The 139805-nt window shown below is 49.4% G+C and overlaps 4 protein-coding genes and 2 long non-coding RNA genes across 14 annotated transcripts; 5 read left to right on the top strand and 1 right to left on the bottom strand.

The window, feature by feature from the left end:
* The first annotated feature begins 49123 nt into the window (after window positions 1–49123).
* On the top strand, window positions 49124–79445 carry TBC1D24 (TBC1 domain family member 24). 4 transcript variants are annotated; one of them, XM_055708062.1, is made up of 10 exons: window positions 49124–49227; window positions 52710–52763; window positions 60555–60676; window positions 62328–63362; window positions 65676–65693; window positions 70141–70299; window positions 71221–71284; window positions 73405–73500; window positions 73937–74171; window positions 75009–79445. In XM_055708062.1, exons 4-10 carry the CDS (start codon window positions 62404–62406, stop codon window positions 75161–75163), a joined length of 1686 nt encoding a protein of 561 aa, XP_055564037.1. In that variant the 5' UTR covers window positions 49124–49227; window positions 52710–52763; window positions 60555–60676; window positions 62328–62403; the 3' UTR covers window positions 75164–79445. The 4 variants fall into 4 exon arrangements, with proteins under 4 accessions (XP_055564037.1, XP_055564036.1, XP_055564039.1 ...); XM_055708061.1 differs by lacking the exon at window positions 60555–60676; XM_055708064.1 differs by lacking the exons at window positions 60555–60676; window positions 65676–65693.
* Window positions 79446–80337: 892 nt separating this feature from the next.
* Window positions 80338–82112, top strand: LOC114016747 (uncharacterized). Its single transcript, XR_003561399.2, has 2 exons — window positions 80338–81682; window positions 81801–82112. It is a non-coding gene; the product is annotated as an uncharacterized LOC114016747 (long non-coding RNA).
* Window positions 82113–95295: 13183 nt separating this feature from the next.
* Window positions 95296–107405, top strand: ATP6V0C (ATPase H+ transporting V0 subunit c). The gene is made up of 3 exons (XM_055708436.1): window positions 95296–95672; window positions 105178–105361; window positions 106581–107405. Exons 1-3 carry the CDS (start codon window positions 95597–95599, stop codon window positions 106783–106785), a joined length of 465 nt encoding a protein of 154 aa, XP_055564411.1. The 5' UTR covers window positions 95296–95596; the 3' UTR covers window positions 106786–107405.
* LOC114016764 (uncharacterized) lies at window positions 107064–114522 on the bottom strand. Its single transcript, XR_003561422.2, has 2 exons — window positions 111803–114522; window positions 107064–110240 (listed from the first exon to the last, which is right to left on the bottom strand). It is a non-coding gene; the product is annotated as an uncharacterized LOC114016764 (long non-coding RNA).
* A 92-nt stretch (window positions 114523–114614) lies between these two features.
* On the top strand, window positions 114615–122952 carry AMDHD2 (amidohydrolase domain containing 2). 3 transcript variants are annotated; one of them, XM_055707868.1, is made up of 12 exons: window positions 114616–115001; window positions 115532–115668; window positions 116382–116521; window positions 116893–116947; window positions 117351–117563; window positions 118617–118705; window positions 119049–119193; window positions 119462–119569; window positions 120280–120348; window positions 120796–120897; window positions 121292–121372; window positions 121494–122952. In XM_055707868.1, exons 1-12 carry the CDS (start codon window positions 114919–114921, stop codon window positions 121844–121846), a joined length of 1575 nt encoding a protein of 524 aa, XP_055563843.1. In that variant the 5' UTR covers window positions 114616–114918; the 3' UTR covers window positions 121847–122952. The 3 variants fall into 3 exon arrangements, 2 of the variants coding, with proteins under 2 accessions (XP_055563843.1, XP_055563844.1); XR_008731822.1 differs by lacking the exon at window positions 121494–122952 and having other exon boundaries at window positions 114615–115001; window positions 120435–120897; window positions 121292–121338; XM_055707869.1 differs by having other exon boundaries at window positions 121292–122952.
* Window positions 122953–123544: 592 nt separating this feature from the next.
* C4H8orf33 (chromosome 4 C8orf33 homolog) lies at window positions 123545–129862 on the top strand. Of its 4 annotated transcripts, none has more exons than XM_055707871.1 (7): window positions 123545–123643; window positions 123691–123744; window positions 125108–125246; window positions 125428–126155; window positions 127639–127729; window positions 127844–127990; window positions 128127–129862. In XM_055707871.1, the coding sequence occupies exons 3-7, from the start codon at window positions 125180–125182 to the stop codon at window positions 128321–128323; spliced, it is 1230 nt and encodes a 409-aa protein (XP_055563846.1). In that variant the 5' UTR covers window positions 123545–123643; window positions 123691–123744; window positions 125108–125179; the 3' UTR covers window positions 128324–129862. The 4 variants fall into 4 exon arrangements, with proteins under 4 accessions (XP_055563846.1, XP_055563845.1, XP_055563847.1 ...); XM_055707870.1 differs by having other exon boundaries at window positions 123546–123650; XM_055707872.1 differs by lacking the exons at window positions 123545–123643; window positions 123691–123744 and adding an exon at window positions 123772–124016.
* The last annotated feature ends 9943 nt before the right edge of the window (window positions 129863–139805 follow it).

Here is a 139805-nt window from a genome sequence, read left to right as displayed (position 1 = left end):
CCGGAGGGGAGGGAGGTGGCGGGGGGAGTCAAGCGTTGACACGCTGAGAGGTAAAAGCTGTGTCAGACACTCCCAGGAGGGAGGAAACAAATGTATAATCAAAACAAAACCGGCTGGGGCTCGCGTGGTTGATGGTGGGTCTCCTGGGGGCTGGAGTTTTATGTTCAGTTGCTGCGGGCAGCGTGAAAGAAGAGCAGGGCAGGGGGTGCTGCTGTTGGGGGCTGTGGTTGACTCACCCACTTTGCAGGCAGCCCGGTATCTACCTGGCCTTGGAAGCGTCAAGATGCCCAGTAGTCCCCCGATCAGCCTATGGATGCTCTAGGCTTGTCTTCAGTCCCATCTCCAAGGGGTGGTCGGGTGGGAGCTCTGGCTGACAGACACCTTGGGAATGGCGTTAGGACTGCTGTGGCATCCCAGAAACACTCCTGCCCCCCTGCCGCGTGTTTGCACAAAGCTCCAGGCCCTGGAAATGCAGCCCCCAAGCAAAGCTTACCACCCCAGCAGGAGAAGAGACCAGAAGCAACTCTACAAAACCCAGGCTGCTGCCCTCTCTCACACTCTCACCCTGCAGCGCTCACCCTGCCAGCCATGCTGTGCTGCTCCCATCCTGGCTGGAGACAGCTTCGGAGCAGTCCTGCTGGGGTCCCAGAGGTCTCACGGAAACCACACCGCACTGGGCTCGGGCCAGCACAGCATCCAGGGCACCACACATGTGCAGAGCACCAGCACGCATCTAGAGCAAAGGGGAGATATTTGCCTGCCAGGCCATGATTGACTCGACATTGAGTCTTAGGCGCAAGTCCAAGCCATGTGATGATACTAAGCAGTGTCTGATAATAAAATCAGCACCAGACAGCAGAGCCCATTTGTTTCAGATCAAGGGGATTACCAAGATTTTTACAGGTTTGCTAACAAACAGTGTGGTATTTGTGTGGAGTTGTCCGGGCCAAATCCATCTTTCATCCAGAAGTCTCCCCACAGCCCTGACACTGGGAGCTGGGGGAGCTGAGCATCTTTTTTTCAGGCATGCCTTTTGTTCATCCAAACAGGATGCACGACTGAAAACCACATTGAAATCTCCCATCAAAAGCTAACCAAAATGCATGATTTTCTAGTGCTCTTGAATGGCTTGGGGTTTGGGCTTTTTTAACTCAGGGGATTGAAACTATTCATTTCCAACAAAAAAGAGGAGTGCACAGGCAACGTGATGTTAGGGGCGTGCAGGTGCAGAAGGGCATGCGCGTATCCTGTTCCTCCAGCCAGGCAGGTCACAGCCCTGGGCAGTCCCCTGGGACGGGGTCTGCATCTGCGGTGTTGGAATTGATCTTCCTTACTCAGCTCCCAGCCCTGTACACTGATCCCCAGCCTTGAGCCGAGACTGGGAACCCCAGGAACTGACACCCCAAAGACAGGCCTCCCTTCAGCAGCACCCATACATGGAAAACTAACAGTTTGTGCAGGGAAAAAAACACCTGTAGGAGCCATCAGTCTGGGACGTTTCAGTTTCTTTTAATGTATCTTAAAGTTTCTGAGTCTTTAGGCCATGCTAGTATAACGTTTTCAGGCTTCCTCCACGGTGGAGGCAGCTCTAGCCTTCCTTTTCCTTACCAACACGGCCCCCCCCCTCCCCCAGGCAAGCAAAGTGGAAGCCTCCTCAGGCACTGTGACTCCAAGAGCTTGGCCCTTAGGAGGAACATCTGGGACGCTGGGTGGACAGCTTGGCAGAGCTGCAGTGCAGTTGTGGCACCCAGCTCTCTGCTGGAGCAGCTGGAGGAGACGCAGGATGCAGCAAGGGCTGTCTGAGTCACACTGCCATCTTATAAACCATTCCCTCTCCCAGTATCCCCAGTCCCATTGATAAATCCAGGAGAAGATGTGCTGTCGATGGGTGTGTTGTCTGGGAGCCACTCAGCTGGGGACAGCACGGTGCCACAGACTGGTGAAGCTTTAGAATTGCCATTTCTCCATCCAGATTGCCCTGGATCGTTGCTGAGATCTCACTGCAGCCATCTCCTCCCGGTCCCCACAGGCAGCAGGAGGGGTGACTGTATCTGTTTTACAGGCAGGGACTGAAGACACCAGCAGGTCCTGAGCTCCACAGGGACCTCTGCCCCCTCAACAGCAGGACACGGTTGGACATCAGGGTGCCTCAGCAGAGCGGGGTCTGGCTGGGGACCAAGTGCAGGAGCAGCCACTCCCCAGGAGGGCTCCGAGGTGGGGGTAGAGGGGATCTGAAGCAGAAGGGGATGGAAGGGCGGCTGCTCATGCACTGACCTGCTGACAAGCTGCCTTGCTGGGGCTCCATGCCCCTCCAGGGACCCTTCCTGCAGGGAGCAGTGCAGCCTCTCTCACTTTCCCCACGGACAACTGGCATGGGATGCATCGTGTCCCTGTCCCCCCAGGCCCAAACTGGCAGAGGCCCCTCCTGGCACAGCCCCTGCGAAGCTCCCCCAGCCAGCACAAGCCTGTTCCCCCCCAAAAGCACGGCAGAGCCAAGGCTGCCAACTGCACAGCATTTGAGGGGTTAAGAAAACTGAACCTGCCACAAGAGATTTGAGCAGAAACTCCACTAGAGACCTTGAAATCCTGTTAATTGATGCCACACATGTGCTGCATTTAACCTCTGCCCTTTGCTGTAATAGTTTACACAAGTGGCACGAAGGCCGATGTCTCCTGATGTGCGGGGGCGGTCTGCGTGAGCCCGGACCCACTGCAATCACACCAGGTATCCTCCAAGCCCGGGTCACCTCCTCGCCCCCAGCCCCTCCACCCGAAGGTGCCCGCAAGCTCTCCGCCGGGCGTCTCAGCTCACCAGCCGTGGCGCAGGAATCAGCCGCCCTTTGTGGGCAATCCCGCGCGAAGGAAGAGTTCACGTGTCATTCCGCAGTTATTTGCAATAAAAGCCTTGCCACGGTCTCTGGGGTGAACTCGGTCCTTCCAGCTGGTGCCCCGGCAGGCGGCATCTCCATCCTGCTGGGTCTCACCCAGGGGTGGAGAGAGGAGCTACTGCTTGTGGTTAACACCACTGGGGTGGGAGCAGCCTTTCCAGCCCTACGAGATCTGCTCTCCAGCGCTCCGGAAAGCAACTGTGGAGTCAAGACTGAAAAAAAAAAGAAAAGATCAGAAGAGTTATGGCCATTGTTAACCCCTGTTATAGCCAGGCAAAGGACAGAGTAAACAAGTCCTCCTGGGTTTATCCATCTGAAAAACACCCAAGCAGGCAAAAACTAAAAAAGAAGAACCTTGTAATTCCTACCTGACACAGGTCATGCTGCAGATCAGTTTGTTTCCTCTGATGCCCAGGCTTCGGGGTCAGACACGAGAGGTTTGCTCTGGCAACAGGGCACCGGGAGGAATGAAGAGGAGGTCTCCAGGACAAGGCAGGAGACACCAGGGCTTGCTGCCACTGGGAAAGGCCCCGGGGCCATGGGGACTTGCAGAGTTACCAGTGATGATGCTCTGCATGCTTGCCCCTCAGCCTCAGGAGCTGATACCTCACCCAGGATGACAGTGCCCAGTTAAAACATAAGCCATTGCAGTGGGAGCCAAATCCCAGCTGACACATTGGCAGGTACGTGGCAGATCCACCAGACTCCACAGGCTGGGTTGGTCAAGATGCAGCACTCTTGGGTCACCAGGGCCATGCCAGCTCCAAGAGCAGCCCATCAGCCTTCCATCCATTACTGCAGTATAGATAATCACGAAATAGGTGATCTGCTCTTGGACAACCCAGGGGTGGATTTATACTGTGTCTTTTTTCATTGCCACTGTTATTAACATCCTACCTTCACCGGTCAAGTGATTCAGAGCCATGACCAGGGTCTCCAATGAAGAAGGAACTGACACTGCTCTACAGAGTCAAGTGGAATAGCAGCCCTTGATATTGGGTGCTGTGGAGGTAAAGAACTTCTGGATGTAGGACAGCAAGTATTATTATCTACTCCCATTCCTGCTTGTCCAAAGGTCTCAGGAAAATCCCTCCTGGTAGAGCCATAGGACAGGGGGAAGCTGCACCCCACAATGAGCATGTGGCTGCCAGGGCTGAGATTCACTCCAACCCACAACCACCTCTCACTCACACACTGCTCCGGCAAAGACAACTCCTAAAGGTTCCCCTTCAAATTCATACCAAAAGACACAACCCAAAATGTCAGTTCAAAAGCATTCCTTTTTCTTCTTCTTGGCAAGATTAAAGAGATGTCAGATGTCCTTCCACCGTTTCTGCCTTCCCACCACAGACCGCGGGGGACTGCTGCAGAGAACCCTGATGCTGGTGATGTGCTCCAGGAGAGAACTGACCCCTCTGTGTTCTTCCAACCAGCTTGTAATTTTAAACTGGGTAACACTGAAGGTCCTATTGCATTTCAGAATATTTGTGACCAACCAAGCACCTGTCAATCAAACGATTTGTGGGGCCAGGGAGGAATGTCCTGGCTGAAGCACCCGATGCGAGGCAAGGTGTGATAGCACGAGGGGTTTCTCAGGGATGCTCTGGGCCAGGCTCTCACCAGCCCATTGCCTCTGACAAGTGAGATCTCCCAAGGGACCAGCACCGACCAAATTGAAGGCTGGATCTTCAGTAGCTGCTGCCTGGAAGCGTTTGACCAAAGTTCTGGGTAGCAGCAGTGCAGGGGGCTGCCGGGGTCCCACAGGCATGGGACCTCTCGCCGGCACCACCTCTGGGTGGGAAACCGTTTGAGAAGAGCTGCCAGCACCGCTTGCTTTGACATCATGAGAGGGAGACAAAGCGGAGAACCTCACCCCGTGCTAATCAGCCAGGCCCTTGTTTTATCTTCAAATGTTCCTGCACGCAGCCATTAAAACTGCCCAGCCAATATCCCAGAGACGATTCCCTTTGAACGGCCGCTTTGTCTGGTAACTTTATTTACACTTTTGATGCCAATGTTTATCCACTCTTTAAAAAGCTATTCAGAGCGTCTCCCAAATTAACTTCAGATGTGAGAGCAATGGGAACATTCCCTACATCATATTTCATACACTTTCATGTTATTTAATTCTTGGAAACTCTTTTTTTTAAATATAAAAATATTTTTTAAAAAATCTCCAAGGTTTTGGAGAGTATAACCTCTCCCTGTGTGGTCTGCAAAATCTGGCTGTAAAGCTCTTTCCTAACGTTCACGAACTCCATTATAAATCGTCTCCTTATCTTGCTTATTGGGTTTCTGTTTTCACTGACATACATCCTGGATAAGAAAATGCTCCAAGTGGCCTCCACCACCACCAGGCGTGCTCCACTGGCCAGAGGAGCTCCGTCTGGGGACGGCTGGCAGAGATGCCCAGAGAAGACAGGGATGGGGTGGTGTGGGATGGGATGGAGTGTGATGGGAAGGATGGGATATGGTGTGAGTGGAATGGGATGGGTGGGGTGTGGTGGGAGATGACAAGATAAAATTATGAGATGAGATGAGATAGGAGATAAGAGGAGATGATGTGACGAGACCAGACCAGGCAAGACCAGATAAGACCAGACAAGAGCACTTGCTTTTCCCCATTTCAGCACAAACCTTCCCTCAGATTTCAATTTTCTTCCTCCAGATGCCTTAGAAAAAGGAAACTGACTTTCTGCACAGGAAAAAGAAACCAGAGCAGCCTGGTACCTGCTGGGCTCATTGGAGACCCATGACCAGGTCCCTAGCAGGTTGGGGCAAGCCACCAGGTCTGTTCCTCATGGAAGCAGCTGCAGCAGCCCAGCAGACTCCAGCCCCATCCTCCAGACCCCCAGGAGGTGGCTGCACCATCAGTGCCTGCAGCCAGCTGATGTGCTCATTAAAGTCTGTGCACTGACTCCTCCAGCAGCTGGAAGAAGGCATCACCTACAGCCAGCACTAGTCTTTCCTTTTCCCATTCCCACCCTGCTGGTCCGGAACTGAGCAGGCCGTAGGCAAGCAGGTTCCTTCCCTCGGTGGTGAAGACCCTTCGCAGCCACCATCGTGTAGGTAGACCGCGAGGGTTGCCCAAGAGGCTGCAGCAGAGCTGGCAACACTGCTCGCTCCCAGACAGACGGCGTCACTGCCTGCACTCAGGTCTTGGGCTGTGGCTTTCCAGCTGTGAGAAAAGTTAAAAGGCCTCTTCCCAGGGGAGCAATTTTCAGAAAAATCCAGTAGGCAGCTGGAGACAGCTTCCAAAACCATTCGGCAGAGCCGAACACCCTGCGTGAATGCAGGTATTTCAGCAGCAGCAGTCTGACAGTCCCTGTGGTGGATGGGCTCCTCCCCGCCTGCAGCCTGGGATGTCCAGCGGAGGAAGCCAGGCAGCTGAAGGACCCGGAGCAGATGCGGAAAGGCAGACTGTTCCTGCTGCTGGGCCAAGCCAGAGCAGTGTCCGATGAAAACCGCTGCATCTCCTGGGACACTGCAGCTGTGAACAGACCTCCGGACAGGACTAAGAAGGACCTGATGACAGCAAAAGGCTTGGACAGGGAAGAGGAAATCCGAGGCGCTCTATTATTTGGACTCATTAGCAAACAAGACTTTCATGCGGTTAACACCCACCCTGCTCCAGGGCCAGGACCCAGTGTGCCAGACAAATCCCTTCCTGACCTAAAAAAGAGGGGTCTGGGAAAATGGAGGGTGGCTTCATCGCCAGTCCTGCAGCCATGGCAGGGAATGGCCGTGCCAGCTCCCTGGCGGGGGGCTTTCCTGGGAGGTAAGGCTGCAGGTCACCCACTGGGCTGCAGGGCAGCATCCCAGTGGCTACAGGCTGGTGCTGCCTGCCCCTGAGCACCTTGCCCCAAGCCCTCCAGCAGGGACGGAGATGTCCACAGGGGTGGCTGAGATAGGAGAAGAGCCAAAAGGGATGCAGGGGAAGCTGCCATGCTAATCCCAGCAAAGCTGGGCATCCAGGTGAGACTGCAGGAGGGGTTCGCCACCTCCCCTGGGCAGCAGAGGCACAGAAGGGGTGGTACTGTGTCCTTCTGGCAGGCTCAGAGACATACGTTATTTATAGAGCACTTGGGGATGCTCAGAAGCGAGGCGCCACACAAGCACGAGATGTCATTACAAAGGATATGATTTAAGGCCGGGCAGGGCTGGGAGAGGAGGGGGATCTAGTTTGCGTGGAAGACTATACAAAATAAATCCTGCCCGAAAGCCTTCCCGCCTCCGCAGCAGAAAGTGGAGCTGTATCAGCCGGCCTGTCTCTGCTGTGCTCTCCTTCCTTTTACAGGCATGAAGAGATACTTTTTTCGCTCATCTTTGCTGCAAGCCTTGCTGGGTCCCGCCAGCTGATCCATGGCCAAGGGGAACATCAAGGGAGGAGGAAAAATAAAGGGATCCAGCTCTCCTCTAAGGTGGCACCTCCGCAGCCACACTGGCCCTCAGCTGAGCGACCCACAGAGTCACCGGAGGGATGCGGGTGCCGGAGGGACACAGCACTGACACAGCCAGCTGCATGCACTGGCCTGGAGAGGCTGCAGGATTAAGGAAAGCCGATGAGCCAGAAGCCATGCCTCCAGTGTGCCACCACTGCGCTCCTCCCAGCACAGCCAGGCTCTGGGTTCCTCTGGCCAGCCCTGGGCTCCCCTCGTCCCAGGTGCCCACGGCCACACATCTGCTGCTGTCACTTTCTGCCTGGACCTCTGCTCAGGCAGCAGTTTGGCCAGTTCTCCCCTACCCATTGCCAGTGGCAACACCCAACCACACTGCCAGCACTGGCCACACACACCACACAGCGCAGGGGTGCACGTGTGCCAGCTGACATCACCGCTGCTGGGAGAAGAGCTCCACAGAAGGTGCAGGAAGATCATCACCCAAGCCCTCAGCTATCACGGATGTGCAGACATGGGCAGGAATTACTGGGCAGGATCCAGCCGTCAGAGAGCAATTTGTGAGCCACTGGTGGAGGGGAGGCGATGGGGAGACCTGAGCCAGTTCCTCACTCCTCTGGCCCCAGCAATGGCTTGGGCAGACCTTGCTGGTGTGGCTGAAGACAAGTCCAGGCATCCACCATAGCCCTTCTGCCAGAGGCTGGGAGTCCCAGCGTGCCACAGACTGTGTCCCTCCCTCACCAGGGCTGCGTGGTAGCCAGGCAGGAGTCCCAGGGCAGGAGCAGGGTGCTCAGGGCTCACCAGCCCCACCACAGGCTGGAGATGCCCTGGGTCAGGGCTTGGCCCCACGCTGCCACCAGAGCAGGAGCAAACTGAAACAGAGCTCCAGTCAGCCGGAATCCCCCCTTCAGACTTCTCTCCTTGGCTGGAAATGGGACAAAAGGAAATTGTGGCCAGAAGGGTTAGCTAAAAGTGTTACTTTTTTTATTTGAAGGGAAATTTCAAAATGAAAATTCCTCGTTTTCAGCTTTTCTGTGAATTCTTCCTTCTCCCCCACCCAGGGCAAGTAAGCAGCCCAGGGCCATTTCCACGGGAAAGGAAATCTCCTTCTCTCTTCTTTCCCTTGCATTTTCTAGGAAGGAGAAGAAACTCAACGTAAAGCCAGAGGAAGGGGAAGCCCACTGAAATAAATTAGCCAGCAGCAGTCATTGGGAAATGTTAAAGGAACAAACAATGGTTTGCTGCTCTTCTTAAATTTTAAACCAAACTGGCTCTGCAGAGAGGATGGGGATCTCCATCCTCACTGAAGTTCAGGCAGAAGAAGAGGAGGTCCTCTTTGGCTTATCTTGGCAACACCACTTCAAGCCCTTCGCAGCTCCTTCCCGCAGCCTCCTGGTCTCACCTTTCACCACGGAGAAGGGGAACCTATTTCCCGGGAGAGCTTCCTCGAGGTCTGGATCAATTTTTTTCCCAGCCGGCTCCAAAGGAGGGCAAGGACATACAGCTCCAAGCCTGGATACCTCTATGATTTGGCCTTAAGTCAAGCAAGACAAACCCTGGCCTGCTGGAAGCTTTAACAAGGAATTTGCAACCCTAATTAGAAAAATAAGGACATATTCATGCAACATATAAATATAAAACAAAGGTTGAGTTTAAAGATTCAGGGTCTAGAGAGAAGCAAAACCAAAGAGGCCCCAAAGTTTCCGAGTTCCTGTTGGCTTTGGAGAGAGGTCCACGCCTGGGGAAGTTCAAGCTTCTCCAGATCTCCAGGGTCTGCAAAACCTGTGCCGACGCTCTCCAGTGAGCAGGCTTGCTCCCACGGTTTCCAGCATTTCCTGGTGCGGGAAGGTCTGGGAAACACTGCAAGAACAGCCTTTCGTGAAGTATTTTGGCACCTTTGCTTCCAACGGGGGTGCAGAAAGTACAAAGGCTGCAAAACCTAAAAAAAAAAACAGCAGGGGGAGGGGGGCTAACTGAAGGTTTTCAAGCATTAGCGAGTTTGATTTGGGGGTTGTTCAAGTTCAAGGTGAAAGCTCGGGCAAGGTGCTCATTCTCCATGAATCAGAGCATCCGTATTTATCCTAACAATCACACAACGGAGCTGCAGGAAGCTGAGGATCAAGAGGCGTCAGCTGAGGGGCAGGGGCTCACACCAGAGCCAGCCCCCCGGGCTGGGGCTGCACACTCTCCCCAGCCAGGACAGCCTGGGGCTGGGAGCTGAACTTGGCCCCGTGCAAGACGTTGGAGCCCAGATGGGGAGTGACAGGCCAGGCAGCACGTGCAAGACACCCCAATGTGGGCAAGGAGGTCAGACACTGCCTCTCCGGTTCAGCAGCTGGAGATGGTCCCAGGATGACCTGGAGGAGGTCCCAGGATGAGTCAGTTTCTCTCTGAGCCCCTAACAACGTGTCTCCTCCCCCCATGGGGCTGGACGCACGCACTGAGATGCAGCACGGTGCGGGTGATGCCCCCGTGCAGCCTTGCAGCGCTGCCCAGCCAAGCCAGTGGAGGGACCTGACCCCGAGCACGACGCTCAGACTCACTGGAGAGCGGGGCAACAGAGCAGGGTAAAGGATGGGGACAGGGTGTTGGCGCTTGTAGCTGGCACCATCCCCCTCTAAACGGCTCTGGGGAATTTTGAAATTCTCCAACAATGGAAAATTCCTTCCTCTCCCTCAAAAAGAAAACCAACAAAACCTCACTTTGGGCAAACTGAAGCATTTTTGCTCTGCTTCCGACTTTCCTTGATTTTGACTTTTCCATTTTGCCTTACACAACATGATGCAACAGCAAATTAAGGCAAAGCATCATTTTTTCCTGAACCTGTGCTGGATATGGCCTGTCCTGAATCTGCTGAATCGAAATGTGCTGACACTGCCAGAAAAAAAATAGAAAATAGGTCTCAAACTGAAATCCATGCAGCTTCTCAGAGCTCAGCCACACCATCCTGCTCAACATTGTATCCTCCCATCAGCATTCTGCTGAGTGGCTGCACTTGCAGAGCTTGTTTTCTGCTGAAACACCACATCCACATCCTCTATTCTGTTGTTCAGCCGGAGTCCATACTCTGACCTCCTCCACATCCCCTAATTATTATAATGGGTGTCTTACGCTTCATAGTCACAAGGTTTTGAGAAACAGGCTTGCGTACGTGTAAGAGATGCTTGACAGCGCTCAGATCCTGTGTGAAGGCAGCACCGGCACCCCCGTTTTGCAGACAGCAAGCCAAGTCAAGGATGAAGGCTGCTTTGGTTGGCGTGGCTGCCCCAGCACGGCCATCACACCTTGCTGCAAATAGTTCAAACAAGACTGCAAGGTTTCTCAGGTACCGAGTGGAAGATGCAGCTGAATCTAGTAAAGGACTTGCCACCAAACCCCAGTGTGGCTCCAGGACCTCTGGGATGGTCCAGCCTGAAGCCCCCAGCCCAGCCTGAAGCCATGCTTTCCACCAGGGCTGAGATGCCACATCTGGAGCCCAATGCAAGCAGGTGATGCCAGAGCATCCCCAAAAAGACCTGTAGGCTGGGAAGAGCCTCTCCCAGCCCACTCTGCTTGGTGAACCCAGTGGCAGTCCCTCCCTGTACAGTAGCACCATTTCTTCAGAAGACTTTGAATAAGGAAGAAAACAACATATGCAATCCAAATTTCAAAAACAAAGCCCAAACAAAGGCTGTAAAATCTAATAATTAACAGAGCAAATAAGCTGAACGCCCATTAGGTTGCACATATTAGGTAATGACAAGTAGTTCACAATAACCACTTCTGAATGGACTTCACCCAATATGTATTTAATTAGGGTTTAATAAAGCAACAGCATGTTCTTAAAGGCCAATTAGAAACATATTCACTGAGGTTTAGAAGCTATGTAATAGATGCCTGTAGGAACCAGATACGTGCTGATTACATAGCTATTAATCCTCAATAAAGGGTCTAATAATCATTTTGTGCTTCAGGAGCAGGCAGCTGCTTTATTAAATCTTAATGAAACGCATACTTGGGAGCTTTCCTTCAAAGCCAGCCCATGTTAGGAAGATGGGCTTAGAAGTGGTAGTCTGCTGAGAGGAAAGACCCCCTCCTCGTCACCACCTCTGCCACCGCTGCGGCGGGTTTGGGGCCAGCTCTGTCCCCAGAGCTGCCAGGACAGCAGCGGTTGATTCCTGCCCCGACACGAGTGAGAGGTCTCTGGCTCTGCGAGCACCACGAGACATTTCACCCTGTGCTGAACATTTGCTCACGTGGCAAAACATCTCCATGAATCAGAGCATCCATCCAATCCGCAGCTCCATGTCCAGAGCATCCCTGTGCAGCTCACACCAGAACTCTGGGCCCAAGGGGAGCGAAGTCCTGGGCTTGGCTGGGTGGTGCCACATGCCATGAGGAGCAGCTCAGCCATTTCTCCAGGAATTTACCTCCTGCCTGAAAAGGAGCCAGGCTGAAGTGAGCAAGCTCCCACCATCACCCAAAGAGGAACTGGTCTGATCCAGGGTTTGGGCCAGCCAGGGGGTGGCTTCTTGCCACATAACCTGTAGGATTAGAGGTTGGTCTAAATGGCCAAGCCATTACTGAGCCCCTGAGGACACTCAGATAAGCTGTGCCCATGCCTTTCCACCACAACTCCGTCAGAAAGCCAGCAAAATGGTGCAGCAGGCTTAAAAACTGTCAGATTGCAAAAACTTCACATAAACACCCATCTGTTTCTTCACCTTCTGGTTTCCCAGCCTTCTGACTCATGGGTTTGGGTTTTCCACAGTGGCCAGAAACTTCAGCAACTGCACTTGTGATGAAGCTGCACTTCATCCCTACATTGCCCTGGAGATGGAGGTGTGCCTGGCTGCCTGGTCCTCACCCCAGAACAGCCAGGAGCAGAGACCACCCCAACACAGCGGCTGGTTATCAGCTATGAGTTGCCAGTCCATCCTGCTCTGCCGCCCGGGAGGACGAAGGCATGGCCAGTGCACCAGGGCCAGAGCCAGCAGGGAGCAACCAGGGACAGATTCAAGCCCACGGCCAGAAGTGGCACCGTAAGGTGCTGCCCATCAGTTCAGACTGGGGCTGGAAGGTGCAGGTCCCAGTGGGGTCCCATCTCAGGCCAAACCTGACTCCTAATTAGCAGCCCTTGTTAGTGCTTCAGGACTCCAGCAGCGCTGACTTGCAGCCTGCCCCTTGCCCCAGAGATGCCCAGTCACAGGGCACCGTGGGGGTCCATCTGCTCCCCCCAGCTGCACCACGCCAGGTGCAGGTCCAAGCCCAAGCGGTGGGTGCCCAGTGCTGAATTTCACAGCCAAATGCCCAGACAAGCCATGGGGAGAGCCACAGGCACGAGCATCCCAGAGGCAAGGGAGATCGGTGAGGGTGGGCCATGGGGTGACCCCTGCAGCACCGAGCTGCAGCACTCTCCTGGCCTCCCTTGGCAGCAGAAATGGGTAAAATAGGGAAAACACCCAGGATACCCACATAGCATCCCAAATATGCTGCCCTTTTGAAAGCTCTCTGTGGTGTTACACCCTAATTAGCCCAATTAAGCCCCCACAGGACCAGCTGCTTGCTGGTTGCCGTGCTGGGTAGGGGGTTTAGCTCACCCTCACAGGGCAAAGCACCTCCAAGTCCTCAGCCGGGGGAGCAGCCAGGGGGGGCAGTGCCCCACCTGCCCGTGGCCATGGGACTGAACAGGGCACCCCTGGGTGCTCACTGACTTGCTCCCCCCACCTTCAGAGCCCCCACCCCAGCTTGTGCACAGCACCCTCCAGGGCATCCATGTCCCCGCCTTACCCAGAGCCCATGCCACCATCCCGACCCCACGCGGGCATCACTCACAGTGCCCACCTGCAACCAGAGCAGGCGGCCCGCAAGGACCAGCACCCATGCAACCTTCAGTTTATCACCTGGGTCAAGCGCACACACCCTCGTGGGTGCCTGAACCCCCGGGATCCATGTTCCCCAAAACGGGGAGACCATCCCCTCCCTCACCAACAGCTTCCCTGGCCACAAGTCTCTGAAAAAGGAGTCACGATGGGCCATAAGCAGGGTGCTGGGGGTGTCCACGGGCAGTCCTATGCCAGGGAGTGGCTACTTCACATTAGCTGCTGTCAGGCCCTGCCTCACCACAGACAGACAAAATCACGCCTTCTGTGTTATTAATTAATGTGTTTTCACAGAAAATGGAAACTTCCTTCCAACCTCACAGAGGAGTTAAATCTGTTGCTGCACAAATTGGCCCCCACCAACAGCCTGAGCTGGGGCAAGAGCCTGTTGGATCAGCCAGTCCCAGGGGGGAAGAAAGGGACAAGACATTTCATAACTGCTCTTCCTCCCAGCACAGAAAAGCTGGACCTGACCAGGGCGCAGGTTGCTCCCACCTGCCCATCTGTCCCTCTGCAGGCCCTCCCAGCTTGGCATCCCACTGCCTCGTGGGGACCGAGAGCCTCAGCGGTGGTTCCTGATGAGATCCCATGGGTGAGATGAAGAGCTGGGAGCTCCCCTCTTCTTACTGGTCAAATACCAACTTCACCGCAGACATACCCTTTTAGGCATCTTCTCTGCACTGAGGAACAAGGCTGGAGAAAGATACTCCACACTGACCATCATGGACTCTGGATACCTCCATTAGCAGCCTTTGGGTGGTCCTTCCCACCCAACCACAGGTGGCTGAACCCCACGCTGCTCTGCTGACGAGCCCAGAGCAGAGATCCCTTGGCTGGGCAGAGGTGCTCGTGGCTGGCACAGCCCCTCCCCACTTTCGGGACATCACGCTTTTCTTATTCAGCCAAGCCTCATTTGCCCACAGCATTGCTGGTCAGCAGTTTTCTGGTGGAAAACACCAGCTTCTGCAAAAGTAGTGTTTTCCCCACAAGAAAGGTCTGGTTTTCTAACAAAGGCCAGGTCTCAGGCCTGTTTAGCCAAACTAGAATGGCTTGAGGTCAACATGATATGAAACCTCCCATGACACATCACAGGTCACTGTCGTGCACCCTATGTCCCACCATGAGAGCCCAGGCCCCCATGAAACTTGGTCCAGGGAGAAGAGAAGGGACTGGTGATGCGCCGCCAGCTCGGGAGGGCATGGGCTGGCGTGTGGCAGCCTAAGGTGAAGTTTGCTGAATTGAGCGTTTCTGCCTTCATTTGGTTTTTTTCTTTTTGGAACTTTCCGTCCCACAGAAGATTTTAACAAGTTGATTTTTCCACCCTCTTGAGGACAAAAACAAATTCTGAAATATCACAATTTCCACAAGGGCAAAACTCTTGATCTTCAGCTACTTTCTCCCAAGATCTTACCCCAGCAGTGCTGCCAGGAGGCCCCAGCCACCCATGCAGAAGACACTATTTTATGTGTATATATACACGTATGTGTGTGTGTGTGTCTTTCTCTCTGGTTTGCAGCCCCTTTCCCAAAAGGGGCTCTTGGGTGTTCAATAAGGCACAGCATCGCATCAGGGACATTGTGTGGTCCCCTCTCCCAGTCTGGCCATCAGAGCTAAACACTGGTGTCATCCTCACCAGCATTTGCTGAGCCAAGGAAGGGGACCTGTGGGAATCACAGGGTGTACAAGGTAGGGCAAGAAGGACAGACACACGTTTGGGGCATCCTGAAGATTGTGACCCCAGAAAAGATGCAGAGGCAATGGGGCTACATGTAATGACAGTGCTCAAGGGGAGGATATTTTCTTACACAGAAGATCCACCAAAAGACTTGCCTGGAAGTCAAGGTTGAGTTTGAGCCCCAGTAGAGGGCACAAAAAAGATGTCTTCAGCAAGGATGCTCTTGTACAGGGTCTGCCTTGCCTGATTTCCTTCCCTGTGCCCCATCTTCTAGTTGGTTGGGTCCTAGGTTCAGAAAGAAGACTGTCAAGAAAAGCCAAGAAGAAGATTAATTTTATTGGGAGCTCACAGGGATGCATTTAGAGACGCCTCACAGGGTTACACCAAAAGGCTCATCTGACTGGGGTTGTGTCCAGTACTGGCTGATTATGGATGTTTAGAAGAACTCAACAGACCTTCCCAGCTGCAGTCAGCTGCTTCGGGACATCCAAATCACTTTCTTCAACAGCCACCAACACACCAAAATTTCTCTGACCCCTTTTTGAATCAAACATGGCCAACTAGTAACATAAAACAAGCCCGTTTGCTGGTTAGCTCTGAACAAAAACTGCAGTTAAGGCACTGCAGATCATCGCAAGCTGGTCCCCGTCCCATGGGGGCTGCTTGCAGAGACGAGAAGGGTTTGTCATATGGCAATTAGCTGCAAGGAATCCCCAAAACCCTCCAAAGCTGCTGCTCACTGCCTCTGGCCCTTGCAATAAACTTACTGCCGCTCTCCATTTCAGATGGCCAGCTGTTCCTTATTTCTAGACCTGTTTCCTTTCTACTAATTAATCAGCTCCAAATGTCTCTCTGCATGGCCTGTCTGAACATGAGGCCAGAAACATGATGTCGGGGCACACTCACCCAGACCCGCTTGTGCTGCAGGTGAGGGGCTGAGAGGGCCAGCAGCAGAGCTGGGATGACCCTGCACAGCCACCCCTGTGGCCACCATGCTGCTCCACAAAGCCAGACTCTGCATCATTCTGGGTGCAGGGCAGAGCCAGCGCTGCCTGTCTGGCAGGGGACACTGGATGGAGCGTATTGACGCTGCTCAGCCCACCGTGCTGACTCCCGAATCCAGCATCCCGCAGATGGAAGCAAGCATTAGCCCAATCATCACATGCGCCTGCAGCTCACCTGCAGACAGATCGGGGGCTCAAGTCTTGGGGGAGAAAAATGGGCTCACAAGACAAAAGAAAAGCAAAGGGTAGATTAAGCACTTTGCAGAACAAGCCACACCAAGGTCACCTTGACTTACCCGCAGCTGACGTATCCTGAGCAGAGCTGCTTGCGCACAGAGCCAGCCATGGGGAAACACGAACAGGGACTCATGTCCAGAGCACTAGAGCCAGTGGCCACCCCAGCCCCAAGAAGAGGAGCTGGGACAGAGGTGCTGCCAACATGCCTGGGCTCTGCTGCTTCAGCTCACAGTCAGACTCCCTTCCTCTTGGAAAAGCTGGAAGGAACCAAATTTTTTCTTTTATTATCTTGGATCTGACTTGCACAGAGAAGGTGCTCCAAGGCTGCCTGTGCCAGGACATTCACAAAGTTTCCCAGCAGAAGAATGAAGCAAAACAAGGGGAAGCTCTTTGATCTTTATGGGCCTGACACTTTGAGCCAAGGAAGCAGTAAGCATGAAGCTGCACTTCTAGGTTTGCGATTGTTCCTCCTGACCATGGCCTCAGACAGCAGCGCCGAGCCTCTTCCCACCACTGGAGAAGGCCCCATTGCAGCAGAGCTGACCACAGAAGGGTGCTGGGGACCAGAGCTTTGACCTTGACTCTGCTGCTTGCCTCAGCCCTTTGTTTTCATGAGACAGAAGGGACATCTCCTGGCAAGCCTCTTCCAAGTCTCAGGATGGAAAGCACATTTAAGTGTGAGGTTCCCCCATGCATACTGTGCAACAGACGGCACAGGCTGCTTTACCACTGTAAAGCTCTGCAGATGGAGGATGCCAACCGAACGACAGGCTTTTTGCCACTTAGTTCCCTCTGAACCAGAGCGGTCAATTGGGAAATTCAAATTGAAATCTGGACTTTGAAAATTTCATAGTACCAAGGAGGATTTTGCAGCTGCGTTTGTCCAGCTCTGCTTTAAAACCTTATCTCCCCAAATGACTGGTAGTGGCTAATCTCCAGAAAGGAAAAGATTGCAATACCCAGCCTGACGGCCTCTTCCGAAGGTGGTGAGTCCCTGATACAAGGCTGTAAAATGTAATGTGCCTTGGGCTTCTGCAAGTGAAAGGACCGTGGGGAGGCGGGACTGTCACCACGGTAGGAATTTGGGTCCTTCTTTAGGGTCTCAGATTCCCTGTTGCAGCTCTCAAGTCTGCAGCGCTGGCCTGGAAACTGGGTAGTAAATAGTCTTGGGTAGGACTTCCAGCGCACCCTGCCTCCAGGCAGGCTGGGGATATGGGGGCTCCTCCTGGAAGAGCAGAAGCAGCAGCAGGGCATGGCCAAAACAACATGCAGAGCAACACAGGGAGGCCTGACTTAGTTTGGTTGGCCGAGTCACGAGAGCTGGGTCTTGGTTTTGTTGGGACAGTGGTGATTCCCATGCCACCTCATAACTGAAGCCACAGGGTTGTAGTCCCCTGAGCAAAATGTACCTTCTTACTCAGCTCCCAGAAGTTACGTGGTGCAAGAATGGTTTTCCATGTGCTGCTGAAGGAAGAGGAAACATACGGAGTATTCAAATATCACCACGAAGATCCCATCCATTGCTTGTGCCACTTTAACGGGTTTGATCACCCAAAGCAAGCAAGGAAGGGCTCCAGCCCAGCAAACCAGTGGCTCTTCATGCAGTAGACATGTCCAATGACCCTGAACCTTGGAAGATCATATGACACAGGGGCTGCAAGCCCCAGAGCCTCTCTAGAAACCACTCCATGTGGAAATCAAGGGCTCTGTTGAATGGAGAGGACTCATCAGCTATAGCACCAGGGCAAAGAGCTCACTGGAGCCATCCAACAGAGCCTCTGGCTTCTCCTTCTGCTCATGGCATAGCCCTGCTGAGATCCACCTCACCAGCAGTGGGCTGCACCCATCAGCATCAGACCCTCCAGCTTGGACCGTGCCCTGGCCACGTGCCCTGTGCCACCCTGCACTGCGGCCCCGCTGCCAGCTTTGTTCCAGCACTGGCTGCATGTAGGGTTTCAGGACCTCCTCCAGCAGATGGATTTGTTTGTGCCAGCCGAGTTACTCAACAGGATATTAGCTGCCTGGGTAGCAGATGCCCAGCACACAAACCTCTGCCGATGGACTGACACCCTGCAGGCATGGGACGGGCAGCATGTAGCTGCCAGTCCCACTCCCCCAGGGCTGTGCAAACCCTCCACCAGCCTCCCAACCCTTCTTGGTACATGAAGAGCCCTCATCTTCTCCAGGACATAAAGGGACCAAATGTTTCCCATGTTGCTGCCCAGGGAAAGGGCCAAAACGCCTGTGCAGCTGAGGCTCTCAGACTCGCTGCACCAGTGGCAGCTGCAGAGCAGCCTGTGAGGTGGACACTGAGGGCAGGCAGAGTATGACTGGCAGTGGAGCTCTGAAATCCTGGCTCTTCCTGGCCCTTCCCAGCATATTGGAGGGAATGTGGGAGCCCCGGCTAGAGGTGAGAGGCAGCTGATGAACGAGGTGATAACACCTCAGCAGATGGCTCAAAAGGCTGCACCACACTTGGAGGGCACAGACAAAACACAGAGGTGAAGCCCAGATGTTTAACTTCAGCATCTGGATGTGATTCCTAAACAGAGATGCTCACATCTGACCGTTCTGCCTGAAAATAAATGGTTTGTTTGACCTTCCCCGTAGTCCACCCTGATATTTTCTGGGTCTCTCCTAAACAGACAGCAGCTGCTCCCTCCTTGCTGGGACAGCCGTGTGTCAGACGAGCACGGCAGGCATCGCTGCAGTCACAGCAGCAGCTGTGGGTGTCTGGGACACGGCATCAGGGGATGCGGGGCAGAGCACAGCTCAGAGCAGTGCCGCGAGCCTGGAGGAAAGAACAGAGGGGAGGAAAATGTTCTTCTGCACTGCACTCACCCTGTTTTGAGCTCCCACTCAGCAAATTTTGAGCAGGACACCAACCCTGTGTGCCTACCCTGCTCATGGCCTCCATCTGCCAGGTGTCTGCTCCTACCCAAAAATCCCGTGGGAGTGGAGAGGGACTGGTCTGCAACCATGTCTCGCCTTCCCCCCACACAGTCCCCAAGACCCACCAGAGCAGCCCAGCTGCCTGAGCACCACCTTGGCTCACCCAGGCACCCCGGGACCCGGCACAACCTGGATCTCGTTTCATGGCAGCAGCATCCCATCACCAGCAGTAGGGACCAGCAGCAGGTGCTTTCTAAGCCAAGAAGGGACAAACCTACTCAATGCCTTGGGAGTGCTGAAAGAGACTGCTTGGGAAGCCAGGTCCCCAGTGCCTGTTGAAGCCATGCAGTCCACTTCAGAGAAGATATCTTGGATCAGAGGCACCATGCGCTGGAGAATCCACCACGCTCCTAATAAGTGGAAATTGTAGGCGTTGGGTGGTGTTGAAGCTGACAATGAAGACAGTGATTAGTGATGACGGGCAGTACCAATTAAGGCTAATCTGCCTAATGGCCAAGTCTGAGAGTAGTGCGTGTGTGACGGATGGTGACAAGTGATGGCAGCTGGAGGAGGCCACAGTGACCACAGAGATGTAAGACAATGCTGGTGGCAGACAGAGCAAACGAGTGGTGACACAGTAATCTGTTACTCGGGTTATTTGTAATCCTGCAGACACATCTGGCACCGAGCACGCCGCTGTCCTGCGCTTCTCCTGAAGGATCAAACCAGCAGCACTGGAGAAAAGACCTCTCTCTGCAGCTTTCTGAGGGAAGTGTGGGATGCAAAGGAGCAGTGGGACGGTCTGGCGTGGCACATCAACAGCTGATGTCTTGCTCTGCTCCAGCCCAGCTCCACCAGTGCCCTTTGGCTCAGCAAGAGGAGGGCAGAGCTGGCAGAGTGGTCTGGGAGGGGTCAGACCCCCTTGGCACAGCGGATCAAGGAACCTAAGGGTCCATTGGGCCCCGGCAACCAGCTGCCCACCACCAGCCACCTGCCCTGGCACAGCTCCTGTGCTGGCCAGTCCCTTGCAGCGGGAGCAGTCCCATGCCAGCAGTACACAGCTCCATGAACTGCCAGCCAGGGCAGCCAGCCAAGAGCAAGGAGCCAGTGCAGCCAGGGTGCTGGCATGGTCAACCCATGGGGCTATGGGTGCACTGGGTGCTCCGTGGCCACTCATAGCCCAGGCCAGCACTAGGCATGTTGCTGGCATTCCTGTCCCCTCCCACACTGACTTTAAGCATCAGACACCGGCAGGGAGGAGGGACACAGATGCCCCAGCAGCAGAAACATAGGCACGTCCCAGCAGCAGGGTCAGCCAGTGCATGAAAAACAGGCTGGCCCTTGGGGACTGGGGTGATACTGCACATGGGTGAAAAGGGCAAAACATGTCAGCTCGCTGTGATAAGAGCAGTCACACAAAGCAGGCACCATTTGCAGAGCAATATGTTAACTGTCATCAAGCCTGGCAGCATGACAAGGGCCAGCACCTCATGCCCATCAGATTTGTTCTCTGCCTGAGGTTAAAGCAGGGCTCTGGTCCAAACGAAGCTGGTGCAGATCAGCTGAAAGCTGCCCAAGTATGACCACAGACTTACTAGCAGTGGTAGGGTGCAAGCAAGCTCCGGGACTGCTGCTAAAGGCTGAAACTGCAACCCAAGAACTGCTCACTGAGCCTGCCAGTTTGGGGTTAGAAAGGCTGGTTTTGTGCCATCTCCACGGGAGCAGGACAGGAGCCCTGCTCACACCAGGCCAGCACCCAGCACCTTCACCTGGGGTCCTTCCCAGCCGCGGTGATGAACAAGCTCGGCCCAAACCCCTCCTAACAGGGCTGCCCTGCCCGCACTGCAGCAGACCGCACCGGACACTGTCTGTGGCCCTTGCTTCTCCACGTCTGGGGGTCATGGTTGATGGAGCTAGGTGCTCCCATGAGGACGTGGCTGCAGCTCAGGTCATAAGAGCTCACAGGCAGTGTGCTGGCCACCGGGGACTTGGAAAGCAGACCAGCAGTGGTGGTACAAGCCCAGAGCCAACCTGGAAGCACCAGTGAAGGACATGGGCACCAGTGGCACCCGCAGCCCACATAGCACCTTGCTCAGGGGAGCCCCAGGTCTCCTAGTCCTGCATCCCTGCAGGCTCAGGATGCTCTCCACTGGTAGTACTGGGGGTGGGGAGCATGGCACGGTGGTGGCACAGTGCTGCTCCCAACTGGAGCAGGAATTTTCAGAGGGACATGCCCCAGCATGAGGGCACGGCAGGGCAGTCCCTGCTCTCACCCCCTCCCCCCCGCACACTGATCTTATCACCAGCCTTGAGACTCAGACACATTTTTGTCTAGATTTTGAATTTGCTCTGGTTTTAATTTGGGGGGATGATGCCGTATCTAGCGCTGCAGCCCTTGATTAGCACACGCACCAGCACACATACCCCCCCCACTGCCAGACTCAATCACACATGTTTGCTCAAAACCTCTTGGAAATCTTTGGATTCAGACCAACTTTTCTTTTCTTACATGCATTTGTTGTAGTCCGATATTTATAGTTTACTTAAAATAAATGGCTCCTTATGTTTCCCGCTTCCTGCTCCCGAGGGGAGGGTCTCATGGGGTTGCTGTCTGTCTTCTTCTCTCTTTCCTCAACCTTTTGCTATTTTTTTTCCTCTTCCATAAACATTTTTCAAGCAGATCCTACATTTGCCAGATGCTGCAGACCCTCTCCCCAGACCAGGGTGCGGTGCTGGGTGGTGGAGCCTTGTGAAGGTCTCTGCTCCCACCCGGGCCAGTTCTGAGCAGACTGCTCCAGTCTCGGTCTGTGTATCTCCAAGGTCAAAGATTCCTACCCCTCTCCAGGCCCCTACTGCAGTATCTGAGCACCCTCACAGCAGCCTCATAATCTGTCCTTGCATTTGCAGGGAATTTCCCTTGTTCCAGCTCCTGCTGCTGCCTCTCACTGTCTCTCTGTGCACCTTGAAGAAGACCCAGCTGCATCTTCCCTGCACCCTCACATTTGTTTTTGGATGACCAAATGCCTTGTGTCCTACAGCAAAGGGAGCTCAAGTGCTTGATGGAGGATGGACACCTCCCAGGGACCTCAGCCACTCAGCATGGCAGGTCTGGGGGAGCCAGAGAGAGGGACCCAGGACACCTCCTGGGTGAGGAGCAGTCCCCAGGCAGCTCCTTGTTGCCTTGCAGCATCTCGGGGTGCAAGAGGCAGGGATATTGCTAGAGCATCCCTACAGATGGTGGGAGGACAGAGGGATTAAGCCAATGTTTGCATGGCCTTTCCCACCCAGCAGCCTCTTGGCAGCTCTCTCTATTGCTGGGGCTGATGAGCCCCATTTGTTTTGGAAGAGCCATTTGTTTTCTAACACTGCTGCAAAGGGAACAATTTTACTGCAAAAATTATCCTCCCTTCTTTTTTCAGGCCCTGGGGCTCCATATAGCCCTGTCTCCCCAGGGGTAGCCCACCTGCACATACACACATGTGCAAGCTCACATCCAGCCCACCTTGCAGTATAAGTAGGATCACATACTCCCCATTTACACACTGACCCACATGCTGCATATCCCAACACATATGTGCAGGCTCAAAGACTGCCACCCACACACACACATGCAAGCTCAGAAGTCTGCAAGTTCACACACTGCACCTTTGCATACGCATGTGCAAGCTCACACACTGCTCTTCCGCATAAGCGTGCCTGCTCACACCCTACTGCTGTGCCTACACGCGTGCAAGCTCACACCTTACCCATCTGCAAGCATGTTGTAAGGTGAGCAGGCAGCTACTATCACCCTGGGACGGCAGCCTGGGGACCCTTATCCCTTCCTCTGAAGCACCACCTTGATGTATGGAGGAGCCCAGGCAAGCTAGAAGAGAGCTGGTCGCACACCAGTCCCCCTCCCAGCCTGCCTGGCGGCCCACATACGATGCCAGGCAGGACTGACTCTGCAGTGGCTTTATGGGCAAAGTGGTGGCCAGCACCACTCCATCTGCAGGCAGGGCTGTGCAGGCAGCAGGGCTGAGCATGCTCAGGGAAAGGCTGAGGCCCCCCTCCACCCAGGCACATAGAGGATGACACCCACTGCCCTCACCTACAACAACAGCACCCCACCACCTCCCCAACTCCTGGGAAACACCCTGCAGAAAAAACAGAAGCACAGAATCACAGAGCGGTTTGGGTTGGAAGGGACTGCTAAAGGCCATCCAGTCTAACCCCCGCTGCAGCGAGCAGGGACACCTTGCACTGGATCAGGCTGCCCAGAGCCCCGTCCAGCCTGACCCTGGATGTGTCCAGGGATGGGGCATCCACCACCTCCCTGGGCAGCCTGTGCCAGTGTCTCACCACCCTCAGCATCAAAAATTTCCTCCTTATATCTAGTCTAAATCGACCCTCTTTTGGTTTAAAACCATTGTCCCTTGTCCCATTGCTACAGGCCCTGCTAACACATCTGTCCCCATCTTTCTAACAAGCCCCCTTTAAGTACTGAAAGGCCACAAGGAGGTCTCCTCAGAGCCTTCTCTTCTCCAGGCTGAACAGCCCCAACGTTCCCAGCCTTTCCCCCATAGAGAGGTGCTCCACCCTCTGATCATGTGTGATGCCAAAGGCTTCATCCAGGAGGAAGCCTGGATGCAATGGCAGGAGTAAAGCCAGGCTTTCTCCTCCAGACAGCCCTGCAGGCACATTGTCCCTTTGGAAAATGCTCCCAGATGATGGCACCACACAGGCCTGGGCTGTTTCCATATGGTGCTTTTACCTCAGTTGCTTTTTTCCTTTTCTTTTGTCTTTCTTTTCTCTTTTCGTTCCTTTCTTTCTTTTCTTTCTCTTTTTTCCCCATTATTTTTTATTTTTCCTTTTCTTTTTTATTTTCATTTCCTTTTCCCTTTTCTTTTTCCTCTTTCTTCCATTTGTCTCCCTCCTCCCTGGCCCAGCTGTACGCAATCCACGCAAAGAGCATTTGACTTTCACACACCCGTTAATCATTTGCCAGCTCGGCTTGTGAGTGGGCCGGCGGCACATGAGCACAGCAGCACCCTAGGGCTGGGGTGGGGGACAGGACTGGGGGGGGGGGTGGGGGGTGGCAGCACAAGCCTGAGCACCTAGTGCCTCCCAGCACCACAGCCAGTGGGCTGGGGGGACCCATGGCTGGGAAATGCCAGCAGATGGCCTGGCTCTAATGAGCAAAATCCCCCCGCAAAAATGCTCCTGCAGATAGCATTACAATGGGCTGAATTAAACTGCCTCCTCAAAATGCTCTCCGCTGGGAGCAGGGCCACCAGCAGCCGCTGCCTTGGCAGAGCTGCCTAACCAGCACCCAGCAGGCAGCTCTGCCCACCCTGCCTCTGCTCCAGGCTGCTCCCCACCCCAGCACAACCCCCGCTCGCTGCTGAAAATCTTCAAATCTCTGTGGGTAAAATGTCATCAGAAAAAAGGGGATTCACCTGGGCAAGTGGTGGCCTCAGCTCTGGGGCTAGAAGGTATACTGGGCTGCTGGGTATAAAGTGATACAAGGCGAGGGTCCTCCCTGTCCAGCTGATCCTAGTGCAGGCGGGAGGCCCTGGGGATACACAGATGAGGAGCAACTTCTGACTGCAAACCCTGACCAAGGGAGGAGCACAGCAAGGGCCAAGCAATATTTTCTGGAGTGTTTCTGAGCAGAGGTCCTGGGCTTAATGATGGAGGAGGGTGGTGTGGCACCCAGATGGATGCAAGAGTAAATCCCAAGCCCCATGGCAAACCAGACCCAGTGGCTGCAGGGCTTACACCCAGGAGCCCAAACAAGCACTCAGGTGCCTCTCTCCTGGTCTTCACTGAGCTCCTGGTCTTTGTCCAGTCCCAGCCCCACTCCCATTAGCACACCCCTCCTTGTCAGGGGGCTCTGAGGTGGACAATGCCACCATCCCACAGCAAGAAACAGGACCCAGTGAGCCAAAACACCCTGAGTCCCCTGGGCTGCTTGCAGCAGGCTGAAGAGCACATCTCCCAGGCATCAGCATGAACTCCTTCGCCATCCCTCATGCCCTGGAGACCTCAGACAGTCTGAAGGCACCAAGGGGCTTTGCTCCCCCGGAGGAAACCAAGACCCAACACAGGACAGGATCTCGGATTCTCATAGGAGTGGAGAGAGGGGCTGTAGAAGCCAGCTCACAAATGAACTCCCCAGACCCCGGAGGCACCATGCAGCGGGAAGGCCCTGCGGGAGTGCCGGAGCTGGCCAGGCTCTCCGCAGTACGTTGACAGCTCTCCAGCCACAGGGAGAGCAGTTGACGTCAGCTAGAGCAAACCAACACCCCACAGAGCCATGGGGTCAACATAACCTCTGGCTGTCCTAGGCAGCCTCACACGGACACCACTGAGAGTGGCCACGGCCACCCTCACACCCTGGGAAATGCCCTCCACCACCAGCGTGGCCCCAGGGATGAGCCCTCCTGGATTTTGACAGCTCCCAGATCTTTTTCTCCTGGCACAGGGAGTCCCCAGAAAGGGTCCAGGGCATCCAGTTTGGAGGGGAGCAAGAGCCAAGCGCCTCGGGCAGGCCACGAGGATGCTGAAGCATTTCAGAGTGTGGGGGCAGGCCAGCAGGACCTGGCAGGCGATGAGACGGGAGGACAATACAACAGCCCGTTTGTGCTCCTGGCTCCCGGCATCCCCCGCCCTGCCCCATGCCATAGTAAGGCTGGTATTCAGGAATTAATTGATGTAATTAAAGTGTGGCATGACTTTGCCACGGCCTCCAAAGTTGGTGGCAGCAGGCCAGGGTCTGCGGGTGGAGGAGGAGCCCCTCGCGTGCTATTCTCCATATAGAAAAAGGGCAGATCCTGGGCAGATCCAAGGCATGAAATTGGTATAAAGAGATTGTCAGGGAAGCGTAATGGTGCCAGTCTTGCCGCCATCAGCAGCTGCAGGGCGATAATTCATCCTGGCAAGCTGCTGCATCCTGTCCCACTGCAGCAGCACCTCTGGCAGGAGATGCTAGACCTGACACTGAGTGGTGTCCAGGGATGTGCCAACCCGGCTGTGCTCCATGGTTGCTCCGTTCTGGTTCTGCACCATGGCTCCTGAGCATGGACAGGGCTTGGACATGGAGCCGGGGGCTGTGCTGGCAGGTCGGAGTCCCCTCACCTCACCCTGGTCCGCACACTACAGGATGGGTGTCTCCAGCCTTCCCCTGCCCCAGCTCTCAAAGGCGGCGCAATTCAAAGAGTGACAGTAACAATATCCTGAGACTGAGAGCACACGGGGAGAGCAAACAGAGCCTGGCCCTGATTTCTGACCGCTTGCCCGGGTGGGAATAATTTTCCCACTGGGGTTCCTGTGTCAGAGGGCTGTCAAGCCCGGGGCTAACTGCGGCACGCCAGCTGGAGCCCTCCCAGCTCACTGCCGGCCTGGCAAAGTTGTAAGCAAACCCCCTGGTGCTTTCAGCAGCCGAGGGAGAATGGAGCAGCATGGCCCGGGGGGAGCAGGATCCCACACAGGGCTCTGTGGCAAGCTGGTGACAGGGGACGCCTTGTTGTTAATGAGGTGCAGAAGAGGATGCAGACATCCGCCCCCTCACCTCCCCAAGGGCACTGGCTCTGCAGCCACCCCAGCAGCTTTCTCTGGGTATTGGAGCAGCAGCAGGCTGAACCCTGCGCTCCTCCTCATCTCCCCATCCAAGCACAGAGCGTGCCCACGCCTGCCCAAGGGAATGTGGGGTGCAGGTCGGAGAGCTGGGCCACAGGCAAGTGGTCTGACTCTGCTAGCACTGGGGTTTGGTTACTGCAGGATGGAGGAGTCCATTCCCGTCCCTATAGCACAGTGACAGCATCAGGACTGAATTCTGTCTCCTCCTGAGAAGCCTATGGCTCCTTGCACTGCATGGTCTGCTTCATCCACCCTCCCTGGTATCGTCTGGGCGACAGCCCAGCCTCCTGGTCAGGAGGAGGGATAAACCAGGAAGCTGGGAGACAAACGGCTCTAGAGTAAGCATCTCCCAGGGGTCTCCATCCCCACACCGCTGTGCTCCCTGCAGCCTCAGGCAAAGGGCTGTGCTTCCATTTCCCCTGGGAAAGGGAGAAATAAGCCGTGTACCATCTTATTTCAGATGGTCATAGAGGGGTGACGATTGCCCCTGTGCCAGAGTGGTGTCTTCAGCCAGCCACTCCATCCCATGTGGGCCCTGGGATGGCAGAACAGGATCACAGAGCAGGCTGGGCATCCATGCAGCTGCAGCCACTAGCTCACTGGGCTGGGGACAAACCAGGAGGGCCGCACCTCCAGGGTCCCTTGCAGCCTCTCAACCAGAGCAGCAGAAGCCACTGGGTTCCCACCACTGCTCCACCAGTGTGGTGCTGGAGGGAGAGCAGACATAAGATCAACCTCTGGAGCAGCCACTGGAAACCCAAACAGAGCAATCCAGCTGTGCCACAGAACTGGGGCTCTCCCCATCCCTCCTTTCCAAACCCAGGGGCCACTTCTGTGAGCCACCACCAAAGCCATGCACTGGCTCCTCTGCCTGCCGAAACCACAGCTCCCACGCCTTGCACGCTCCATCCTCTTGCGGTTGCTCGCCAGACACTGCGGCTTGGCCCATGCCCCGCAGGCTCGAGCGCGCCTGTGGCCCAGGGTAAACAAACAGCCTTTCCTCCAGGGCTGTTGCCTCTTGCCACCACAGCCGTCTTCGGCTGGCCCGGCTGTGCCAGCAGCACGGCTGAGAGATTTAGCAAGGTCCACCCCTGTGGTCGCTGTGGGCTCGGCTGCCGGCGCTGCCTGCCACCACGGCTGGCGGAGAGCAGGACTGAAACAACAAACAAACAAGAAACATGCACAGCTTGGCTAGGCCTGCACATTGGAAACAGAGATAAGCTCCTCTAGAAGCTGAATCCCATCGAGGCGGTGGAGCGGGGAAGAGAGAGCGGCAGAGCTGCCACACGCCGGCTGGGGAGCAGACAGCCCTGTCAGACGCCAGCTCCCACCTCCAGGAGCTGGGGAGGGGAAGCACCCCAAGGTGTGAGCAGGAATGCCCAGCCATGCTGTGGCTCCTGGCTCTGCCATACAGTGCCCAGCTCCGGCCGCGGGCTGGAGGGAGGTCAGGCTGGGCTGGAGATGGCAGTCCCATCGCCTTGCACTGTAGCCAGCCCTGCCAGAGGCCACGTGGACAAGTGCATGTGGTGACGGTAGCAAAATGAAGGGTAGTAAATCATTAAGCTGCTGTGACTATGCTATTAGACCCTATGCTGGAAGCCCCTGGGCACCTCGACTTGCCTGTGACCACACAAAGGCTGGAGACAGGGTCTCTGCACCTGGCTCACTACCCTCTCCATTGTGCAAAGACCCTTGTGCTCTGCCCTGGCAGGAGCAGCTGCCTTGCTCCCTGGGCTCATATTTTTCTAAACAACCAATCTTGCAAGTGCAGTTTGGAGCAGAGCGTCTGCTGTGAAACTGGGACTGGGTTATTTCTGCAGCCCGGACTCTTTGGGAACTGCTGAAGCAGGCGAGAAAATAGTTCATGGTCCCCTCAAACGCACTCGACCTCCCGGGAGAAGCTGGCTGAGTTAGTGGTTTGAGCAGGAGAAGACTTGTGCTTTATTCCCAGCTCTGCCACTGACTCACTGGGTGGCTCTGAGTGAATCACTTCCCTCCGTGTGTGTTTTCAGCTGGGAAGTGCCAGCTGGGGCAGCTGCTGCTCCCCAGGCACCATGTGGATGTACCTGGCTGTCTGCAGGATGGGCAGCAAGGGCACAACATAGTGGAGAAGGGCAGCTCTCAGCTCCATCAGGACCAGCCTCTGCCCTGAGGACCAGGTCATCCCCGTTAACAGGCACAAGGTAAAGCAGGCGAACACCCCAAGCTGTACCCAGCCTGCCTGAAATACAGCCCGCTGCAGGCACAGTAGGGACAAGGCCACCTGTGCCACCAAAGTGGTTTCCTTCCTCTCCCTCCTGTGCCCCCTTCTGCCATCCCCACATCCTTGGAGCCCATTTTTGCCTCGGACAGCCTCATGTGCTCCAGCAGTCCAGTGCAGATGGGGCTCCCATACCCCCTCCCTGGTGCCATGTGCCTGGTTGGAAAGATCCAGGTTAGACCCAGCAGTGGTATCCCCAGGATTTCTGATGCTTGGGGAAAAAAAGGCTTGTTGCTAGAAATAAAACTTTAAATGTTCTGGACCATCAGGATGACTCAGTACTGTTAATGCTGCACAAGTTGTGCATCTGCTGGGCTTGCACTAGCGCAGATGCACGCCAGTCAGGGGGCTGCACCCACAGGCCTGTGAGGTACGGCTCCCACGCTTGTCATAGCACCGGGCTGGGCAATTGCAGCCATCAGGCATTTGGGGTAGGGACCATCAGGTTCCTTGAAGAGCTTCCACAAGAGTGGCCTCTGCGACATCACAAGGGGATGAAGTGAAGGCAGGAAATACAGAAACTGGTAGGGAATGTGGATGGCTGTCGCAGGCCATATGTCAGGGGGAGGCTAGGAGGTGCAGTAGGCAGCATTGCAGTTGTCTGGAGGAGAACAAGGGTCTGTCCATGAACACAAATCCCCCTGATGATACTGGCTTACAGTTTCCTTCCACATGGCATTACCCAGGGACATGATGTTCTCTGCATTTTACCAAAGAGAAAACTGTGACAGCAAGAGGCAAGTCAGCTACAGAGGTCAGCAACAGTGTGAAACTGGAAAGCAAGCTTGAAGCACCCTGCCCAGCACCTCCACCATGTACAGTCTTCCCATGAGGGCACTGTTCCCCTCTGCAGTGCACGTGGGTGCCCTGAGTGTGCAACCAGATGTCAGCCCTTCCACGGTGCAGGGTGAACAGCCACAGAGGCAGAGAGAGGAAAAATACATGCATCAGAACACAGGTATCTTCCACTGATAATGTGGCTACTGGGGTCCCAGGGGAGAAACAGAAGGGATGGGGAAGGATCTGCCAAAGGAAACACACAGCAGGCCCCAGCAGCCAGCTTTGTCCCCAGGGTTGCAAAGGTTTTGGATCCGGTCTCTTGTGACACAGACTGTGGTGGTGTGGCCCTGGCCACATCAGTCCCAGTCCCCACAAGGGCACCCCCGAGGGAGCCCCCAGGGATGCTCTGGTAGACCACGGCAGCTGAGCTCTCTGCCAGCAGGTCTGCAGGCAGCTCCTGGCACATCGGGGCCACAGCAGAGCCAGGTGAAGGCAGGGGGGCTGCTCCCAGGGCTCCATAGGCCTCCCCTGCCACCTCCAGCAGATCCACTGCCGAAGCCTGAACAGTTTGTTCCCCTTCACGTCCCAGCTGGCTCCAGGCAAGGCAGGGCTGCATGTGCTTTGGGCAGGCAGCTCTGCCTGCCTGCCTGCAGCCAGACCTGGGCAGGCAAAGAGCACCCTCTGCTGCTGCTCCGGCAGGCCCTGCTGTGAATCCAGCACCCAGCTCTCAGCCTGGAAAATGAGACAAACTCCAAGGCCCCAGCTTGTCACTAGTTTAATAGGCACAGAAAAAGGAAGTTTATAAATCCAGTTTGCTTCTCTAAATGGATTTGCATTTGGCATCTCTTTCAACAAGAGCAATGAAAACAGACTTTGATATCATATGCTATCATTTTACTAATAAAAACAGACCACAGTTGCCAAATACATCTAAGCATCTTAAAAGTGCTCTCTGAATTAAAGAGACATTGCCAAATTTAAAGTGCATGTTCTTGGTTTAGAAACTAGCCTGCATCAATTAGACGTGACTATACCAGCAGAGACAGAAGGATGCAGACCGAGTACGCCCTGTATATTCCTACACACATCTATACATGCACACAGCTGCTTGCATATATACGTGTCTGGCCTCTGCTTTGCTTCTTCAGCACGAGCATCCCTGGGTACAGAGCGGACATCCTAGGCCTGCTCCCTTGCACACACCTGTCTGGGAGAGCTGGGCTCTCACAGGAACCAGGAAAGCAGCACTGCAGGAAGCTGCAGCAGCACAGCAGGCTCCCAGCAGCCAGCACAGGCTGCAGCTGGCCGTGCACGGAGCAGTGCGCCTCACCAGGAGCCAGCGCCTTGCTGCTGCTCTCCCACAAGGCTGCATGGCTTTCTAGGCTGCTCCCACCTGCAGAAAAAACTGGTGGGTGAGATCACTTCGGGGATCGGCCAGCCACTGAGGTGAGTTCATGGCACAGAGGTGAGAGCCCTTGGGTTTCCATCAGAGGGGACCTGCAGCTTGCATCTCCTCCAGTGCGGCTGCCTGCAGCAAGACACAAGTGAACGAGAGCCCAGCCTTCACCAGCCACCTGGTCTGGGGTTCAGCATGCCCACAGGGTTATTGATCAGAGTATGGGGGCCCTGCTTTTTGGGGAGAATGGGGGAGCAGCAGCTGGGATGGTTACAATGTCTGTCCCTACAGATTTCTGTCTCTGAGTCACTGGCTGATGCTGGCTAACAATACAGGGAGTTATCAAAAAAGCAGTTGTCGAAAGGGATAAGTCTGATTGTTCTTGTCCCTGTCTGCCTAAACCTGTCTGCATACCTTCACGCCATGTTGACAAAGTCCCCAAGGCCTGGAAAGGCTCCCACTTCCCAAAAGTCAGCAGTTCAGACAGCCGCTTTGAGGAGTCCCAGCCTCCACTCGGCATGCAGGAGGATGCAGGGGGCCATGTTCCCTGGGAGACCCTCTCTAGGGATGTACAACTCTCTCCATCCTAGAGCTCCCAGTCTTAGCTCCTCACAAAGGGGCCTAAAATTGGGAGAGGTGAATTATCCCCTTCCTTGCCCCTAGGGCAAAGCTGGTCAGGAATTTTCTGTCATTGTAATTTTCCTAAAGGAAAATCCACTTGTGCCCAGCCGTGCTTCTCAGCTCTGTGACCTTTAAGACTGACTGTCTGCTGGGAAAGCAGGAAACAGACAGATTTGTTTCATTCAGTTTGATCCGACTTGAAATATTTTTGGTTGTGGTCCTGATCCAAAGTGTTTCATCTCAGATCAGTTCCACATTAATCCGTAATTCCCTGGCAGGCTGCACTGCCAGCAGCACTGTAGCTGGGATGCTGCTCTCTCTTGGGGCCCCGCTCCCATGCCAGAGTGGATCTCTGTGGCTGCTCTGACTAGCCCTGGCCAGGTGTGCCATGAGGGTCACACACAGCTCGGCAGGAGCATTTTTCAGAGGTTGCGGGCCCCCAGCTGTGATTGAAGGTCTGCGACAGCTTCCCTCACTGCTGTCCCCAAGCAGTTCAGTGCCCACAACTGTGCACTGGCTGAGAACTTGGCCATAAAGCATCCGACAGGCCTTCGCAGCTCAGCAGGAGGCTCCTCTGAAGCAGCTCCTCACTGTCTTCTCTGCAACTTTTATTTGCTTCTCTCTGCCCTGTGACTGTCCCATTTCTTTCCTGCATTTGCCCCATCACCAGCGATCCTTGTCTTCTTGACACTGTCCCCCTGCCCTGCTCATAATGCCTTGTGTGAGCACAGTGGGAAGCTGAGCCCTGTATGAACAGACAAAAAAACCCTTGCCGACTCTTGCTGCTGAGCTGGTCTCATCAGTGTAAGTCAGTTAACGTTACAGGACATGGAGATGTGAGGGCAGAGGCCAGTGCTGCTGGTAGAAAAGCAAGGGCATCGTGTCAGGGACGGCAGCAAGCAAGGGCTACAGACAACCAGTGGCTGTGTGTGCTCATTCCACGCCAGCTCCCTTGAGCAAGCCCGGCTCCAGGCAGACGCACTTCCAGTATGGAGGTGTTGATGGAGCCACAGGCCTGCACGGGGGCCTGCTCACAGGAGGTTGTGTCTGAGGCAGAGCAGGATTGCTGTGACCAGGGTATCAGCCACATGCAGGGCAGAGAGCTCAGCCAGGAAGGCAGGGTCAGGTCCATCCACCTAACATGAACTTCAGGTGCCATGTGGCACAACTGTGCTGTCCCTCTGTTTTAGCCCTGGTTGTCCTCAGCCCTAAGCAGAAAGGGTTTGCAGAGCACAAGGATGCCGTCCTTCCCTTTGGTAGGATGCACCTGCAAGTGTGCATATGCAGAGAGCTACTCTGCAGCAGGGTCAGCTCCAAGGGTGTCTCTGTTGGACATGCACGCAGCTCACTCTGCCCTGAAATTGCAAGGGAGGACTCAAGTATCACACACCTTGCCACTCACTGCAGAAGTTTGTCCAGATACCAAAACATCCCAGCCAGCCTCAGTGGCTTTATCTGCAGGGTGGGAAGGAGCATCTCAGTGAACCTCTGCCCATTAATTACAGTCTCCTTCCTCTACCTCTTACAGAGCAACTCTTACAGAGTGATATAGAAGCCAGCTAGTGCATTTCCTCAGATAGGAGAGAGCAGAAGGCATGGTGAAGCTGAGGACAACTCAAGACAGTGGCCTTGGGTAGAGCCACTGAAGAGCAAGGATCGTGAGGAGCACCATGAACCTCTGTGGTCCAGCACAGCCTGGAACCCACAGCCACGACAGTGCTTTCAAGAGGGGTAACGTTTACTCCAGCAATACCTGTGAGTTACCCCAGCATCTGTGTTTCCCACTGACCTACAACATGGTTTTATAAATGGATAGTTCTTGGCCATGGAGGCTGGTGTACACATGGCCTCTATGAAAGATTTTCAGGTTGTTTCTGCAGAAAAATCTTACAGCGTCTAGGTGTTTTGGCCTATCCAGCTAAGATAACAGGCGCATACTATTGTCTCAAACAGCCAAGGTTCCCAGGAGCAGCATTACGAAGGCAAATGTTTGCATGCTCAAGATTGTGCTCCATGGCCCCTAGGCACATCTTTGCTGCCTTATTTCTGAAGAGCTTCTGGTCTGGGTCAGTTCCTGCACAGGAGCATAAGACACAAGACACACCACTATACACCCAAACAATTTGAATTTGTCACTTGAGCACCCAGTTCCCTGAGCTCATTTCCTGGCAGAAGACTCACTTCCCTTCTCCTTTTTGACTCTTGACACTTAAGACTGCCAGCCACATCACCTCACAGATACAGATCCCATGTGCCACCCCACCTCCATATGGACACATCCTCCCCTGCAGAGAGGCAACTCTTACTTCAAAGAATCACAGAATGGTTGAGGCTGGAAGGCAGCTCTTGTCCAACCCCCTCAGGGTAGGCACTTGGGAGGAGGGAGACACACAGAAAAGCGCATGGTTTTAGGTCAAGGCCATTCTGGCATGTCCACAGGCAACAACTACAAAACTATATTGACATGCTCACAGCAACTGCATTACTGCAGCGTAGCACATTACTGCCAGCTGCCATCCTCAGCTGTGTGAGTGCTGCAAGTAGCGGCAAATGCACAGAGAGCTGTGGCCATGAGTTGCCTCCAGAAACAGCTGCATGAGCACAGTACGTAGAGCCGCCACGCAGGGACTTGCGCCAGGAACTTCACAAGGAACCAGACAGCTCACGGAAGCGTCGACGTAGCAGGAACCACCTCCATCCCTGGCAGCACACCTGCTCTCCTGGCATCACGGTGGTAGGGGGGCTACAGGAGGGGTGTGAGGTATGGGACAGAAGGGCAATGGATGGGTACAGAGGGTGGGAGAGGAACTGGGAAAGGGAGGCAGGCAGTGTGATTGGCCATGACAGAAAACAAGGAGCCAGAAAGAGTATTCTTAGTAATCTAAAAATAAGGTCTTTCAGTTCTTCATCTTTGCTGCCTCTGAGGGTTTCAGTCCTGAGGACTGAGAAGTATGAGACAGACCAGAGAGACAGTAATGTGCCTAAACTGGCAGACTCAGGAACACCTTTCAGCACCAGTATTTGGTAGGAATCAAGTCACATCACAGCTCTACAGCAGAGAAGTAACACGGTCATCCCTCCCACTCTTGATGCCAAAGTAAGTCAAGGCAGCAGAAGCTGAGCAGTCAGCACACTGTCCTGGACTCACATACAGCTCTAAGCAGCAATATGTACAGTCTTTAGCAAGACCTCAAGGTACTGGGCAGACATTTGAGGAGCATCAGGAACATGGAGATGATGCACTAGGAAGCTCTGCCAACTCTCCTCCTTCAGGCTCAGCAGAGGTCACAGCCTGCTCAGTTGCTCATGGTTTCTTTATTCTGGCTCCCTTTTAAAAATTTTGCAGTTCTTTGTCTAGAAACACCTTTACTGCTCTTGGTGGTTTTTGCTTCTTCCTAACTCAACCATAACTTGCTTTGTTTTGTTCTGTTTATCTTTCCAAGGACACTTTGCCTGGTTTTCCTTATCTCTGTTCTTAAAGAGCCTTGAATCACACCAGAGCAGCTACTCTGCTCACTGTTTTCGTGGTTTATAGTATGTTGCTTGTGCTAACCATCACTCACAGCAGCTACAAACTGTTTGGCCTGCCCTCTCCCTTGCTGAGTTTTGTGGGAAAGCAAGCTGGACACACAGCTTGGAACAAAACTGTGACATGCTCTAATCCTGCAGATTAGGCATAATTTATTGATGTAGGGTGAAGAAGTACTGTGTACTGCAGGGGTAGGCTGGCCTCCAGCTTCTACTTTACTGCCACAAACAAAAATCCCTGGCAGCCAGGAAAGCCAAGCAGACCAAAACTGCTTGGGTCACCTCTCCCACCATCTGCATCCTCCTGCTGACTGGAGTCCAGTGGGATGGAACCTGTCTTGAGCCAGACCACCCCACCAGGGCCAGCACACCTCAGGCAGCTCTGCTCTGCTGTGCCTCACTTTGAAAGACTCCAGCACCTGGGAAAATGAGTGGTCTCACTTCTGTGTCCCCACTGTATTCAGTGGGGCTTGCTCTCTGTTGGCAGAAGCCCAAGAGCAAAATCAAGTGTTTCTTAACCCAGTTTTCTCCTTTGGCTACCTGTGCATGCCTTAGCATAGTTCTTTGAAACCCCAGCACAGCAGGATCTACAGTTTCAGGCCAGCTGCTGCAGATAAGCATCCGTCAGCTGGTTCCAATGGCACAGAACTAGTTTACACCAACAGAAAATCCCATCCAGGAACTAGGAAGCATTGTTCTCATTACCTCTGCAATGCTTTTGGTTGCAAGCTATCCCACAGGGAATGGCAGCGCAGGCTGTTTTAGCCTGGTTTCCAACAGAAACAAAACTTAAGCAATCATGCCATTTGTGTTTGTTCATCCATCCCCAACAGCTCAGGAACCCATCAGCAAGTTTCACCCAAACCTGACAGAGGGGTCAAGAAGCTAAGGGCTGACTCAGTTTCTGACATGAGATTCCTCTCTTCTACCAGTCGCATGGGACAAACCCACACAGAAAGCTGCTGTGAGAGCTCAACTTCTATCAGACATCTGAAAACAGTATACAGAGCTTCCCCAAACTCCCTCCTCATGCAGAACCTTTAGACGGGACTCACACTTTCCAGGACAGCAGAGGATCCAACAGAGAAGACAGAGCCCTGGGAAAGGTTTCCTTGAGCTGGCTGCTCAGACTTGCTGCCTCTGGTTTTGCACTGAGGCTGCCACCACCAGAAAACATACACAGAAGGTAATGCTAAGAAATAGAATGACCAAGAAAGAACTCCAGTACCCAATGAAAAGAAGCAGTCCCCTGCCTTAGGAGACCAGCACCCAAAAATGCCAGGCAGCATCAACCACACCCAGGCCCCAGAACAGCTGGAAAGGCCACGATTTTCTCACCCCTCCAGTTTTAAAAATAATGGTGTCTTTTCTACAGGCTTCACCAAACATTCAGAACAAAATCCAGGGGAAACAACTGATGTCACTGACTGATGTGCCCACTGCAGCACGTGAGCTGACCATAGGAAGAAGCACAAAAACTAATACAAGTTCACTGTTTATCTAACGCCGGCCAAGGGCAAAGTCAACAAACAGCCTTGGTATCTCTCAGAAGACACAAAGCTGACAGCCCCAGCCTGCCCTAAACTGACACAGGATACGCTGACTTGGGCAGCGCTGACTGCCGCATGCTGTCATGACAATAAACATCCCTGTATGGATATCTGAAAGAGGCAAATGGTCACGGGATATGGAGAGGAACAGTGTTTGCTACAAAGACACAAGGGAGAGAAAAAAAAAAATCAGTCTTAAAAATAGTAATACTTCACTCTATGATATGCCCATGAATATGGAAAAGTAGCAACACTGATGAGGGAGGCTGTCCCAGATACTGCCCAGAAGACACAGTATTGCTTATACTGCTGTGCAGCTGGGAACAGCTGAGGAGGTGGTGGTGGTGGTGATGATATGCTCCCATCACGCTTGCTGCTACTTTCCTGTGTGCTTCCAGAAACACCTTTTACCTCACCACAGTGTGGACCTCTGGTTACTCCTCTCCCAGAGCACAGTCCCCACTGTTTGCATGGAGAGGGATGCAGCTCTGTGCCGGGCTGTGGCTAGAGAGCTAACTTGGGGCACGGTTCCTCCAAGCCAACATCTCAGATCCAGCCCCTTTCCCACCTCACAGCCCATAGGCAAGTCATCCTCACAGCTACACCAGGATGGTATAGTAGCTTACACGTGGCTCCTGGTGATGCTGTTACTGTGGGAAACCCACAAGTACAGAACTACGACTCATAATGCAAATGTCACTCACTGACAATCCCTTCAGCTGCTTACTTTGAGAAGGGAAGTTTGTTTCCAAGATCTTCAGAGAAAGAGGGCTTCCTGAAATGGAACCAAGAAGCAAAGGAGCAGCCCAGGCAGCAGAGAAGAGCCAGGCCATCAGCTCTGTAATGCACACCACAGCATGAAAGAGACGACAGCTTGTGAAGGTCCCTCTGAATAGCAGCTGTGCCCTCCAGTGTATGAACTGTTTGCTTCCAATCTGGCATCATCCACAAACTCGCTGAGAGCATACTCTTAAGCCATTAATAAAGACACTAAACATTATTGGTCCCAGTGTCAAAAAAGCATTGAATATCTTTGCCTTTTCCACCTCCTTTGTTTCTTGATCCTCTGCCCCAGCAAGGAGCAAGCCCACACTTCCCTTAGCCTTCCGGCATTTTGCTGCTGGCGCTTGAAAGAGGCCCTTCTTGGTGTCTTTTACATCGGCTGAGCTTTGGCTTTCCTCACTCCATTCTTGAAAGCTCAGGCAATGTCTCAATGTCCACTGCAGGTAGCTTGTCCCTGCTTTTGCTGCTTGTTCAGGAGTGCCCTCTTGGACTCCTCTCTGAAGCACCACTACTGCATTAAGGAAGCTGGTCCCTGTCCAAGATTCTGCTATTTCAGTGAATCCAGAATGAAAAGGAAGGCAAAGTTGCAGCCCAGTCTATCCAGGGGGAATTCAAGGGTGACATTCCACCTTTCTCAAAACATCTAGGCTGCACATACAGTGCAGAACCATTTTAAGAGCAACAATGCCCCCTGCCTGTCTCCATCCCAGCACTCCCTTGCATTCCTTTGAATTTTCCAACTGCAAATTAGTTGATTTAGATCCGTCCCCTCTCTCATATCACAGCTAGGACATGCAACTCCAGGCTTAGGGGAGATGGGGCTTTCAGGACTTGAATTCTGCTTCAATATGGTGTAGAGTAAGGGTGGCTTCACTGAAGTCTCTGCTGTTCAGCCTGAACCAGGGCTTGGTCATGGAGAAGTCAGGTCACTTTTAGAGGCCCACATCCTCACGAGCATCCAGAAACTCAGCTCCTTCTGTTTTCAGTTTCATAACCCATACTGTAACTTCATCTTGCCTCTCCTTTCAACTCCTTCATCTTTTCCAAACTCCCAACTGTGGATATGTTGGATACCCCAGAGAGAGGATATGGCCCAGATCTTCCCACTGACCTCACTAGGGTGCTCCACATCTTCTTGCTCTCTAAGGGTAGCACCTTGTCTTGACTCACAGCTTTCTCCAAATGGAGAGAACAAGCAAAGATGGAGAAGAAGCAGGTCACAGTGCCAAAGAAGGCCTGCTGGGCTGGAAAGGGACAGGTGTTTGCAGAGTGAGGTGATACGCTCTGAGCTGTGACCTAGGTCCCCACAGGGAGCTGGTTGCCTGAGTACCCTTGGCCGTGAAGAGGACTTAGGAGAGTCTGTCCCCCAAGGAGATCATTGTGACTCCACAGAGCAGGGCAGGAGAGATGCCAAAACTACTTTCTAGAGAGACAAGGGTAGGATCTGAGATACAGAGCTGGGGTAGGATCACAGACATCCCTGATGCAGAGGAACCCGGGTACTGGGAACCTGGAACAAGGGACTGAGAAGCACAGCAAGGGAGTTTGGGGCGATGAGTCACAGACTAAACGCAAATGCAGAAACAGGCTATCACGCGGTAACCAGTTACTGCATGTCAGCATTACAGTCCATGTGCATTCGCTTAGTCCGTGCAAATAAGGTCATTTCAGCCAGCTTAGTGCGGTTCTGTCACACTGGCTAACTTGAATTGACTTGCATGTGCCATGGATTAAGGGTGTGCACACAGATGCCCCCCACCGTCAGCTGATGTACACCAGCATATTCTTCTGTGATAACTTGTCCAGTCTGTCCGCGCCTCCAGCTTCATAAAAAGCTTCACCAAGTGGGACAGGGAAGCCTCAAGAAAAAGCGCCTGGGGTATGGTAAGGTAGCTAAGGAGGTAACAGAAATTAGGTTGCCAGTGGGGTTATGTTCAAGCACAGTGAAGACTCATCCCATGCCATTCCTGCCTTCCATCTTGGGCATGCCTTCTCCAAGACCACAGCCTCCCATGTTCCTCTCCTAGGCTGGAGCCTACTGGGCTTGGAGATGGCTGCTTGACAGAACTGCCTCGTTAGGAAATTTCGCAACAAGCTCCCTGTGACTGTATTAAGTGGCCTGCATCATCTGTTTTGACTTTGCTGGATTTGTCTGTGTTCAATATATTTCTCGCAAGGGTCCCAGTTCAGCCCTCATTGACGTCAATGGGAGTCGGTCCATTCCCTGCAGTGAGAGCAAGAGCTGTCCCTTGGTGCTTGTATCTCGGCTTTTTCATTTTGATGCCCAGCTCCATACACCCTCCTACCTTTCCCATCCCTTTGACATGGCTGCTGGCTCTAGCCTGTCCCTTCTGGCTGCCTAGTGAATCCTGTCCCAAACTCGCGCCCTGTTCCCTGACATGGTACCATGCCCATTTGTTGTTCGCCACGTATCTTGATTTTCTGAGCACCTTCAGCATCTTATTTCCTCATCAGGACCCTCAGCAACGTCTCCATTTCTTAAACACAGACAAAGCAAGTTTTGTTGGTTGGCCTCTCCACCTGGGCAATATCCTCCTTCTACAGCACAGTCATCCACCCTGACAGTAAGGAAGGCTTTCGCTTCAGCCAGTTTTATTTCTGCATTGGCTCCTTAATGACCAGTTCCCATGTTAACTTAGATCTCTGTGTGGGTGATTATCAAAGAGGAAGGCTGGACAGTCACAGGAGTCCAAAAATCTGGTTTCAGCACCACACTATTAAGGATTCCCACTGAAATTTTGGATAAGCCATTTAAATTCTTTGCTCCCTCCTGTAAAACCGGGAATCATGCTCTCCTCTCTCCAGTGTTTTTTGATGGTCAGATGCCCTCACAGTACTTTTGAGACCACTACTAAATCTCACGCAGAGAACTTTATATCCCCAAGCCCTTCAGAATTAGCACCATTGCTGCTTTTAAAACACTTCAAAAATGGACAAAGATGCAAAATAATAGCTGATCACCCACTAGATAAACCTTTCATCACATCTATGGACTGCCAGAGAAGAGGCAGGACAACACACACCATGCATGCATTGTTTTAAGCCCTTTCCTAGAGCACTCACTCCAGCGATGCTGGGGAGAGGATCCCACACTAGACAGCTCCATGGTATGACCCAGTGCAGCCTTGCTTACGTTCGCATGTTCATCCTAGAGCCAAACTGTCTGTTTGATTTATGTTATCCTAAGGAAGATCTTGAGTTAATGGCACTAAAGTTCTTCAGAGAAGACCCATCTCATGGAATAGGGAAAAAGACAAGGGAAGAGGAAACAAAGAGAACTCTTCTCCTTCAACATCCCAGCTGGGCTTGGCTGGAGCTGGCTCCAATTATGCTGGTGGAGCCCAGCACTGCATGTGCTTCTGAGGCTGCCACAGTATCTCCCAGTGCCAGAGATGCACTGAGGCAAAGCAGGAAGCAGATGGGCTAAACAGAGCACCCCTACCTCCTTGCAGCAGGCACAATTTGAGAGAAAGGGTTCATTTTTATCAATAACAGATATTCTGCTGGAAGGGGGTAGGCTTCCTGCGAGCTTCAGCAGTGAGGAGGGAATGGCAAAGCACTCAAAGAGCAGTCAGCCACGGCTCCAGGGGAACACTTTCAAGATGTGGTCCATCCCACTGATATGCAATCACAGAGAATTCAGCCTCAGGAGCAACCCCATATCCTTCCAGATTTAGAGATAAGAAGAAGGAGAGACAATGCTTCAAAAGTGATGTATCCAGGGTACCCCTGCACATCATCTCCCTGAGGATTGGTTGAGGCCCCTTAACTCTACCACAGGGAAAACCATTCTGACTAAAGCACTCACACTCAACTCCCATCTCACAAGCAAATCATGGAGCATGAACTGTCAAAGCCAAAGCCAGCCAGCATGGCACTCCCTCAGCACTTCACCTGCACAGCCAGGGAGGGGGACATGCAGTGACACTGCTGTTGGACTAAGGAGAAACCAGGGATGTGAGGAACAGGAAGGAGGAGGGATGGAAAAGGTGAACATGGGCTGCCAGAGCCTTGCTCAGGTGGGAGCTGGGCAAAAACATCAGCGAATCCACTATTTATGAGGAGTAAAGTGTTACAGACCACAGCTGGGCCTGGACTGCCTTCACCAACACTATGGCCTGCCAAGCTCCTAATAAAACCCAACACAGGTTGACTTGGGTTCTCATGGTGCTCCAGCACAGCAGCTTCCCCCCCTCACCTGGGGCCCACGTGCAGGAAGCGCTGCCCCAGCATTCATCACACCCAGTGCCTCCAGAGCTTCCCCACCCAGCTCCACAGCCAAGTGGAGCAGCCCAGGAGCAGGTCTGTGCCCTCGCTGCTTAACCTGCCCTCCGCAGCCCACCTCACCACACAGGCCTCCCTGCTCTGAGCCGGGATAGAGTACGCCCACGGTCTGTTGTTGTTGGTTTTGGCTCAGCAGTAGCAGGCTGCTTCCAGCAAGAGTGGTATGAATAATTGCCCAATTAACTGGAGGAACTTCCAGATGTGTGTTTGCTTTCATACCCATCCAGCCCCCCTCAATCCCACGTGCCTAACGCCGTGGAGAGCAGTGGGGGTGGGAGAGCCAAGTCTCTGCTAGCTTGCACAGCAGCATGGGCAGGGCTAGCCCGCTGCCTGGCTCAGCTCCCCTTTCCATCCCCACCTCCCTCCTGCTCTTTAAATGGGGAAACGGTCTTTTTTTAAAGACCCTGGGGAGAAGGAAATTTGCCCTGCCTGCCAGAGCTTGGTTACACATGCCAAAAGCCGAGCAAGCAGAGAAGAAAGCTGATCCCATGTTATGATTTTTATCAGGTGCACATACAGTGAACCCTCTTAAGACAGGTATTTTTTGCCATTTCTCCCCCTTTTCCCATTGAATAATCTCACACTCAGCAGAGGTTTTATTATCAGCCAAACTGCCTTCACTCTGCAGGATGCACTGAAGCATTTCAAGGTTGTGGTTCTCTGTTATCAGAGAGATCCAGTCCCAGCATTGCCACCCAGCCACTTCACACCATCTGAGGAAGGAGGGCTCTTTCTAAAATCTGAGTAGAGATTTGACCTGGGCACAGGGTGTCTGGAACTCAGTCGACAGAACAAGGCCAAAAGGTGGTTCAGACTTCAGATGACATGAGATTCCCCACCGTCTTTTGCTCACAAAAAAGTGCAAAGGGTGGCTTTCACCTTCTCTAGTTTTAGCACCCAGTTCGGCACCTGAATATCTAAGCTCCAGTGACAAGAAACAGATGCAGCTCCAGAGCAACCTGCTCCATCTGATAAGTGCTTAAGACACATGAGTTGATTCTTCAGTGTCTCCCCACTGCACAGCACAGATGAAGCTTAAAGGACAAAATTACACCTGATGGCAAACTTCTAGACAGCTACTGTTTGGGGAAATGAATGTCATCCAAAACATGCACTCTGCCCAGCCACAGCATGAGTGAAGCAACTCGCAGCTCGAGGCATTCTCCCAGACCTAAACCTCAGCCTTGGGACCCTTCAGACAGGATGTCTGGAAATAACAGCAACTAAGGGTGATGGCTCTGTTTGGAAGTGGCATTAGCTTGGCATTGTGGGCATCACACCACTCCTTGTATCATCCAACTCCCAAGGTTTTATCTTGCAGACCTTCAGACAGCAACTAGCAGAGAGCACCTGGGACTTACACACCAACACAACCACAACCAGAACATCTCCTTTAGCACCAGCACACAGATGCACACACAGCACTGTTGAAGCAGAAGGCTCGCAAGGCCTGCTTTTCACCCAGCAGCTGGCAAAGACTGAACCCGAAAAAAGAGGACAAACTGCCACATGATCCTTCCCCATGGTACACAGAGAGCCTGGCTCACTGCAGGCCAAGCAAATGCTCTCTCTAAGCAGCTTCCTGAAGCTGGTGAAATGGTTTGGACAATGCTCTGCTTCCCCATCCTTTGAATGAGGACAACTGGACAGGGCAGACAGCCAAGCTCTGAATACCTTTAAAAGATGAACGATGTTGTTTTCCTGAGAGAAGCTCAACAGCCAACATTAACTTTTCAGTAATCAGCAAACAGTCCCGTGTCAAAAACACTTTTCCATGCCAATTTTCCATATCATACATCGCAAGATTGGGGTATAAAGTCCCATTTCTCACAAGTCTCTCTTCAATCATCGGAAAAGTCACTGCTGGCAGGAATGACTTTCCCTTGCCCCCTAGATTGCTATTCAAATCCTGCCCACCTACAGCAATGACGATTCATTTGTCTCCATCTCTTCACAGCACATTTCCAGGTCAAATCCAGATGTAGCAAACTACTTCAGACAGAGCATGAATCTGGTTGCTAGAGAGAAGGTGACCTGCACCCTTCCTTTAGGAGGCGTTACTCACAGCTCCTGTGCTTGATCTGCTGCAGATGGGGCACCTTCTGCAGGCTGGTATTTGTTCTTCCACAAGAGGACAGGGCATTGGAGCCTGAGGAGGAAGGAAGAGCTGCCACATACATGAGAAACCTGAGGAAGGCAGGGTCTGAGATCCTGGCCTGAGGGGTGAGACTGTACAGGACCAGAAGCAGCAAAGATGTGGAATTCAGTAAATGCCCAAAGGGAGACGAAACTGTGTGTTTCCAAAAGACAGTAAGACCTTACATTTGTCCTGGGCATTGGTGTTTCAACCTGGTCTGACATCTATGGGGCAGGGGCACTGAGCCTGCCTGCCTACAGTGTTGCTGTCAGAAGGCAGAGGAAGCTTTCGGGCTGTGCGGTATTTTGCAAGGGTGGAACAACTGGCTTCCCCTCCGCAGCCGTCACCCTCCCCACCACCCTGCAGGACTCTAAGTGGGCCATAAATGTTTTCAGCATGGCACTTTACCAAGCATATGCCATAAATTACAGTCCCGTGCCGATAATAAGTCAGGTAATAGCGCCACTTTTTTGTCCCGCCAACTGCACAAAAGGTGGCAGAGGGGAGGGAGGAAGGCAGGGGGAGACGCCTATTAGCACCAGGCTGGATTTTACACACGATGGAAAGTGTTTGTTCAGCTGGAAGTGAGAACGGTCCTTAACCCAAGAGCACACACTAATGAAAACAGAGTGTGCAGAGGGGTGAGGGGCACCAGCACAGAGTAGCAATTCACGCTCCAGTGCAGGTGCGAGGGCTGCAAGGACCAGGCCTAGGTCAGAGCACCCAGCGAGCCTGCTTTTGCTCTGGCTCCATTTCACACCTTTTGGAAACACTAATTGCAGGTTCTGTTTTGCCCTACGGGAGAACACAGACAGGTCTGAGAGCACCCAGTGCCATGGATTTTGGTGCAAAGCCCACTTGACAGGCTGAGCTAGGGACCTGCCCTGGCTGTTTGGCTGGGACAGCAAGGAACTCACTCTGGCCAGAGGCTTTCTGGGCACCACACCCTCTCCTCATCCTTCACCTGGGTGGGTTCAGCCTATTCTCAAGTCTCCAGAAAGGAAAGCTATGGGATTGCAGCCTCGGTTTTCACTTGCTTGTCTAGCCACCTCTGCTGTGAACTCTGCAGGCCCCTTTCTGCTCCCTCTCCATCACACTATGTGGTAAATGTACCCAGAGCCAGCAGAAGCACAACACTATGAGGTACATCAGTGCCTGAAAAAATTGACCCTGCTTCGCCTGGTCAAAACCAGTAAGCCCCCCCAGTGCTCTGTTTTAGCTGGTGCAGAGGAGTACAGCAGGGAGGAAGGGACCAAGACATCATCAAAGACAGCAGCTGGGCACAAATCAAGCAACTTTTAGTTATCCATCCATGTCTGTAGCATGTGACTCACCAACAATCCCTAGAGCTTCTATGATACACCTGCACTTGAGAATAAACCAAACTCCTTCAAAATCACCCTCTCAGGAAGAGCCCTGGGAACATAAGCCACTCCCTAAGACCCTGCAGGTCATCAGAAAGACATTCCGTGGGCAGAGGCAAACTGCCACACGCAAGATCCTTCTGCAATGAACTCTTGACCCCCAGACAGTAAGGAGCTGGCAAGAGTGCCCCAAAGGTGCCCAACAGCCAGAGGGATCTCTGTGGACCTGACCCTATCGGGTACCTAATGTGACAGCAGTACCTGCAGCCAAAGCTAGATGCTAACAGGTGATCATCACACACTGAAATATCTGATGCAATATGCTGAGAGCATACCACATGTCACTACACAGCTACATCCTGGTCCCCTCATGAAGGAGGGGGGCATTAAAGTCATCCAGAAGGGAGGCTGTTAATTCCCTCCTAGCAAATCCTCTGTCCACACCAAAAGGATCACCCAACACCAAAAGCTAACCCTTCCATTGGCATTCATGGTACAACAAGATGACTGCCCACCCCTAGAAAGCAGGAGGTACCATAGCTAGGGAGAGGGATGGGACAAAGAAACAGGAAAACCTGGCTGCAGCCCATTCAACCGAACGGAAAACTCAGCATGCACAGAGCACTTCTTGGAATCACACAGAAACGCATGCATGGCTGCCTTCACAACAGTGACTCTTTTAGTGTCATTAAAACATCCCCCAGCACTCTCCCAATTTTGGTACCTCTGGCTTTAGCCTCATCCTCATTGCCAGGAGCTCAGCAGCAGCAGCTCCTCATCCAGAGGGGCGGAACGACAACTAGCTGCTGCAGGTGGAAGAGGTGATCCACTGGACAAAGCTGCCGTTAAGATGCTGGCACGTGAATGAAAAGAATATGCTTAATTATCCCATGGCAATTCCCAGTTTTACCCACAGGAGGTCACACTTCGTCAGGCTTATCAGCTTTCCATGCAAGCAGCCCCGTGCAAACAGCATTGCTGTGCGACCAGCAAAGCCACAGCTTTACTAGCCCAGCTCAGATTTTGGCCTAAATCCCTTCTGTGCATCCTGGCATTCCCTGCCGATCATCCAGCCAATCTCCTGCCCACACACGAGTGCGAGCCTCATCTCCGAGGCTGTTGGACACCCACATGGACAGCTTTCCTATGTGATGGCCCATTCCACCCACCCAGCCATTCCTCACTTTCTTTTCTTTTCTTGCTTTCACATCCTTTCCCAATCCACCCTTCCAGTCCCTCCACTGTCCCTGCCAAAAACACTCCATTACACCCAATGCCTAGACTGGCTGGTTTCATAAGAAAATGAGATACACGCAACTGCATGCTCCGAGAAATGTCTGCTCCAATACACTTCAGGAAAATGAATGCTCAGGTGGAACAGCATCCCCACACAAAGAAATGGGTCAGTATGAGCTCACCCTTCATTAGTCTTCAGAGAAAAGAGAGAGAAACTGCCCTCAAGACACAAACCCGTAGGAAAACAGGCATCACTGAACACTGCACTTGTGGAACGACTATTTCATGATACGTGAAAGCTCTCCAAAACTCAGGGAAGCTGTTGATTGGCAGCCTTATAAACGAATATCCTTCATTTATCCCTGGAAAGCCCTTGCAGGCTCATTGCCCTCAGTGCCCAGGGGTCACCAGGTCTTGCTCTTTGTTTGAGCTGCTGTAGGGTTTAGTACTTAAAGCCTTAACACTCCCTGGTGTCTGTAAAGCTGTCAGCAATGAACACCTTTCTCCAGGAAGAAAAGTACATGCATTCAAACATGTTTTCCATCAGCCATCAACCAGCTAGTCAAGCATGGTTTCCACCCTCTTTCTCACATAGTCACAGCAGTTCAACAGCCTGAGTACAGGCTAGTGAAGATTATTCATATAGTCTCCCCAATTTTAAGACAGGACACAGCATCCAGTCTGTCCTCATCATCTGCCATTTTTTTCAACCTTTACTAGTCCACAGACTGCTACCTCCTTTTATCCTACCATCACACAGGCCTTCCTCCTGAAAAATTTCCCTGCATTGATCTTACCTCTGTGCAGGGCTCTGCTTCCCTGAACACTATCCCCTAAAGCACCTGGGTTACTGGAATGGTAAAACCATCAGGCAACGCAGAGCCTTTGGTGACAAAAGTGTCACCAAACTCCTAGAATATCTTTTGCTTCTACTTTCTGAATACTGAGAACCACTCTTTGGCTAAAGGGTATGTTCTGTTCAAATCATAGTTCACTTTTCAACAGAGGAATTCCTGCAGTCCAATCCATCTCGCCATGCCTGGTCCTGCTTTTCTAAAGCCTGTCAATCCCCACTTCCATTCACACCATGGGAACACCTTTCTGCTGCAATTTCCCTGGAGAAACATGGGAATATCAGCACTGCTTTACCTCAGAGGGGCACCACAAGCCCAAATATACAGACTACATAGGACCCGTGTACTACAGTGAAAGGATGCTAAAACTACTGTAGACAGATGGAAGCTTTTCATCCTCCTACAAAATTTTATTAGATATTGCCCACATTTATCTGTTTCCACAGCTCTCCATCTTTCATGCTCTTTTAAAACTGCTTTCCTTGCCAGCTCAACTTTGTTTAGCATAGGGAACATACTCCCTTCCATGTGTGTAAGTGCCCTCTGGGACGCAACAGAATCAAACATAAGTGGACATAAAATAATGCATATTTCCAACTTACATTTGGATAAACAAATGACTTCTCAGCACAGCTTCTGGAAATGGTTCTGTCATGCACTTCTGTGACACAAGTTCATTGCTCTCCACAGCAGTATCAGCCAGTTACAAGGAAGCCTTGAAGGAAGCACATATTAACAGGTATGTTAATAACTGCTTAGTGCTTTCAGCTCAGCCATTCTTTGAAGCAGTAGAACTGCCCTGCCTTCTGAAGCAATTGCCACCATCAGAGGCAGGGTGCCCAGCACTGCCTGCCACCACAATGCCCGAGCCCCTAATCACCATTTATCCCTAGCACGATGGGTACTGTGTCTGTCTTGCTTCTGATCACTGCCCCAGTAGCTTTAAGATAAATATGAAAAACACCCTTAAGACCCCATTTAAAATCCAGCTGCAATGGTTACAACTCCTCTTTGTGTTTTATGTTTCATTATCATGCCTCATACTTTCCTTTGTGGTTTCCTCTAAATGGTAAACCTTCCAGGTAAGGAATTCGTTATCTGTTTAGCAAAAGCCTGCATTAACCAAGCTGTGTACATTTACAACGCCATATAAAAGATTAGTACTTTATTGGTCACTTAAGCATTCCTAGTTAATAATCTTTAATGTGGCAGTTATTTATCCACTCGTAAACAGAACGTTGCTGCCAAGTCGAGTCAAATAAACACTATGGAAGCCCTTCGTCTTTAAAATGAACCCATTTCTGTCCCGGCCATTTCAGGTTTGCGAAGAACCAGCCGCATTGTTCCTGAGCACAAAACTGTTCAGACCTCCAGAGTGTTCTTAAAGCAATAACGTACCTAGTACTTGCACTGCGCTTTGTCAGCTGAAGCACCTGCCAGGTGAGGGAACAGGGCAGCCTCCAGGGCAGAACCACAGGCCCGCGGCCTCCTTACCCAGCCCCACCGCCCCGACACCGCCCCTCACCGCCCCCGGGGACCCGCCACCGCCCGTCACCCCGCAGCACCACGGCCCCGGGGTCCCACGCTCCCCCACGGCCCCCCACGGCCCCTCACAACCCCCACGGCCCCTCACGACCCCTCACCCGGCTCCCCCGGCGGCCCCGCCCCGCCTCGACGCCGCGCACGTGCCCGCGCTGCCCAGCAGGGCGCACGCGCAGAGGGCGCGGCGGCGGCGGGACGGCCGCACGCATGCGCACGGCGGCCGCGCGCTCCCCCGGCCCCGCCGGAGGCGGCCTGACAGGCGCGGCGGCAGGGAGGGTGGCGGCGAGGGCGGCCCCGGTAAGGCAAGGCCCGGGCTTGCTTCCGCCGGCACCGGGAGCTGGCTGCGGAGCGCGGGGGTGGAATTCGGTGCCGGTCGGTGGGCCCTTGGTGGCGCCCTCCCGGTGAGCGGCCGGGCGGCACCGGGAGGGGGCCTGCCCCGAGCCCGGCCTCCGCGGGCGCCGCGCCGGGGCTCCCTCCCGGTGGCCGCTCCCGGTGCCGAGGCCGGGGGCGGGACGGGACGCGACGCGCTCTCCCCCCTCACTGTCTCCGTGGGTTCCGGTGCCGGCTGCGGCGCCGCCGGGAGCTGTCGGTGCCCGGGGGCGCTGGCGCTCTCCCCTCGGTGCTGCGTGGCCCGGGGCGGCTCGGGGGTGGCCCTCGGTTCCGGAGCCGGGGGCGTTCTCCGGCAGGCAGCCGGGGGCGGGGGGGTGTCTCCCGCCGGGGGCAGCGCCTGGGGAGGGGGCAGAGGCCGGTCGCGCCCACCCTGACTCCCCGTTGCCACCCGCCCTGCTGGCTGGTCCCAGTGAAAGCCGCAGTTCCCGTTCACATGAAGAGCTCCCTCAAGCCAGCACTTGGTCTTCTGCAGCTTCTTCCCTCGATGCTTTAAAATTCCCGTAGTGAAAGTAAAACTTCTGTCACAAGCTTGTTTGCTTGTTGGTCTTTACCTAGGAGCTGCTTTCTGAACACACGCGTGTGTACAGCGCATGCTGAAGCGACAGGTTCCAGTTGGGCTACCGGGACTGCCCAAGTGTTAGCCAGCGGAGCACCGGGCTTGGGGTGCTGCCTCGAAGTTGCCAAAATGTCCCTCGTTGCGGAGAGCGCGGGGCTGGCACAGCCTCCGGTGCTGTCCGAGGGCAGCAGGAGGGATGGCACCTTGCGGGTGCTGCATCGCTGTGGCAAGAAGGGGAGTGGGGGGGTTTGGATTGAGCTGTCTTATCTTAAAACCTTGCATTTTCATGCCTAGTTCCCACAGGAAGCTAGAGCATGTGGAAGCTGTTCTGGTGTACAGGAAACCACAGGAGGATTGCTGGAGCATTCCGGAATACCCAGGGCACAGAAATTACATGGATCACATCTAGGGCTCTGTATTACCAGGAAAGGGAATTCCCTATTGTTAGAATTTCCTTCTTTGTGCAATCACTAGCAGTTAGACCATGTTGCAAAAGACCTCTCTAAGATAGTTACTCTGCAGGAATAGCATTGATAATCTAAGGACTCCAGCAACATTTTATGTTGGCTCTTTGTTGCTTCCAAGCCATACATGATGCTTACGTCCTTTTTAATTTGCAAAATGGCTGTGGGTAGTATTGCGCAACAATTAGCTATTGGGAATCTTTGTACGGAATGTCTTTTCTGTCATTAATATTTGAAAGTTTGCAGGTATTCCTGTGGCTAGAAATTAAACGCAAAGGAAAGCATGCAAAGGAAAGCAGCTTTCTGCTTCTCTTTTTTTTTTTTTTTTTTTTTTTCTGTTAATAATTAAATGTTGTCAAGTAAATGTTTCTAGCAGGCTGTCTGTAGACCTGTCACGTATTTAGGCACCTCTGCTCTTCCCAGCTCTGTCCTTTTATTGTGACCTTTGTTTTCTCCCCTTCGTTGTCTTTGTTGCTTGGTTCTGTTAATTTGAAATCATTTGGACTATAAAGAAAACTGGGGGGGGGAAGCTATTCTTGCACTAAAATTACCCTGTCCTTATATTTAAGGCAGGCAAGCAGGCAAAGCAGACCAGTCCACACTGCACATGTCTCTTGCCATCTCCAACACCAAGGTTATTGCAATCTGATACTACTTACCCTGGCATTTGTTTGGATCGCAAGTACCTTTACTTTGGTGCCAAAGCCGGATAGTGTTAGTGACAAGCAAATTATTGGCAACAGACTCTGAATTTAGGCCTTGCCATTATTCTTCTGCCTCTTTAGAGTACACTCTGCCTTGCCTGTTAGGTTGGAGAGGCCATCAAAACTGCTTGTGTTAGGCTGTATTGGGTGCATGCTCCAAAGCGGATAGATTTATGTTAACACTCAAAATAGATAAACTGTTAATGGTCTGAAAGAAAAATAGCTATTTATAGTCCATCTATACATAGCTTTGAATTGTGACTGACAACTAAAGAACTAAAATATCTTTCAAATGTTTGTTTGGGGATACCTTTATTGTCAGGTTTAATTGCAATATTCTGACATGTTTGCATAGGGTGTTTTGGGCGTGTGGGGTGTGACGTCCGGTGGGGTTTGTCTGGAGTAATGCTGGTCTTCAGGCATTTACTTCTTCTGTATTTGACCAAGCAGTCATGCAACCTTTCCGATATAAAAATAGGCAGACCTAATTGCACCATATTAATGATTGACTTGCTTGGAGTCCATGTGCATTGGTGGGAGTATGTGCTGGAGATGTTCAGCTGTGGAATCAACTGCTTTAAATTCTTGGAGATTAGTGTGTGAAAGCGCTCATATCTGTGCTGTGCACACTCTTAGGCTGTACCATATCTTGTTTGTTCTCCTCTTAAGCTTCTAAAGTTAGAGGACAATTACCTGAGTTTTCAGACATGTTGCAAAAGACCATGTAGTGATGATTCCCACCGTCTCAGGAAAGAGACTCAGAAGAAATCTCATAGACTGCCAAAGTCTTTATTAATGAGCATACTTAATTGTGCTTGGGCTTGTATGCAGCTACATGATGTTAGCAAATAGGTGTAACTTTGGTGTAGGTACACCAACACTGGATTATTTTGTTACATTTTTCAAGGGAAAACAAGGGAGAAATAACTGGTACACAAAGCTGTAATGACTGTATTTTGCAGAAAACTAGAACTAGGTTATTTCAAAATTTGCTAGGCTGACTATCATACATTTGAAAAGAAAAATAATGTTCAGCAGTTAATTCAAACTTTTCTACCTAATAGGACAAGGGCCTGGTATATCAACCCTCAGCAAATTAGCTGACCTAAACCCATACTCCAGTACAAATCTTCAGAATGTATTTTTTTTTCAGAACTGGGGATCTAAATACTGTAAGCTGCAGAGCTGGCATTGTAAAATCCCCTACCTGTGCAGCACATACCTCTATTAGTCCTAGGAAGAGAAATGCTCTCCAGAGATTGCTGTTGAATGCAGAATTTTGTCCTTCCTGTAGAGAAAAGGGGGTGGGGTGGGGGTGGGTGGCGCAGAACACAGCAGTTGAAGTGACAATGAGAATGTTAGCTAAAAGTTTTTATAATAAAGGTGCCACAAGTAAAAATCCTGCTTGTGATTTTAGATACTTGGGTTGTTTATGCTGTAAGCACTTCAATGACGTGGTTAATTAGCTGCTCCTCTCTGTTGTGAGGGTATTTGTCTCCTTGTTCTCTACGATGCAGTTGCAAGTCTGAAGGTTGGAAGCCATGCAGAAGTGCAGGCAGATACCTGGAGGTCAATGGTGCATCTGATGCATGTGGATGTTGCCCAATGCATTGTTTAAAAAACAGCCTGATTTTTACTTTTTTTTTTTTTCCCCACCACCACCAGGCCTAGCAGAAGGGAGTAAGTCATAAGAAGATCCGTACAAGGGTGAGTTCTAAGGTAAGCATTAATAAAAACACTTCAGTCTGGGGACTGGAGGAGTGTTGAGGTTGTTTTGTTTGGGGTTTTTTTTGGTAATAATTTCACTGTATGCAGAAAATGTTTGTTTTATAACCTGGTTCCATGTGAAGGCAAAATTCCTGCTTTATATTTCAATATGCCAGTAAGCCCTGTCCTCTAATTCAGACACTTTGAATCCATTGGCCAGTGCAGTGATGCTTCAAGGAGGCCAGTAGGCATGTCAGGGATGTTAAGTCCCTTTAGGTTTACTCAGAACAAGCACATGGTAAAAAATACCATCAGCAGCAAAGCCTCTTAGACATCCAGTGCTCTGGCCCCTTAACTGTCTCAATGGCCTTCAAATGGGTCTAGTCTTCCCAAAGTTTTTCCGCTCTGGTAAGACTACCAGTATACACTAATAGTAAGATTGTAAGCTTGGCATCTGATCCTGTTGTTATAAATGCCCTTTGATTTTAAAAATCATAATCAAAATAATGCAGGTCTAGTTTTGAATTCTACATTGATTAGTTTTTCTTTTGGAAACACTGTTTCTGTACCTTTGCTGCTGCAGAGGGAGGTGTTTGTTGCTACTCTTTGACTTTTAATAGAGCATAACTTTGGAAAGACTACAGAAGTAAGCATCAAAATGAAGTAATATATTTTTCAAGTTCCATGAAACGCAACTGTTGGTGTTCTGCCTGAGATTAGGTCCTCCTTTACTTGTAAAGTATATCTGGAACTGGCTTGATGATGATGATGTCTGAACTCTCTCTTGTGTGAGGGATAATCTACCCTTTGTTTCAGGAAGGGGGTAGTCCATTATCAGGGATAACAGATTATTGAAGCTTTTCTTCTGAGCAATCTTGGATGAAAGGGAGAAGGCCTGTAGGGCTTTGCAGAGCTAGAAGAAAATAAATTGTATGTCAAATGACAGCTTTAACTTTATAAATTTTATATGCTTATCTTACTGTAAATTGGCTTTCTTTTTCTAAGAGAAAACTTCTACATCCTTAGAATTTAGTGCAGCGAATAATGAAATAGCCTGAAACGATAAAACTTTCCTACTCCATTTTTAGCTGTCAGATGAAATTATGGGAGCACAAAATTTACCACGGAATCAAACCAGATCTAGTGACAACCACTGGTGGCATAGAGTGTACCTCCTCATTTGCTCCCTGCAGAAGCAAGGAATGCATGCAGCCAGTTTACATAGGCTCACTACGAGAGTAAGAGCTTGTGTGCTTGATTAGACCAGGGCTACCGGTTCATCTGCCCATTTCCTAATTTAGGTATCCCTTAAGCTCTCCAGCACTACCAGATTAAGGCTTTGTATATTCATATATTGCACTGAGAGGTCTTAATATAAACATATCCAGTCAGTTAATTTAACAGAAGAATTACATTGGCATAACTATCCATATTGATACTTGTACTGCTTTGATTAAATTGTCTTTTCGTTTTGTTTTAAAGATGATGTGGGGAATTGAGGCACTGGCCTGTTTTTTTAGCAGACTTTAAATGGCATAGTTCATATTTTGAACCCTTTGCAAGAGAGAATATACAGGGTTCATCCACGTGGACATATTTTTGGTAAATGTGAATATTGTGAAGAAACTGAATTTTAGCAGTAATTTAAAAATTTGCATATCTCTTTGACCATAAATTGTATATATATGTACAATATATGGTATGTATATGTACAATGCAATGTGTTTTGTTTTTGTATGTATTTATATTTAAATGGAAAGTATATTTGTATTAACAAGATACAGGCTTAGACTGTGTTGAGCTAGTGCTGCTTATACATCACTTGAACAGCAAAGCCTTCTCTGTAGCCTGCAGACAGGGCTTCTGATTCTACTTGGCCCAGCCTAGCAGATGTTTTGTTAAATCCCACACAGAAAAGGCCTCTATTTTATGGAACAGAAGGATAAAACCAAAAAGAAAACAAGGTAGAGTATAGATGATGACTTGGAGAGTGCTGAGGTTGTCTGTAGGAAAGTATGTGGGGCTTTGTGAAAAGGTGTGTTAATCTCCATAGAGCAGCTTTCGTTCCCTGAGTGCAATCCTAACGCTGGCAGTCTGAGGCCAGGGCACCCCTGTCAGCTGGGAGCACTGGTCTGTTGTAGTCAGACTGCATTCGTTTTGCAACCTGCACCCACTGCAGTTTGGGTTGCTGAGTGTTCAAATAGCATAGCAGTTGTGGAGGTGCACTGGTGTGTAAAGACTGGCCCCGAGTAGAAACCAAACACTTCACGGAGAAAACTCCTTGACATGCTGTTGTGGTACTTGGTCACAAAACCTGTTGAAAAGGTATAATCATGTACTGTTGAAACTGGTCAGACAGTGGAAGGAACAGGCTGAGGAGCTATGTGCTCTTTAACCTCTGAATGGTTTTCTCATACTAATAAACCCATAAACATTGCTGTTGTCTGTGAAATGCGTCTTGGCAAATGTGTCCCTTAGACACCGGAAAAGGTCACACCTAAGATTGTGTCTTCTACTTGCAAAAATCCATCTGTGTTTCCATTCGTGCTGTCAGCTGCTGTTCTGGACCTAGAGAAATTAATATGTGAAAAATAAAAGGTGGTTACATGTGCTTCTGTAGAGAAAGTTTAGCTAGGAGGAGAAGAAATAAATCTGTGTTCAACATATGCAGACATTATGTCTAAGAGAACATTTCAAAACACAGATGTTTAAAGGTATTTTTCTGCCAGTGAATGTTTGTAGTGGAGGTCTAGAGGTGACAGACATCAAAACGACAGAGAGCATTCAATGCAGGAGAACAGGAAAATTGATTGTTTTATTGCATATAGACTTATTACCATGTTGGAGATTTTCACTGACAGTTACATTGCATCATTGGTTGTACGTAGTAGACTGTAGTTCCAAACAGAGAAAGATATAAACTGAGGTGTTCAGGGAAAGGAAAAAAATAGGAAGACTGAAGATTGCATGTTCGGTGTAAAATTTTTGTCAGAGCCAGAGTTTGCTGTTGAAGGGAGACCTGTTTATAGTTACTTCAGTTTTTAAAACAAAGGGAAGAATAATTGGCAGAATGTGAGGCTTTTATTCCAAATTGTAAAAATGAAAAAAAATATGAGACGGAAAGCACAGTCTATATAGTAAGAAAATTGTATTGATTTTTCTGCACTACTTTGACAGATGATGGGTTTTTTTAATGGATCATTTTTAATACATCACATATAATAGTTTTGCTGCTTAAATGCAGTTCTCTTTCGGTTTGCAGGGAGGGGGGAAGATGGGAATTCTTCCTTTAATTTTACTAGTTGTTCCTTGGGTTTTTTATGAGGTAGACAGGACAGAAAGCTCCTGATCTTGATGATAACGTTTACCATCCAGTATCCTCTTACAATGCTCTGTTCTTTAGCCTTTTTGACCCTCTGTGGAACATTACTCATTTCTCTTTCATTTTTTTCAACAAAAGTGTTTGGGTTTTTTTCCAGACTTGTACCTTGTTTGTTTTTTGTGACTTTTTGTACCTCCATGGTATCTTAATGGTCACTGCAGCTCACAGTATCAATGGTGATTGAGCATTACAGGTGCTTGTGTCATCCCTGGGCAGGGGTTGAGAAGGAGGGGGGGCTGCTTTCTGTTGAAGTGCTTGCAGATTTAAGGCATACACATTCTCCTAAATATAAGGTACTGTCATTTATCTGGCCAGCAGTGAAGAGCTCATTGTGTGTCTGACCTTTTGACTATGATAAAGAACACAATAGATTAATCACAGATAAATTTAAAGACACTGTTTAAGAAGGCAATAGTACTTTCCTAAGCATGAAAGCATGGGATTCTAGGACAAACTTTCTGTGTCTGTGCTTCATTTCCAGAGGTAACATGCCAAGAGAAATCATCTAGATGCCCAAAATTGTTTGCCCTGTAGTGTACTCTTATGTCAGGTCTTTATCAGGTAATCAGAAAAGTAAGAGGTTCCTAGACTTTGCCCCAAAAGAATATTAAAAAAAAACAAAAAAACCAGCAGGGAGCAGCTAACTAATCCCCTATTGTTATTGGTAAACTAGTATTAGAACATTATCCATAATTGCATTCCTGGAGCCCAGCTTGTGCTGTACACAATGCCTGGGGCAAATCATAGAGAGATCGAACTGCATTTAACCTCGTTAAAGCAATCCATCGAACTCTGTATTCTTCCAAAAAGGATCATCATTCCAGAATGCATCAACATGGTCCAAATTGCTCTTCTAGCAAGACGAGCTGGTTGTGTTCAGCTTGTTCTAGTGCTAAATGGCGTGCTTAATTTTGGCTCCGATGCGTACATCTTCTTCAATGATGTGTGGCATAGGAAGTGATTGAAGCTGTAAATATGACCGAACATGCTTCTGATCAGGATATGTTTGTGTAAAGGAGGGATGGCACTATGGTGTCCAGTCTTGTTTCCAGATCCATGTAGCAGAGATGTCAAGGTATACTGCTGCAAGTCTGAGCTTGGGGAAAACCGCAGGACACACTGAAGTACTGGGGGAGAAAAGAGAAACTGCTAATTGTCTTTTATTCTGCAGTTATTACTGTCTTGCTGTGTTGCTTTGTTCTTCTGTCAGATTCTTTGGTGTATGAAGCAAACATCTCGGATGTGATTGAGTATTCCTCAGTGGTGGGAAATCACCTACTTGGAGGTTTGAGTTTAATTTTCGTTTCGTGGGATGAGGACTAATAGCTAGCAGTCTTGAGGAAGCAGTTCTCGTTATGTGTTTACGTGCCTTCTGCACAGATTAGTTTAATGAGGTTATGAAAGAGAGCAGATCTGAGTCTTTTTCCTGGCTACATCACTACTCAACAGTGTAAACAGCAAATGGCATGCTGCAGGTCTGGGAGTTCAGATTAGTCTTGATTTGTAGAGCAGCAAAAGAAAATACTTGCTTTCTGTCAGCAGGTTATAAAAATGCATGCCAGAATTTTGATTGTTGGTATCTAACTGTATCTGTACAGTACATAGCAAATAGCTGAATCAAAGCTGTTGTAACTGTTCATGGTTAAGATGAAAAAGTGTTATTTTCAAAGTTTGAGGTTCTTGTTACAGCTACACTAGATTTGAATTAAGTATCTTAATAAGCTATTAATCTGTGGCAAGAATACCTAACTGGAATAGGGGACAAGGTTTTCTGGATTAATTATAATTTGGTTTTTAAGGAAACTTTCTTGTGTTTATTAAAAGCAATATCAAATCACATAATCTCAGGTTTTAACTAAAGTTTGAATTTATTTTTAAAAAGTTTAGAATGTAAATATTTCGCTGCTGTGAAGTAGTGCATGTACTCTGGATTTGAAAGAAAAAATGGTCCTCTGGGTTAGTTGCACTTCAGATATTACAGTTTGCTAATTCCTGCATTTTGGAAAGCAAAAAAAAACCACTGAAGTTGTGCCTAGCCGTGTTAACTTTAGTAAAATTTTAGCCTTATATTCCCCATAATGAAGTTAAGTCATAATTCAGATCTTCTCTTTTCCTGCTGATGTACTTTTAGATGCTTTAACAGAATTTTTCTTCAGAGGCAGTATGGGAATTTGACTGTCACGCTTTGCTTCACTGCTGTGTATTTTATACAAATTCAGTGCAGTCTTCAGCTGTCTTCTGAAAGTAGCCCAAATGATGGTGGGAAGAACTAAGGGAAGGGAATGGAAAATGTGGCTAGACTAGCAAGCTAAATATTTCCTAAAAATTCAGTCAGTGACTTGGAATTATGCCAGTTCCAGTTACCATGGTTATTGCTTGGGTTTGAATTGTAATGATTACTTGCTTGCTTCATAGTTTAAATTTAACCTTGAAAAATCTTCTGCCTGTTCTGCAGCCATTTTTGGCATAGCTTCAGTATGTATATTTCTAGTTCTCACTTCTGTGCTTTTGGGTTTTTTTCACATTGCATTTAACTAAAGAGCTTTATTACAGACTAATAGATCTAGCAATCTCCAAATTGTGTGGCAGTTAGTAAGAAAAAGCTTTTTCTCCTGATTCTGTTTTGTGTTAACTCCTGTTTTGTAAAAGTCAGTCTGATTAGAAAGGGTGACTGCTTCCCCTTAAGTAAAGGTATACATAACTTTCATGTTTTGTGCTGGTTGTGAGTAATGTAACATTTTTGCTAATTTTTACAATTCCCTTATAGTTCTGTTTTAACAGATATTTGAAAGCATTTCAGTTCTGTGCTGTTCAGGTGCTGATCCGTCCTGTTGTCCCCATGTACAGTTAGAGGATACTTACCACAGCATGATGCTAACTTCTCTAAAGTTGCTGTAACAAGAGGGAAAGAGTTTTGTTGCAGGGGGGTGGGAGTGTGTGAATGGGTCTCTCTGCCTGCCTTTAACCATATCTTTATACGAACTTTTCATTCTGAATTTTTTTTTTCTTTTCTGCCAGCGTCTTATCCTTTCCTTCTATGTGAAAGCTAAGTAGTTTAGGTAAAGATAGCACTTTTTGACACAGACACACACTCTTACACAGCCATCCTCCTCTGGTTTTACTCCTTAACTGACAACCCAGCCTTCCGTCCCTCCAAATACAAGCCTGCACTGCCAGCTTTTGCTCCCTTGTGGTAGGAGAGATGGGTAGGAGACAGCCTGACTAGCTGCCCCTTTGTTACTGAATGCAAGGCAGCTTTTGCCTCTTCTTCCCACCATCTCAAAGTTAAACATTGCTCTTTACGTGGTTGCCAGGAGACAACTTGCCTGGAGGGAGGGACTGAGGAAGATGTGGAAAGAGTGGGAGGAGATGAAGGCTGGCTGGAATTTTCCTGAGATTTCTTGGGCTCTTCGCCTTTGGGCAAGTAAATACTCCTCATTTGAGGCCTGCTGGCTTGCAGTAGCTGTTGGCACGCCATCAGGAGATATGCACCGTTACGCTGAAGCACACTAATTCTGTTAGTTTTGCAAGCACAATTAGAGCTGGTCATGCTCTGGCAACCTTGACAATGCCCATTTGCTTTGCTGTCATTTTTTCTTGCAGTATCTAGAGCTTTGAAAAGCTTAAACAGCCAGACCTACTTGCAGACCTATCCCAGCCAAAGTATTTAGAAGACTGTAAGCTCAAATCAAAAATTCTGGCCGTCTGACTTCCATCCTCTAGCTATGGACTCCAGTGTGCTTCCCTGAGGAGCAGCACCTACTTGCCAAATCCATTAGTTTCTGGAATGGGCAGTAACTTCTAGAGGGAAAAATGACTATTTGATACAACCTCTAAATATGCCTGTGTCTCTAAATCATAGAAGATAAGACAGGAAAGAGTATGGAGGAGGAAGCAGAAAGTTTACAGGAAAAAGGACAGCTGAGTATCTCGGAAGTTGTCTCGTATGATAGACATTTTACTTAACCCTCCCTAATATAAATATGAGCAGCTCCCAGGGGATGGTGGCAGAAGAGAGAAGCTGTTGTGTAGTGCAAACTCAAGCAACCACAGGATAGTAATAGTTTCTGTACTGAATTGAACCTGAACAGAATAGTTTTTCTCCATGCTTTGGTCACTGCTAAATAGGATTAAGGTTTCTCTTCTCCACAAGGATTTTATTCTAGGATTTGAATTAAAGATAATGAATTTCCCTATGGTTTCCAGGTGGAGAATAACATTAAAATGTTAACTTCACAGAGCTGATACTGACTCTGTGATGGACTGGTATCCTACCATTACTTTACTGTCTTTGCATATCCTGAAGACATGCTCGCAGCTCACACTGAGAGGCATTGTTTCCAAACATCGTAAGATACCTTGCTTTCAGAGCTGAAGTCAGGACAATGTGTCGCCTCCTTTAATTACAGTCTGAGATTTAGTTTCAGATGTGGAAGATTGCAACAAAAAGAAATGGTGAGGATTTCTGTATTGCTCTTACATTGTACAAAGATGACTCAAAAAGAATCTTCTTAAAAGAAAAAAACCCCACACCAAAACTGAGGTAAGTGTTTGATAGAGAAGAACCATCCAAAAGCCTTTTCTGAAAATCTCCTGTGTGTTGGTACCAACCTTTTAAAAGAAGAGTTAAATTTTGGAGTTTTGGCATGTGATTCCAAAATACCCAGATTAATATTTAGTCAGAATGTAAAACTCCGAGTTAAATGTATGGCTGTCTAAACTAATGGTAACTGTATGTTTATGAACTTCTTTCTACTTGAAGCAAAATGTTTGCTTTACTTTCCTGTAGTGCAGTAGGGAGGATGACTTGTCTGTCTTGATGTGTATTGACTTAGGAGTTTCAAATCATTTTAATACACCTGCTGTACAAAAGACCATGCTGATAAATGTCAAGTTGTGTGCATTCTCCAGTCTGTTGACACAGAAATGACTTAAGGGTTCTTTGGAAGTGTTTCAGTAACTGGTTTTGTTGATTTAACCTTGCTACATAATATTTTTAATTGTACAAAACAGTTTTATAGGCCTGTTGCATTTTATAGGGATTATCTGCCTTTGCAGAATGTGCAGCATCAAGGGCCACGTGCTTCCTAGCTTTAATCAGTCTGGCAGAGATGTTCCAGCACTAGGCAAACCTGTTGCCTGCTGTTACAAGTGTATTTTATTCTATCTCCCCTTCTAGTATTGCACTGGCTTGATTAAAGCTGATTCAGGTGTGGCCATTACTGGCTGCAGTCATGCTGTCTGCTGGGACACAGGTGTACTTTAAAGCTAGAATCAACTGGTAGGTCATGTAAACTTGTGGTTTGAGGAACTAGAGGCAGAACCTGATCTTTCAGCTCTGGGTGCTGTTGCAGTGGTGTGTGTCTTCAGCATCTCCCACTGTTGGTGAGAGCAGGCCCTCTGGAGGGGGAATTGGTCATAGAAGTCGTGCACAGCTGGGACCAGAGGTCCAGTGTGGTACTCAAGAGAATTAAGGATCAGTTTCATGAAGCTCTTTCAAGCTGACTTGAGACCATACTGCAGTCAGAAGGGCTGGTTCTGTCCTGCACTCGTCTTTATTCTGGCAGCAATGATGGTCTGGCTGACCATACAGCTGCACCATCTTGTTTATCCTGTAGAAAAGAAAACTTGTACCAGATTAACAAGCTAATCTCGGTGACTGCGTGGCCACGTGAGTGCTAGTATCAGCATGAAGAAATGACTAAGAACACATGGCTGTGGCTAGCAGGAGGTCAGCATCTCTTGTCACTGGCCACGCACTCTTAGAACAGTGTAAGCTGCTCATCAGGCTGCATCTGTGTCGTGTAAGTAACAGTTACTTCCCCAGAGAACTGGGAAGAGAGATTGCAAATTGAACAGACTTTACAATGGCAGTTTTTGAAGTGGGAGTCTTCTGCTCTGTAAGTGAGAAGTTAACATAAAGGTCCGTGCCTCAGCTTGGACCTTCAGCTGGGGAAATTAACTTCCTGTGGAGGTGTCAACCTCTTGGCTGGCCATTGATAAATTACTTCAGTATGAGTTGTTGACAGAATGGAAGTAAAGTTTGGCTTAAAAATAAAAAGGCATGTATCTTTAACTTTTTGCTTTAGAAAACAGTTTTGGCATTTCAGGAACAAGTTGAATGTATGTGTGTGTTCCTAAAGAAAATGGATAATTACCTGTTACTCAAACCTATGTGTTTTTTCCTTTTGCAGAAAAAGCTGCAAGTCATTTAATGACTAAGTAAGGTCTCCATTCTCATGATTTATCTGATATGCTTCTCCTGGAGCCATGGATGAATACAACCGCTTTGTGGATTGGGACAAAATGGATGTTACTGTCCAGAGCCAGGATGCAAAGGAGCTAACCTGCACGGAGTTCCAGGAGCTCAAGCAGCTGGCCCGCCAGGGCTACTGGGCCAAGAACCACTCTCTGAGGGCCAAAGTGTACCACAAACTAATCAGCAATATCCCATGCCGCACAGTGACCCCAGATGCAAATGTGTACCGGGACATTGTTGTGAAGATCATTGGAAAACGTAACAGTAGCTCCCTTCCACTGCCAGAGTTTGTGGATAACAGCCTGGTCCCCACGTACTGTTTGAACGCAGAAGGCATTGGGGCAGTGAGGAAGATTATATTGTGCATTGCTAATCAGTTCCCGGACATATCGTTTTGCCCAGCACTGCCTTCTGTGATAGCTTTGCTCCTCCACTACAGCAAAGATGAGGCAGAGTGCTTCGAACAGGTTTGTCGCATCCTTGCTTGCAATGACCCATCTAAGCGGCTCATTGATCAGACGTTCTTAGCTTTTGAGTCATCCTGCATGACCTTTGGAGACCTGGTTAACAAGTACTGTCAGGCAGCACATAAGTTGATGGTGGCGGTGTCTGAGGATGTGTTGGAGGTATACTCCGACTGGCAGCGCTGGCTCTTCGGAGAACTGCCTATGGTGTACATTGCTCGGGTCTTTGATGTGTTTCTGGTGGAGGGCTACAAAGTTCTCTATCGTGTTGCACTGGCCCTTCTGAAATTTTTTCACAAAGTCAGAGCTGGGCAGCCCATGGAGTCTGACAGCATACAGCAAGACATTCGAGCTTTTGTGAGAGACATTGCCAAGTCAGTGTCTCCAGAGAGGCTTCTGGAAAAAGCCTTTGCTATCCGCCTTTTCTCACGGAAGGAGATCCAGCTTCTGCAGATGGCCAATGAGAAGGCTTTGCAGCAGAAGGGCATCACGGTCAAACAGAAAAGGTAGGGCTCTCGCTAGAGGTTGCCAGAGTGATCTCGTGAGTTTTTGCAGCATGGTGAGCTGTCAGGTAGTCCTGGTTGACTGGTGGGGAAGTTCTACTGGTACATGCTGGTATCTCTGCTGATTTTTTTTCCTCTCTAGAAAAAGTCAGCAGCCCCAAAATTAAGTGTTCCTGGGATTGTAAGGAGAAGTGTAACTGAAATGTTACAAAGCAGTTTCTCATGGCTTACTCAGTGATGAATTTACAATTACTTCTTACAGGTACATATTAATTGCAAGTACTGTATCTCAGAAGTGTCCTTCACAAGCTGTTTTTAAACCAAAAGGCATTTTAGAACAGCTGGAAGAAACACTGATAAATTACTTGGAAGAAAAATACCCAAACAAATATGAAAATTAATTCTTAACTGTGAGATCATTTGTATAAGAAGTCAATTTCATGCTGCCCCGTACTGTGAATTTAGCCGTATCTTTAGTGTAAGTAGGTGAACACTGTCCCAGTTGGGAACATTTTGCTTAACTGGGGAGTTATTTGAACAGAATGAGGAAGAATAAGTCTTATTTGCAGGTTACTTTTGAAATTAGTTTGACTGCAAGCCTCATGAAAGCCAAGAGTATAGTAACCATAGATAGGAGTTGGCCTATTATGTGAGAGGTTCATGTACTATTAGAAATATTTTTTTAAATAAATTTAAGTAATTATTTTGAAAGAACTGTGGAAGAGAAATGTGAGGATACTGATCCAAAAGATGATTGCATAATCACAATTTCTTTTCAGAAATGAGAGGAGGAGAAACCAGCTGTGAAACTAGTAAATTAAATCCTGCTCTAATGTGATAATAAAAGACACAATAAAAAGCTTCGCTGAAAGACTGTATATGTAGAAATATATGTATGTATATAGAAAAGACAGCAATATATTCTAAACAAAATTAGCATCTTGCCAAGTGCAAATGTACGTGCAGGTAAATGCCGGGGTTGCAGATATGTCCTGTTTTCTCCTAAGGCCTTCTGTGACTGCAGAAAACTTCTCCCAGATGTTTTTCAAATCTTGTGTTGAACAGTTTTATCAGCTGTCCTCACCTCTGAAGGGAGGATGACTTCTAGAAGTCTACTGGGGTCAATAAGCGTGGTATTCTAGAGGGACAGTCTTTCATTTTCTCTAAATCTTCAAAAATCAAAAGGTACCAGCCACTGATGTGGTGGCATCTTATGGCCAATTGTTGCTGAGTTAGTTTCAGTAGTTGCAAACAGGTATCATTCCATGGTATTGAAATATATACCTAGCAGATTTCAGCCTATAAAATAATGTAAATGTTAGCAGAACCTCTTTTGTGTGCCTAAATACATGTAAAGTTGCCTCCAGTCTTTTCCAATGGTTTATTTTTAGATCACAGTTTGATTTACAATTAGTTTGTACTTTATTTCGATCATATCTTGGAAGAAGCTGCTCTGTACAGTCTTAAATATTTCAAGGCCTTTAGCCAGTGGAGTGTCACATCAGGTAGAGTTCAGACCATGGTATCTGGGACTTGCAACCAGAAGTATTAACTCTTCTGATGTGTGCCTTTTTCTTTCTGTACTGAACTTCAGGAGAGTTGTAATGCTCTTTCTCAGAAAGATTATATTCTTCAGCAACAGAATGACAGCTTTAAGTAAATAATAGGTTTTTAAAAAAAAAATTAACAAAAAAACCGAACAATACCAAGTAAAAACCCCAAGCAGCCACAGAAACCTCAGAAGCTCCTGGTGTGTTAAATGTGGTAGAGGTATTCTTGCTCAGAACAGTGATTTCTTCAAAGCAAAATACGGTGAATTCGTACCCAAATAATCCCAGTAGTTAGTGCCTCACCAGGCAGAGCTGCTAGTGAAAAAGTGCATACTGAAACTTCTCAGTATCCCCTGGCAAGGTACTGCATGAACTTGGTACGGTTTGGATCCTAGTGTGGGCAGATGGAAGTGCTGGAGAGCTGAGCTTTTCTCCACTGCTCGATAGGATGTGGGCGAGTTCTCTGTCCAGATGTGTTTGGCCTGTGCAAAGAGATGATGAATTATTTTCCAATCGGATAACTACAAGTAGGTAGCAAAAAAAGTATTAAAAAAGGAAAGAAATGGGAAATATTTTAACCTTTTTTGTTTGTTTTTCTTGTGCTTGGTGATTTGAATCAAACCTTACTTTGTTTCTCTCCAGGCTCCTTTTATTCACTTTGTTGTGGATGTAGGAAATCACTGATCTCTTCTATCTTTTTTTGTCTTTCTCCTTATACGTTCTCCTTCTGTCAATTCCATACCCACTGCACCCCTCCTGTTTGCAGTGTTGCATCTCCCAAAAGGTAGGCTAAAACACTTGAATCTTTGCACTTTGCTCGTTTCTTCTGTCTTTGGCTTGTTATTTTTTCTGAAGCTGTCATTATTGCTAATGGTGGGGCAGGAGAAGAAGGGCAGCAATTACAGCATCCGATTGCTGTGTAACATCTCCTGAACACACTCTTGCAAAGTTAGTTCAAAGCACCTGCAAGGTTTTAAGATGAGGGATCACAGACCCAGCTGGTCAACATAGCACTTCCATACAGCGATACAAGCCTGTGTTTTCCAGAATGGAAAAAGAGTAACGTTAGTGGTGGGATAAAAGTCCGTTCTACACCAGAAGACGAAGTGTTATTTTGTTTTAAAAACCTCAAGTAACATGACAATACTGTTGGGTATCGTCCCACATCCAAACCTGGTATATGTTGTTGCAAGAGATGTGAGAGACATACTCAACTTTCTTTCTTCTTTGGAAGCTTTCTGTAGTTATTCAGAAAGATGTTGGACTGAACCCAATTTGGCATGCTCCTAAAAGTGACTTGTGTCTATTCATACTAGATTATATTTATTTTTAAGTAGGAAGGGCTTTTTTTAGAGGCAAGAAGACAAGACTCTTTTTCCTGTGTCGAGGAGGTCAGAGTTACTCAGCCATATAGCATTAATGGTTAATGAAGTCATTCATCAAGTCTTGGCCTGAAAAGCAAATCGTAAAGAACAAAACCGAGTGGATTGTGATACCTGATAAGCGGAGAACTTGGAAAGGAGAAAGACAGCCCTGTGAGTATTAAGTAACACAGATGTGTCTGTTTAATGCCTTTGAGAATCTTGGCCTTGTTGCAGGTGCCCTGAGTTAACTTTAGTAAGTGATGCGCACTAACATTTGTACTAATTTATAAAATCAAAATTGGAATTAATTTCCTTGTGTTTTCATGTCTGAAAGAACACCTTAAGAGACTTACCGAAGCATGTTTCATATCATATCCTGTGTGTTGAGGATTTTACCTCTAGTAAATTAGCAGGCTGTTAATTCCAGCCAGGCAAGTGTTCAGTGTCCATGTATTATTTTACTGTAGTTACAGTGTTCTGAAAGCAGTAGAAAGCTTTGGTTTCTGCTAGGAAGCATGTAGTTTGGGTTTGAGGAAACTTGGGTAAACGCAGGGTATCTGTTGACACTGATCTCAATGCAGGATTAGGTGTCAGCCTTATATACCACATACGGCTTATATTGCCATTTACAACTGAGAAACAATGTATCACTTCTACCATACATTTATGCCCTAACTGAAATTACAATGGATTTTAAACATAATGCAGACCCTGTAAGATTTGACCAAAACCAGAGCAGAGCAGGAAGATGTAATTCAGTGAGTCATACCTTGGAGTGTGGTATTTGCTGTCCTGGAAAACACGTACAGAGCGCATCTGCTCACGGCTGCTGCTGCATGTTCGTCAGCGTTGGCTTTACCTTCAGGAGCTTTGAGGTCTCTCAAGCGCATTGTGTCAATGATACAGCTGAAAAAACAACATTCCTATGAATATCGCGAATAAGCCGCTTTGTTAAACATTTAAATAGTGCTACTTTTCTAAATCTAATTTCCTTTGGGATAGTAACAATTGAACATGTCTTTCCAACATCAGCAATCAGTAGAAAGTCGTCATGTCAGTCCCAATAAGCCAGTATGAAGAACTGAGGAAAACGCTAATGCAGGGTGAAATCTTAATGGATTTGTTTGGTTCTAGTGGTAGATTTTAATGCAATGTCAGTCCAAATAAAGCATTCTCTCAAACTGCTGAATTTTTACCGGATAACCCTGAAAGACTGTGGTGAATGCTAAACTTAATTTTCATCAGCCAATATAAACCAAAACACTGAGGCTTTTTCTTAGCCAATTTATGTGCTGTGTGCAGTCATTTAATACTTTGAAAAGCAACCACCCAACTGAAGTAAATTATTTTCAGTGTCATTAGGGAAATACCGTCAAAGATGAGAAAATGCATACAGGTTAGATACTTGTAACTCTAGTTGCAATTTTCTGAAACACGCACACTGGCCAGCCAAAAGCTTGTATTTTTGTTGAGCAGCACAGTTTGGTGTGATGCAGGCCAGGCTGTGTATCCCCACTGGTCTCAACACAGCATCAGGTTTCAGTCTTAAGCACCTGCAGCTGTGATTTAGCACTGGGAAACAGCAGGTCATTTTATTTCAAATCCTTTGGTCAAGCTACGGTCTCGGTTTTACTAACTGAATGATGACATTAGCTATGAAATGATTTGTCGTGATACTCAAGGGGCAGGAGTGGCGTGCTTGGAATATTTTTAAATGGCCGATACAATGGTAAATGCTTTGGAGTAAATCAGAAAGATCTGATTTTAAAGGTGATGTTCTGCCTACATGGAAAAGTTGTAGGAAGGCACAGGCACTGAAAGTGATGTGTTGCTATGAATACTGCTGAACGCAGGCTTTAAGTGGGGTCTGAGTAGGAAAGTCCTTAAGTCAGCAGTTCATAGTAGCCAGGAGAAGGAACAGAGGCAAAAGAAAAGGTACACCAAGGCTGAGAGCCTTTTAGGAACGAGTACGTCAGTTTAGTTGCCCAAACAGGTCACGTAGGTGTGAAAAATGTACAGACCAAGCATACAAATAATTGAGGCTTGCTTGTTTGAGGTTTAGTAAGTTTAAAACTGTTTTGGTATTTGCTACTAACTCGGCCTGTTTATCATCATTACTTTTCCTCCAGAAATTCACTGTGATAAGCTAGTTGACTGCACTGAACATTTTTTAATTCCTTGAACGTGAGAAAAATCTGATTTCTGATGAACTGAAACCAAGGCTTTTTCTCAGCTCTGTTCCGTAGTGCCACCACTCTAGCTGCACCAGACAGGACTGGAAGGGCTGAGACCTAAAGTAAGGTTCTGAAGATGTGGGTTCAAGTCTTGGCTCATACTTTGCTTCAGTTGATCTCTCCTGTGCCTTGCTTTGCTGGTTTAAAAGCACAAATAATGTCCTAGTCAGTGGTACTGCAGGTTTTAAAAATCATTAATAATTGCAGCTTGCTTAAATAGGTGTCCATACAAGTTCCTTGCTAGTTAGATAATGCAGGGTAGTAACACAAGTAGTGATTTGGTTCATTTTGCTAGAGGAAGCAGTAATTTATTTTATTTTTCAGTGACCTAAGGAGTCACTTCATTAGAAATGCTGACACTAAGGCAGCTACAGTAAATTTCAGTAAGCATTTCCCAATGTCTCTAAGTCAGCACTGTTCTAAAGTACCATGCAAATGCCACTGATTTCTTGGCACTACAAGCAAGAAAAATAATAAAAAAAATGTGTAGTTTGTGTGTTTTAGGGAGTGAGCTAAGCTATTCAGATACATGCAGATATGCAGTATTAAGGTTCTCTTTATGTTCCATGAAACTAAGAAGAAAGAATTCTGTAAGGAAAAAAAAACCAACAAAAGAAACCCCACCAGAAATTGGCAGATACTTGCAACTGAACCCTTGCATGCAGAGCAAACTGCCTAAAGCTTCATTTAACTAATGGCTACCCAGTAATTTAGTATCTTACATAAGTTCCTATGTCACTTCCACCAAGTACTTGGCTGTCACCCTTGCATTTTAAAGTCTGTAACATTGGCCATGGATGCAATAACACTTGTTTAATCCCCAGGCTCTGAGTTTGTGTGCTTATTTATTCTGAGAAATGAAGGCTGGTTAAGATGATGATGATGATTACCCTCAAGTGTTTCAAAGCCATGAATCCATTCTAATAATTGTGCCAGAGGGCTTTGCTTTCTGGGGTGTCTAGCACTCCTTCATGTTTTCAGGCTCTGTCTGTAACAGTGAACCTAGGAACTTTTTTGGTTCTTAATGAAGTGGAAGTCATTGGTGATGACATGTTTCCAAGAGGTGAAACTTTCTAAAAGCTTCAAATATTTGCCTTGGATTAAAATTGCTTAGCCCGGTAATAACCAATTCCTCTAAAATTTCTGAGGGGTTTATGAATTCTCTAATTCCATGGTACAGGCGGGACCTCAGAGGGAGAAAAAGTACTACCTCTTCCTTTCAGACCCTGGCTGTTTCTTTAGCTATTCTGTTCTCTGTGCTTAAATACTAGCACCAGTGAGGCTGTCTCAGACGGTGAATACGATTTGATCTATTTAAGCTCGCAGTCATCCTAGCTGGCTTCACTGTTGTGTCCTCTGTATATAAAGGCCACAGCTGCCATACAGAGGAATTGCTCCAGGTATTTCAGTAAGGCCAGATCACTGCCTCTTGAGGATTACACTAAACTGCAGTAGTTTACTGTATTCGCTAAATCATGGCCTTCTAATCCCATGGGCTGGAGCTTTGAACAATGGCATATGCACTAGGGTCTTCTAGCGTTCAGCTGTCTTTGCATGTTACTGTCCAGTAATCCAAAGCTTGGGGTTTTTTGTTAAATTATTATTTCTCAGTGTTTTGTATTGTATTTCTCAGGCAGAATGTGCACTTGGCAGTTCATGCTGAGAACTTCAAGTCTGAAATTGTCAGTGTGAAAGAGATGCGAGATATCTGGTCATGGATCCCAGAGCGATTTGCACTTTGCCAGCCCCTCCTGCTTTTCACCACCTTGGAACATGGCTGTAGTCTGAGCAGGTAAGGAACACCTTCCCAAAAATGAGCAGCTGGTGAACTGTTTGCTGGATTGACAAAAACACCATGCTAGTCCGAACTTGATCAGAAGAATATTATTAGCAATGGTTTGCAAATGTGACAAATTCGTATTGGCTACAGCATTTGACCAGGATACTTCATATGCCAGAGCATGGCAAGCCCTTCTAAACTGTCCAAGACCAGATGGAAAAGTCAAACTTGCGTCATTTCACAGAATGTGCTAGTTTGAGACTGTTTCGTTCCCCGCTGGATACGAATGCTTAACTCGGTGGCTGCTGTGCAGACTCTCTTGGGTAGGTAACCACATCCAAACTGATCCAAAGAATAAGGGAACTGGAAACTGGAGATTCCTCTACCTATGACACTGTGTTAGTTTTAAAGTGAAGTAAACTGGATAGGAGTTCTCCTTGCACATGACACAGAAGACTATAATTGTATAGCTCCTAATAATGACTTTGACATCAGCAGTTGAGGTGCTGAGGTGGGGAGAGGTCTGCTGTCCCAGCCCCATTTGCCATGAGGAAAAGCAAAAGCAAGCAAAGAGAATGTGTCATAATTATTTTCTGGTGAAACCAAAAGCTCTTCAGACACAGCCATCAGTCCTTGTTCGTGATTGAAAGTGCTGTAAAATACCACTTTTGTGATAGGTAGTCTTGTAGTTGCTCTGCAGAGGCATAAACTGTATGGAGAACTGAGAAGAACTGCTGGATAATTTTGATGACACTCAACTCTGTTATTTACGAAGACCATAGAAAACATTTACAGGAATATGCTTAGTCTTCAGATGTCTCTTTTGCCATGCAAAAAGGATGGTTGGACGAAGGGATGGTGCCTGAGTTAAGGAGGAAGAGAACTGCAGTCGGTGGTAGTTGAGTGCTCATTTTTGTGTACTTTGCACTTCAGGTTCTATTCTCACAGTGAGGGACATGAACCAACTCTTCTCCTCATCAAGACCACAACAAAAGAGGTGAGTGAGGTGAAAGGCAACTGATTAAATTAGGTTTTAGGCAGTTATGTAATGCTGTATGGCGACACATATTTATTATAACTGCTTATAATAAAATGAAGAAGCAAGGGACCTGAAATTGCTTGGGGTTTTGTTTCTGTTTTTTAACAACGCATGCTTTAAATGGTTCCGTTTGTTGATTGTGGGACTGTGCATTCTTGGGTAAATCTTGTAAACTAGGTCTTGGTCAGCAGTTCTTTCTCTTGTAAGTAATGTGGGATGATGGACTAGAGTATCTCATTAAGCTCTTGGACAGACTCTTTTTAATTGCAGAATCAGAGGGAGAGGCTGGGGAATTGTGTTAAGAAACTCAGTGATTGATAGAAGTTATTTTCATTTTCTCCAGGATATGAGGAGAGAAAGTAGCATAATTTAAAAGGTGTGAATAATACTGGAAACAAAAGCTTTAGCTTCATCTCTGTCTTTGGGGTGGGGGGTGTGTGAAAGAGGCAGCTCTGAGAACCTGAGGATTGCACACAGGTGCCTTATTTAATGAGTGGTTGTTCTCTGGTGTACTCTGTGCGACAATATAGGACAACATAATGTGAAAATAGAAATATTAGCTTCACCTCATTCTTGTTGAAAAAAAAACATAAACCATAAAACAAAGTTTCCCAGAACCTCTGAGGGAGAGTATACAGGTGCTTTCGGTAATGAGCGTTGGTTATCTGTGCCACTGTGCATGACTTCAATATTTTGTATATAATGTTAAGCTATTAGTGCAGCCTGTGGACTTATATTTTTACTTATGTTCATGCAGGATGACTGTCCGTGAAATAAGCCCATTTCTACTCTTGTTTGCATCTACCTAATGCTAACGCTCCATGCCATTTCATAGTTCTGTGTATGGTTTCTGGCCATCCCAGGCCTACACTGACATGCCAGTGGCTTATAGAATGCCTGTGGTATCAAAAGGGAAGAGGGAAAATGTTTATTATTTTGCCTCTTGTCCTGGAGCATGCCAAAAGTCTAGTTTTGTAAGTGATACTGGTTTGTATAGTATGGTTCATTTCTTATCCCTCAAAAAAAAATAGTAGAAACAAAAAAGCGGGAGAAAAATACGGGGTTTCTTGTTTGGTGGTTGTGGGTTTTGGTGGGGTTTTTTTGTTGGTGTTTTTTTTTTCCAAAGGATTACATTCATTCTTTGTTCATATGTCCATCTTTACATTTTAGAAAGATTTGTCTTCTGGTTTTCTGTCTGTCATGCACTTCAGGCATATCAGATGAAACTGAGTTCTGGGGCATCTTTTTGTTTATGCATACAAAAAAAAATACAAAAAAACCTGCTCTTCAGTAATTTTGTCCTAGGAGCTCTGCTTTTAATACTGGTGGAAACTAAACGGCAAATATACCTTAGAACAATCTGTTTAACCATAGTTTCTGGGGGGGGGCGGGGAAAGCAGGGTTGCTTTCATGCCATTCTTAGAACTTCATTGTTTGGTCTCTATCCACTTGGCAGTGATGCTTATTGCTGGTAGCGAGAAATTCTTCTAGTGCAAACAAAAGACTCCACAGAAAGGCTCAGCCCTCTAAGGCTATGTTTTTCTTTATTGGAAACTAGTGAACCCCATGCTGTTTGAATAGGCTGCTTTAAATACCTGAGCTAGTTCAGCATTGGCTTAGTTAAGCTAATTTTAACCTACAGTCTGAAATGGAAAAAGCCACCAAGGCTACTGTTTATGACCAGAAAATATTCAGGCAGAACTGCTCATACTGTGACTTGTGACAACACTGTTGCTTTGGATGCCAAAATGAGGAAGTGGAAGTCAGGCTTTACAAATTCAGAGTGATTTGTGTTTTGGTACCTGGGGTTATGTTGGAACATTTCTCCTTTAAGGCCTCGTATGTGAAATAATTTATGAAACTCTTGAGGTTTAAGGGTACCCACCAGTGGATTAAAGCAGTTTAAATCTGTTTAGACCTAAGTATTTGTGCTGCCTTAATCCACTGCTACAGAGATTTTTGAAAATCAAATATCTAATACAAAACCTTCAGTTCTGGACTCTGAAATGATGGTGTCTGTTGGTTTAACACACTTTCTTCTACAACGGAAAGCCTCCTGACGGTGCTGTTTGTGCTAGGTCTGTGGGGCTTATCTGTCCACTGACTGGAGCGAGCGCAGGCGAGGAGGGAACAAGCTGAGTTTCTTTGGAACTGGGGAGTGCTTTGTATTTAGGGTGAGTAAAATTTCCTTGTCATTACCCAGTAGCAAGGCAGAACTGCTGTACCGCTGTCACTCTTGCTTCCCCTCTACTTGAAGAGGCTGGGTTATACACCCTCCTAGTTTATAAATTCTCCTGAACTCCTAATGTGGAGAAAATTTTACTTTTTGGTTTCATGGTAATGCTTTTCCTTCCCTTGCACAGAATATTTTCTTGAAACATGTATTAAGATAACTTGGAAAACACTGCATCATTTCTTCAGTCTAAAAATACCCAAAAGGCAAAGGTGTAAAGTAAGAAAATAACATCTGGCCTAAAAGACAGTTTGATCCAATCTTTACCACTCACCGTGCAGGTGGAGTCTGAGGGGTTTCAGTGTTCTTTGCTGTGCAGAGCTGCCTGCGTAATGCATGTGCACTAACCACCTTTGCTCTTCTCTGCCCCTATGCAGCTGCAGCCAGAAGTGGAACGCTATGAGTGGGTGATCATAAAACATCCAGAACTGGCCACAGCTGGTTCAGAGATGGAAAATCATGCCTCACCAGCTTCCAGCACCCTCTCTTCTGGCAGCGTCCCATCGGACCCCTCAGATCGCCTTTCTCCCTTCTTATCAGCTCGCCACTTCAACTTGCCTTCCAAAACAGCCTCCATGTTCATGGCTGGCAGCAGTGAATGCATCATTATAGGTAAGGCAGTGTGAGAATTTGAGCATATATCCTACCAGCTCTTCCTGCCTGCCTCAGATAAGACAGTCACCTACATTTACCATGTGTGTATTTCAGTATCACTACAGTTAGAGGTGAAAGTGAACAAAACCTGATATTATTGCCCAACAAAAATTTTCAGTGGGAAAACTTGCATATCAAGCATTTTAGAGTAATGTAGTAACTCACAGCTTTAAGCACAGCCGCACCTTCGTACTGCCTAATTCGTGATGAGAAATAGTTCTTGAAGAGGAACTTACTTTCCCCTGAGGCTTTTCTCTCTAAATCTGTTTTACTTCACTGCATTCTCTGGTTGTAAGCTCTCTGAGTCTTGACATAAACCCACAGATAATCAAAATGTTTTTAATTCTTGACATGTTTCTTAATGATTTAGAAGACCAAGCCAGGGTGCTTACTTCTTGATCTTGTTCTCCTGCCAGCTTTGATTTTTGACTGCTAACAGAATTCTTTACTGGAGGGAAAATATGCAGTTGGTAGCTGTAGCTCCCAAGATCGTCCAGCACTGAAAAATAAATCTTAAATGCAGGCATTTGAATCAGGCTTCTTGCTCTTACTGCCCTGCATTACTGTGGGGTTTTTTTTTAATTTTTTAAAAAATCATCCAGTTCTGATAGTGTCATTTAAAAGCTGTACATTTGATCATGCTCTGTTACAACTGAAGACAGCAAACAAACATCACTTAGGGCTTCCAGATGTTCCCATGAGAAAAGCACTTGCGTCCTGTGGGCGGTTTTTGTATAGCAGTTTCCCGTGCTAAGAAATGCAGAGACCCTCACACTTGCCTTTGTCTCTTCACAGGAGGTGGTGATGGCCAGGCTCTTTACCTCGATGCAGATCTGAACCACGGAAGAACCAGCCACTGCAATACTTTCAATAATCAGCCACTGTGCTCTGAAAGCTTCCAAATCTCTGTCTTGGAGGTGTGGGGCTTCAGGGACACCATGAATGGTTGACATGACTATCATTAATCAAATAGTTTTTCAATTGTCTTAGGATTCCCAACAAAAATTCGAATGCAGGAGCCAAGTTAGAACGTAATTTCTGCTGGGCTCGGTGTTTTTTTAGTAATTACTAAGCGGTACACTTGAATGCAGAGCTTAGTTGTTTACTCTTAGTTTATCTAAGACAGGTCAAGGTGAAGTAATGTATCTGATTAACTCCTTAGCTGTTTACCTCTAGAGATTTGGATTCAGGTCCCGTTATTAGGGTAAAAATGAAAATGTAATGATTTCAAACCATCCTAAATGGATACAAGTCCATATCACGGGATAGCTTTGTAGTTTGATGCAATCCCTCAGAGGCACAGAGCTGGCTGAGGTGTACGGTAGAGCTGTGTGCCACTGGCACCGATATCTGGCTTGAGCCAGTAATATCAAGTGTCTGCTCCCAGGGAACATTAATGACCTCAGATTTGATGTAGAACAGTAGTTAATAAAATCATTGCCCTACTATAAGCAGACACTGTGCAGACAAATCAGTACCGTTCCATAAGTTATGAAAGCCCTCAGTTCACACAAGAACCATGATTGCTAGTTATCCTTCTCCTTGTACCTGAGCCCTTGACACATTCCAGTTGCATGAGGACTCTGCCTCTGAGAAAGGCATTCAGACTGGACAGCGATATCTCAAAGGCGTAATTTTGTTTACATTCCTATTCCATATCAGTATAATGACTTGAAATAGGCTCACGTTTCAGGCAGCCAGAGCATATATGCAGCGCTCGGAAACTTCCTTTTCTTCATCTTTCCTGGAAGCTGAAATGGAGCTTTAAATCTGAGAATAACTGTGCTCATATCCCTGCGTGTTTGGGAAATGAGACATGGTTGATGCAGAAGCTTAATGCTCTCCCCACAAGTAAATGAAGGGAGGTGGTAGGCAGATCTTCTGTGTAGTATTATTCTGGGAGTGGAAGAGTTTCCCAGGAGAACTCTAGGTGACACTGTTTCTCCATATCATGAGTCTTACCAGCGATGAGATCCTGAAAAAGGTAATGCTTTTTTTCCAGCAGTGTTCTAGTAGGTTTGAATGATGCTCATTCCTGAGAATTTGTATAGTTCTCTGCAAGCGTGCCTTGTGGCATGTATTGTCTGGAGGCAATTGCCTAGTTATCTAATTATCGGTAATTATCAATTATCTGAAACTTGTAGTATCTGTTGCAAAACTTCTCCCACATGAAGCACAAATACATAAACATCAATGGATAGTCCAGAGCATATGACAGGATGCTCTCAAAGCTTTGGTGGGTAATTCACTAGGAAGACTTACAACAGGTAAAATGAACGGAAAAGAGGAATTGCTGGGTTTTTCAGCAGTTCAATGTAAAAAATTGCTTTAGAGCAGGAGAAATGTTATTACTACTTAAGCTTGATGAACATCAAAAGGAAAAATTAAAAATCTGTACTGATAAAATCTCAGTTAGGCTGGACAGGGTCATGTTAATATTCAAAGGTCACGGGTGAGTCTTAATGTTGGCTTGTTTAGCTTGCCATCAAGGAAGATACCATGTGTCTTGGTAAAATGTTGCCTCTTGCAAAGTACACAAACAAACTTGGCAAAAATATGATTTGCTTCTTAAGGTGCCATTTTAAAATTGTCAGAATAACTTTTTGAATTACTAGACGGCATATACAATTTAAGATGTCTTTTGCACCTTTTATATTTGCAGTTAGATTTTGAGAGTCAGTACTGGGCCTCTCTTTCCTACTTCCCACTCTGTGAGTTCTGTCCAGCTATCTTTTCATAGGTTTACCGTAAACTTGATTGAACTGGAAGGAGAGATATAATTCAGTTTTACTTATGTATTTTGTTGCGGAAGAACTTGAACAGTCCTGTCTGGCTTTTTACAGATACTGGCTGATGCTGCATCCTATTATTTTTCCAAAGCTAGCAGTATCACTTTGCACTTGCTAGTATCTCACAAGCTTCCTCAGACAAAAGAAATCACTCAGAAAATGTATCCAGTTCAGTAGGTTCTCTTACATGTAGGTGGGATTTCAGTTTTGTCCGTATCTCCTCTCTTTTGAGCTTGTCTGAGGTGCCCTTGGAAAACAAACCATAAAACAAAAACCGAAAACACAATAGCATTAATTTTCAGCTTAAGTTCTCAGAAATTCCCTTGAGCTGTGTGTTGGTAGGATTTGTGGGAGTTTAGTATTACAGTCAAAATGAACAGATTTTATCTGCGAAATCTTTCCTGCAGCTGGCAGTGGTGATGTGATTTTTCTTGCTCCCCATCCGTGCCGGATGCAGCTATGTCAGCGAAACCGGAGTACCATACCATGTCAAAGAGGCGCTGTTCCTTTTCCTGCTCTGTTCTTAGTGCACCAGGGATTTGGATGTTTTAAATCAGAAATAACTCATAGTTGCTCAGAAATCATCGTAGGGTATTAGTGTGAGAATCCAAAGAGCAGTACTGAAGAATCAGTGAGGTTTAGGCATCTGAGTCTCAAGTGTCTTTCAAAAGTCAAATCACAGACCAGGAGTACAGCTGCTGACACACACACAGAAGGTCCACAGAAGGCCCCTTTTTGGTAGCTTATCTAGGTGGCCGGCCAGTCTGGCATGGGGCTAAAGGCATCTTCATTCTTAAAGCCAGGCGTTGGGCTGGGTGGCTGGCAGCGTCTCACGGCGGCTGTGTGTGCGTTTGTAACTGGTGTGGGCGTGCTTGGAGCACACACAATGCCCAGAGCAACTGGAGTTTGCAAATCACAGCAGGGGCTAAAAGGGCTAAGTCAGCCTTGGCACACGTGTCACGGGGATGGTTTTAGTTTGATGCAGCGTTACCCTGCGGTAGGCTTCCTGCAGGACTAGTATGTGTGTTTTAAATTTGAACAGACTGAATAAGCAAGAGGCTGCAATAATCTAGCAAGAGGAATTGCGCGATGCTGTGTCATCTTCACCCAGTCCTTTTGTTCACTAAAAATGAATGTTCCTTTTCATGCACAAATCCTCCCGTGTAATTCTTGTTATGGTTGTGGGACACCTTAGAGGAGCAGCATTGTGACTTGGCTTTCTTTCCAGTAGCAGAGGCATTTTTTGTGTCTGTGTAGTTGATGGTTGTTGCTGACCAAGTGTGTATCAAAGTTCATGTAATTAAGCCAACAGTTTGTTACATGCAAAACTCTTGAGGTGGAGACCACAGATTGGGTTTTAAGACAATGACTGCAATGGGCGCCTTATCAGAAAGTTATCAGTTATCTGAAGTACCCCAGTGGTGAAGTGCTTTGGTCATTGTAACTCTGAACAGCTGTTGATGTAGTTTGTAGGCCTGATGGCAGCAATGACAGCAAGAGTGGAGAGTGCCAGTGTTGCTTGATGAGCTGTTTGGAGCGGAGCTGGAGAGCTGAAGGCTGGGCATCAGCTACCACAGTTCTGCAAGAACATTTTTGCTTTGTAATATTCTCCTGAAAGGAGAAAAGACGAGAAACTCCTGACATCAGAAACTTGAATTTATTGTAAATGGCATTTCAGCTGTTTCCAAGCCACAGGAACTATTTCCAGCTGTCAGCCGGGCTGGACAAACTTCATCACTGCACCCAAACTGTCATTCCTACGGATCATACACTTTGACACACTTCCTTTTCTAATGAAGCATGTTAATTGGCCTCCCATTATTAGAAGCCAGTTAGCAAAGGGAAGGGGAAAACTGTTATTTCCTCTGTGTTGAGATAACTGAAGATAAATTGGAGGGGCGGGCAGGACTGTTCTTTAAAGAGGTAAATTTCATGCCAGTAGAGATACGTGCTTAGCTGTGGAGGGGTGGCACTTGCAGATCGATCAACTGCTGTTGGTGTGTGTGCATTGAAATTGTGTACTTTGTCCTTGGAAATCCGTCCTCATTTTTGATGGGGAATGATCTCCTCTGCCCACTGACCATACAGTGGTCATAGAGATGCTGGTGCCACGGTCTGTGGGGACCAGGAGGTCGCCTGCAGCCTCAGCACTGGAACCGCTCAGCTCCTGCAACCAGCACCCAGAGTCCGGTTGTTGGATGGATGGGTGGCTCGGGCACCTGGCTGTTAATGGTGAGATGCCTTTCTGCCAGCTCTCTGTTGTGACTTTCAGACTATTCGTAGTTGAATGTGCATATTATTTGGGGTGTTGTTTTTCTTCAGATGAGTGGTAGTGTGCTGCTGAATGGGTTTTTTACCCTATCATTGGAATCACTGCCCTATATCAATGGTATTTTTGTCACTGTGCAGGATTTATGATTATATTAAAAGTTGTTTGACTGTGGGGGCTACTGACTTTGTCCTTTGTTCGGTTATTTCCCTTCCTGTAGACCTCATAGCAAATGGCATGCCGAAACTGAGAAATAAACTGTGGAACGTGCTCGCTCACATGAACTCTTCGCTACGGTGGAGCGGTTACACAGCTCCTGACTGCGAGAAGATCTCCCAAGGCTTCCACCAACATCAGCTGCCAAACTCACTGTAAAAAAAAAAAAACAACCAAAAACAAAACTTCAATTGGCAAACTCTGAAATGAGCCTTCTTCCTTTTGGTGGGTCTAGAGTGTGTTTTGCCCCAGCCCAGCCTGGGTTTAAAATGGAGTTGAGAGGTGTCTTCTGGCCACCAGCGCTTGGAAGCTGTAGGTCAGGCCACCGGTGCCATTGCATCCTCTGCATGTCAGTGCTGTCCTGGACTCTGCTAGAGCCCTGCAGCCGCTGTAAGTCAGCGCTGCTCTTGCTAGAGGCTGTGCCTGACTTGTGCCAGCACAAACGTGACTGTTGGCAGCAGGTAGGCAGCTTGGTTGGGGAGCTGCTTTTTTAAAAAGTAGTATTTTTGTTCCTCTTGATGTCTTAGTTTGAACCTGGACGTCTGCCCATGTCCCTGATACTAGTGTGGATGCCTTTTGCCGTGCTTGAAAAGAGTCTTTCCAGTTAGCAGCACGGGTTTAAACAAATGTTCCTGTTACTTAAGGCTAGTCTTTGCCAATGCCTGGAAAATCTAAGACTTGTGGGAACTAACAGGAACTTCTTGGTAGAGTTGGAGGACGATATCAAGATACTTGGAGCAAAATGCCTTTGGAAACGCCCTGCATGCAATGACCGGTGAAGGTAAAAAAAAAAAAATTAAATAATTGAGTTTCCAGTGAAATTCCACTAAATTCTTGGGGTTCAGTGAAACTCCTGGCAGGCAGAAAAAGAAAAAAAGAAGAAAAAAAACAACAACAAAAAGAAACCCCACCAAAAAACCCAAACCCCAACTACACACCTTGTGCACAGCCCTGGGGCTTCCTATGCTGCTGTACACGGGTGTTCCCAAGAGCAAAGCTGAGGTCTAAGGTGCAACGTGGAAAGGCGGGATTGCTGAGCTTGCAGAAACTGCAGAGATGATTTTCCTGCCAGCTCTGCCTGCCGTGAGGTGCTGTGCAAAGAAAGCCTGTGGCCACTAGAGGTTCCCCTTGGCCTGGGTGTCAGCCTCTTCTTCCTATAATATATATTTATCTATTATAATATTTATTATTACAAGTAAAACCATTCTTGCAAGCCAAAAGTTTCAGAATTTCGTAAACGTTATCAGGCTGAGTACTTATTTTTTTAAAAGAGATGGGAGTGGGGAAAAGGCATATGAATAGGCTTTTTTCACTTGATTTCCAAAAGTGAGCTTAGCATTAAATACCACAAATCACAATTTTACAATTCCTTTCAAGACTTTAAACTTAGTAATGAAGGTGCTCAGTGGTAGGAAAATGTAACAGGGATTTTGAGGAGCTGAGTAATGCAGGCTGCTGCTTTTGAACCTCACAGCTACTTTAAACTACGTGACTGAGGACCTGAAAGGAAAGTATTATGCCTGATTGCATCAAGTAGTGGGAGCTTCTTTATCATACCTGGAGGGCTTGGTGATGGGAAAGTTATGGGCGATGTCTCACGGGCTTGGGAGTTCATAATGAATCTGGAGGAGTCTTAAGTCCTTGAAAAGGAAGGCTGTCCTCTGTCTTGCCATGGTGCTGTGGTATGAGAAGAGCATGATGCTCGCTAATTGTGCCTTTTTTCCTGGATTTTCTATGCACCGTGTTTTCTGTAAAGGTGACACAGATACCTGCTTCCTTGGGAGATGTTTTGTAACCAGCTGACGGCACAAGACTGCTTCTGGCGGCAAACTTAAAGGTTTTCCTGCCTTGTAAAGCACCCGGTTGGGTGTTTCCAGACCTGCCTTGCTATCACCTCCCCAACACCACTTCGGGTTGCAGAGTCGCTGCATGAGCAGCTGGGAGAGCCGTGGCTCAGTTCCTTGGCCATGCTCTGGTGTCGTGGCTGCTTCTGACCGTTTTCAAATCCACAAACGGCTGCTCGGTGGAACTGGATCCAGACTTTAGCTAGGCAGTACTTGAGAGCATTCAGCTCCTGTTTTGCTAACCGAGTGCTGGCTTCTCTTGTGCAAGTGTAGATCAGGCGCTAGGACTGTCGCTGAACCAGGATACACATCTCCCAGCTGCTGACACAGCTTCAGTGCATTGCTTGCTTGGTGAGTCACCTCCCATTTCGTGGGTAAGTTGTCCTCCAAAGTTAAGGGCTGTGCCCTCCAGCTGCCGCTGACTGGCAGGGTTTCTGACTGGACTTGTCCTCCTCCTGATCTCTCACAGCTGCGAGGCGAAGGAGGCAGCTTTGGAAACCCAGAGGGAAGAGTGCAAGTCCAGTGAGCCAGTGATCAGTGCCTCGTCCTCCCAGCCTGCAGGGTGCTGGATCCTCCGTGCCATAAACAACTGGGAGTCCATGGTTTTGACCTGTGAGCATTGCAGAGAGCAGTGCCAGCGCTGGCTCCACCAGCCCACGGGGCCAGCTGGCTGCAGCCAGTGCTCTCCCGCTTGCGGTGGCTGGGGCACAGTTTATTTCTCTTCAAGTGTTCCTTCTCATGCTGTGAAATTCTGCTTCCTTAAATTCTGCTTCTCCCCTCAGTCGATGTGAAGACCAGCTTTTGCCCCCTCACTGCGAAGCTCTCTGCTGTGCTGCAGGGGTTGCCTCAGGCACCGGTCCCTTGCCCCTTCCAGAACCGTTACACGTGGGCTTCTGCATCGCTTACCTTCTGCCAGGGTCCAAGTATGCCATGCTTTGGTAGACTCGTCTCGTTGAGGCTCTGAACTCAAGCCCAACAAAGACCGCAGCTAGAGCAGGGTTGGCTGCCTGCTCTGAACCCTGCAGAGCACCACCTTGTCCAGTTTTGTTCAGGGGAGGTTTAGGACTGAAACTTCAGGAGTTGTTTGCTGAGCCGTGTAGGGGCTTCAGCTGCATCCAGGCCAGTGGTTTGTCCCTTGACATCTCGAATGCTGGGTCATACGTGCTCAGTGGTGATGGCCCTCGGCAGCAGGAGGGCAGCTTCTGCCTGCTCGGGCAGCACGAGGCTGGTGGCCGTGGGGGTCTGGCTGAGCTGTGAGCCCTGCAGCTGGGGCCGGTTGGGCTGACAAGATGGGTATATGTGCATCCATCCTTTCTGTCATCTCGGCACCCACAGAAGCTTTGCCACGTGCCGGCTTTGCTTCCACAAGCAATGCAGCATGCCGCAGCCACCCGCTCCGCTCATCTGGAGGACAGCACGTAGAGAGAACGTGGGGGGACGGTGGGACAGCAGAGTCCAGCCTTCCCTGCTGCCTCCCTGCAGCGCTTTGGCTGTGACCTTCCTCTTCGGCTTCCTCCTGGCCACACTCACGCAAATTTAACAGGGGGAAGAGGCAGCGAAGTCTCAGACATGTTGAGTTGCTCCAGGTTTGGCTGCCTGTCTCACAGAACCGGGAAGCAAGCCTCTGGTACTGCCTCCCCCCACCCCTAGTTACCCACCCTGGAGACAAAGGTAGGGGAAACTGATTTCAGCAGCTCCACCGCTCACAGAAATACTTGTTGATGCTCTTTTCCTCTAAGAATCTGCCTAATTTTTACCAGCTGCCATAGCATCTATCCCCAAGTTCCTTATGCTTTCCCTTAGGCTGCCGGCTCGTCAGCTGCAGCTCCTACGAGCTGCGGGATTGTGCTGCCCTCCTTGGGGGCAGATAAGGCAAAGCATTACTCGAAGTCACAACTTTGCTTGCAGCCACGCTGTGGGTTGTACGCCTGGGTTTGTTTCCCACTCACAAACTGTTGACTCTGAAGGGAGCAGTTTAGCTTCAGGGGCTGGAGGGCTCTACGCAACCGTAACTGAGCGTTTCTGAGGGTGTGGGTCTTCTTGGGACAGCTTCCTTCCCTAGTGAGCAATAACAGAGTCATCTACAGATTTTTGAAACTGCAGAAGTGGAAACCACGGCTGGGAATAACTGACTAGCAGAGGAAATTTGATGAATGTGTGTTCAGCGCAGCCTTGGGGGTGGAGGTAGGGGCAAGTGTAGAGTCTCCAAGGAAGAGTCAAAGCACTTCTCTTTCCAGGATGGCTGCCTACCTTGTGCTTAACCCTCTGATGGTTTTGGAGCTGCCTCAGGCTCAGAGTGGCATCTTGGAGAGGATTTCTAGCTTGTATTTGGGAGGGGCGGCGTGCTGGGAGCTGATGCTCGCTCAAGCCCGTTCCCTGGGTCAGAGCGATCTCCAGCGGGTGCCCACCCCGATTCCCGGGCTGCCCTAAAGAGCTGTTAGCAAAGACCAGGGTCCAGGGCTGCCCAAAAAAGAAAAGGGAAGGCAGGCTTTTGGCCCATAAACCAGCATAAACAACCTCAAAGCAGAAGCCTTTGGCCTGAATTGTGTCTCATGACCTCCGCTGTGATCGGTCTCTCATGCAGCCAGAACCTACTTGCAGGGGCTGGATCTGTGTTTCCTTGTACACACGACAAGGGTACGCTCTCATGACCGTCTGTCCTAGCCAGTTCCTGCCCTTCCTTTATGCTGGTTTTTTGAGGCAAAGGATGTTTTTAAGGGCTTAATGTTTAATCTGCACACTACTAACCAGAAGAATTTGCAGAGGTTAAACGAGACCGGGAAACGGCTGCACGAGGTCAGAAGTGCAGGGCTGGGAGATCCGGCTGCTTGCTGGGGCTGGCAAAAGGCACATGATGAGCGACGATGAACAACCTCCTCCCGGGCAAAAGAGTTGCTCTGGGAGCACAAGAAAGAGGGAAAATTTAGAATGCTTTGAATTTCTGGGCAGTGCTTTTGCAGAAACATGCCGCTCTTAGCATGCAGGAGACGCACTCGGCAGCAAGCCCTCCGTGGCCATGGGCGCTGCTGCAGCAAAGCCTGTCCCCCAGCTCGGGCCAAGGCCACGGGACCAGCGTTGTCCCTCCTGTCCTCAGGCATCATGGGCCTGGGGGTTCCCTTCTCCCAGGGCTGCGTGACTGGGGATTGTCCAGCAGGTCTCACCTGAAACCCAGAGCCAGCCAGTGTCCTCGGAGCCTGAGGCTCTGCCCTGGCCTTGAACAACCCCCAGTGTTTTCTCTGAAGACCCTCACCCTGAACTGGTCTTCCCTGCTGCTGGTGGCACTGACACGATGGGCGGATCTGCCCTGAAAGTCCCTGGGGGCCAAAAATCTCTAAATCCCCATCAAATGTTTCCTGCTGATTTCTCTGCAGGGGGGCATGCGACTGCGCGTGGGCCATGGGCTCCCCGGGGAGGTGCAGGGCATCAGGCTGCCGCGCCCCCACCCTGGCAGGGAGCCCCTCGCCCATGTCTCCCGGTGGGTGAGCGGTGTGCCAAGTGCCGCAGGCTCTGCCCGGCCACTCCGGCACACGGCAGCTTTTCTGCAAGGATGGAAACGGGGAGGGGTGGGGTGGACCACGAGGATGAGAAGGGCCCCCGGAAAAAGCAATAGCTTGGGTGAAGGTGCTGATGCACAGGCACCAAGTACATAATATATATGGAGCTGTACAGGCAATCTTAAAGAATGAGCTATTCCTGAGCTCAGGCTGCCCCGTGTGATGTTGACTGTCAGCTGATGGGGGGAAAAAAATCTCTTTATGGAAGAAACTGCGTGTTCCTTGAGGAAGCCCAGGACCGTGCATGTCACCCCTTTCCTCTGTGCTCAGCCAGCTCAGAGCCAGCTGCGCACAGGGGACAGGATGAGGACAAGCCATGTGTCCTGGAGGGAGGATGGAGACCCAACCTGGATTTGGCTTGCCATGTTTGGCTTCTTGGAGATCTGCTGCCCCCACCTTAGTTAAGGGGCTGGACTCTGCTCACAGCCCGCTGTGTTGCAGGGAGGTGTCGCTGCTTTCCGGGGTGTCCAGCCACTGTCTCACCCTGCATGGGGCCGGGCTGTGGGCACACCACAGGATGCATTCATCCCAGTCTGGTCCCAGTTTCCATCAGGGACTAAAAGTGTATTTCGCCCTCTCTCAAAAGACAAAGGGAGTCACAAAGCTGAATTTATTCCTACTGTAAAATCCCTTGGGTTTTATAAAACCCTCAAAGCAGTGCTGGAAAACGTGATGCTTCGTTGTCACCCATCAGTTGGGCTTCATGTCATGGCGGTCATGGCTTTCGGAACCATGCCTGTGTATTTCAAAACCTGACAGTAAATAAATACATAAAATCAGGGTTTTTTAATCTGTTCCACATATGCTGCCCTTTAATTTCTCTACTGTACTTACAGGATATGGCAAAAAGAGGAACTGATTGTTTTCGTATGTCCCCCACATATTTCCACTGAGTCTCCTCTACCTCTTCTCCTTTTCTGAGCCAATATCCCTGTGTGATCTTTTGTCATCTGCAAATGCCTTTGCCCTTTTCATCCCCATCCATGGAACTTTGTTGTCGTGGCTGTACCTTCTTCAAAACCTGCTGGTTAATGTAGTCGTGCCTCTCTGTCCCCTGTAAAAAGCCTAAATTCGAGATCTCGCTGCAGCCCTGCAGTAGGCAATGCCTGCTGAGCCCGTGACAGACAACCAGCCTAAAAAGGCAGAGGACTGGCGGTGGAAACCTTGGGATCATGGTCCAGATCTGCTGCTTTGGTGGCACTGAGGTGAGCAGGTCCGTGGCACACTGTAATTTCTCCTACCAAATATCATCTTTCTTAGTTATTTTGCCCTGGAGGGCAGCACATCTGTGGCTGGCACAGCTGGACCCTGCCTTTGGCTGAGGCTTGGCATGTGCCTTTAAAACAAATATAAAAGGATAGTAAGAACCCACAGGTAACCCACCTGCTCCCAGCTCTGCTGGAAACTTGCACTGGAGCTTTTAGAGGTCTCTGGATTACCTTGTGTCTTTTCTCTTTGCTAGGATAGCAAAACGATCTGATTAAGCCCATCTTTGACTAGGCTTGTCGGAGCTTCCTCCAGAGGAGGTATTTGATCCGTGGCCATCACGGCCAAGGATGAGCTTGGGTGAAGGAAACCCCAGCACCATCCCCAGCCTGCCTCTGGCACCCCGGAGAAAGGCTGTGACAGCCCCAGGCTGCCACAGCCCGTGGTCCCTCCTGGCCCTGCCTCCATCCTCCCCCACTGCAGCAGCCAGAGACACTCGCTGCTCATTCCCCATCACAGCTGCGTGCCGAGCTGGCCCAGCCGCCCTGGTCCGGCAAATCCCAGCACCGGGGCTGGGACTGATGGGGAAATGTTGTGCTTTTTCTTCTCTCTTCTGCAAGGTGGCTCTAAAATACACTTTTCAGGGGCTGGGTATGACCATGGCTGCAAGCACCAGCACTTTCTGGAGGTGTAGAGGAAAAGGCAACACACAAAGGCAGGGACAGGACCAGGAGGCCCTGGAAGCTGAGCCCAGCCCACCCCCCTCAGGTTGTGAATTTTGCACAGCGGGGGTTTGCAATCATTTTCTGCAGCCCAAGGGGAACAGAAACTCGTCCCTCCCACCCCTGGAGCCTTTCCTGCATCGCAGCGGTCTCTCTCGTTCCCAATGAGATGCTCATTCCTGATGAGATGCTCATTCCCAGTGAGGTGCCCATGCTCTGGGAAGCAGGCACTGGTCCCCATGGCCCGCATGCTGGCACAGCCCAGTGGGGACCGCGTGGCCGCCTGCCTGGGCACAGGGCTCCGGGCAGCTCAGATAAGCAGATGTGCGCTTTATCCCCGTGATTAGCCAACCGTCCGCTCGTACTGGTGCAACGTTGCACATCGGGCGTTGTAGGAGAGGAACTGCCTGCAAGAGAGATGTGAAACCCAGGAAACAGAAAAATTACTCCTAAAATAAAACGGCCTCGTGCCTTGCCTGGCAGCAGCTCTGGGGCCAGCCAAGGCTCAGCAGGCAGCTCCCGTTCCCCAGCAATCCAGGCAGGGAAATAACATCCTGAGAGGGAAATAACAAAACCAAACATGTTCCTTCTCCCTTTCAGTTTACCTTTTTTAAAGCAACATGATAACCAAGCGTTGTTTGATTTGGCTCACCTGCAGCATTTTGGTTTGGGTGCTCGTAGGCAGCAAGGACATGGCTGGGACAGCTGCTGGCAGAGCTGGCTACTGCATCCTTTGCCCGACAGCTGGGCAGGGAGGTGAGGGCGCAGGGATGCTGTGCCCCATCGTGAGTTAACAGAGGCTGCCAGGGGCCAGAGCACGGTGCCCATGGACTCTCCAGCCAGGCAGAGCAGGATTGGGATGCTGCCAGCACCCACACCCAGAAACACAACTGCAGGCAAACCGGTCACCCCGACTCATGTATAGAACGGTTATTGGGATTAATCTAACCCTGTTTTGGTGAATTTATCCACCCAGTTAAAAATACCCTTTTCTACATGTATTAGTCAAACCCAGCAGAGAAGTGTGTGCAGGAGGCAGGGGTACCTGTCCGATGAGCCCCAGAGGAGAGGAGCTTTGGGGGCTCCCAGCCGGCTGCCACCAAGCTGGCAGCACCGACACCGGCTCAATCTCATCTCTAGTTGTTGAGGGGTCCACAGGCATGAGAATCCCAGGGGAGAGGCTGGCACAGCACAGCAGCCAGCCGAAGGCAGCATGCCGGAGATGATGCTCCATCAGAGTGCAGGAGCCAAGGCTGAAGGAGCCAAAAGCAGAGCAGCCCTGTGGGAATACCTGGGAAGTTCCAGAGGGATTTGATCTAATTTGCTAATTCATAGTGGGATACTCTGCTGAGAGCTGAGCCAGGCAGGGAGGCAGAGGAGAGAAGGCTCCTGCCTTGGCACAGCTCAGAGCAGAAAGACAGCGATTTTCTCAGCTGCCTCGCCACATGGCAGCAGCAGCTCTGCAGAAAGGCGGTGTGTCCTGCCAGCCAGCCAAGGTTTTATTTCCCTCTCCGCCTGCCAGCTCTGCAGGCTGAGGGAGAGCTGGCAGCATGGAGGAGGAGCGGGTTTGTGGAGTGGAGGCAGAGCCATGGCACTGTCCCAGCCCAGGGATGAAGGACAGATTCAGGGCAGCCCGGCACAAGGCTCCAAAGCAGCTCCTGTCTGGGCAGCAGAAAGCCCCTGCCCTCGCCTTTCCCGGTAGAAACCAGCGCATGCTTTCTCCCCAAAACCAAGCATGGGTGCTGAGCAATGACCCAGAATCAGGCTTCTCTTCCTTGGCTCCCCGTGGCTGCCCATTCTCGGCATCCACGGGCAGCTCCATCCCCAAAAAGAGGTGGCTGTGCAGCTGGCACGCAGCACTGTGGGCTTTACCTTGCCCTGCCACGTCTTGTCCCCATTGCGCTGCCCACCCCGGGCACCTGCCACCCCTGGGCAGCTGCCTGCTGGGCTCCCGGGACGGCAGGGAAACAGCTGTGGGCAGGAGAGTCCAGCTGCATCCCTGGTTGCCTCCTGGCTCTCCCACATGGGATGGTGTCTGCCGTCTCTGTGGGCAAGGTAACAAATACCACCTGCTCCGGCAAGCATTGCAGGAAAATCCCACGTTTTGGAGGCTCTGGTGCTGGACCAACCCATGCTTTGGGTTTACACTGCTCTGGGTGTCTCTGCATGGGAGCACAGCCCCAGATGTGGCTTCCAGCCACCAGGCATCCCTCCCACTCACTTTGCTGGAACTCGCTTCTGCCAGGTCTGACATCAAGGACAAGCTCTATCGCTTGTGCAGAGTAATACAAACATGGACAGTGCTTTACGTGCTGAGCTGCTGGTCACTGTTGATTGAAGAGTTATCACCATCAGCTTCCAGCCCGTGGGAGAGCAACACTCTACATTCCCGTCTCACCGAGCGTTGTCGCTCCCAAAGTGTCTTTCCAGGACACATCAGCTGCTCCTGTCCCCCATTTGCAGACCAGCCTCCCAAAAACCAGGCGTGGGGTAGCAGCGGGGAGGTTGGCCATGCTGGCTCTCAGTATTTGTCTTCAAGAGCTCCGAGATGCAGCCTGAGTACAGGCTCCGCACTGGGAAAACCACGTTGGCTCCTCCTAGCAAAGCTAAACCGGTGATCAAAACCCCAAAATCTGCTACAGCCCTGCAGGTGCATCCAGCACTTCAAAAAGAGGGTTGCTGAAAGGCGTGAGGGGTGGCTGGGGCATGCCATGCAGAGCTCAGCCAATACCCAAGATATTCCAGCTATTTTGGTGGGTCCATTTGAACATAAACTTAGCTGGTTGTGCCGTGTTGGAGAGAATCGCCCAAGCAAGCAGCAGAAGCAGCGCAGTGCGACTTCCATGAGTAACTATGGTAACCCAGAGCAAATAAATGCTATTTTCAAACCATGGGCAGATCCTCCTCGTGAGAAGCCCTGGCTGATCCCAGCTGCCAGCTGAGTGCTGGAGTCCAGGAATGGATGCCCTGTGGAAGGAAGGATGAAGAAGACCAGCACATGGTCCTGGAGAGCTCTTCCTCCTTGCCCCCTGATGGGGCATGTCAGGAAAAGGACAGTGGAAAAAAACCAGCTTTTCTTTGCACTGTCCCCAGGAGCTGAAGAAATTGTAGAAACAAGGATAATCTCCCAGCTGCATTCGGCCACGAGTATGGCATGGAAAAGAGGAAGAAGAGAGGTTTTATATGGGGCAGGAAAGTCCTGGACAGAGAGAGATGAGATGAGATGAGATGAGATGAGATGAGATGAGATGAGATGAGATGAGATGATGAGAATAGAACAGAACAAAACCAAACAGAATTAGAGGACCCTAATTTGCTTCATCAAGAAGTCTAGCACCAGGTAGTGTCCCAGATAAGAAGGAGTTAACTGACCAGGATGGAAATCAGTTAATTAAGATCCAAGTAGAGCAAGAGAAGAGCATTTACAAATCAGCCAGGGTCCTGACCTCCTGGAAGACAGTGTCACCCCTGGGACACAGGGAGCAAGGAGCAACCAAGGGACGGTGTGTCTCCCCTCTGAGCCCCGTGACTCCGGCTTGTGATTTTGGTGAGATTCCGCAGGAGATGCCAAACGAGGAAATGCTCCAGCCAGGCTTGCTCCATTGCTGGCAAGTGTTTGCTGCTGAGGCTGAGGGTGACAGGTCCACTGGCAGCCCTGCTTTTCCCATCCCCGCCTCTGGCACCAGCTCAGCTCCCCTGACCCCATCAGACCCCCTTCCCCAGCCCTGGCCGAGAGCTCACCTGGGCTTGTTGTGGACCAAGCTGTGGGGTCCTGGGAGGTACAGAGCATTTTTAACGCATTGACACCAAATCCCCTTGGGAGGACCAGGTGGCCAGAGCATCCCCTGCCAAAGCACCCCTCTCCTGCAACACCGCACCTCCATGCCAGCACCTCCATGCCTGGACCTGCTGGAGGGGCAGGGTGTTCCCACCTGGCTTCCCAGACCCCTTCCAGCCCTGCTTCATGACATGGGCAAAGCTGCTGGCATCGCTACAACATTGACAACCAGGAGCCTGGGGCGGGTACAGGTCCCCTGGCAAACAGCTGATCCAGCTTGCCAAAAGCCAGCCGGGGCCAGGGCTGAGAAGCAGCCCTGGTGTCTCATCGGCAGCACCAAGCAGCCTGCAGCCAGCTCCTGCTTGCTAAAAGCAGCCAACAAAAGCTGGACCCCCGTGTTAAATCGCTCTCCAGCACATTTTGTCCATGCAAGGATGGGTGCATGGTCCCAGCATGGTGGGAAAGGCATCTACCATAAGGCTGCTCAGAAAGTGCCCCCCAGAAAGGTGGTGGCACCCAGAGCTTGCACCTGCTGGAAAACCCATCTCAGCCCTCTTCTCCCTTCCTTGGGATGGGAACGGACAAACTAAAATCACCCTTTGGTTGCGTTTGGTGCAGTGACATGCAATACCATTGGACACGCACACGGAGCAGGGTTAATCCAGCCCAAAATTAAAAGGCAAAACTGGAGATGACAAAGCCACGGCACCCATGGCGAGGGTGTGCGCACATTCGGTGGCAGCCTGGTAAGCGCCTGCCTGGCAGTGTGAGGAGGGTGAGTGCAAGTTGCTGTGGGAACAGTAATTTGGGTTGTTCTGCCTCTGGGTTTCTGGCTCTTTGCCTTTGATATTGTGTTCGCCTCCTGGTTTTGCACGGAATTCTGTTCCCTCCTTTCGTCATCGTTTCCCTGAGGAAGAAAGCATCCCTGACTTCCACAGGGCAGAACAAGCACTGGCATGAGAGCCTCGGGGGTGACCCCGCTTAGGGGTGACACCTTGAGGGGGTGGGGGAGGGGGGGGCTGGGTGGGGTACAGCACCCATGGGGGCAGAGCAGACCCGGCTTTGAGGAGCGGTATGAGAGAGATCCTGGCCACGCGGTGCCCAGCACTGCACAGGCCAGGAGACCCAGCTGCAGCAGCAGAGCGACGGTGGCAATACTGTGTTTTTAAACAGCAATGGTGTAGAAAGAATTTAATAGCATTAAATTATTCCTGGATACCCCCTGCAGCCTGCCCAGCACCAGGGCATGGCAGGGAGCCAGGCAAGGTTACACGTGCTGTCACCATCATCCAAACAGTCCTTCCCCTCCTCTGACTCACGTGGGCCTTATACAACCTCATGTCCTCCCACTCCACCCACCACAGCCACACCTGGGGCAACCAGCGTGGTTCAGTGGGCATCCCAGGAGGACGCTCAGCACATGGTCCCTCCGTTGGCTGTGGTCAGGCCAGGGTCATGTGGCGTGAGTGGAGGAGGATCGGGCAGTCCCAGGCAGATGGAAGGAGATGGATGCTCCCGTTCCCAGCACCCAGACCTTCCCTGCATGTGTATCCCAAAGAGTGGAGCATGTCTGCGCTGGGACGTGCAGCAGGAGCCATGCCAGACCCACCATGTCCTCTCCTTGCCTCTGCCTGGCCAGCTCCAGCGGCAGGGTGAAGAGAGGGGGACTGAGGGGCTAAATAAATACAAGACGCGGGAGGAAATGTAAAATGAAATCTTCTGGAAGGAAGCATTGACAAAAGCATTAAAAATGTATCCTTTCTGTGAATCAGCAATTTCTGGTGAAAACCCAATCAATTTATTAGACCTTTAGTGCTGGAGAACAAAGACCCAGAACCATTGAGGAGCCCCAAATGACGAGCATGGGAGGAAGAGGAGGAGGTGGAGGAAGAAGGGGGAAAAGGCAAGAGGGCCTGGCTCGAGGTGCTTGAGCACCCTGAGATTTTGGCTGTGACCACAGCACGGGGGCAAAGAAGACTCCCCACATCCTGCAGCTCCGAAGCGTGGAGGAGGGAAGCTCGGCCCCTGGGGCGTCGCATGGAGCCGGCGCTCAAGCCCTCCTGGAGACATGGCATCCCCAAAGTGCGGCCGCTGCCACAACTCGTGAGCTCGCTGCTACAAGGAGGCTCTTTGTTTGCGGGTGATGGCTGTTCACCAGGCGGATGGGAGCGACAGCGCGGAGACGGTGCCGGATGATCTGTGGGAAGCCACCAGTGGCGAGGGGCAGCAGGCACAGGGCAGCCAGCTGGCACGGCGCCAGGCACAGGGAGAGGAGAAGGCAGCGCGATGCACATGGGGTGGTGGGACCCACTCCATCAGGCAGCTGGGGCTACCAGGTGGCACCCAGGAGCAGCACTGGGAGACCTTGGTGACAGCGGGTGCCCGGAGGCACAGGGGGAAAAGCATCCTCTGGGGGCCCCTCAAATCCATCCACCCTGCTCCCTGGGTCCCTGCTCCAAGTATCGATGATGCTGTTGCCCCAGGCCATGGCTGTCCCTGGGGCTTTGAAGCCCTTGCCCGATGCCACGTCAGCACCCATCATGCAGTGGCTTCACAGATAAATCCCACAGGGGCAGACAACTGCCTCATCCCTGTCAGCCAGGACGCTTGTGCCGCTCTCTGCCCAGGCTCTGCGCCCCACAGGGACCCCTCACCGCAGCCCACTTGGGCACAGACTTGGGAGAGACGGCTGCTCCGGGGGATGCAGCCAAAGCCCAGGTGGGCACTGGGCTGGCACAGACCTCAGCGTGAGGAGTGGGATGAGGCACCGCCGGTCCCTGCTCCCCTCACCAGCCCAGAACTTGGTGAACAAACTGTCAGTGCCACCAGTGCCTGAGGGGTGAGAAAGTCACCCATCAAAGCAATCGCTCTGGTCCTCTGCAGGGGGAATTGTCCCTGCCCCAGTGAAAGGCTTCCTAATGTTCACTGGGGCTGCTGAAAGTGTTCGTTAGTGATGACAGCCACCGCCATCACAGCAGCGATGACAGTACCATGCTGACAAGCATCCCAGCGTGCAACACTGCAGGAAAAGCAGTGTGATGGTGGTGGCTGTGATGGTGGGAGTGGTGATGGTGGTCACAGTGGTGTGGTGATGGTGGCAGTGGTGGTGCTAGTGCTGGCAGCGATGGCAATAGTGGTGGCAGTGATGATGGTGACAGTGGTAGCAGTGTTGTGTTCCACACGTGACCCGCAGCCCCCCCTGCACCCACCTCTGCCAGGGCTCGGGACTGGGACCCCTCAGAGCCCTCTCCTCCTCTCCCACCAGCTCTGCACTTGTCCTGCCGCCAGCCCCGTGAAGCCCCAGCAGCAGAGCCTGCTGGAAGCACATCTCCGTCGGAGCTGGTCCCCAGGGAGTACCTGCCACCTCTGCCTGTCGCAGTGATGGAGCCGTCTGTGTTCTTGTGTTGGGCCAGGGAATCTGCCACGCAGGGCTCAAATCCTGTTCTCACCTTCCCTGTAGGCTTTGACAAGGCTGAGGTGTCCAGAAGAGTGGCAACAATGGGAAAAAGATGGTGGCCCTCAATTAATTAAGACATCTGGTATTTCAGGACATCAGAAGACCAGCAGGATTTGTGGCAGCAGCAAAGCAGGCACAGGCAACTGTTAATGAGCACCCCAAATCCAAAATTAACATGGCTTTTTTCTAGAATATCTTGGGTAACAGAAATGGCACCAGTCACCCTTGTAGGACGGGCTGTAGCAGTACCTTTCTGGGATGTTTTGGGATGAGGCTGGCTTGGAAGGGGTCGCCTGCACCCTGCCCACAGTGGGGTGGGGAGCAGTGCCTGTGGTGAGGTGATACCCTAGCTTGAACCCAGCCCACCCATCCCCGTCCAGCCCTGGGGGAGAAGGATAGGCTGGAGGCACTGGCCACCAATGTGCGAGGGAGCAGGAGACTCGCCAGGGAGAGGAGCAGGGGAGATGGGGAACACCAGCGGGATGCTGCTGAGACCCCAGGAGAAGGTGGAGGGCAGAGGGTAGAGACCCCCAAAGGGTACCCCAAGCCACAAGGCCCCGTGGGCACAGCTACATCCCCCTTGGAGAGTCCATGGCAGGTCACCACAGCTCGGGGACAGGGTACACAGGGCACAAGGTGCGGGGATGTGGCACATGGCAAGCAGTGTGGGGGATGCGGCGCTGCGGACACGGCACGCGGGGCATGGGGCACGGCACATGAGACACTGGGCATAGCACATGGGACAGGGGACACAGGATGGGGCATAGCACATGGGACGGGGGATGCCGGGCGTGGCACACGGGATACGCCGCAGGGGACACGCCGGGGGGGCTCTGAGGGACCGGCGTGGGGACTCGGCCCGGCCAGCACCCTCCGCCACGTGGGCGGTGCCGCACGCTGGACACGCCCCTTATGCTAATGAGCGCTGAATCACGCTCGGCGGGACGCGGCCGCCGGGCAGGACTGAACCACCCGGGCGGAGAGGAGGGGAGGGCGAGTGGACGGGCGCAGAGCGGGGAGGGGGCGGCGCGGCCCAGCGCCACACTCGCGACACGGGGCACGGGGGAGAGAGCGGTCTTCGCTCGTCCCGGTGGGGCGAGACCCGCCGCAGGACGGGAGGGGGATCGGACGTGAGCGTGCGGGTGGGGGGACGGGCTGGCGCCCCCCGGCCGCACGCGCGTGGTGGCAACCGGGGGCGGGGCGGGCGGGCGGGGGTGGCGGGTCACGTGGCGGGCGGGTCGCCGCCATTTTGTCCTGCGGAGGCAGTATTTAGGGCGCCGCGCCTGGGCCGCCGCGCACTGCCGCCGGGACGGAGCTGCGCGCCGCCGCCCACCCCCCGCTCTTCCGCCCGCGGCCGGCCCCTTCCCCTCCCCTGCGGTGCCTGCAGCCGGCCTCCGCCCCATCTCTCCCGTCCCTCCTCGCCTCCGCCATTTTGTGGCCGAGCGCTGCCCGCGGAGGACCGGCGCCGCGGCGGAGCCCCCCGCCTCCCCCCGCCCTCTCGCGCTCCTGCTCCCAGCGGCGCCCCGGCCCGGCTAGGCCCGCGCAGCCATGTCCTCCGGCGCCAGCCCCGAGTACGCCTCCTTCTTCGCCGTCATGGGCGCCTCGGCTGCCATGGTCTTCAGCGGTGAGCACCCGGCCGGGGGGCGCGCCGGGGGCGGAGGAGGGAGCGCGGTCGGGCTCGCCGCGGGGGCATCGCGGGGGGGGGAGGGGCACACACCTTCGCCGCCCTGCTGCCGCCTCGGCGGGGCGGGATCCGCGGTGGCGGGCCCGGCTTGGCCGCGGGAGGCGGCCCCGGGACCGGGGAGGGCTACCCCACCCCTCCCCCCCTGCCCCCGGCTTCATCCGGGCTACCGGGGCGCGGCGGCGGGGGTCTGCGCGGGTGACGTCACCGCGGAGCCGGCCGTCGCCGGCGGAGCCCCCGCGCCCACGTGACTGCGGCGGTGCCGCCGCCCGGGCCGGCCCCGCGGGGGCGGCCGCGCCTCCCCGCCCCCTCCCCGCGGGGCCGCGGCCGGGCCCCCGGCGAGCCGGGCCTGCAGGAATGGGGGGGGTCTTGCCGGCCAGAAAGCCGGTGCCACCACAGCCCTGGTAACGTGCGCCATGGCGTGCCAGGCCTGCTGCCGCGCCTGCCTCCCCCGGGGCTCGGTCCTGGGGGCGGTGAGCCCGGCCGGTGCCGCCGCAGGGCTCGGCCTTTGCGGCCTCCCCGGCCGGGAGGGTCGGGCTGCCTCTCCCGGGGCCGGGTGCGGTGCTTCTCCTGCCACAGAACTAGGACAATTGTTTTAAAGCGTTCCTTGGATAACGCAAGACCGATATTTAATGGGATTATTGAAACCTAGCTATGCAGGCAGTTCAGGCTTGGAATCAGCTTTAAAAAGGTTATTGACATTAAAAGGAAGTGATAGGCTCCTGACCTTCCCTTGGCAATGGGAGATGCATGAAGTACTGAAAAAGGGAAGCTCTTCTCCAGTGGCTGTCCAGCTGCATCTGGAATCAGGGAGCCTCAGTGCGGAGTAAATTGGGTCATTCTGTGGTATCTGCTCTCCCTGTTGGAGACTCTTCATGCTGAGACCCATAAATGCTGTTTTACACTAGAAGGACCATCATATGATGCCTTGGCTCTCTGGAAGCCTGAGGGAACCTTCTGCAGAAAATGACTGCTGTTCTGACTGAGCACTTACTGTTTCCTGTTGGGTGCAGACCTGCTCTTCTGGTTGGGATGTAACACCGGGAAAGCTTCAGCTAGGTATTTTTTTCCAAATGCAAGTGCTACAGTAGCTAGGAATACGAGAACTAGAAACCGGTCTGATTTTTCTCTTCTGAGGGCTTAGCCAGTGCCTCTGCATGCATTAGCATATTGACTTGTCTTCATCTGCTGCCTAATTTAGCTCCCGGCTGAGGAATCAAAATGCTCAAGTATTGAATTGGCTGTAGCTTGAGTTGCATACGCTCATGTTGCTCATGTGCTTGGAGACTGATGATAAAGTAGCCTCTGAGATGGTAGCTAGGTCTGCAAGGCAAATTTGTGGAAGCTGCTCTTGACTGATTAGTCTGGTAGATTAAACTGTGTAAATAGCTAAGTAGACAGTGGATCAAAACTAATATTTGAGAGGAAGCAGTCTGGTCATGCTGGTGTTGGCACCATTGCCTAGTGTCACACCAGCCATGTTCTTGGGATTTTTTTGCAAATATTAAAGCCAAACACCTGACTGGCTTTTAGTCTTGTCCAGTTTGTAGGATGCAGATGTCCTGTGCTGAAGGCAATTAGGGCCTGCCACCTTGGAGCTGAAAGATTGTGTTTGCACTCAATGGGTAAGGATTTTTCAGGAAACAGCATGGCTGGAATGGTGTGGGAGCCAATGTTGGGACGACTGACTTGGCTAATGCAGATAATGGAGGAATAGACTGAGACCTGGTTACTTGGAAAGGAACAGCCCACTCACTGCCTTTTGCAAAAGAGCAGCTATTAAAGTCCTAAATAGTGAGCTTTCTTCCTGAGAAAGGAGTCACTGGATTCCTCTTGCAAAATTGAACTCTGAAGCAAAAGAACATGGTTGTGTGGCCTTTTAGACACTGGTTTTGATATGCGAGCTTCCTTCAGTGCAAACATCAGTGAGGGATGCAAATCCGAGGGAGCTTTTTGATAGGAATTCAAAGTGTTCCTTGGCACAACTTAACTGGAAATGAAGTGTTTGCTACAAGCTGTGCGTTTGATAGCATGGTACTGTGGGATTGCAAGTTAAAGGGGAAGGCTTGAGTTGAGTAATCCAGAGTGAGTGCATAAGCTATATTGATGAAGGTTTGGTAACCATCATGTTGCTGCTGGTATATGACTGGCCCTTGATGCAGATTCTGTCAGATGGTCTTAATACTAGCAGGTCTAAGCCATGAAGCATTAGTCTCGCAAGGACCGATGTCTGTCTGATGGGTTCAGTCACTGGACAGCAGGTTATAGATACTGCTGGTGCAAAATTTATTTCTTAGTTGTGAATGTTATCAAACTGCTTGATTTGTGAAGTAGCTTTGATTTTTTTTTTTAAGACAATGTGGTAGAGGTGTCAATGTAGCATAAACTAAAACTTGCAGTGTCATGTAGCTTTCCTTACAGAGATGTGACACTACAGCACGTTCTGATGTTAATTTGATATTAGTTATTGAAACATTTACCAGATTTAGAAGCAAGGAGCTAAGTCTGTCTGGACAAGCAGTGTAAAACTATGTAAAATTGTCCTAGATCAGTGTTTATTACTGTGGTGATAGTGTCTGGCTCGTGCTGTATCTGAAGATCAGATTCTTGTGGAGCTTGTAGTTCTGAGACCTGTTTCTAGTAAACAGGTTCAAGTTCTATACTGTCCAAGCTAGTTTGATGTGAAAACAAGTGGTTTTATGTGGTACTGTTTGACACTCAAATGTGAACTGCTGATGGTAAATAGATAGCAGAACTTACTCTGGTCAGCTAGTACTGCTGGCAGCTAGAAAGACTAAAGCAGGCTGCTGTGACCTTGGTTGTCTTCAAGCCTGCTTACTCATTTGCTGATTACAACTTGTTGTGATAGCTAAAGTTCCTTTATTTCCAATGTGTAAAACATGTGGCTGGCTCAGTGTCAGGTGCTGTTGAGTGAACAAATTATTGTGGCTTTTCCATGCCAAAATGAAGCAGCATAGTATTGGGCAGAGCTGTCTGATTCTGCACTTGCTGATGCTCTTTGTAGAAAAGCATGCTGTCCCAGGTGTGCCCCACGATGGGCTCCCTAATGTGGTAAGGAGTGTTACTTGGACCTGCAGTCTGGATGGATATTCAGTGCCTTCAGTACTGCTTCACTATCAGGCATCTGGAAGACTGCTAATGGAACTCTAGCCAGCAGTGTTATGGTTAGGCCTCTGTCTTGTTGCTGCAGAGCTAGCAAAATAGCACCTTACTTTAAACTAGAGCTGCAGATAATTGTAGCAGTTGGTTAGCTATTAAGAGACCTCCATGGTGAAATTGCTGGCTCAGAGCATCTAGCTTGATGCAGCTGGCAGTCGTGTGCAGTCTGATTCTAGAAGGCATCATGACTATAAACAGCTTGTAGCCTTGAAGGAAAATTATACCGGTGTTTCCTGAAATACTGTCTCTTGAGGGGTGGGGAGTTGGTAGAGAGGAGAGCTGCTTCTCAGTAAGCAGTTGTAGACCTCATCCTAAGAGGAGCTTGCAGATTCCTTAGCTGTAGTGTGCAGGTAAAAGTGAAATGGCAGAACTGAGTGCAGCTCAGTGTAGTCTTCTGTTCCAGATCACTAGAGTACTTCAAAGGCCTTGTGGTATGGGCAGGAAAAATCAGTGTGTCAGATGTTTGAGCTACCGGACTGTCTACAGTAGAGAGACTAGCTTAAGCATTCATCCTTAATGGCAGGTAAATTAGTGGACTGTAAAGACATAAGTGTTGTAAACCAGATAGGCAGTATTTTTACAGCTCTGTTAATTTAACAGAGGACATCTCAACATGGGCATTATTTCAACTTGGTAAATGCTAGTCTTGAATATCTGATAACCAGATTGAACAGCAATATAAACAGTTGGCTATACAAAATCTGGCTTAAGCAGATATGCTGTCATTTGTACTGTGGCTTCCAGCTGTACCTGATGGGACTCCTGTCTCTCTCTGAAGGCACTGTAAATGACAGTCTGCAGGTACTTCCCCTTTGATGGGAACATTCAGAGCAGCAGTGGAGACAAGTTCCAGCTGCCTCAGGACCTCTTAGCCAACTTTCTTTCTTCCTTCCTAAAACTAGTCTCTTCAGTCTGTCCAAAGGCTGACTGATTTTGAGCAGTAGTTGGAAGCTGGAAAACTTTTCAGCCTGATCAGACTGTTCAGTGATTCTTGAAACAGTGGTTTCATAGAAGTGCATACTACCACCTGCTTGTTGTCCTCACCACACAGTAAGACATATAACTTGCTGAACTTGCTTCCTTTAGACTGTAAATCTTGTGAGCATGATGCTTCAAGTTAGTCTGGCTGCAGGTGTGTCTGCTGGATGCAGTCAGATGATCTTGGTTTTCCCACACCTCAGAAATGAGGTAGCTTAGCTGTGGCTGCCTCCTGGTGAGTGGTGTAAGCTGCTGTTGGACCAGCTAAACAAAAAGGGCTTCTGCTAATGGTATAACAAATAGCTTTTGCTAGTCAGTACCTGGAGTGCAGTGGTCCACCCAGTCTGTAAAATGAGTCATCTTTGGGGTTGCAGGGGAACTTGGATGATACACAACAAGTAACTGGACTTTGCTGCTTGCAGAAGAGCAAGGCTGCACTGTGAAGTGTCAGCTGTACCAGCTTTAAAAAAAAAACAAACCAAAACAAAAGGCTTTGTGTGCTGTGCCAGACAATCCAGAGTACAGATTGCAGCAGTCTCAGCTCCTTGGGGCAGTCGACTGGTAACTTTTCTTTGGACTGCTACTATTGCAGCAGCTTCTTGAGGAGCTGATAGACTTTTTAAGTTCTCACTTACTGAACATGAGTAAATGGCCTGCTAGCCGTTGACTGGTTGATAATGCTGTAAGCTGACAGTCCTAGGCTTGTTTGAAATCCCTACACCCATAATCTAACACTCTTAACATTAGGTAAGAACAAAAAGCGTGTCCTGTAATGGGTGTCTCAAAGATATTTTTTCAAAGTCTACAACTTCCTGTAGGGCAGCTTAACCCTTCTGGTGTTACTGCTGGCGGACTGGCTATAGCCAACCTGCAGTGTGATCTGAATTTGCATAGGCTCCAGATACAGTTCCACTAATGTGGTTGTCTCTTCTGTGGAGGTGCAGCTGGGCATAGCAACAGGGTTTTTCCACAGCAGCCATGGAGTATCCATTACTGTAATCGGAGGTAGAGCTGTGTTTGTGTTAAATGGGGTGGTGTGGGGAGGGGCCTTAGAATACCAACGAGGAGAAGCCTGTTTCTTTGAAAATTCCCAGGTTTCTGTCATGGCAAAGCAAGGATTGTACTTGACCTGGATATCACCTCTAACAGTTCTCCAGCCACTTAACCTGCTCAAGGATGAACAGGCATTGGGGTGAATTGTCTGCTGTCTGTCTGGTTCAGAGGAAGCCTACTTACTGCAGAGGGCAGCCCATTTGATAAAAGGCTCCAGATGTAAGAACTCATCCAGAATGGTGTCTCAGACTTGCTGTGATAGTAACCCATGGTATCTTAATTTGAAAGTTTGACCTGTTACTAGCTCACTTCCTAATGCAGGAAGAGGCTGCATATTTAGTGCTGTGAAAATCTTTCCCACATTGCAGTGTGAAAATCTGCTTCTCCGGATGGGACATGGGAGGAATCACAGGCCTAAATGGACCAAATGCCACCAGAGTGTGGCTGGTTCAAAACTTCTGTTCTTGGGCTAAGCATGTCTGAATGTGGTGCAGCTGCTGAAACTGGATGCATGCAAATGCATCCTGTTGCATTCCCTGGCTTGAAGACTCCTGACAATGTGGTCACTGTCCATAGGTGCATATCTGTCTGCAGAGCTTTGCAGAACTGATGCAAGGCCTTTGGTAATAGCCTCTTTCTATATTGAGGGAGTGTCGCATGAGGTGACTTGCAGCTAACTTAGCTGCAAGATTAACGTTCTCTGTGCATGACCTTACTGAGCACTGTAACTATAGCTACAAAGATTGGTCCTAATACTTGGTCTTGCACTTGATCTGAACAGCAGGCTGCTTGAGCAGTGACAGTGAGTATCGGAGGCAAAGCTGTACTGAAAGGTCCTGGCAGTGCCAAGACTACAACTGGTGTTCAGTCCTTACCGAAGCTACAGACTATATGGCAAGTTACTTTTTAGTTTGTAGTTCATCTTGCAGCTGCACAGCTAAACTACCTCTGCTAACATTTTTGTCTCATAGAAAGTAACAGCTATGGTGAGGTGCCAGGCAAAATATCCACAGCCCTGTGGGAGGTTTTGTCCCCAGGAGCAGTACTGTATGAACTCTGACTTGTGAGTTCAAGGAGTGACTCTACAGAAGTATTTCAAAATCCAGCTTTGAAACGGGCTTACTTGGGAGTAGTTGGTCTTGAGTGATGTATAAAGTACTTCCTCGGTATTATACCACCATTGAACTTTTAAATGGCACAGTTCCTGGTTATAGACTGGAATGGCTCCCTTCTGTGGTAAAGCTAGGTAGGCAAGGTCCTTCTCCAGCTGCCAGGTAAATGTTTTGATAGCTCAGTGTCTGTACCCTTTTTAGCTTCATTGATTGGTCTGTGTGTTGGAGGTAATGGAGCTGTATGATCTGAAGTAAATATGTGGAATCTTAGTGTGTAGCTGTGGTATAGCTCTTGTATCCCTTTCACTGTCTTCCACATAGATCTCTTCAAACCCTGTTCACTGAGCAGATTGTGGAAAACATGTCCTTCCAACTCTTGATTAAGGGTAATTAAATGTAGCATGTGAAGCACGTGTGCTTCAAATGCTCAGAGCTGCTGAGAGGTACAAGTCAAGATGTGCAGGAAGATAGACCTAGTGCCAAACAGCTCATGGTTGAACAGCTCTGCCATCAGATGGCTGTGTTGTGGTGGGGAGCAGATACAATCTTTGCCACTTGCACTGTAATATTGGGTATTGACAGAGGTGTAAGGAGAACTTCTCAGGCTAGTGAAGAGCAGCAAGGTAAGCTGCCTTGTAAGATACTGGAGATGCTGCTGCAGGGGACTCCAGTTGGTCAGGATGCTGATAAAGACTTCCTTGGGAGCAAGTGTGTCATGCTGTGAAGCTGTATGTGTAGCATCTGTGACTGTCCACCAGTGGGAGTGTAATAGGTCTTCAGGGCCATCTGAAAACTAGCTGCTGCAGAGTACATGTAGACTGTATTTGTTGATGTGTCTAGAGCTAATTCGAGGCATAAGCTTTTGCCTGTTCCCTAGCATTGGAATTTAACAGCTGGGAATTGACAAACTTCTGCTGATCTGCCCTTCCCCAAAAGCTTAAGCAGGCAGGCTTTCTGTAAGTGGATTACAAAAATCAGCTTCTGTAATCCATCACTGCATTAATTGCAACACCTTTAACTTCAGACTTGGGGGAAGTAATGACTGATCTAATCTTAAATAGTGAACTTCCTCCTAAGCCTGTTTCTGGAAAGGTTTAGAAAAAATTCAGGAACCACAAGAGAAGTGGCTGCTGCTAAAGGCTACATAGCCAGTCTAGATAGCCTGAGCCTTGATTCCACTTCCAGTCCTTAGAAGCTGTTTCATCCAACAGAAAAGATTCCTAATTCAAGTTACATCATTATCTTTCTGGTCTTCCTAGGGGCTAGACCTTTCAACAGTGCCATCGCTGATACTGCTTAGCTAAGCCTGTGTGCTGCTTTCCAGGTTTGGCTTACATTTGCAGGTAAAAACCTGTCTTCTGTCTTGGCTTAGGCTTCCTGCTAAGCTGGATTCTGGTTCTGAATTGCACTGCACAGCCCTCTACATCTGGCTCAGTGGCAGTCAAGGTTCAAGAGTACAGGGTTGCTAGTACAGAACCAGTTTGTAGTTGATAATGAGGTTTTCCCCTCAAGTTTTGTAACTAAAACTGAATTTCCTTCTGATAGTGGGGCTTGTGTTAGTGCAGTGGTGCTACCTTTAATCTTCTGAAGTTTAGTACAAAGCCAGGAGGATTACTGCTCAATTCTTGACTGCTCAAAGGTAGGCTTTATGTAAATGCTGAGGTAGAAGCAGGAAAGCACATATCCTAAGCCCTTTGAATACCTCCCAGCAACTCCTAGGCAGGTGTGCCATACCATACTTGGATGCTGGTGTAACGCAGCTACACATCTGTGTGGAACAAGCAGCTGTCCCTTGTAGAAATCTGTTTTTAAGCAGGTGGAGCAAACTTAAATAGTCTTTGAACAGTACAGATTTGAAATTCCTTTGGGTTTAATACTCTAACAGCCTTTTAGAACTGGCAAGAGCATTTTCATGCTGAATAAGAATTACCTTTGACTATCAGCCTGATGGTATCTGAAAAGGAGACAACCTGCCCTTCCACCTTGCAGTGCTGCTTCAAAGCCTTAGTCCTGGATGGCTGTTCACCTGGGTATGACTTGGGTGATGGTGAGTGCAGTCCAGAGTTGAGTTTCTAGAGTACTCCAGAGCAAGGCTGGAAGGAAAGGGATCTTTTCAAGTACTTCCTAATCCTTTTTGTTTTTGTAGACGTTTTGTGAGACTAGTACAAAGTTTAAGGCAGGAGTTTTTGGTACAGTGCTTTGGGACTCTTCTAGCAGCTCTCCATTAGAGGTGATAAGCCCGTGTTCTGCTGTGGAAACCAAGCTTTGGATTCCTGTGTTGGTCTCTGCATGTCAAGTGTTTACACAGGTGGTCAGCAAACCTTAGGGGTAAGATGGTTATGGTCCCCTCTAATGTACAAGCCATATTCCACTTTGTGGTTCCAGTGGCTGGATTAACAAGTGTTTGGACCTGAACCCTTCACAGGTGAGACTATTGACACATGAAGAGGGTGTCATTTCTCCAAGGAATGAACTGCAGCAGTAATATGTGAGTTTGTTGCTATCTTGGTATGTGTCTCATGAAGCCGAAATGGCATGTTTAATCCCAGGTCAAAGCACAGGCAGAAAAAGATTCCTCTTGTGGAAGAAGGGGCCCCAGGAAGGTGACTTGTTAAATGTTAGGTGCATCAGAGAACTCGGCCCAAGTGGCTTAAAGCCCAGTTACTGTAAAACCTGGCTTTCAGCTGGGTTACATTCTGCTGTGGTGGAAAGACAAGCGTTGCTGTTTCCTTTGCAGTTGGGCTGGGTAGAGCCTCACAGTGTGGGCTCTGCAAGGGCACAAGCTCTGAAGCAACAAGTTCAAATTTGGACCTTGGGTTTTGGTTGCTAAATGGGCAATTAGTGTCTGCTGGGGAGTATATCCTGCTGCGAAGCTGGCTTAGGCTATTCTGTTATCAGTGTTTGAGCAGCACCTTTTTATTGATCTGGCTTTGGTCTAGGACTCTGGATAGGTCACTTCCCCATCTCTTGGGGGAATATGCCTGGCTGACAAACCAAGTAGTCAAGTGACCATGTTAGTTTTGGTTTGCACAATTCTTCCTTGCGCTGACTCGGCTGTTCTAATACTGCAGCCTAGTGAAGGAGATTATATTTGTGGATGTCTAATGCATTTTTTTCTCTTCCAGCCTTGGGAGCTGCATATGGAACGGCAAAGAGTGGCACGGGTATTGCAGCCATGTCTGTTATGAGGCCTGAGCTCATCATGAAGTCAATCATCCCTGTTGTCATGGCGGGTATTATAGCTATCTATGGCCTCGTAGTGGCAGTCCTTATTGCCAATGCCCTCTCACCTTCTATCACACTATTCAAGTAAGTTGCTGCATCTGTTGGCTTTAAGTTTGTTCTGTCACTATTTTCGTGCTGCTCAGTGAGTGGATTTTGCTCAAGACCCCTGGAAGGACTGTCAATGCTAAATGCTTCTAACCTGGGCTTAAGAGTGTGGGCTGGATTTTAGCTGTCCTACCTGTTGCCTTAGCCTCAGTGGGAGTGCTGCCTGATTAGCTTGCTGTATTGGCTAACAGATCAGACATCCCACTGCTAGAGATAATGCAGTGGTTTATTGAAAGAAACAATGTACAGCCAGTACTGGGATATGCTTCTTTCATGGTGCCAAATTCTAGAACTGGTATACACAGGTCTTTCCAACACTATAATCAGACTGTCTAAATAGTTCTCCTGTTGCCTGGGAGATGCAAGTGAATAATTAATATTGCTTGCTGTCTTATGTGCTGGTAAATCAATCCTCAAGCTATACATCAGGCCTCTACGCTAGCTAGTTTGAAACTTAATCTGCTCTAGGCTTTTGAGATTAGCTGGAACTGGCTTGATTGAGACCTCTGAATAAAACAATGCTTCTGAGGTCTTAACAGATACCTGTGTCGCTGTACAAGCTATAGCTGAGTAGTGTGGTTGGTCTAATAAGCCATGACCTAAGAATCAGCAGGTACAAATGCTCCTTTGCAGTTTACTTGGTGGCCAGATACTGATAAGGACTGCTCCTTGGGTACTGCTGCCTGGAAAAGCAGACCATTCCTGTCAGCTCTTGCAGTGCAAGATAATAATAACTTGGATGTGCTATGGCTGTATAATTTGCTAAAGGTGGGAGGCAAAAAGCAGCTAGTAACAGGCTACACAGTGCCTTGGGACAGGCATTACTGCAAGCACTAGCCCATGTGTCTGTAGTAAGTACAGCTCTGGTAGCATGTTAAACCTGCAGCTGACTGAAGTGGCTACAGACAAGCTGGTGGACCAGTAGCTTAGCTTAGTGTATGAACCATACTGGAATGTCAGCTGAAGACCTGGCATAGCTGCCCATTTTGAGTATCAGAGCTAGGAGGCTCAGGAAGCATCTGCTTCTGAGATGCTGTGCTTGCTTAAGAGTATAGAAGCTCTTTCTGCAGGAAAGAGGTTTACTCTAAATGTTAATTATTCTTTTGGGGAGGGTGTGTGTGTGGGGGGGAGCTAGCCTGAAGTTGAAGGGTTGGTGTGCTGTTGCTTGCTACTGAAACTCTTTTCGTCTCTCCTACAGGAGCTTTCTTCAGCTGGGTGCTGGCTTGAGTGTGGGCCTCAGTGGTCTGGCTGCTGGCTTTGCCATTGGCATTGTGGGTGATGCAGGTGTACGGGGAACAGCACAGCAGCCCAGGTTATTTGTGGGCATGATCCTGATTTTGATCTTTGCTGAAGTCTTGGGTCTCTATGGCCTCATTGTTGCCCTTATCCTCTCCACAAAGTAAATGTCATGGTATGATGTAAAGAGATGTAACAAATCCACATTTAAAAAAAAAAGCTCCAGAATGAAAATGGTCTCTCCAATGTGTACAGTTGTCCCAATTTGGTAGTTGATCTCTTGTAAATGCGCGATGTATGTTAGTGACTTGTCTGTCCTGTGTGTACTTCAATATTAAATTGGATGGGCTGCTCCAAGCCTACTGCATGGCTTGGGGTGGCCTGTGTGCAATTTTCCACCCATTGCTGTTAGTACTTTATGTATAAATATGAACTAGAAATGTAATTTTTTCTCTTCACTGGATGTTTATTTATAAAAGACTTGACATGTTCATACATCTATGGAGCAAGGATTTTCAATTTCCCATGCTATATATTAATCTTATATATAGGTAATTACACTGTGGGGTCAATTGTAAGTGCAGAGAATTCCTTGGATGTAACTTTGATTCTAAAGATTGCTGTAGTGTCCTGGTATTGGAGTATGAGAATTTTGTGTTTTATTACAGCAATTGTCCGAAACACTCCTGTGTTTCAGTAGTAATCGCGTATGCTCCGGCATCAGTCGTGCACCCAGTGTTGGGTTACAAACTTATACCATGTTTCCAAATAAAACTTCCTCACTACATTGCTGTAATGAGTCCTCTGCCTCTGATTTCATGCTTTTGCTGCTCCTTTAGGAAGAGGAGGTGTTCCTTCAAGGGGCAGGCAGGTTCTTGAAGTGACTGAGCACCATGCGGCAGTGATGCTGTCATAACTGTTAAACTGTTCCCTCTTTCTCCTGGGCCAGTAGCGATGCTGTTTCCAGCTGCTGCCCACAGGCAGTACTCATGGTGAGGAGGAATTGCAAGGCTGTTGCAGTGCTGTGTTCACCCTGATCAAGCAGTACACCTTTGCTCTGGCACATGGTAATGCCATGTAATAGGCTGTGCAACATGGCCTGAGCAGACAGGGTCAGGGAGCAAGGGTGCGGGCTTCAGCATGTGACAAGGAATAGGAGCTACTGAAGAGCTTTTAGGCAGCTTGTTATGGTGATGGCTCTGCGGAAACTTAGCTGGTTGGAAAGCTGCACTGTTAGCAGCAATTGTCTGAAGTAACTAAATGATAGTGTCATCAACAAAACCAGTTCACTCAAGAACTCATTTTTTTAACTAGTAAATCAGAAGCGTTTAAGCTGAGAAGTTATGTTCTCATAGGTAGTGAATGCTGTAGCCAGGTTCTCTTGTGGGGATTTCAGTGTTGCAAAGCAATGCTAAAGCTTATATGGGAAATGTATGTTGGACCCCTTCAGATTAGAGCTTGTTCCATCCAGATTGCCTGTGGGAAGTTAAGGATCACCTTAATCTTTGTTGTGCAGTTTGGAGAGCTGCTCAAGCTCTACCCTTTTCAAGCCAAAATGTTACTAAAGACCTACTGCTAGTAGCATCTTTGTGATCAGACTAAACTGAGGAATCTGGAGTGATCTGTCAGAACATTTTCTGTCGCCATACTTGGGACTGGAGATGTGCTGGTGGTGTACATGCATTTCACCCATGTGCCTGTGCAGCAAACAAGTCTGATGTAATTGCCATGAAGAGCTATGGTCAGAGCAGGAGGAGTTCACTGAAACTGTTTGGAGCATCTCGCCTGGCAGGAGCATTCATGGGCCCAGGCCTGGTGGCACCTCATGCACCTTCTGGGTAGCTGGTCTCCAAACTGGGGACCATTCAGGAAACTTCAGCTATGAGCCAATTGTTTTGCTAGTGTGTATTTTCACTGTTTTTTGTGAAGGTGTAGTTTTAAATATTGCTGATTATCAATAATTAATTGGCTTATTCTGTTTGCTAAGAAACTCATTGTCTGCATTCATTTATAGGCTGTCAGCTGCTTGGCTTTGGAGTGAGCTGTACTGCTGGTCTTGTGTTTCAGAAGGGCTTTTCTTCACAGCAGTCTGGGCAGTGGTGGTGCTTGGGCTGTAGAGGTGTAAGCTGACTTAAGGAAAATCCTGGATGCCTGCTTAACCATTGCCTGGGATAAGGGGAAAAATTCCTGATCTGAATTGTGTTGATCATTCTTCAGCAGCAGTAGATTCTAAACTTCTGAATTAGGCTTTACGCAGGGGTCAAACATTTACAGAAACTGTAGCATAATTCTCTCTCAGCACTGATGGCAGTGAATTCTCTTTCCCAGTATTTCCATGTAGTCTGATAGAGCTTGCACCTAGGAGGGGGGTGAGTCACAAATTCAGGCTGTCTAGAAAGCATGTGCCACATTGCAGTTCTGGTGAGAAGCATTGTATTTTGCTTTGTGTAGCAGAACAGGAGAAAGTCATGGCTGGGGCTGCAAATATGTTTTAAGATCTGGTTTTACCTTCTTTAAGGGGAACCTGCTGCCAGCCTTGATTTTTGTCAATTTACAATATGAGCAAAATGCGTCTAAGAGAGCAACCATCAGAGAAATGCTGATGGTAGTGCTCCCCTCTAAGAGAAATAAGCAGTGTGAAGGCACTGGTCTATAGGAACTCTTTAAGATCCGATTGTACCTTGGGTGACACCTTGCAGAAGGCAGTTACTAGGCTCAGGGTGGTGATGGATACTTACATCACCAAATGCAGGCAAAATCCTATTGATGGCATTTTTGTTCACACCTTGGAACATCAGGCATTTCTCATTAATACATAAACCCACGCAAGTCAAGAGAACAGAGCATAAAACAAAAACTGGGGTTAGCATGTGGAGGTGGAGGATTGCTTTGCACTGAGTACCTGCAGATATGCCAGGAATAAAGCTAACAATCTGAGTGTGTTGCCTTGGCCAAGTGTTTTCTGACAGCGATGCTCCAGATCCTCATTGATGACTCCCAGGTGAAAACTCGCATTTCAAGTCCTTCACTGATGCACTTGCATCAGCAAATTGCTCAAGTGATTCAGGGCATTAAGAAAATAAAGGACCTTTTGGTTCTTTTCCTTCATTTACTGATGGCAGCATGCTAGATCAGAGTGCAGTCCCATCTGGCAGGGATTGACTTTTTATTTGGTTTGGAAGAGAACAGGCAGTCTCAGAGAGTGAAATGATAGACTCGTAAGAGTTCCTGATGAAAAGAGGTGGCGTCTTCTGGCACATAAATAGTCCTCTGTAACGTGGCAGATTGCGTGCCTGTGAGTGTGCACTGCAGAGTGAGTCAGCCCTGCAGAGAGAGAATGGAGTAGGGTGGCTCTGCAGCAGCAGCAGAGGGTAAATGTCCATTAGCAGTCAGTTCAGGCCAGGTGAGGTTAAGGGATGCTGCTTGCATAGATAATGCCTTCATAGAGCTTGCTGACCTTTCTCTTTTAACTCTTTCATACTGGCGCTTTTTCCAAAGGCTGCAGATTAAATTTTTTTGTTCTTTTTCTTTTACTGCTCTGTTGGAGAAGCATTTTAAGCAGTAGGATTTTATCTGTGCTTCCTCTTGCCTTGGGAGACCTGGTTTAGAGAAGTGTAGTAACCTGGAAAAGTAAATAAGCTTTGAGGAAATAAAAACCTCATTAAGAGAAACTGATCCCAGAAACTAAGCTGCTGCTTTCAACTACAGGGTAGCAGCAGATCTAATGAAAACAACTCTCAATAAACCTTGTTACTTCTGCAGTCTAACCATGGGGTTCTTGATTTTGTGGCTTTTTACATCCAGCCTTACTGTACAAACCACCACTGTTCTCAGGTGAGAATTACCGGTGTCTCTGACACATGGGACTTACTTGCCACCATTGTGTTAGCGTATCTCTTTCTGCTCTACAGGTATTAACCATCTTTTTCTCTTGACATAAATTAAACCCAGAGTAAGTCTGCCCAGTGCTAGCCACCACTTATCCTGGAGTGGAAAATTTCTGTTTCAGGGTCAAAGGATTGTGTCCCAAAAAGCTTCTCCATTTTTGTTCCTGTTGCTCACTAATGAATGCTGTTCCTTTTCTCTGCAAGCTACGCTTCATTTAGCTCCCAAGACAGCCACAGCTTTGCAACTGGTATCGCTGAGTTTCTCTGGAGCATATCACAGTGCCAAAGCATGCAGAAAAAATCCTCCCCCAACCTTACAGTGTGTGAAGCCTGAAGCTTTCCTAGGGGCCCAACTGCAGGGTCTCAGGTGACTCCCACAAGGTACCTACAGACAGTTGATGGTTCTCACTAGCCTGTGAGAGTGTGAGGTGGGTAGCGGGAGGGCAAGATGCGGTTCCTGGAGAATCAGTGGCTTGTGTTTACCATCTTTCTTTCGCTGAGGGGACGAGATGCACTCAGCACAGGCTCAAGTCCTGGCTCTTCTGAGTTTACCAAGGGGATGCTGGTTGCTACTTCAGTCCCGGACCATTTTTTTGGCACTTTGAACTGTCCTGTCTGTGCTCTTAGACCTGTGCTTTCCTCCTTCGCCTTTGGGAGAGGGTAAAGGGGTGACCTCAAGTGGCAGAGAGCAGATACGGCCACCTATACCTAATGGTTTTGTCTGCCTAAAGTAGGCTGACGACAAACCTTAGGAAATCATGTATATTCCCAAGATTAGCAGTGTGTTCTCAACTCATAGATGTGAACAGCCTCCTGGCTGTTGTGCACATTAGCGCAATTTCTTACATCTCATTGTGAATCCACATGAAAAACTAGAAGCCAAGGCTGCATCTCCACAAGCACTTCATTTGGCAGCAGTGCTAGGATAAACCCTCCCTCTGGACACCTAGACCTTCTTTCACATCTGTAGCATGCACTCCCCCTGTTTCTCCCAAGTGTGCTGGTACAACTTCTCACACTGCCAGGCAGTGAATCTAATTTGGGAATCGAGCCAGGTTAAAAATAACTTGACCTGAAGAAAAAAATGTTTGCTGAAGAAAATGCAAGTGAAACGACAGCATGTGATTCCCTCAGCCTGTTACTGGGGCAGTAGAGAGATCATGCAATTAATAGAGGAGTGTGCAATTATTGGTGACACAAGACAGGGTTAATTTGATACTAAGAAATGAGAACATCCAAAGGGAATAAGACTTAAGCAAGACAGATACATGACATAAAGTTGGGCTGAGTGACATACCTGCAGCACTGATGAGGCAAATTTCCATACCTTTCACCTCAGCACGGTTCTTCTGTTCTTCCCAGAGCACAGAGGGAGGTCTGGGCCATTTTCCAGTGTTGTGATTAGTGGTATGCTTCAGGGCTTGCAGCCTAGAAGAATGTATCTCTGTCACCGAAGCGTTGGCAAAGCTGTGTCCGTGGGGTGGACCTTGTGGCAGGATCTCATACAGTGGATGTTACTATCTTTAAGTATTTGCATTTACCTAGCTGTCTTTTCCAGTATCAAGTTACTGCCACAAGTCCATTAGCTTGTACATTCATACAAAAGTGCCCTGGTTTGGCCACAAACCAGGCAAAACAAAGCCACAAACAAGGCAGTTTTGGTGCTGTGTATTCCTTTTGACATCTGAATTCAGTTTAGCAGCTTGGGAGGGTACTTCCTTCCTCGCTGTCATTTGCTCAAATAAGCAGGCCTGAGATCTGCTTTTAGGATTCATTTTCTAATCTTCTGGGTTTGGAGTCTCCGCCACTTCACTTGTACTGAAGCCACATACCATTCCCGCCAATGTGCTGTTGGGTGTCCCAGACATGCGTAATTTCAGCCACAATGAGGGAAACCTGCCTGAAGCCATTTTTAGCCTCAAATTCCCAAGAAAGTGCACATAGTTTTCCTGGCCTCGACTAACATCATTCCCAGCTCTCTGTTTCAGGGGCCTTTACCTGGCATTCTGCTGGCAATAAGAAGCAGTTTGTAGTGTGGACAAGCACTGACATCATGGAATGTTAAGTACAGCATAAAATCTCATTAAAATTCAATTCCTGGCCAAATGGTGATGTTATGTTCATGCACAATTACATTCCCCGTGATTTATCTTTTCTTGGTGTGATTAATCAGCAGACCCTCTATCAGCATGGTGCCTAGGCACAGACCTTGATGAGACACTTGACTCTCTCTGTGATACCATGGGACACCAAACAGGATAAACCTGTGAGTGAGCATGCTAAGTGGGCTGCTGCAGCACACAGCAGTCTGTGGAGCAAAGAGGATGGAGGGGAAATGGAAGCATCTGCCAGCAGATGTTCAGGAGTGTTGAGGATGCTGGCTTTAATTTAACAATGCATAGTTCTTGCCTTTAACATTTTGGAGATCGGACATTGTTGCCTTTCTGGCCATGGAGACTGCAGGGCCCCTGGTGGCACAGTCTGCTGGAGAGAAAAGGCAGGGGCCTGGCTGTAGAGCACAGAACAAGCTTTTCTGTCTTCCCTCCCAGGCTACTGCTGACTTGTCAAATGACTTTAGGAACCTGCCTACAGCAATGCTGTCAGCTTGGAAAGTAACATTCAACAGATATAATGGCTTGCCAGTCTAGGTTGCAGTTAACTTTTTTTTTTTTTTTTCCCCCTGTAGCTGAGACTGAGAAAGGAACGCTGAAGGGAGAGTTCCAGAAACTTAACTTTGCCTGAGCCAACAGTTCAAATTTCATTTTGTTAGTGTAATTATTATTGTGCCCAGCCAGATTTCTGAGCAGCTATGTGCTTTGCAATACTTGTCTACCAGCTTTCAGGGCCAAGGATCAGCTGGTCCTTTGTGACAGGGCCATTCAGCATACCTGGGTCTGCCTGGGGTTGTCATTCAAGAAGTAAATAAAGCAAAAGTAAAAGCAAAACCTGCATAGTGGATGCAGCCTGCTGGCCCCTCACAGGTATGGCGTGTGTGCTGTCCCATGCACGTGCAGTGTGTCACAAAGCAAGCAGAGCAGTTCCTCCGGGCAGAATCATTCCCCAGAGAGGAGCAAGTCCACCGTGGCCATTCAAGCCAAGGTTACTTATTCACAAATTCACAGAATTACAAGTCATTAGGAACCACTAATTCACCTCCCCTGACCTCTCAGGCCATTCAGCTTTGTCTGATAAAAAGTAATGTTTCATGGGTAACACTTCTTCCAAAAAGTAATCAACCCATAGGCATGCGACAGGGCTGCCCAGCCAGCACTGATGGTGCTGGTACAGGAGCTGCATCATGGCTTACTAAGGGCTGCTGGGTTGGTCCTTGGCTGAAAGATACCAGATAGTAGTGAACTTGTGAGGCTTGAGCTTACTCTCATCTGTCCTGGGGCTGACCCTTAGGACACAAGTCACTCCCCACTGGCATCAGACCTTTTCAAGTGCGTTTCATCAGCTCCATGTTACACACTGTGGTGAAACACCAGTGTATGCTGCCACCAGCCCCCTTGGAGGCTCCAGTAGGGAGCGTTATCACTTGTGTTTTAACGCACAGGGTGAATAAACCAGATACTGAAAGTAAATCCCCCAAGATGCTCACTGCGCGTAGGGAGGGCTGCAGGCTCAGAGTCCTGCACTGCATGCTGCTAGCGGGCCAAGCAGGAACCTGGGCCTGCAGGGCAGAGGGGCCTGCCACCCTCCCACCTGAGGCGGCCAGGCCAGGCCACAGGCCCTGCGGACAGCGTGAGCCAGCAGAATACCGCAGCCCGAGGACAGCCGGGGAAGGGAGCTTCTTCACCGCCGGTTCTCCTTCCCCTCCGGCCATCCAAGCAAGGTCGTGGCGGCGGAGGACAGCGGGGCCCGCCCGCTCCCCTCAGCCGAGTAGCCAGTCAGCCTCTGCGCCGACCTCCTCAAGATGGCGGCGCCTGCCCCATGATGGCGGCTGCAGGGGTCACGTGCGCGGGGCGGGACGCGCGGGGAATCCCAACACGTCACCTGAGCGGCCTCACGTGACCGGGAACCAGCGGGGCAAGGGGGGGCCGGCCCCGCCCCGCCCGCCCCGGCCCCGCCCCGCCCGCCCCGGCGGCCCCGCCCCGCCCGCCCCGGCCCCGCCCCGCCCGCCCCGGCGGCCCCGCCCCGCGGAGCCGGGAGCTGCACCGGGCCCGGCCGGAGCGGGTCCCGCGGCGGGGCCTTTTCCTCACGGCGTAGGCCCGGAGCCACGGGGAGGGGCGGGGGCCCACCCACCACCTGCTCCCGGGGCGGTGCTCCGGCCCCCCCGCCCCTCACCGGCTTCCCCGTTCCCGCGGAAGCCGCTCGCCGCGGAGCTGCGGCCTGGCCCCGCTCCGCCACACCCGGTCCCCGCCCCGTCCCCGTCCCTGGCCCCGGCCGCCGGGGCGCTCCCGCAGCCCCGCGATGCCGTCCAACAAATCCGTCTCCGACGCGCCCATCGTCCAGTTCACCAACTGCCGCATCCTGCGGGGCCACCGGCTGCAGAGGTGAGGGTGCGGGGTGCGGGCGGCCGGGGGTGCCGGGGGTGCCGGGGCTCACGGCCGCGCTGCAGAGCCGACCGGGAAGCCGGAGCGCCCGAGGTGCTGTCCCCAGGGCCCCCGTGCGCAGCTGCCGGCTCTCGCCCCCCGCCCTCCCGCTGCCCCCCGGCCCCTCCGCCGGGTTTCATCCCGAAGGAGACGGGCGGGCGTGAGGCGCGGCCCCGCTCCGCGCCCTCGTCCCTCGCTTTGCCGCCCCTGCCCGGCCCCGTGGCCACCGCAGCTACCGCAGCTGACGGGCTGCCCGTGAAAATCCCGTTCCCGTGAGTTTTGTAAAGCCGGAGGCCGGGCAGGGGGAGGGCTGCCGGCGCTGTCGCTGCTGGAAGAGCAGCTTTGCCCTGGTAGACATCAGGGGCCCCGTGGCGGAGGGTGCTGGTGGGGTCTGTCCTGCCCGAGGCCACCCCTGTCACTGGGCCATGGCCACCTGCTCCCGTGTGCTCCACTGCAGATGTCACAGGAGCTTGGTGTGTGTCCTCCTTCAGGGAGGACCTGTGGGTGCGAGAGGGGAAGATCCTCAACCCGGAGAAACTCTTCTTTGACGAGAAGGGCTCTGCTGACATCCAGCTGGACTGTAAGGACAGCATCATCGCCCCCGGCTTCATCGATGTCCAGATCAACGGTACAGTGAGGCCTTGTGCAGAGGGGTAGGGGGTCCCAGGTTTGTCCATCCCAGACCTTCAAACCCTGCTGCATGTGTACTGCCTGTGACCAAGCGCGTTTCAGCTGCTCGAGATAGACGTGAGTCACCAAACCAACGATAAAGAACAATTTTGCCCATGGTTGCTGCTGTCACGTCACTGATCCCCTTTGGCTAGGCGGGGTTTTCAGCCCAGCTTTCCTCTTAACCTCATTTTTATCAACACTTTATCCTGCCCCTGCGCTGGCAGGATGCCCGCCCTACCCTCTTTAGGGTATCTCCTGGACAGAGGGAGGACAGAGCAGGACTTCTCAAGGGAACAAACGATACGTGCAATAGCTCTTTCCTGAGGGTCAAGAATGGCTTGTTCGATGGTAGTTTATGTTGGAAGTCGAATCCCCTTTTCAGTGGGAAATCCTCAGATTTTTGCCCCACATCAAAATACAAATTCAGTGCTCACAAAACATGGGAATGCTGTGGGGAAGAGCCCTTCAGTAGGACAATTGGTTGGATTTGTACTCACAGCGCCTCATGAATGTAGGACAGAAGTGCTGGTGGAACCCTTTGCTTCTGGTCGGTGCCATACAAATGGAGCAGCTCACTCCAGTCATGCAAAATGTTTCTTTGGCGTTTTTGGGTGGGAAAATGTCCACTGGGGAAGCTGCAGTTTCATCTCGGTTTTGTTCGTGGTGCAGGAGGCTTTGGGGTGGACTTCTCCCTAGCTACAGATGACTTCAAATCAGGGATTGACCTGGTCAGTCAGAAAATCCTCTCCCATGGAGTGACCTCCTTCTGTCCCACCCTGGTGACCTCTCCTCCATCTGTGTACCACCAGGTAAGGGACTTCCTCCCCTCTCATCCGCAGGGTGATAAAGGGCTGAGGTTGGTACCAAGAGGTGAGAGGGCCAAGGCTGGACATGTAGAGACTGGAATAGCTGCCTTGGTGCAAGAGCCATGGGCAGGAGGAGCTGGACTTTACCCCTGGATTTCTTGGCCTTAACCTTTAGACTGCTGAGGCACCTATGTCTCCCAGGCCAGCTTTGCACAACAGGGCTTGAGCTGACTTTTTCTTTGTAAGCTGTGTTTGGCTGATGGTCTCAAGTGGTCCAGCGGCAAAGCTCTCTCCAGACCCAACATCTGGATTTGTTTTGGCAGGCTGGGGTGCTGTATCTGGGATGCCATGTCTGACAAACCCCTTTTCTCTAGGTTCTCCCTCAGATCAGTATAAGAAACGGTGGATCCCATGGAGCAGGTATCCTGGGTAAGTGGTTTTGTCCCTTGCTGTTCTCCCTGGTGTTACCCTCATTAGGCAACTATCTTGCTGTTAGGGAAAAGAAGCTGCTGTGGGGACAGCATAGTTGGGAGCTGGAGCTCTCTCGATGGGAGGGATATACAGGTGGGCCCAGAGCCGCTTTCTCCCTCAACTTGTGCCTGACTGTTGCAGTGGTCTCAGTCGTTGTACCCACACAACTCCAGCCCTTTTGGTGTCTTGGCTTGGCCAGTTGCCAGCATCTTTTGCTGTGCTGAGCTCCCAAGTTACCTGAGCCATGTGTTTTGCTGCAGGAGAGCGGCAAGAGCTTGACTGGAGCAGGGTGGACACAGCAGGTTTCTTGGTCCTTGGTGCGGAGAGGAAAGGTCATGGCTTTGTGTTCCTGTTTGGGCAGGGGCCCATTTGGAGGGACCGTTTATCAGCAAGGAGAAGAAAGGAGCGCACCCAGAACACTGCCTCCGCACCTTCGAGGCAGGTGCTTTCCAGGACCTACTGACCACCTACGGGTCTCTGGACTGTGTCCGGATAGTCACCCTGGCCCCAGAGATGAAGAGGAGCAGTGAAGTGATCCAGGAACTCACCAAGCGGGGCATCTGTGTCTCACTCGGTAAGGGCTGGGGCAGAGGGGGCTTAGGGAGACTCTGTCCCCCCTGTGCCACACGGGCCAGGCAGCCCCTCTCAGGGGTGCAGCATCTGTAATGGTGTCTCAGTGCAGCTGGGCGGAGTGGGATTTTCTTTGGCCTGGCCTATATGGAGGAGACAGACCTGTCACAAATGGGGACCTTGCTCGACACTGCAAATCTGTTGCCCTTTGTACAGTAAGGGCCAAACATCATATGGATTGAGGAGCCCTTCCCATTTAACACCAAGTAGCATTCGGTGCTGCTCAAACACAGGAGAGAATAGCAGTCTTATGTGAATAAAGATGTAATCGAGAGTTGATGATGTGGTGAAGTTCCACTGCTACAGGCCTTATTTGACAGGTGAGATCATTTTCCAAGGGTTACTGCTGAGTTTTGATAATGCTGCTTTTCAACCAGAAGCGCTATAGGAGACCTCTTACTCCAGTGTCTTTTTTTTTTTCTTCTTTTTTCTTTCTTTTTCCTTTTTTTTTTTTAAAAAAAAAAGGAGAGGGGAGTTATTCAGGGTGAAATTCAGCCTTAAGTGAGAAGGGGATTCATACAGCGGAGCATCTCTTATCTCACAGCCACACAAAGTGAAAAACTACAGAAAAGCATGGTTTGTCCACAGAGCATTAGAGCTGCCATCTGTGTTGGGGAAAACAAAATGTTCTTTCTGGATAGTTTTATCCCCATATTCTTTCCTGGCAAAGTCCTTGCTGTCTCTACTCCCTTGATACGTCTCTGTAATGCCTTTAAATTTCCAAGGACAGCACAAAGGCATGTCCTTGGACCTGTAACCCAGCCTGAAGGCAACTTTTTCTGAGCAAGGCAGCATTTGTGATGGTTGTGATGTGAACAGTGAATGTGTTCAAGCAAAACAACCAGCCATGGCCAGGCACCTCTGTGCTGAGGCTGACATCTCGGACATCAGCCCAGGGTGGGGCATCAGAGTAGAGTCCTAGTGACAGAGTGTCTCCTCTCCTGTAGGGAAATAAATGGAGAGATGGGCAGAAGAATGTGTTGGTCTTTGTTCCCAGGTCACTCAGTGGCTAATCTCTCCCAGGCTGAGGAGGCTGTGCAGCATGGTGCTACCTTCATCACTCACCTCTTCAATGCCATGTTGCCGGTGAGTAGCCGAGGGCGCTTGCTGTGCACTGGTGTTGCTCTTGGTGCTTTCTCTCCTGCTCCCCACAGATGCATGTTCTCCCCAGCTTGTTTTGTACCAGGCTTTGCAATGAGGTTTCAGCGCTGAACCTCTGGCTTCAGGTTTCCATTGCCTGATCTAAAAGAGTCCAGGCTGTAGCAAACTTGAAATTCAAGGAAGTGCCCACATTTGTCTGGTAGAGAATTGAGCGCCCAGCTGCCAGGCACTGTTTGATAGAGATGGCGGCTGCGTCACCTGAGAGGAAGGGTCTTGGCCCACGAGTCCTGGTGATGCTCCACAGCTTGTTCTCTCTCCCCTCGGGCAGTTCCACCATCGTGATCCTGGAATCGTAGGGCTGCTGACAAGTGACAAGATTCCTGCTGGGCGGAGGGTCTTCTATGGTATGATCTCTGATGGCATTCACACCAACCCTGCCGCCCTGCGAATCGCCCACCGAGCCCACCCCAAAGGTGAGCCATGAGAGGCCCACAGAGCGTCACCAGCTGTCCTGAGCACTGTGCCATCTCCCACAGAACACCCCTGCAAGTGCTCTGGCATGCTGCCCTCACTACCTAAATGAGGTCACAGCCTCGTGTGCTGATCCACAAGCCCTCTTGTCTTGGTCAGATGTGGCTAGGGACACCTTGGCCCCGCTGTAGGAGGACCAGAGTGGGGCAGTGCTCAGAGCTGCAGCAAGAGCTGCAAAGCTAACGCAGCCTCTTTCCTTGCGTTCCTCAGGCTTGGTGCTAGTGACGGATGCAATCGCTGGCATGGGGCTGGCACCAGGTCGGCACACACTTGGTCAGCAGGTGGTGGAGATCGATGGGCTGAACACCTACATTGCAGGTAAGTGCCTCTTGCTAAAGAGCTGGGGACAGCACTGCCACTCGTGTCCATTCCTAGAGAGCTCAGCGCACCTCACAGTGCTGTGCCACCCTCTTGGGGTTTGGTGCCTGATGGCTCCACTGTGATTTGGCCCTGGGGAGAATGAGGCACCTCGTAAAGAGGAGAAGGTACCCCATCTTTGTGGAGGGAGGAGGAATCTGTCAATTTGTAGCTGTCAGCAACACTTTTAAACACCTTGTTGCCCAGTGTCATGGATGCCAGAGGTTCCAGCAAGGTATGAAGACAGAGAAATCCTGCAGATATTTATTGTACCATGTCTTTACTGTAACACTGCCACTTCTTGCTAACTAAGCTCCCTAAGCTGCAAGCAGTTGGAGACTGGGAAGGTATTTCAGAGAAGGATCGTTCCTTTCTCAGTTCCCTTCCTCTGTCTCTGGTAGCAGGTGCCCACATTGTGAACTAGTTTCACCCAGTCCGGGCCTTACGGTGGAGCTGTGGGGTGACATCCTGGCACCTCTCCCTGCACTGCCAGCATGGGCTCTTCCTTGCTGCATTCTGTCACTTGGCAGCAATGGCTGCAGGCCCTCCAACTGGCTCCTCATGCAGCCCAGGTTTCTGCCCATTCTGGTCACATTATGCTTTCCCACCATCCTGCTTCCCCTTGCTATGAGTTCTGGGACCCACTCAGCGCCATCCTGTTCCTCTCCCAGGCACAAAGACCCTGAGCGGTAGTGTGGCAACCATGGACACATGTGTGCGACATTTCCAAGAAGCCACAGGTGAGTGAGCCTTGCCCACAAGCTGCTGCTCCCTATGTTGACACAGGAAGAGGTATCACTTTTGCCAGCTGTGTCTGCTCCACTAGGGAACGTTCCCTCTCACCTGAGGCATGATGAGAAGCGCTGGGAACAGTGCCACTGGCTTCAGATGCGCACCTTTTTGAGGGGAGGTTTGATTTTAACCCATAGTACTAGTGAGAGGTGAACTGTCCTACTCCTTTCTCACAAAGGTGAATGATTTTCCCCTCCCCATACCCTAGGTGTTCAGTTTGCCTCTTCTCGCTTCTCTCCCATAGTGATGTTTCTTCTCCCCAGCTCCATCCAGCTGTGGTGAGGTTGTTCCAGCTCAGGTCCCTGCTAGGCTGACAGTTGCCTTAGCCAGGGGAGTTTGGGCTGCTCTAGCAACAGAGCTGTTTGTTGCCCTGTCTCCTTCCTTCTCTGTCCAAGGGTGCTCAGTAGAGACCGCGTTGGAGGCAGCATCTCTGCATCCCGCCCAGCTCCTGGGGATTGAACACAGAAAGGGAACACTAAATTATGACTCCGATGCAGGTACTGGTATGGGCACAGCAGGTACTGGTATGGGGACAACGGTGTGAGGGCTCCCAGGTGCTGGAGCAAAGCAGGGGCTGCCGTGAACACATCTTCATCCCCTGTTTCAGTGCGAGCTGTGAAGAGACTTGCTCTGCCTGGGATTTGTTCTGGACTTTTGCTCCAGTAGTTTTTCTCTTGGATGCTGGTGGTGTTTCATGAGCCCTTTGGAGAGACCCCCACATCTCAGCCAGGCATGGAGCAGGGCTGCCACAGCAAGGATGGCACCACACTGCCATCCTGCTGCTGTTTATGGGGTGGGGAGAAGCTCTTCTCCAGGGCCCAGCTCTTCCCAGCCATCTTCAGATGTTCCATTTCTCTGACAGCTGCTTCTTTTCTTTCTTGTCCAACGCAGATTTCCTGATGCTGAATGATGGTCTGTATGTGCAAGCCACATACATCGAAGGCAAGGAAGTCTGGAGACAGGATGCATTAGGCATGTGACGCTGGGCTGTCCTGGTGCCCTCTGAGGCCCCCTGGCACTGTGGTTAGCAGTTTTGGTAACCACCCCACTTCTCTTTTTTTTTTTCCTAATTCCTTCTGCAACTCCCTTAAAGGAGCCTCATACCAAAGAGCTGCGTTTTCCAGCCCAGCTGCTGCTTCCAGTTACAGCCATGCCTGCAACAAATTTGTTGGTGCTCAGTTGGTGGAGTGGGGAAAGCAGGCAGATCTGTGTTGGGGGGGAATTGTCAGTCCCTGGACTGACCCGAAGGACTGCACAGCCATCCTGCATGGAGTCCCCAGACAGAGGTGCTCCTGTTGCCATCTTAACAGCAGTGTGAAGCAGTCCCAGCCTTTGCACTGTTTTATACAGCACACGCTAACCTGCCCTGTGCCCCGAGGCAGGCTCAAGCCATTGCCATTCCTCTGCCTGCTGTTTGCCTCCTCCCGGGCAGTCGTGGCTGGTTAGACATCAGCTTCCACCAGCTCAGCTCGCAGCTCTTCACATTAAAAGGTTCCTGTTGTGTCAGCAGAAGTTGAGGATCGTGTTCTGATCCCCCGGCAGTCCCTCTGTCCTGTGTCCTCAGAGCAAGGCTGGTGCAGCTTGCCAGCTTGGTGCCATTGTGGGGCTGTGAATCCACACGGGCTGAATCCTCAGGGCAGAGATCAAACCCAGGAAAACAGGTATTGCTGGTCCTTTGTGCCTTTTCCCTGCATGGGCATTGAGTCAGCAGCACGGGGTTTCAGCTGGAGACATGGACAGCATCCTGCCACAGAAGGCAATGGTCCTCTTAACCCTTTGGTCTGGCTGGCTGGGTTCTGTAGGCTCTGTGCCCAGCCATACTAATAGAGCCTTTGCATTGTCGGATGGGTTTGTGCCATCAGGCCACAGATGGGAAGCTTTTGCTTTGGGGTATGCATCCAGACCGGTGGTGACAAGCTTATGACCCCTCGATCCAGCTCAGGGATTGAGGAAGAGGAGAACTGCAGTGGGATTCTGGCCTTTCAAGACAGTTGCTGATAGCTCATTATTCCTGTGCTTATTATTATCTTCTCTGATACTTGACTGTCAGCTCTTTTACTGACATTTGGACGCTTCTGTGCAAAGACTGATGGTAATTTCAAACCTACCACAGTCAGAAGAGCCTTGCGATAAGTCTTGGACAACCTCTGATAAGCCTCAATTGAATTAGATGGGTTTTGTAGTGAGGGGAGGGCTTAGACAAGGGTTAAGCCTTAGCGAGGGTGGAGGTTGTAAAGCAAGACAGAAGTCTGATCAAGATTGGCAGAAGTGTGCTGATTTTTCCAGTACCTTTTTATAACCTCGAACAGCAACATTCGGAAGTGCTTTCCTAGCACTTTAGAGCCCTGCTGGAATAACTGGCAGCCTTGGAGAATTTCTAACATCAACTGCCAATGTCAGCAGAAACTAAAACCTCCACGACTTCAAGCATTTGAAAGAGATGTCAAATACTGTGCTGCAAAATGTGACGTGCTACAGCATTACGAGTCTCAGCGGGGCCACTTCTGACTGCTGATGAAAAAAATCCAAGGGAAATATGCATACGGAACAAGGTGTCTAACTTTTTTTTTATTTACAAAATTAAATGATCAAAAGGAAACCTAAACCAGAAGTGGCACCGTGCCTGTATATGTGTATTGCCCTTTCTTGCCCGCGGGGGGTACGCGGTGCCCGACCCGCGGCGCTGCGCCGTGCACCGGCCCCGGGCCCTGCGGCTCGGCGGGGCCCGCGGGACTCGGTCCCGGGAGGGGGCCCCAGCGGCCAGGCCCGCATCCCGGCAGGGCCCAGCGGCTCCCTGCGGGCCTCGGGGAAGGCAGGCGGGCCGCGGCGGCCTCAGCTACCCCGCCGAAGGGGGGCTCGGCGCCTCCGTTCCGCCTCCTGCCGAGGCGACCCCGCCGTGCCGCGGCACCCCCCGCCCCCCCGGCCCTGGCCCCGGCGAAGGCAGGGCCCGGGGGGACGGCGCCGGGGCTTGCCCCCGCTGTACGCCAGATACCGGGCCTCGCGGGGACGGCGGGCGCCGCTCTCCCCTCAGCGCGGCGGGCGGAACGGAGGCGCGGGGCGCGGGAGCGGGCGGCGGGCGGACCGCGGCGGGGGGAGCCCTTTGGGCGGTGCACGGCGGCCCGGCCCTTCCGCCTCGAGGCCAGGGCTCCTCACAGGCCCGGCCCCGGCGGTGGCGGGCAGGTCCCGGTGGCTGGTGTCGGGCGGAGCGGCGAGCCCGGGCGCCCGCACGCTGCTCCGTGACCGGCGGTGGGCGGCGGCGGGCGGCGGCAGGCGGCGGCAGGCGGCGGCAGGCGGCGGCAGGCGGGCCGGCTTCCTTCCCGCGGCGGCTGCCCGGCATGGAGCGGGTAAGAGCTTCGGGCGGCCGCCCCCCACCTCAGTGCCCTGTTCTCCCCGCCGGCCCTCGGCCGAGGCACCTCCCTCCCGCCCCAGCTCCCGGGAGGCTCGCTTGGGACGGCATCCCTGGTAGCTCTGCTTGCCTCCCCCAGTCACCTCGTTATTTCGCTGAAGCAAGATTTTTACTTTTCATTTCCTTATGCGTTATAATGACCGACTCCTTCGCAGGTGGACTTCTGAGCCTTACTTTATAGGAGGCCGACAGGGTAAAAATACAGCAAAGGTAGTCTTAAGGACTTGTGCTTAGCATGAAGATAAATCCTGTGTGCTGCCGGTGTTGTGCTGGAGGGAAATCTGCTGTGGAGACAAACTATATCATAGGAAAAGCTTCAGGAAAAATGAGAAGTCTTCCATTTGGGGGCTTTAAAATGAGTGGAGGAGAAAAAAAGAAGCAAAAAATCGTGGGAAGTCCTGGGTTGCCAGGGGTGGGGGGTTTTACAGCTAGTAAGTTTATTGTCTCTAATTTTTGTCATGAAGAGGGCATGCTTGATGCCCTCCATGTAGGCAGTGTGGCAGGGCATGTGTCCCACCCTGTGCTGTGTTGCTTTATGGTGTAAATTGAGCTGTTACACACTGCAGCTCAAGCATAAAGCCAAGAAAAGGGTTTATGACTCGCTGGTCTGATTTCCAGTAAGAGGGGAGAAGGCTTCAGAAAACTCAGGTTTTGAATCAGTTTTGCGGGTGGGGGATTTATGCTTCTTTTAAATATTGTGTCTTTTCCCATCCCATGTCCAAGGCTCCCCAAGGCATGTTCCAAGATGAGCCGGAGTGGTGCCTTTCGCAGCTGGAGGCAAATGTCACTTGTCTCAACTCAGCCCCAAAACAAAGTGTGTTGCTTCTTAGATAATTTGCTCTGACACAAAGAACTGGGATTACTGTTGTGGTCAGGCCAGTGTCTATGAGAGTCAAGTAAGCGTCCTGCTTTTCAGAGCGTGCTCTCTACTCAGGTCAGATTTTTTCCAGTCTTCCAAGGAAGAGACACCAAGCTAGGCTCTTGGATTTGTCAGTTGGTTTGGGGAAGGGTGGTTAAGCCCTGTGTAGCTTCTGTGTCAGTAGTGCACTTATTGCAGTGTAAGATCCATACTGTGTATAATAAGCAGCTAAGATATCCCCCACTTAAGAGCATTTAATGGTATTTCAGCTTCTAGAAGCACTTGGAGAATTTCATTTCAATTGAATGTCAGTCATGGATTAGTCAGAGGTATGAATACAGAACACTTTCAAAGAGACAAGAGTCATCAGCATCCCACAATACGGTTTGTAAGGCCACCATAACCTGTTTCTGGTCTCTCTTGGTCTCTTTCTTGAGTGCAGTAGAGGAGACAACAGCACATTCTCAAGGTCCTGCGCTCCCATGAGATTCCTCCTGTGAAGAAGCAACAAGTGATGAACCACGTGTTTGGGAACTATCGTCTCAAGATGGCTGAGAACCAAAAGAGCATGGAGAAGGCAGGTGAGCTTGAACTGTCCATTCAGGGGATGGTGATCTTTGGTCCTTTTCTGTAGATTTCTTATGTTGCAGCTTTTGATTGGATTGCCTCTCTGCAGCAATGCCTTACAGGAGGAGTTGCAGTAGCATCCCCATAGTAGGAAACTGGCATATTGATGGAAACATTATTCTCTGTCTTTTCTAGGTGTGAAACCTGGCAATGTGGAAGTGCAGCAAAGCAATGGGCAGGCCTCAGATGGTGTGGTATATGGGAAACAGTTTGACCAAGTCTCTGAGGCAAAGCCAGAGTCATTCATGTCATCTGGCAACAGCTTCCAATTTGATTTCACTCTTTCTCAGATTGACCCAGGAGCAAGTGGCACACCTCTGGAAGCAGTCCCTGATGTCAGTGCTGCTGAGCAGATACAAACCAGTGTAAGAGCCACCAAGGAGAACTGGAATGGAGCCTCGAGTTTTGCTGCCTCTGGACAAGAACCCAAGTTTGCTTTCAATTTTGCTATCCCAGATGATGACTGTTCTCTGGTTCAATTAGTTCCGGCAAGCCAACATACAGAGTGTGCAGCAGATCATGAAGTGCTGGGTAATTCACTGCCTGCTGAATCGGGAGGTTTGCCACGTATTTCAGCTTTGCAGAAGCCCGAGTTGACTCAACTTACAAGTAGTGCACCCAACAAGGATAGAAGCCATGTCACATTGAAGATCCCCCAACCAGAGACTGCCCCTGGAGATGAGCTGGTGAGAGAGAAATCAACAACAGGTGGAGCTGCCCAGAAGAAGAAGAAGAAGAAAAAGCAGCAAAAAACATCTGTCAGTAAAAAGGAGATTGAAGAAACTGAAATCAACAGGAAGGCGAAGGCAAAGGCAGAAGCTAACAGATGTCAAAATACTTCCCACCCAGAAGAGGTCTCTCAGGTATTTAAATATTGATGGGATCCCACAGTTTATGAACCCTTGAGCAAAAGAGAAACTTGAGTGCCAAAAGACAAAGATTGCTGCTTATTTCTTACAGCAGCTCTTTTCTTCCTTTGCTAGGCATTTGAGGAACCTAAGTAGTGAAAAGTAAGTTAATGGTCTTTCATTGTCTGCTTCAGACTTGTGCTAAAACATTTTATGTTTAGGCTTGTGATGACTAATCCTGGGAAGCTGGGTGCCATGTTTTCTTAAAAAAATAAATAAAAATTAAATAAATACATAATTTAAAATGGAGGTAACTGTCCTCAGTCAGTGCCAAGCTGGTATCTGTGCGTGCTGAACCAGGCACTGTGCCCCTGATTTGTGTGTTAGTGGGTAGGATGAATTGCTCACATAATGCAAACAGCAAAGCTGAGGTACCTGGTGTAGCCAAGGATGCAGCAGGGTCTGGTGCAAAGCTTAAGGGTGTTTCTGAGAAGGTTCCCGCTGTAAGGCATGGCCCAGAAACTGACTGCAGTTGCAAGTTATGTGTAAACACACTATTAAGGCACGCCCTTAAGGTTTTCTAATGTTCTGCTAAGGTCCAGGTCTTCATTCCGTTTTTCTTTTCAGCACTGGTGTAGTTATTGACAAACAATGGCAGTTGAGCAATACTGAAATACAAAATTATTAAGAAAACCTTCCTTTCATTGGTATTCTACACAGAAGTCGCACTGGGTGTTCACCTGTCTCTTGATACGTTTCATCCAAAGTGCTGCTTCACCAACAATTCTACTAATAAACACTGCTGAGTACCAGAAAGGTAGAAAGATTTGAAGGTGATGGCCCTTCCAGTCCATTGGATGGAGACTGTTGTAAAGAAAAGGAGACAGCATGAGGGCTTTTCTGTTTACACGTACATAACAGTTAAAAATTGCTTCAGCCACAGCATGAACCCTGTTTTCCTCTCCCTTCCATTGCTCTGTTAGCCAGGTGGCTTTGCTTGATGGGACTTGGCTTCTTCCATCATTGTGGGCTTTCAGCTTCCTTCTCCTCGTGCATTTCAGGTTGAACAAGCACAAAGGAGCTCAGAAACCAAGACACAGCTTCTGATTTTGTCCATTGTTTGCTTTTTGATTTTGGGCAGATTAGGGTTTTTTGTTGTTGTTAATGCTTATTCCTCCCAACTGTAAGTTGATTTGACAGCTTCTTTCAGGGAAAAGGCCCTGGACAGCTTTCTAGAAAACAGCATTATGTGAATGGCAGCCAAATATAAAATCCATCAGAGGCAACTGAGTTGCAACTAAACATTTGTCCAGTGCTTTAACTTTATCCAGTGAAAAACACTATAGGGAAAATGTCATGAAGTCAATAAAGTACTCACCAGAACATAAAATTTGGAGTAGTCCTGACTTTATGTAGATACTTTTCTTCCTGTGTAGCAACTGCTGCTCTAATTTTTGGACTGCTTACTTCCTTGTGCTCACTCTGCTCTGTTGCATAGCAGTCAGATGACCAGCTGCGGAAAGAGGTGTACTGGTGTGTGGAACAGCTGGAACTTGGCCTGAAGACACAGAAACCTACTCCAAAGCAGGGTAAGCATTCAAGTAAATGAGAGATCTCACCTGTGGAAGGGTTGGCAAGCATGCAAGTGTAGAGCCAGTGAGGAGTCTTAAACTTTGCTTTGTTTCTCCTTTGCACTGCTTCAGTCGAGGAGTCTCTCCGTGCGATCAAGACACTGCGCAGTGACAAGGCTCCACTGGTGAAAAAGCGTCAGCTCATGAGAGCCATGTTTGGAGACTACAGGAAGAAGATGGAGGAGGATCTGTGCAAAGAGCTGAAGCTCATGGAGATAGGTAGGAGAACTTTGCCTGGTAGGGGAAGAGAAGAAGAAAAGGCTTCGCTCCTGCCCTTTGTATTGCTTTGTGGAGTGGGACTTCACTATATGAGATGACTAAACTTCTCTTACTCCTTTTTTCTCCCCTCTTTAAGCTGCAAAATCTGCCAGGATCGTGGAAGTGAAGGGAAGTATCCGCAACAAGAGTGGCCAGTTCGTCCGAAAGCACTCAGGAATTTGCAGGAAAAGCCAAGGTTCAGCAGGATCCCCTCCAGAGTCACCCAGGACACTTAACACAGATTCTTTCAAATTCCTAACTTCCCAAGAAGAGTTTTACTTTAATTTCTTTTAGGAAAGGTTTTTAGACTAAAACTGTGGCCGAAAACTGTGCCAAATCTCCTGTAGGCTTAAAAATGGTGGAAAGATGCTGTAGAAAATATTGTGCAAGAATCTCTGTGTATTTCTCAAAGAAAGGATCCTCTTTCAGAGTGCCTTATCTAGAGGTCTAAAACCTATCTGCCTGCTGCATGTATGACCCTAAGACTCGGTATACATGGTACTCCTCTGTTCTCACACTGTAGAAGGGCGCCTTTGCAAAATACCAGCACAGAGTCTGGAAGGATCTGGTTTTCTTCCTTGAGAATTGACATTAACCTAAGAATCTGTCTTTTATACTGGGAGATTTTCCCACTTTCCTGTTGCTTTTAAATAGAGCAGACCTTTTATAGCAGATGAGGCAGCGATGCGTGCAGAAGGCAATGGTTTGTCATGAAGATCCAGCAGCGTAAGCATAAGGGATAGTTGATTTTTTCCGCTCCTTGTGAGTCTGTGTGAGTGCAGCTTCTGGTATCCAGAAAGCACTGGGCAGCGTGTGTCATCACTGCCATCTAGAGAGTATGAGTTCAGAATCTTGGAGGAAAATGAGTGAGAATCATCCTTGCTCATTCATCTCTTTAATTGACAGGAAGAGAACTGCAAATGCTGATGGTAGTCTAGGGGTATAAGGACAGCTGTTTCCAGACAGGGAAAGATTTTTGTTGCTTGAAGCCAGGTTTTGGCCAGCTAGGAAAGATGTACAATCAGTTCTTAAAAAAATAACTTTATAAGTAGCCCAGTTACAACCACTAGTGACTCAGAGGATAAATCGGCTGCATGCCAAACCTTGGGTGGTGGTGAAATGAACGGTGAGAGCCCAAAGAATCTTTTGCACTTGATGTGTATTAAATTTTTGCTTTCCAAACAGTTGAATTTGTGTCTCCAGTGTTTAGATATTGCTCCAACCACTGAGCCCATCTTCTGTGTTCATGCAGAAAATCTTCCTCACTAAGGCTAAAAAAGCTGAAGGAATTGAAGTCCTTTAAAAGGAAACATGATATCAGGTGTCCCTAGGGTGCAGTGCTTTCCTTCCTTTTTATAGTTCAGTCATCCTGTATGAAAAGTGAGAAATGGGAGTGTAGGCAGATTCCAGGGTGTACTGAGAGCAGCTGAGAGATGGTGGAAAACATTTGCTAGGAAAGACTAAAAAACCCTGTTGTTGGCTAAAAAAAATACATTTTATTGCGAAGCTCTGATGCAGTCAGTTGCATCTGTGAGGGTTGCGGTTTGGGTGTTTATATATAAATATATACATATATATGTATTTTAAAGAATGCCTGTCTAGTCATAAGGAGAAACTGAACCTGTGTAATATATCTGATGAGGAGAAATATGGAGAGAAGACTCTCAGTCTTCTGGAACTCAGTATGTTAAAACTGGAAACCAATAGGTTATCAGACTATTATTGTACTTGCTGAGGAGCATTGCTGTTACTTTCTATGGAACAACACTATGCAGTATTTTTTGGATTTCCAGGATTTTATATTAAACATACAAGAGCTGTGTCATTGTCAAACTTTTAGTGTTTTAGTGTTTTCATGCTGTTTACTAAGAGGAAAGAGCATTTTTCTTGTGTATGACCTTGGAACTACAGCTGTTTTCTATCCTAGCTGGTTATGCAGCATATGTCTGGGAAGTAGTTACTTTTTTTTCCTTGTCTTGTTTCAAGTAGAGTTGCTAAAATGTTATAAAATCCTGTGCTGTGGAAGGCAGCAGAAGGATTCTGGGAAGCATTCTTACATAATTGCCTCGTGCTTGTACGATTCATTAGGCGTTCACAGTCAGAATAAAGATACCAGTGAGGTAGACGTTTGGTGTAACCGAATCCAGCCGGTTTATCTCCAAAAAGGTGAGAGAAAAGTGCATCCTAATACATTAATAGCTCCTCTGTTTTATCAGATATCTTCACATAATGCTGACCTGCAGAAGTCAACCCGTATTCCTTTCACAGTGCTTCATTATTGGAGGATTCAGAAGGCAAATGCTCATCCATCCAATACTTCATAGACCTGAATGTATCGCTTGACCTGTGGACTTGAGTGCGAGACCAGAGTCGCCTGGGTCAGTGCCATGAGTGGACTCTGATACTGGATAAGACGTTTTGCTTTTCTGTGTCCACTCCTTGTTTTCAAAGGCAAGGTGATGCCTGTTGTGTTTTTGACTGATGTGCCTAAGTTATTTCATTAATGATTGTGTCTTGAAGAGGTAATTCTGTAGTATTTTGCATCTGAAATTGCAGCATTTTTTGCTTCACTCTCGAGCTTTTCAGTGTTTGAAGTATCTCTGGTGCATTACTGTTTGTTTGAAAGGAAACAAGCAATGATATTAGAATTTAGGAAATGTTGTCTGCTCCATCAGTCTGTTCCCTTTTATAGGAGCCACACTTCAGTCTTAATATTTTTTTTTTAATTTAGTTTTCCCCATTTAGCATCTCTTTCTTTAGGATTTCAATGCTGTCTAGGGTTTCAGTGATGTCTCGTTACAGCAGTGTCAGGTTTGGGTCAGAGTCTTGCTGCAGGAGTTACTCTAGTACATTTGGCTGGAGGGATGGTCCATGCCCTAAAGGCATTAACAATGTACAGCAGTGAGGGAGAAAGATGTTCTCATCTGTTTGAAGTTCTCTGTTCCCGTGTTTTTGCATTAAGGAAGCGTAGCTCAGTTTTGGTAGAAGATTGAGCTCAGTTCTGATCTGCCCATCTCTTTCTGCATCCTCTCCTCAGCTTTGTGCCATGCATTTGATAGCAGTGCAAAAGGGGTGACTGGGTTTGTGGTACTGTATCTTTTTGGCGACTGCCTCTAAATGTAGTGCAGCAGCGCCAGGTCCGGGCTCTTAGGGCAGCAAACTGCTAACAATATCGTTCAGCCTGGTTGTGGCCTCAGGAATGAGTTAAAGACAAGCAAAAAGTGAGTGCGAAGTACAACAGTGCCTCTAGAGCAAAACTTGCTTAATAGCATTGGTCTTGAAAAAGTAAAAAGCTGAGGATCGACTTCTAGAGTAACAGGATGAAGGAACACTGGAGGAAAGCAGAGGGAAGGTTTCACTTTTGAGAACAAAGTGCAAGAATTTTATAGTTTTTTCTGTGGCAGGGTGAGCCCAAGAATGTTTCCACACAGAGGCGGTAGAAATCCATGTGTGATCTCTCTTCTTTTTAGGCTTGGCACCCTCATCTGTAAAAAGATCCCCTAGCTAAGGTTAGAAAACGCAATCCCATTCCACACAGACCCTGACTCCAGGCAGGGGAGAGAGCAGGCAATGGGCAGCCTCCCCCTCACAGACCGGCTCTGTCCCGGTGGCTGCTCGTTCCCGCTTCCATTTTGGCTGTTAACCTGGGTGCTGGGCCCTAATTGGTAAGTTCTTCCGATCCTTCCCTTGGCCTTGGTCAGTGGAAGTGCAGTTATTGGTCCCTGGGCTGCCCATTTTCTGGCCTGAGTATTTGGGGGCAGAGCCACTGAGGAACAGCCTACAAAGGATCTGCAAGGGACACCTGCAGAGTTCAGCTGAAATTTCCCGAGTCCCAGCAGCCGCTTGTATGAGGACTCCTTCTCCCAGGATCAGCAAAGACAGGAGGAAGCCAACAAATTGGTCCTACTGAACCTGTAACTCGGGTGATGAATATTCCCTTCTGCCACTGAAATTTTTTTAAGTGTTCTGAGTGTGGACGGCATCTAAAGATCTCTGAAGGATAAAATACTCTATTGCCTTCCTGTGGGAAGGAAAACCGCAGTCCTAACTTACCTTTTCTTTGAATCAGAAAGAAGAAAAGCTTGCCACTTCAAGCAAGACAAGTATTCAAACAGTGTAACAGAAGGAAAGTTATTTGAAGAGTAGTAAGCTTTGAACCTGCAGTTCCTTAACAAAAAAAGAGGAGAGATAGTGCTATTTTAAGATCATATGGAGGTGACAGATGATCTTGTATCTTTCTGCTGAAGTTATTTTACTCTAAAGACAAAGTTGTATTTTCTTTGCCTAAAACATTTTGCTGCTTGCTGTCTGTGCTGCTTTCATCTTTAGAGCTGCTGGAAGGTCTGTAAGGGTCTGTAAGCCACACTGCTTTAGAAAATTGAACTTTGACATCAGCTACCACGGTGCTTTGATTACTGGCAGCAGTCCTTCCCGTGGATGCTGACAGCTGGAAAGTGCTGAGCACCTACTGTATTTGGCCTGTCTGTCATCTTCCCTTTGAGTACATCGACAGGCACTGCTAGCTCCTTGGTATCTCACCGCCAAGATGGAAGAAGTCTGGGTTGTGTATCTCTGCCTGATTTTGCTTGTCATAGTGCTTTTTCTAATGAAGCATAACCCGCACGTGGAAGAGGCCAAGAAGGAGAGGGAGAGCAAAACTCCCCCGCCATCATCTTCCTTTTTCCCCAGTAATGTCGGCAAAAAACTGGAGCACACCCAGGAAGAGCTGGAGAACTATCTGGACAGGCTAACCCACGTCTTGTTTGACACAGAAGCTAGGAAAAGGGATGGTCACCATGATCAGAAGTCCCACCATCACAGAAGTGCTGATGTGATGTCTGAAACTAAGGAGCACTCGGGAAAGGAGGCAGCACGCTCTCAGCATCTGTCAAGCTACACAAGGGTTCAGGTATGAGGTTTATAAAGACTTCCAGACTGAACCAGACTTAGAGCTCCTGGCCGAGGTCGTGAATCCTGTTGAAATGCATAGGCTGTGAGCTTGGATGGGGAAGAGGTGGGGGGAAAGTGTCGCTATTTTGATGTATAATACTTTCCTATTTTTGCACTGTAGGTTTTAACATTAAGCAGTCATTCAGAGACAGCTCTATGTGACATGAGTTGTACGTACCTTACTTGTGTAAGCTGTCATTGTTGGCATTAACAACTGTGCATGTGTCTGAATGTAAATTATTCTTTCCTATATTAACAGAAATAGGTGTCATTTCTTCAAGAAATTATTGCGCAGCTCTTCAGCTGTTATAAATCTCCCACTTTTCCCACATCCAGCGGCATTTTGCCAGTTTACCCAGCTAAGGATCTGACTCAGTAGGGTTCAGGAGCTCTGTGTACACTATCTAGTGGTGAGCGCATGGTATTGAGCCGTGGGAAATATCTAATTTTTCTGCTGTGCACAGCCATCATGCACAGCGTACTCTGTAGACATGAAAATCGTTACTGGCAACCTGCAAAATTCTCTTTGCCTTGGCCAAGGCCCTTTTTTAGGGGATGGCACAAGATGCATGCCTTTATATTTTTATCGTTATCCTCATTGCAATACATCAGATTTTGCCCTTGAGATGACAGAGTTTCATGGCAGCTATGCGAGGCGGTGTTACTTTATGCTAGCAGCTGTTTATATTCTTCATTCTTGAGACACGTATCTTGCAGCGCCAATGCCCCGCTCTGTCACTGAGCACGTTCTGGGTCCAGGTGAGAGCTCCAGTATGAAGCCTTCGGCTTAGAGGGGGGAGCCAGACCTTGATGCCAATAATTGTGCCCTGCCAAAGAGTCAAGGGGCAGGTTTCTTAGCAATGAAGGCACTACTGTAAACAGCTTTTTCAGCGAGCCAGGACACTATCACTTCTTAAGTCTTCAGGAGCTGCCTGGAGGAATCAGTGCACCCAGTTGAAAGCAGAGGGGCAAATACACAAAATGTGAGAATGTCGTGCAAAGTACATGGGCAGAAAGAGTAATTCAAGTGGTTGTTTACTTAGGGTATATTCCATTTACTGAAGAAGGTGCTATTTTATTAGATCTGTTAGAGATCAAAAAATAGCAATGATTTTTCGTTATGGAAATGGATCATGTTGCAAAATAACAGTGTTAGCTTATTTTTCTACTATGGTTAAAGGTGACTGTTTGGAGAATACAAATTGGGGAGGCAGGGTGCTGTGGTAATTATTTTTGTACAGTTTAATATAAAGCTAGTTACCTTCAGTGAATATTCACTTGCTCAGAAAAAGGGAGTATGCTTTTTTTCATAGACTTGATGGAGCAGATGATCCTTCTTTGGACAGCTGAAAACTTTAATATAAGCTCCTTTGATACATGGAATGAACAGTAATCATTCAGAAGCAAAGCAGCAGAAATAATCTTTTGATTTTCCTCATTTTGTGTTTTGGGAGCAGTGAGAAAGAAGTCGCCACCTAACAAACCTAAAAAAGCACTTGCCAAAAGTTGTTCAGCCGCTGAAGTGAAATAGGGAACTTCAGCTTTGCTTGGAATGGTGATAGTGCCAGAACTGTTGGGGGGCAGGGGGGGTGTTATGGCAAAGGCTAAGTGTTGGGATAGTTTCAGGAGCTGTATTTGAGCATGATTACCTGGGCACATGGCCTGATGCAGATGGAGTCAGCTCAGAACATGATTTAGGTACCAACCATGAGCATGAGAGCATGTGGGTGTGTACGAAGGCTTTCGGGTCTCTTCCAGATCAAGGAGGGACATTGATGCTTTTGTTCAGGGAGGGGCTAACCTTTTCCTTCTTTGGAGAATTTTCTCTCTCTCTCAGTGTGAATGTAGGTTGTTGGGATGTGCCAAGTTAGGATCTCTGGAAAATGAAATCCTCAGCATCGTCTAGCAGAGGTAGGATGGCTTGCAGCAAAAGCTTCTTGAGTAAGTGTGCCAGTCTTCTCAACCAGCCACATCCAGGATCTCTGCTTGTTTTTCCTACCCAGCTCTGAAAAAGCCTGCAGCTCAGCTGGCACTACTGTGTAGAGAGAAGGGATCTAAAACCTGTTATGGTGGAGAAAGAGAAAACGCCACCAAGCTGGAGCCCTGGGCAAGGACATTCAGGAGCAATATCTGGAAAATCAGAGTAATGTAACCAGTGTTGGCAAGAGGCAATACTAGTTGCAGATTTCTCAGGGGGCATTTGACTTATTAAATTTACTTTGGCCATACTTGGTCAGCTATCAACCTAGATACCTTCAATTATCCAGTTTCCACTGGTGGAAGCTGTTTTGTCTTGCAAACAGAATGTTCAGAAGGAGCTAGGCGTTTTTGTTATTCATTGCACTCATCTAAGCCCTTGCCTACTAGGGCAGAATCCATATTTTCTTATGAGTTTCTATTTGTTGCTACACATTAAATTATTAAATTATAAAAAAATCATTTATAGCTTTCCCCTTATTTCCCACCGACCCTGTTCTCATGGAAACTGAGCAGTCCACTCATTACAGCCAAAACAGGAGGAAATGAATGGATTCAGACGTGCAGGAGGGTAAGATGGGTAAAGGCAGTAGGTGTGACAGAGCAGTAAGCAGGTTATTTGGGAAAAATGTACTCGGAGGGTTTCCTGCTTCATTAAACTTAATCAGAGCAGGGTTAATTTCAGGTTGTTTTCAGAAGCAACAAAAAATGAATGGTGGCAGATGGCAGAGAGGCGTGGGCCTCCTACATGCTGGAAAAATAGTTTGCCAGCCAGTCTGTGGTGCATACCATGGGTGGTAGAGCACATGTGCCTGTTGGGACAAGGCAGAAGTTGGAAGTCTTTATCATAGCCATGCCTTTGGAAAACCCACAGTGCCAGCTCCGAGCCACACGGTGTGGGAAAAGCCAGTGCCATGCCCCAGCTCACAGGGAGCTGAGAGTTGTTTCCGAAGGTGCTTGGCTGAGTACTGGTGTGTGCCCCGTGACAGCAAGCGTTCCAGTTCAGGACTGTCAGAGATGTCTGTCATCAGCAGCTGCCTGAGGTACCTGCTGGGTAAATTCATGGTAACTTGCCCGACTCCGATAGACCCGTGTTTCTCTGTGTTGTGTTTGCACAGGTCAGGAGGTTCAGCACCCCAGTGCTTCTGCTGGAAGGGCTTCCCATAGTCAGTCATCACCAGTGCTGTCCTTACTCTGGATATCTTTTGAGTCGTACCCATGGAAATACTTGTGATGACGTGTCGGCGCTTATACAGCTGTGATTCCCGTGAGCGTGGCACAAATAGGCAGAGCTACAAGGAAAAATCATTATTATTCATCCACACAGGGTTGACTTCTGTGGTGTAGTACCGGGCCTCCTCACTGCTCCAGGTCTGGCAAGAGTGGCAGGCTCTCCGCAGTGCATTCCTGGTGGATTTTCGGTGGGTTTAATAATGCTGCAAGAGGCTCTACTCCTTGTGTCCTCCACCTGATCCAGCCTGCTGCTTCAGCCTGAAAACTATGTAGATGGCTAACGCAGCCATATGGTTAAATGTCTTTGTGGATCTCATGCTGCAGTGATAGACACCTTAAATGACATTACCTAAGATAATACTGTTAGGACGTGTTTCTGTAATCCTCTCAAGACCTGCCATCGTGCTGCTTTTTAGGTCTGTGTTGCAGTTGTTTTTCAAGCACAGAGGTCTGTGGGCAGAGAGGGTATCTGTCATTACACCTGTGGAGCTTATATGCCTGAAAGCTTCTCTGCTTTGCTTTCTTTCTTTCTTTTCCCCAGCTACACCATTTGTTCTCAGAAAAGATCATCTGTCTGCCACGTTTGTGCTGCAGGGTGCCTCTGACCTATATAGCCCCTCGTTAGAATCACAGAGTAGATGAGGTTGGAAAGGATGTCTGGAGATCAGCTAGTCCAGCCCTCTGCTCGCAGCACAACCAGCTAGACCAGGACTATGTCCAGTCAGATTTTTTAATATCTCTGTCTAGATACTTGGATGTCCTCTAACACGGTCGAATTTCAGCATTTGTACAGGAAAACCAAAATGCTGTTTCTTTTGAAGTCTCCGCTTCTGTCCAGGTCCTCCGTCTCTGTATTGCATCGAGGTATTTCCCAGCCTCTGAACTCTCTAGCACACACTGGGACACCAGAAAAGTAATTTAGGTAGATATCAGCATGTGTGTCTGAAAATTGAAGTTTCATGTTTGTGCTTCAGCCCTGACTTTTAATCCAGGTGTATTCCAAGCAGTTTGTGAAATGCGGTGAACTTCTAAGTTTCACTTTTAAGGTAAGGAGATGGTCCTGTGCTAATTCCAGCAAGATGATCAAAGGTTCAATAGGTTTCAAGCCTATCATCAATAACAAGCATTTATTCACAGGTACAGAATTTCCTTCTTGAATCACTTCTCTTACCTCAGCAGCTGGCGAATTAAGTAACAGCTGTATTTGTAGTCTAGAAGATTAGGGTTTTTTTAACTTGCAAGATTTAACTTCTAGTTGGCTGAACAGTTAACTGTGGCATAGCCTTCACGTGATCCACAAGCTCTGTAACAATCCAGCGTGATCTGGCAGTTTGTGATGTGAGCCGGCACTCAGCAATGTAGATGTGTGTGTGGATCCACGCCATCCGTTAGGCGAGAAGGATTGGTGCAGACTGAAGAGGAGAAGAACATGCGTTTAGTCATTGGTGCTTTGTTAGACAGCATGTAGGAGTTTTTTGTGGACTTGCTGTTCAGGAGTTGATAGAATATTCAGAGAATAAGTGAGTCAATATTGTTATCCTGTACACATGCCCATTTATAGGCTTGTTGAATTTATTTCCCATTTCAGCAGGGGATGTAAGATTCAGGTTAAAGCAGATAAAAGGAAGGGTATAAGATGAAAAATTAGTAGGAACATTAGAATGGCAAAGGATGGATATTTACAATCCTCCATGGACCTTTGCTCTCAGAAGACTGCCCAGACTCAAAGTTTCCAAGAGCTCTTCCCTTGGGTTTTATTTATTCAAGGATGTTGTGCAAATAAATTTCAGCCTTTGGGTTATTCATAAGCTGACTGTACTGCATACGTTGCTCATTTGGTATCACCATTGTGCTTTGTGATGAGACGTTTTTAATCATGTGGCACTTGCTCATAAGGCTGAGTGAGTCAAGGTGAAGAAGGAGGGCATATCAGCTCAAGCATGTATTTGGTTCTTTGGGGAAAAGAGTAGAAAGAGTTGATGTTAATTTTGAGGAAAACTAATGAAGAGTCCATTGGAAGAATCTTGCCAGCTGCCAGGGCTTCTTTCCTGGCTGTTTGAATTGGGCAGTGTTGGTGAGAGCAGGTGCCACATCTCCTGCAACTGACCTGGTGCTGAGCCTTAGTCTAAAGTTTTGCCACCTGCTTATTGCAGCCATTGTCACTACCCATTTACTCTTTCCTGGATATGGTTAGGAAGGTCATAGTATCTGTGTCATACATGCCATGTCAAATCTGGGGATCATTTCAGTTCTTCCGTCTTTGACTCTGGTTGTTAAACACCACTTTGTTTGTAGCGGGCTTTGCAGACCTTCAAAAGACACAGTCAAAATAGGAGCAGCAGAGGAAAAGGACCATAAACAAGCAAGCAACTTCTTAATATAAGCAAAATCAGCATAGCTTCAGCTTCATAGCTAGCTGTGCCTACCAGCACTGCCTCGCTGGTCCTCGTGTCATATATCAGTTTGTCCTCCAAGCTGTGCTCTACAGTGGCAGCGCCCCAGCCTTTGATAAATGGGGAACTGTTTAACTGAGAGAAATTTTTTATCAGTGTGTTCTCTGCACTGAAAGCATTACTGGATCTGGAGCTGTACCCCTGCTAACCTCTGAAGGTGAGCAGAAGTGACCTCAGGCATATGCACGCTATCTGGCTGCAGACATTTAACTGAAATGCTCTGGGAGAGAGTTGTGGTTTGGAGCATTGAAGGTAGGAGCACGGTAAAATGCCTGAAATAACCCCAGTTAATGGTCTGATTAACCGTACACCACCTCCATTCCATTAGCTTGCCCCTAGCCTGCACCACTCTGACGTGCCATGACATTGCCACTGGAAAAGAGAGCTGGGAGCACGGACCTGCAGCTCAGGGATGACAGAGTCTTCAACAGTGCCGTGCCTGCGAGTGCGTGTAAGAGGTTGAGCCTAAAGCTTTGACTTGCCTAACTCGAGACATAAGTGGGAGGAGAATTCCTGTGCCCAAACTTAGGCACCTACAAGTAAGGTGTCTAAACCCTGAGCTAATTGACCACGGCTCTGTCTGTAGTCAAGGGAGAGAAACGGACATCCTCCGAGGCTGACTCATTTTGTGCATCACCAGCTCCATTTAGATGGATTGCCCAAGCTGGGCAGTGAGCCCCATCCCTCTTTATGGCAGAGCATCGTGTGGTTTGGAGAGATCTGAGCTGGTCGTGCAGACAGGTGGTGTGGCTCTGTTGGAATGGTGCTCCACTCACGCTAGTTAGCTAGTTAGTTTTCCTTAGCAATTATTTTAAATCACTAGATTTTAGGTTCCTCCGTAATTTCCAGGTCACCATTTTAAAATTCCTTTTGCTCATTTCCTAGGTTCTACAGACTCTCATGAAAGTGGAAAAAATGCCCAATATATCTGGTATTGGTATGACCCACAGGCTAACAAAGGAGTAGGAGTCTTCCCGTTAAGTTCAGGGTCTTGGGGACGGACACATGTTCGGGAAAGAATTCATCCCATTTGATCCCAGTTAAACAAATTAACAAAGAGATTAACAAATGTATACATTAACCTTACAACAAAATGTCTGTTATTTGGTTAGGGTAGTTCTTGTGATTATTCTGTGGCTTAAAGGCAGTAGAGCAGTGGATCT

This window comes from Falco cherrug, chromosome 4 (assembly GCF_023634085.1).
Source record: "Falco cherrug isolate bFalChe1 chromosome 4, bFalChe1.pri, whole genome shotgun sequence".
NCBI classification, from domain to species: domain Eukaryota; kingdom Metazoa; phylum Chordata; class Aves; order Falconiformes; family Falconidae; genus Falco; species Falco cherrug.
Note: the sequence above shows the minus strand (reverse complement) of the source record. Positions and strands in the feature narration are given on the sequence as shown.

What these genes read in the sequence shown, in the direction of transcription:
- ATP6V0C (XM_055708436.1), top strand. Translation starts at nt 95,597, where the DNA reads ATGTCCTCCGGCGCCAGCCCCGAGTACGCCTCCTTCTTCGCCGTCATG. An exon ending in GGCTGCCATGGTCTTCAGCG is followed by an intron (nt 95,673 to 105,177) that starts GTGAGCACCCGG and finishes TTTCTCTTCCAG; the next exon opens with CCTTGGGAGCTGCATATGGA. An exon ending in CCTTCTATCACACTATTCAA is followed by an intron (nt 105,362 to 106,580) that starts GTAAGTTGCTGC and finishes TCTCTCCTACAG; the next exon opens with GAGCTTTCTTCAGCTGGGTG.
- AMDHD2 (XM_055707868.1), top strand. Translation starts at nt 114,919, where the DNA reads ATGCCGTCCAACAAATCCGTCTCCGACGCGCCCATCGTCCAGTTCACC. An exon ending in CATCGATGTCCAGATCAACG is followed by an intron (nt 115,669 to 116,381) that starts GTACAGTGAGGC and finishes TTCGTGGTGCAG; the next exon opens with GAGGCTTTGGGGTGGACTTC. An exon ending in CTGGAGACAGGATGCATTAG is followed by an intron (nt 121,373 to 121,493) that starts GCATGTGACGCT and finishes ACTCCCTTAAAG; the next exon opens with GAGCCTCATACCAAAGAGCT.
- TBC1D24 (XM_055708061.1), top strand. Translation starts at nt 62,404, where the DNA reads ATGGATGAATACAACCGCTTTGTGGATTGGGACAAAATGGATGTTACT. An exon ending in CATGGCTGTAGTCTGAGCAG is followed by an intron (nt 70,300 to 71,220) that starts GTAAGGAACACC and finishes TTTGCACTTCAG; the next exon opens with GTTCTATTCTCACAGTGAGG. An exon ending in TCAAGACCACAACAAAAGAG is followed by an intron (nt 71,285 to 73,404) that starts GTGAGTGAGGTG and finishes TGTTTGTGCTAG; the next exon opens with GTCTGTGGGGCTTATCTGTC.
- C4H8orf33 (XM_055707871.1), top strand. Translation starts at nt 125,180, where the DNA reads ATGAACCACGTGTTTGGGAACTATCGTCTCAAGATGGCTGAGAACCAA. An exon ending in AAAGAGCATGGAGAAGGCAG is followed by an intron (nt 125,247 to 125,427) that starts GTGAGCTTGAAC and finishes TGTCTTTTCTAG; the next exon opens with GTGTGAAACCTGGCAATGTG. An exon ending in GCTGAAGCTCATGGAGATAG is followed by an intron (nt 127,991 to 128,126) that starts GTAGGAGAACTT and finishes CCCCTCTTTAAG; the next exon opens with CTGCAAAATCTGCCAGGATC.